Here is a 144,179-nt window from a genome sequence, read left to right as displayed (position 1 = left end):
AATTTGTGGGAAAACATGTGGTTTTTAACCATTTCAGACACATACAACTATAAAGGTTCAGGATTTTATCTCAATGCTGACTAATTAGGGATTAATCATAGATTGATCATTTTGCTCAAGATGGTTTATTGTTTCTTTTATCATATTGTTTCTTTCTATCATATAAATGTTTTGCGATTAACCCAAGGTACATAACTACATGCTTTCAAATAAACTTTTTCAATGTTGTGTACCTGAGTTTTCTAAATCCATGAATGCCTCATACATGGTTTTGCTCTATAACTCAGCAATAAAACACCATGCTTTTAGGATGTTTTATACTACCTATTGGGTCGTGCGTACTCATGCTGTAGCTTAATTTTGAGTTTTGAACTATTATTCATAACCCTACCTAGCTCAATTTTTTGATACGAAAAACTTGTATGTAACTTACTAGCAAGTCTAAAATGTATAATTTTTGCTATCATTGACATACTAAAAACACTTCTTATCACTATCAAAATAGATAAGAGGGACGTGGATGACAAGTGTTGGGTCTGTCTTATACCTGCATTCCATGGCTAAACAAAAATGCTAATAATTTTTTTGTTTGCATGATGGTTGCAGGTAAGGATTCCGACTTCTTTTATCGTTGAATTCAAATATGCTTCGTCCAAATTTTGGCAGGGAAACTTTACTGTTGCTATTTTATTTCTACTTCTTCTTAGATGTAGAAAACATCAAAAGTCCATTTCAAATGTACATATAATTTTTTGTAAAAGAAATGTATGTAGTCACCTTTATTCATCTTTGTCAATTCTCTTTTTGAATGTATGGTTCAAATTGTGAATAAAATATATAAATTAATACTCCAACACACACACATAGGCACAAGGGTGTAAATTGCTCTGTCAGTTTATGACCAGGAGATTGACAAAGATACACAAAAATTAGATTATTAGGTTTTGACCTAGTTGTCTAATTGGGATACATACACATAGCCATTATTTCCTCGGATTGACTAGTTTAAAGGTTGTATGTATTTCCTTATTTAATTTTTTCATTCACTTTTCGTCAGATGTTTCAACACTACAAATACACTGCCCAAATGCGGATCCTTAATTCCCCAAACAATGTACAAGCTATCAATGATACAAACCTTTCCTTGGTAGAGCTGGCAAAAAGAATTAAATTTTGGTCTTTCTCTTTCCCTAATTTATGTTGATTTCTCTAATTTCAGATTGACTCCTTGGCCCTCTGGATGGAATTCCCTATCAAGCTCACTTCTTCTAAAGCTAGCATCTATGTTTTACGTTGCATTGAGGATGCAACGACATCTAAAATTATTTTTGAGTCAACAAATTTGGAGAATTATCCTCATGGTTCTTTACTGCAACTTCTTTCTTTTAACGATTGGGTTAAGCTCTTGGCAACCTTAGTAAAGAACAAGCAAGAAGGACTTAAATTCTTAGAAGAGGAATTAAAACAACTTCCTCTGCTTTAGAAAATTCACACATAGTCACTTGCTACCTTTTCCTCCTCGGGTGCAGGGTTAACCAATTTTCTTAAAAAGTTATGTGGACTTAACCCGGCCTTCATTACTACAACGGTTGCTCCTTCTGTCAATGTGACAAGCAATATCTTCAGTCGCAATCCGGCGGTACTTGAATCAGTTAAGAAATTTCAACATGACTTATGCTTGCTTAGAGAATCTACACTTTTGGAAATGGTTCCTAGAGTGTCAAAAGGTTTCCCATTTTCTTCCTTCAAAACAAGTGGAGGTAGAAGGAGAAAGTGTGGACAATTGACTTTGGACCCTTCCCGACAAAGGATTTTTGGCACCTATCTCACTTGAATCTTGGATCTTCTTAGCTAAACTTGCCAGGTGCCTGCATGGATGAATGTAGGGCTCATATTCTTAAAGGTACCCAATTCTTGGATAAAGGAGAGTTAATCAATGCTCCCTTTACCATGAATTTTTTAGATCCTGCCAAATGCTCTATTAATACTAGAGTCTATGGATGCACAAAGGGTATTATGGCTTTCTGTAAGCCAAATGCAGACTACTATTCTAATTCTATTTGGAATGTTAATAGGCCTTACATCAAATGTGCATGTAAGTTCCTTGACAACAAAGCAACATGCAAATCAAGCAACATAGCGTTCAGTCACTTCCGCAACATGATGCTTTAAGTCCTTAAAGAGCTTAAAGAAGATGAACCTGGAACTTTTTTGACATCCTATGGAAATTACAAAGGAAGGAAGACTCTTCTTAGTCTTCTTAAGCCTAATACAGAAGAAGAATCTACACCATCCCTAAAGAGACCTATTTCTTTGACTAACACTCTTAATTCGCTTACTTCTTTTCTGACTCCCTCTATTACTTCTAGTTCTAACTTTGGTAGAGGTAAAACTAAAAGCTATACCAGTAGAGGGAGAACCAAAAATCTTCCTGTAAAACATCTTCTTGATATGTGATTGTAATTTTTTAAGGTTATTACCAATTTGGATGGCAAGAAGATCTTGAATAAAAAGAAGGATCATGAGATTTGTGCATTATTGAACAAAGGAATAAATCATATTCTCCTCCCACCACTCAACCCTCACTTAGCTTTTGCTGCCCTGCTTAATTGCTTAACCGACTTGGTTACTAAACTCCAACTGGAGTCTGAGGTGATCCATATATATCAAATGTGCATGTAAGTTCCTTGACAACAAAGCAACATGCAAATCAAGCATCATAGCGTTCAGTCACTTCTGCAACATGATGCTTTAAGTCCTTAAAGAGCTTAAAGAAGATGAACCTAGAACTTTTTTGACATCCTATGGAAATTACAAAGGAAGGAAGACTCTTCTTAGTCTTCTTAAGCCTAATACAGAAGAAGAATCTACACCATCCCTAAAGAGACCTATTTCTTTGACTAACACTCTTAATTCGCTTACTTCTTTTCTGACTCCCTCTATTACTTCTAGTTCTAACTTTGGTAGAGGTAAAACTAAAAGCTATACCAGTAGAGGGAGAGCCAAAAATCTTCCTGTAAAACATCTTCTTGATATGTGATTGTAATTTTTTAAGGTTATTACCAATTTGGCTGGCAAGAAGATCTTGAATAAAAAGAAGGATCATGAGATTTGTGCATTATTGAACAAAGGAATAAATCATATTCCCCTCCCACCACTCAACCCTCACTTAGCTTTTGCTGCCCTGCTTAATTGCTTAACCGACTTGGTTACTAAACTCCAACTGGAGTCTGAGGTGATCCATATCCTTTCTCAACTACTTTTTTATAACTTTTTGAACAAAGTAGTAAACCTGAACCCACAATGTCTTAGTACGAACACTACTTGGTTTACTCTTGATATAATCACAAAAATCAAAGATCTAGCATCTAAATTTTTTAATTGTTGGACTAAACAAAGCTGGTAATACAACTTCAATTATTTGTAAACAACTGGTGCATTTAGCTGCACTTGAGAGATTGAATGGAGAGGAATTTTCCATCTCTACTCTTAACTAAATTGATACCGAGAATCTTTTTTCATATCAACTTCAAGAAATAGATTACATCTTAGAATGTATGACCAAATGTCTTAATTGAATCCTAATTGAACTAGAACTCCACTGTGCAACTAAACAAAAAACCACTTGCGAGTTTCTCGGGATCAATTACAATCCATTTTGGATAATTAAGAATAGTAACGAACTATTTTTAAACCTCCCAAAACACATTACACATGTCTATACGGCAGACATTACACAATGTTACGAAAACATTCCCATATTTAGACCTTATGGTTCAATATCTGTCTTTAAAGAACTGATAGTCTTGCTTTTAAAAATAGAGCAAAAACCCATTACTTTGCTATCTTCCTTATCAAAGAACCAACATGGGTTAAAAAAATTACGCATACTACTTTAAACAACAAAAAGGGATTCCTATGGGATTCTCTTGTTCACCAGTACTCTGCAATCTCTACTTAACATACTTTGAATACAAATGGTATATCAAACAATTACATAACTCTGAGATACAAAAAATACTCACACAATTTATACATACTGCAATATATATGGATGACATTCTCAGTTTAAACAATAAATTAATTAAAGAACAACTTATTAACATTTACCCCTTAGATGTGCATAAAATAGAAGATACTTTTGACACTAGTATTTCATTAGAGGGAGAACCCTTTACAACTAGTACAACTTATCTCACAATTAAAATCACATTACTTGAACCATTTACATGGGACTTTACAACTAGATATAGTTGGAAAAGAGAGAAATTTCAATTCACTACTCTTGAATTTATCAAAGAAAAAAGTAATGGCCCATATAAAAATACGATTAATACTTGCTTAGGAATTCTATACCTTATTATATGTACTCTTCTAGAGCGATTCCTTCATTGCATTTGAAGAAATCTCTAAACTAATGAACAAATTTATGCACAATGGGTTTCTAAAACATAAAATATTGAATACCATTATTCAATCTCTTAACAAAAATGAATGGCCTAGTACTTAAGCCAACACGAATACTATCATCAATCTGATGAGGCAGTAGGCCACACTCTATGGGTCTACTGCCTCATAGAGTGAGTGTGCCTGGGTTTGGGCGTGAACACACACATAGAGAGTGTGTGAATACACATATATTTATTCATGAATAAAATAATAACTCCTAATTCCCCATACTAATTAGGGACACTAAACCAGGAAGTTAAATTACTTCAATTATCTGCTAAGTCTTAATAATAAAAAACTCCTCTCACTAATGACCATATAAATACCCACCTTGACATTATACTTTAGCCAGAGTTAAATCTCCAGATAGGTGAATGTTTTTACAAACCGAATGATAGTTACTAGCTATATATATAGAGATATATATAAAGGGTTGTTTTTAAAAAAGGAGGAAAAAAATGTTTAAAGTTTTTTCCTACACAGTACAAACCATGCACTGAGATACATAATCTTCATATCGTCAACAACTTAGGATATTATTCCCACTGCCATGAACTCTGTGCTTGAGAACACATACTCAATCACTAGGTTAAGTCCAACACATGGAAAAACTAACACATTATCACTATTGTTATTCTTTTAAGATATTTCAAATTCTTGGCTACCATCTCTAGCAAAGGGAGTGAGCTCTCCTTACCTCAACACGACAAATTCAACCTTAGCTGATAACTGCCTGACATATGAAGCGGACGGATTTTTCTTGATAGTGAGAATAATACCTACTTTTATTTTGTTCTACTTTGAAAATAGTTGGTTTATTATATAAATTTCTCTACCATGCTGTTTTGTTTTGTTTGCAACACTAGCGCATAAAACAAACATGCCTACCGTCAAACACAATTAGCACTCTCGCCTTGAGTTACCTACGACTCGCATATAACTCAGGAAAAGACCATTCCATGCTTCTAGATGGATTCACTGAGTATGAATGTGTTTTACACACACGCACACACACACACACACACACTGTGTCACAACAGCTGACCATAGCTATGCACGCACGCACACACACACACACACTTGGTTATAACTTCTGACCTAGATAACATCTATGGGGCTTGGTTAATGTTCTATTGTGGCTTTAGGGGATTTTACCTTATGTTTTACCTTCTAAATTACTGCCTTGGGGCTGTGGTGGCTCTAGCACCTCATCTAGAGGGGGTGGTAGACTATACTCCGAATCACTGTCTGAGCTCAAACAGTTAAATTGAGTTTTTCGGGTAAGGGATTACCCTGTGCTGTACAAATTCTTGATTTGTTATCACATTGGTTGATACTAGAATTTACCATAAAAGTAAAGCCTTCCCAACATCTTGTGTTGGCTACCCCATGGATACTGTCCCCTACCAGTTTAGTTTTTAAGCTATAACCTATTGTATGGCCCCTCAGAAACCTGGGCAGCTTTCGAGTTCACTGTCTCCACTTAGGTTTTATCATGGTGTCACGACTTTCATATTGTATCACTGCCCCGCTCTGATGGAAAGTTGCCTGCCTTGGCTTCCCTACCTCCCACTCATGAATAGAATCCTACCCGGATTACCTCGCACATTCATCAAGGCTAGGCGGCCGCGACACCACCTCTAATGAGCATCTGTCAGAGTGCATCCGTGCTTCCTCCACTACAAAAGGTGAGGGTGTTTTTCTCCCCTCACTTAGGCTTGGTCTTCCTTAGCTGCTTGGAAATCTACTTGGCATGGCGACTGCTCACAGGTTTCGTTAAATCTCATAACTTCAAATCCATGCTCTGATATTTGACTATAAAACAGGAATTTAATAAAAACCTTATTGAAAAACTAGTCTTTTTGGATTCTTTTATCTTCTCACATTGGCAAAGGAGCTTTTTCTTTGGATACTTGACTGGTACTGACTTGCCTGGACTAGCTGGTCATACTTGCAAGTTACATATTCATGCCTAATATAAAGGAACATTGCAATAGGGTACACTGGTTTTTTTATGCCATTTTCTGGTTCAGATTGGTTCACATCAGTAGTAGCTGGTGATACTTGCAAGTTACTCAGGCTTAATCTAAAGGAACATTGCATAGGGTACATTGGTTTTTTAATGCCATTTTTGGTTCAGATTGGTTCACATCAGTATATGAGGGGTTTTTGGCTTCTTTTTCTAGTACTAACCGATCCTCTGCTACTACTGGGCTGAAGTATAGCAGATGCAAGTAGATTCCCGATACAAGTGTTGCTCGATATTTTAAAGTTTTGGCAGTTACTCGAGCTTACTTTATGGTTGCTGGTTTGAGTATTACATACTGGATCCTACTTGGATCTACTGCTCTGTTTTTGACTGGTTTTTGACTAGATCCTACTTTGATAAACTTAGTTAATCTGATGATTGAAAGCTTGGTAGCACTACTGGTTCTGCTACCGAAATGGGAAATATGACAGTATTGGAAATACTTGGACACCATCTCTAGCAAAGGGAATGAGCTCTCTGTTAGGAAATAAGACGTAGCTAAATAGATTTTTGAGTAGATTACTTAATGGAGAGAGATAGATTTCACACACAAGAGATTATAGAGTAGAGAGAGAGAGAGAGAGAGAGAGAGAGAGAGAGAGAGAGTACACACGATATACGTGGTTCACCCAATGTGGGCTACGTCCACGGGAAAGCAGCCACTCAATGGCTTTAGCACTTCAAAAGAAGAAGTAGTTTACAAAGGGATTAAACCCTTGATAGAGCTCCCGCCTTGCTTCACTCTCACCACCTCACACTCACCTTGTTGCATTAACTTCACACTATAAAATGTGTGTAGAAATGGCCTCCTTTTATAGGCCAAAAGGGCTGCTCTCTCTTATGAGAGACAGCCATGTGTAGCCGCCCTTGTGCGAATAAGTCCAAATCGGACCCTCCAATCCGCCCATGTGTGGCCGCCCTTGAGAAGACAAGTCCACTTTTGAATTCGGCCACCGGCCATTGAATTCGGCCACCGGCCATTGACTTCCGACCACCGGCCATCGGCCATTGACTACCGGCCAACCGACCGGTTGTTTTCCGACCACTTTCCGGCCACCGTCCGGCCATAATATTCCGGCGAAAAGGAATATGCCCCTGATTCTTGTCCGTGAAAATTTTGGTTTCCGGTGAGTGATTTTCCTTCATGCACGATGGCTTCTCCTCATAATGGGGGCCTTACAAATGTGCGCTTTTACCACAGAAAATTACAAGGGTAAATCAGGCTCCATACTTAACACTCTCCTTATCTCAACACGACAAATTCAACCTTAGCTGATAACTGCCTGACATATGAAGCGGACGGATTTTTCGTGATAGTGAGAATAATACCTACTTTGATTTTGTTCTACTTTGAAAATAGTTGGTTTTTTATATAAATTTCTCTACCATGCTGTTTTGTTTTGTTTGCAACACCAGTGCATAAAACAAACATGCCTACTGTCAAACACAATTAGCACTCTCGCCTTGAGTTACCTACGACTCGCGTATAACTCAGGAAAAGACCATTCCATGCTACTAGACGGATTCACTGAGTATGAATGTGTTTTACACACACACACACACACACACACACACACACACACACACACACACACACACACACACTCACACTCACTCACTCTCACAACCTCGTCAAAATGAGCGCTACAGCTATGCAAACCTAGCACAACAGAAAAGCTTCGAACTCAGCTGTACCTGAATTTGGCACGTTTTCTCAATTTTTTTTCTCTCACACATACACTAACACATAGAGTAACCTATTTAAGAGCATCTTGTGTAGCATATTGAGCACCTATTCTCACTACCTCTTGCATTCCCATCCTCTGCGTTTGCCGGAATCACGAGCTGACCACCTCGTTATAAACGTGAGCTCTACCAATTTCGCTAGTCTAATTTTTACTTCAATTTACAAGCCTTTGCAATTTTAAGAAACAAGCCACACCGTGTTGGCCGGTATCTTTGCCCATACAAAGCATTACTATCTCAAGGTCTAGAATCACTTGTAGATCATCGGAGGAGTACACAAATTTGGTGTCTTAATTTGACTAGTTTGTCGGTTTTTTCATCATAAAGAATTAGCGATAACTATCCCATGCATTTTTGTCTAAATTGGGTGTCACAAATTTGTGGGAAAACATGTGGTTTTTAACCATTTTATACGCGTACAACTATAAAGGTTCATGATTATATCTCAATGCTCACTGATTAGGGATTAATCATAGATTGATCATTTTGCTCAAGATGGTTTATGGTTTCTTTCTATTATATAAGTGTTTTGCAAGGACGGCACTTACCCGGGGAACATACCTACATGCATTCAAATAAGCTTTTTTAATGTTGTGTACCCGAGTTTTCTAAATCCATGAATGCCTAATACATGGTTCTGCTCTCTAACTCAGCAAAAAAAATAATGCTTACAAGATGTTTTATACTACCTATTGGGTAGTGCCTACTCATGCTCTAGTATAGCTCAATTTTGAGCTTTGAAATATTATTCATAAGCCTACCTAACTCAATTCTTTGATATGGGAAAACTTGTATGTAACTTACTAGCAAGTCTAAAATGTGTAACTTTTGCTATCATTGACATACTAAAAACACTTCTTATCACTATCAAACAAATATTGAATGAATAGATAAGAGGGACATGGATGACAACTGCCGGGTTTGTCCTATACCTGCATTTCCATGACTAAACAAAAAAGCTAATGATTTTTTGTTTGCATGATGGTTGCACGTAAGGATTCTGGCGTCTTTTATCTTTGAATTCAAATATTGTTCGTCCAAATTTTGGCAGGGAAACTTCTGCTGCTACTATTTTGTTTCTACTTCTTAGATGTAAAAAAAATCAAAAGTCCATTTCAAATGTACATATATTTTTTTGTTAAAAAAATGTATGTAGTCACTTTTATTCATCTTTGTCAATTCTCTTTTTGAATGTATGGTTCAAATTGTGAATAAAGTATATAGATTAAAACACACACACACACACACTGATAAAACATGTACTTTTTCCTTAATGAATCCACTAGCACAACCTATGGACACCTATCCACTCAAAATGGCACCTTTTCTTGTTCTTTTCACAGTTGGCTACCCCTTAGAAATCCTCCCATGGGAAGTTACCCTTACAGAGGGATCATTGTAAAGGTTACCTAGTGATGATATGGTTTAATGTGTAATCTTCCCCTTTTATCGATATGGAATTCACGCCGAGACTATCCCCCCCCCCCCCCCTCCCCGCGCCCCCCCACCACCACATATTTGGCTCTCAGGTGGCTCTGCGCACCTTGACCTAAAGCTACATGCTCCTAGCCCCCTATGAGGGGCTGCATTTGTGACCCTTATGGAATGGTGCCGTGCGGATCGGGCATGTTATAAGAGAGATACTGGTTGTTGTGTGTCATGATGGTTCAACCTCGACCTACTGCTATTTAAAGAGGTGAGGCTGTTCTTTGTCCCTCACTTAGCCTTGATTGTGTTTTTTAATGTGTGTTTTTGAAAGAGAGGAGTGTGCTCCTTGCTACTTATCGTATGGATATGGAACTCATAGAGAAACCTACACAGGTTTGTGGAACTACCTTTTTTTTTTTCGTTTACATTATAGCACTTTGATCTCATTATTACCCTCTGTTGATAGAGTTGCTCTGTTGTGTTGTAAGCACTTCTGTTTTGCTTCACTTAGGAATTTGGGTAGGACACACAAAGGGTTGATTTATTTCAGCTACTGTGGGTGTTTTTCTTCACTGATAGGTGGTGCATAATGTGGAAAAATAAGGTTGGCTAAAAAATCTCCCTGCTCTATCGCTATTGTTTACTGTTTTAAAGGTGCCTGGTAAAAATGGGCTTGATAGAGTCTTTGTATGCAGTGGATAGGCCGGACAATCTATACACCATCACCTTTTAAAGGTGGCTCATAGTGGTTGGAATTTGTTGATGGTAATGTAAGGTAAGTTGCACTGTTCTAGACGGTTTTCTTTGGTTTGTGTTTGTTTCTGATGACACTTGGAGGGACTGGCTGTAGGAGTAATACCATTTAGTGGGTTGCAACACCACAGGGGTTAGTTCCTTGCCCAAAGGGCTTTGGTTGCATTGGCATACTGATGATATTTCTAATTTGTTCCTACCCTGACTAATGATGTTACTACGCACTATGGTTTCAAGATTTTGTATGTAAGGGGTTGATTGTGTGAGCACTTGGTGAGTTTTCCCACATCACCTACATTGATTTGCTAACTGAACAAGCTATTTAAGTTTTACAAAAAGCACATAGTGTCGCTATCACTTTTAAAATATGTCATTTTCTGGCAGTTAATGGCTTGTTGAGATTGGTAACTAGTTATGATTCGGGAGTTTGGCTTGGTTAAACTTCGGTCTCGATACCACGTTGCCTGAGTTTGTTGGAAAAATAAGGGGGAGGGTCGGTAAGTTTTACAAAAAGCACATGGTGTCGCTATTACTTTTAAAATATGTCATTTTTTGGCAGTTAATGGCTTGTTGAGATTGGTAACTAGTTATGATTCGGGAGTTTGGCTTGGTTAAACTTCGGTCTCGATACCACGTTGCCTGAGTTTGTTGGAAAAATAAGGGGGAGGGTCGGTATGTTTTACCTTTTATGTTTGCAAGAAAAAATATGGATTATTGTATGTATTGGAGTGTAGGCATCATTGGATTCTCCCTGCCCAAAAGGCGCCAGCTACATGTACTTTGGGTTTTTGGATTGGGGGTGTTTACATACTATAGGTATTGTTCTCTTGTTTGCTTACTACGGGTGGCTTATGGTCCATATAATACCGGGTTGCTATTGGGCTGCTAGCAAATGCAGAATGTTGCTTTTAGTGTGTTGTAGTGCTCACTAGGGTTTGGATTCTACTGCAGGTTTGATAACAATGTACTAGTAGAGATGACTGAATTTTAGTAGGTTTTTTTCACATTGGGCATGGCGTCATTACACCTTCTTTGATACAATTTCTTGTGTTTTGGGGTACCTCTTACTCAATTGAGTAGTGGTAGTATGTTTTGGCCCGATATGCTTAGCCGAGTTTGATGCCTAAACCAGACATGAGATGTTTTTTTGAGGGTCATATTTGATGCCGAAGTTTAGGTTACTATGGTTTTCTTGATGGATTTAGCGGTAAGAGGGATACCGCATACACTTGATGGATTTAGATGAGTTGCTTGACTGATTTTTGCTACATTAAGTAGGAACTTGACAACCTTACAAAGTAATTCATGGTGTTGTATGGTTGAGGAATAGGTACAAAATAACTTTGGGCTTATATTAGGTGCTAAGACACTTGGATCAGAAGGGGTGGTGGTCTTCTGATCAGAATATTATGTATGTTAATATCCATTTAAGGTCTAATAAAAATGGGACTTTTATAATTCAAGAGAATAATAATTTTTTTTACAAGCATTAAAATGAAAGTAAAAAAGACACACCTTGTACTTTATAAAAATGAAATACCTGTACACTTTGGACGATAGTTTTAAGTTGAAAAAGTTGTACGTTGGGGACATGTATAACAATTGATATAGTCCATTGACACCTATAAAACGCATTCAAGGCTAACATATGTGTTGTATTGTTTGAATGGATGCAGGTGAGAACTCTATCCTTTATCGGGATTTTTTTTGGCTTTGCTGTTGTCCATCCTTCATGTACTGGACTCTTTCCACTTATGAAGCATACAATACAAGTCATCCTTTACACTTATATACTGGAATGAGACCTCATTCTTATTGCAATGTACAAAAATGATTCTAAGACTGAGTTGTTTTTGTGCTACCCCTGGTCACTTGTCTAAAGCTAGCTCTCTTTGAATTGTTATGTTCATTTGTGTTTATGTATTTAAGTAAAACAACTACACACACACATGTTTATACATATACATACTTACACATATATGTATGTATATATGTATATGTATATATATATATATGTTTACACACACACACACACACACACACGCACTTGATCACTTCATCTGACATTCACTGCTTCATCCAACTACACACACACACACACACACACACACACACACACATGCCTTCTGGCTTTGAATTTTTTCTTTGGTTCCCCTAAACTCTTGATCTGGCACTTCATTTGGCTGTGTTTGTTTTGGCACTTCATCTGGCGGTGATTTTGATTATGTTCTAGATCACTTTATCTGGTTGTGATAGTTCCATCCAGCCACACACTCATTTCCACTTGAAATGCTGATTTAACTGACGATTATTTTGCCTTGTGAGTGATTACCTTAGTCTTCACTATGCATATCCCATAATGGGAATTTTTGACTTTTGCTATCCATAAAGTAATTGATGATTATAGCATCTTATGGATGTTTACCATGAGTTTTTATTTGGTGTTTTCTTCAATGGATATAACAATGAGTATTTGCCAATAAATTTAATCTTCTCCTTGCCTTTGTGGGTGTGTTTGTATCACACACACACACACACACACACACACACACACACACACACACTCTCTTAGCCACTACATCTGATTGTGAGTGATATATAGAGCTACACACACATACTTTGTCACTTCATCCAACAATAATTGCTTCATCCAGCTACACACACATACTTACATCTATTGATGTAGTTGATGGTTTTACTGTCTTGGGGGTGTCTATCTTGGGTCCTTCCTCTACACTTTCTACTATGGGTAATTTTTGCTTATTACATGCATAATGGAGCTAATATAGTGTCCTCATAGTGTTTGCCATGATTCTTAACTTCTAATCTCCTCAATGGATGTAAGAATAGACAATCACAATAAGTCTTTGCCTTGCATTGACCTCTGTGGGGGAATCTGTCTCTGGCTATGACATTAGAATTGATCATGATTTTGTCTTGTGGATGATTACTTCTAGTAGTCCTTTCCTGGCACTTTACCCCTTGGGGGCCATTTCTCGATTGATTTACACCTTGTGGGAGTGACCCATCTCTTGGGTTTTGACATTTATTACTTAGGGGTGTGGCCACTTTAATTTGGCCCAAACTTTCTACTCTTTGACCTACATGAATTGTCACCTGCTTCTTTGAGCTTTGCACGCACGTGTTTCCCCCCCTCTGCCCGAGGTTTACACCGCATGGCTCACCCTGTTTTTCCCTCCGAGCAAGGATTTTGCATCTTCCTCAATATACCCCATTGCCTTCCTTTCCCTTTGATTCGTGGACCTACTACAAAGGGATGCTTTCCCCCTCTTAATAACGACTAGGCTTCACTGGCTATGGCATGGCTTACTGATGGTGCTACATAATTTTATTTTCCTTTTGAAGGTATGGTAGTGTTCACCTTTTTCCTATTGTCTTCCAGGGTTATTGCCTACTATAGGCTTTGCATGATGCCTTTAAGTTTCCCCTTGCATGATTGCTTACACTGAGCAGGTCTCCATTTATTCATTTTCTTGTGCTTTCTAGCCTAAATTGTGAAAAACTATACCTACCTTTTTATTAAAGTGCCTAGACTGACAATTCCACACCCATGCTACCTCAATCATCTCTGAATTTTGCTTAAGAAGTGAAGGTCAACTTGCATCACATATATCTAGATGAGGCATGGCATATTGGTGCACAGTAGGAGAGAAGCTGGTAGCTTGTGTTTTTGTACCTTCCTCTCTTATAAATTCAGGTGAGGGGCCCTGCTTCCATCACTTAGACTTGGACTTATTGGTTTTGATTTTTCAATTCTACATCCCTCGCTTAGGCTTGAATTACTGGTATTTTTCTTCCTTCAAGAGCATGAGTCAATGAGTATACATGGTCTAAGGGATGTTACCGTGATGGTCAAAGATTTCCGTGGGCTTCAATCTCTAGGATTTTGTTGATTTGGATACATCGTAACATGTCATCTATAACATTTTACAAGTGTTTCATTTTATATAAAAAAAAAAACCTGGTTTACTGCTTCTTTGATAGATTAACAATGGTTTAGTTAATAAACTTGATCACATCCGATGCATGACATTACTTGGATGTCCCGGATTTCTAGCATGATGTGGTTTGGATGAATTGACTGAATCTTAAGATGATGACGTTGTAGGGTAAAAGTTCTTGATTTACTAATTGATTACACTAATCTCAGATTTTGCTTCTTCCCTCACTTAGACTTGGGATATTGTCTGAGGAGTACTGTAGTGGGTTGTACTCCTGTGGGATTTTGGATGTCATGTTATCTTGCTTCTTAGATTACTACAGGCAAGTTGGCATGAGCTTAAGTTTGGTTGCTCTTCTGATCTTTCCTTACCAAGCTGAGGTTATACCACTTTTGAAAAGCTAGATTACTTAGCTTAAAGGATTTCACATGTTGTTCTTAATATGGTGTATAAGGTGAAACTTTGTATATTAAAACCACTCGGTAGGACTGAAATCTATTAAGTGATCCAATCCTATTTCATGATTTGCTTAGGAAAAGTCTGGCATTGAAAATGTTTCTAGCTCACTGTCTTCGTTTGTCACAAAGAGGATTGGGTTACACTTTTTGGTCTTCTGGTGATTGTTGATCATCCATACAATGGTATAAATGGGAAGACGACATACCTGGATAAGGGAGATTAAGTTGGTTTTTTGACTTTTAAAGACTGGGTGTATTCATTTCTTTATTTATTGTAAGGTTTGGCTAGAACTACTATATGGCAATGCTTATTCTGGCAGTTCTGAGTTGAACTTGGGGTTCTGTGTAGTTCTGAGTTGAACTTTGAACTTTGTAGTCATGGGCTTGTGGTAATGTTTGCTGGCTTACTGTACTTTGGACGTCTGGTTATACTAAACTCTGGTGTTATGGCTCACTTCATTGGATGTTTACATACATACTACCCATTAACTGAGGGATAACATTTTTAGTTGGACAATACTTACTTCAGACCAATGGGATGCTTGTTTGCTTTGACTTACAAAATATCTTACCTTCAACATGTGGCTAATTACTTGATTACTGATTGGCTTATGGTTCTTGGATTTCTAGATTAAATCGCGTCTTTTTAACTGTTGGTAACCATACAACATCTTACTTTGCATACTCTCTCTCTCTCTCTCTCTCTCTCTCTCTCTCTCTCTCTCTCTCTCTCTCTCTCTACTTTCTCATCTAGCGTCTCTGCTGCTCTTCTCTAACCAATTACCTGCTATTGCAGGATCTATGGAAAGCTCCATGTGTCTCCAGCTGTGCTGCCCTTATCAACAGCTTATATGGGTAGATGCAATACCCATTAGCATGCTCATGTATGCAGCTTCTATGATGCTCTTTTCTAGCGGTTGCCTACTTCCACAAAGAGGAGGAGCCATTTACCATGCATTGCATGTACTCTCCATCAGTGGATCAGAACCCATCATTCCCGACCAGCTATTGTGATTTTTGCTCTTTGGGAAGAAATGGCCTGTAGGCATCATCTTACTTTGCAGACTCTCTCTCTCTCTCTCTCTCTCTCTCTCTCTCTCTCTCTCTCTCTCTCTCACACACACACACACACACACACACACACACAACTGTTTGCCCATCTACAATCTTTGCTGCTCTTCTATGGCAGTTGCCTACTATTGTAGGATCTATGGAAAGCTCCACGTTTGTCTCCAATTGTGATGGCCTAATCAACATCTTATGTGGGCAGTTGTAGTATCCATTAGCATACTCATGTATGCTGATCTTATCCAACGGCTGCCTGTTTCCACAAAGAGGAGTCATTCCAGCATTGCATCAACTCTCCATTAGTGCATTAGGACCCATCATTCCCGACCAAATGTTGCGATTGCCGCTCTTTGGGAAGAAATGCCCCGTAGGCGGCATCTTACTTTGCTCACTCTCTCTCTCTCTCTCTCTCTCTCTCTCTCTCTCTCTCTCTAGCTGAGAGAGGACCCCAGTTCTCTCCCCCTTCCTGTCTCTCCTTGGCAAGGGCCGCCCAGTGGGGGGGTGTTACCTTTCAACCCTACCATGCTCAAGCCAAACAGCCCCATTCAAGCGCTCCCTACCCACATGCATATGCCCTGCTCAGCCGCGCTTTGTGCAATCACCTCTCTTGAAAATCTTGACAACGGCCATACTGCAGATCTGCAGACGCGCTCATCTAGAATAGCTTAAATCAATTGCACTATTTCAAACCTTTAAGGTTTGAGTAGTGTCTCGCACTTTTGAAGGCTTCAAAATTCGAAGTCCTGTTCCCTGTGTAGACCCGATTCTCCTCCAGTGTTACATATATCAAGAACAATATTTCACACCAATAAGTTTTCAGTAGCCTGTCAAACCTTTGAAGGCCTTAGAAATCCTCAACAAACCAAACACGCAGATTTTGCTGAACCCACCCATTTTGGAAAGATAATAAGAAGACTTAATGTCTTTGCTTGGCACTCCGATCTCACGCAAGAGCTTCCTTGCGGTGGCAGCCGCTCTCATGAAAGGATCTCGTCGGACGCCAAGAAGCAAGGATTACCAACCTCGAGGCTCAGATCCAGGAACTCATTCGAGAAAATGAGAGACTCGAGGAAAGCTAGAGGAGACGAAGGAAGTAGAGGGTGAAGCACTACTGGCGAAAGCCTAAGGTGTTAAAGACTCTCTTACTGAGATTGTAGAGGCGACAGAGGAAGTTCATGAAGCGCCACACAAAAAGATTGACACCAAGATACAAGGAGTTTTACAAGAATGCCGACTCCAAGAATCCCTTGGCCTTAAGGTCAGGATTCGAGGACTTACTCACCATGGTGCACCAGTCCGGCCACTCTTGAAGAAGCAATCACGAAACTCAATGACATGCTGCAACCTGTCAAAGATCTAGCCTGAAATTGTTCCTTGGATCAATGACCCACACAAGCATGTGCTACCGGAGCATTGTATTCCCACCTTCAAGGACAAAGAAGAACGGATAAAGCTACTACGCCAATCCCACTTCCTCAAGGGGAAAACAATCTAGATAGCCGAAAAATTGACCACAAATCAACTCAAAGTGAAAGCAAGCGAGCTCAAGAAGGTACACGAAGCGCGCAAGGTAAATGGGCAGTCTACCGAGGTGGTAAAGCCATCATTCAAGAATTTTGAAATCTCAAATTGGCTCTCCCCACAACGGACCCCCCCTAGGTTTTGATTTCCTCTTTTTATTTTGTCCTCCCAATGGACCCTCAATCCTTAACTGATAAGCATTGTCATCTTTCGCTTCGATGAACCCCTTTGTAATGTTTGTTTTTGATCCTATGGGTCATATCTGACCTTCGTGGGGACAATAATTCAATCAACCAATCTCTCTCTCTCTCTCTCTCTCTCTCTCTCTCTCTCTCTCTCTCTCGTGTTTGTATGTCCATCTAGTGTCTCTACTGCTCTTCTCTAGCGGTTTCCTGCTATTGTAGGATCTATGGCAAACTCCACCCGTGTCTGGAGCTGTGCTACCCTAATCGACAACTTATATGGGCAGTTGAAGTGGCCATAATCATGCTCACTATGTATGTAGTGTCTGCGCTTCACTAGCGGTTGCTTGCTTCTACAAAGAGAAGGAGCCATTTCCACATGATGCATCTACTCTCCGCTAGTGGACCCATCATTCCCCACTAGCTGCTACGATTTATGCTATGTAGGCGGCACCTTACCTTGCATTCTCTCCTCTCTCTCTCTCTCTCTCTCTCTCTCTCTCTCTCTCTCTCTCTTTACGATTGTTGCCCTCCACATCAACAATCGGAATGCATCCTCTACTAAACTCAACAACCAGAACATGCCTTGCTCCAACCAACCAAGAGCCACCATGTTAGCAGGCGGAATCTGCGCTGCAGGATTGTCGAGCGCTGTCAAATGGCACAAACACTGCTGCAAGTAGTGTAGTTGGCCTCATGACTTTGAAGGTTGGGAATGGTCCTCTGCAAACCATTCCCTTGGAATCCATGCTCCCACACACGGTTCCCGGCCTCTGTCGATCGCCATGCAATTGCCTGGATTCAAGGAAATGATCAGCAAGGGACCATTTGCTACACTTGAATATTCCTTGACACTCAATGCCTTTGATTGATCCCTGTCGATTGCAACTTTGCACTCCACTATAAAATATGCCATGTGATGCAAATAATACGTCATCAAAGTTATCAAAACTTCACTAGTATATCCCGATCAACATGGACTAGCATTTGGCAGAGTTATCTCCCTCTAAAGGAACGTGTCTTCCTATGGCGCTGCTTGCTGAAGGAACGTATCTTCCTATGGCGCTGCTTGCTGAGAGCTCTACCGGTTGGTCGAGATAATTCGCTTTCTACATGCCATGAAGCTGAGGAGACTGTGCCACACTTATTGTGGGGTTGTCGCTCCTCCAAATCCTTCATTGGCCATGTGTCGATTTCTCTCCGACTCCGTTTTCCTTCTGGTACTTTTCACAGACCGGTTTGGCTTTTTGGGATGCTACATCTCCACAATCTCGTAGTCTTTTATGGCTGGATCAAATTTTGGGTTCTATGGGCCATTTGACACCATCACAACCTTTTAATGCTTCAAGGCACTGATATTGTCCCGTTTCCCTCTTTGGCTTGGACAAGTGCTGCATTTTGCTTATGATGATGGGGACATTACTCTTGAAGCCTGAAGCCTATATGATTTACTTTTGACTGTTTCTAGCTCTCTGAGACTCATAGTTCTCCGCCTTTTGTATCCCTTCTTTTTCGTGGGTTTTCCTCGCTTTGAGATTTCCCTCTTGTAAATTAAATCAACAAGATTTACGAAAAGTGTGTGTGTGTGTGTGTGTGGGCATTTAGATGGTAGGCTACACTTTTGCACCTTTGAATGTTTATCTTCAAGGAAACTCTCTCTCTCTCTCTCTCTCTCTCTCTCTCTCTCTCTCTCTCTAATAAGCATAAATAGATCCCTTACAAGGAAAAGGCATGCATAGCACTTTACATGTATTAAACTCCAACCCACTTTACATGAATAAAGAGAACCCTTTTATAGGTGTTCCAGCATACGGTCATGGTCTACTTCAAGGGGATGTTTAGGGGAAAAAGGGGACGCTAATGATGAGATGTGTTTGCACCAATAGAAATTTAGTGAATAAGGACAACTAATGAGATGCCAAAGAATTGGGGGTTACATTGAAGTTAATGTAGGCTATCCAATGGGTGAATGTAGGTATGGATGGATGTGGTGGCTATGAGTAAAAAGTCTATAAATATAGGAAAAAGTCTCAAGGATTTATTAATGCTTACATGTGCATGCACACCTAAAGCTTACAAAGTTGGGAGTTTTTAGGCAGGAATATGTAATTGAGTCTGGTCCCCTTATAGTTGTTTGTTCAAATGTTCTGCAATGGCTGAAGTTTTGATCATTTTGATGACGCACTATATTCATCACATGACATCTCTTATAGTGGAGTGCATAGTTGCAAGTGACATGCATTGTACCAATTGATTGTCAAGGAATATTCCAGGGAGGAAGATGTGCTAATCCAATTGTATGGTGAGTTCGAGGTGTTTGCAAACGAAGCGAGGGTGACGGGTAGACATCTTATGGTGTTCAACTTGCATGAGTACTTGAACGGTATGATTAGTTTAGATGCTTTGCTTGAAACCATTCCTATGTCCCTAGTGTAGAAGGCCCAATGCCTTGATGCACCTTTGTACCATTCATTTAATGAAATTTTTTTGGACTATAATGAACCGAGCTCGTGGAGGAAGAGTATTCGTGAGGTGAGCATGTATATAGCAAGGAGATCTCCATGTCTATGGCCTTCCCCATTCTTTTGGTAGCATATCATGCTTGTGTGCCTTGATAACAATTTCTCTCACTCTGAGGACTATGTTTGCAATGATGGGTTTTCTTTTTTTTTCTTCTCAAATTGATAAAGTGTGAACAAAAAACAACTGGTTGGCTTATTATGACACTATAAGAGGAACATCCAATTGTTGAGTTTGGCTGAAGTTCCTAGAGATCCTAGTAGATATCCTTTTGTGATGGAGAGCACTAGTTTTATGGTGTTGTTGACGCACATATCTGAAGCCTGATGGTAGGGGAAATTGGTGCCTAGTTCTTGGGAAAGTTTTCTTGAAATGAAAAATTGTCTTTTTAAATATGTGCCTTCTCTTCCCTTTGAGCAACCAGATGGGGTGTTGACCGCAGTCGATTACCATGATGCACAATCCACGCATCAGATTGTAGGAGGGCATAAACATTGCCAGCTCAAATACATTACCAGCTGATTACCCTGACGCACAATCCATGCATCAGATTGTAGGAGGGCATAAACATTGCCAGCTGAAATACATTCCAGGCTTATATCGGCAAGATTCCAATCAAAACAACAAGAATCCACATTCAAAGGAGGAATAGGTGAGAGATAAACAAGCATCCTTTGAATCTCCCGCCAAAGAGGAGAATAGTGGGATCCCAATCGAAAAGGAGATACTACATCAAAGAACAAAAAAACATGACCCATGTCATCCACCACCTGATGTACCTGGTGAATTCCTCTTTGAGAAAGAAAATACGCCTGGCAAGGAGACCATTGGACCAAAGTCACAAAACCTTGCTCCAATGCAGGCTCTCCAATCGAAGGGAATTGCCGAGAGGGGATTGTCGACCATGCCATTCCAAATGTGAGGTGATAATCTTCCAATTAGCAACGAGAGAAGAAGTAAAGGGAGATCTTGGAATGTTCCCTTAAAGCTTTCCAAAAATAACTTCCCAATATGTTGGCTGCCAATGACCAAAGGTCAGTGTAACAATATGCGCATGCAAATGTGATACCATGAGTGTCTAAGACTGCTGTTGTTCCACAAAGATTGGCAATAGCATAGCTTTTCGAGCCAAAAGATGACTCCACGAATACAAAAATTCAGCCCTCCAAGGCGCTTGGGAGAGCACAACTTGTCCATAGACAACAACTTGAGACCTTTTCTAGGCCACAATGTGCGCCCGAAACGCTCCAAAATACTAGACATAAGAGACTGCAAACGCACCCGAGACCAAGATAGCAAAGGTAAGTAAAACTGCACATAAGCCATGAGAATGGACTGGACAATCCTAAGCCGTACATGTAGTGGCCAAGTGGACAATTTTATAAGTTAACTTGGAATGCAACCGTTGGAGAACCCAATCCATTTTTTGCACAGTTGATGCATTCCAAGTGAGTGGATAACCCAAATGGTGAACTATGAGATGTGGAGGAACCCCCTCCCCTGGCCATACATAATAGCTTATGCCAATCATACTCATTCAAAGATAGTAACTTAGATTTATGAAAATTCACTTTGAGGTCTGCTGCCAATCCAAACAAGTGAAGAGCATGCATAATTTGCTCCACATCATCATAGTAATTGTGAGGCATAAATGTAGCAGGGCTACAGTGTCACTTCACAGGACAAGCAGACAGTTGGACAGTTAGTACAGTTGGTCTAGGCTGTTTCACACTAGACGGACCCTCTGGGCTGGGAGTGACACGTGGCAGTGGCAGGGTACCGACGGTGGTCTAGTGGACATCGTGGCCAGGTCACCACATGGCTGACATTTATGAGCCGTTGGTGGCCCTTTATGGTGGTACATATGAGTAGTAGCGGTTGGTCATCGGGATTATCATCTTCACCTCTGGTCCAGCGACGCAGTTGTCTAGAGCGAGTCTTACACAAAGCACTACTTCACCATCCCTGCACATCTGAGCCTCGACACCCCATTTGTACCTGTGAGTCCTGGGCTGGAGCTGAGTGTGCTGCCACGCCAGAGTCTGTACATGGTTCTTTGAGCTAGTCGAGTCCACATGTTCTGGTCCACTGTTGTGTCTCTATTGTTATCCATTGTTCCTGTGTTTCATTCTGTTTGAGAGAGTTTCCATTTGTTTGAGTGAGATTGTCACGCACATTGCACTGAGGGGCACCCACACTGTTGAGAGCACGACACATTATCCGCGCTACAGGTGCTCTCATTTTGGCGATCACGGTGGGACCTCAACTGAAATCTCACTCTGTGAGGTGCAAATCTTGAAGCTAGTTAGGTTTATCTAGCTTCACCTACCTTCGCCAACCTTGCCTTGCACTGTTCTCCTCTCGCCTAGTCCAACTGGTCTAGTCCCCTCTCGCTTGGTCCAACTGGTCTAGTCCTCTCTCGCCCTGGTCCAACCTGTCCTCGTCCTTGGTCTAGACCTCCTCGACCCTGGTCTAGCCGGGTCTAGTCACTTACCTGGTCTGGTCTGGTGGAGTCTAGACTTGTCACAAGTTTTCTTGCCCCAAGCTTGGTTGGACTGGTGGTCACTGCATGACACATACAAGGAGGTCAGTCGAGTGTCAAAGCGCACTACTGAGCCCTCTGAAGTACTATCACAGAAGACGACCTTTGACACCTTGTAGAAATCCTTCAACCTCATCACCTATACCTCCACATACCACATCACCCATTCCTTCATCAGGTTCCCCATCTTCCCAATCACCTTCTCCAGTAAAGCTCTCTCCTATTCTGATACAGCAAGCTATAGAGCAATAGGCTCAGCAAGGAATCATGGAGCCACTAGCTAGTGTCTTGGCCAAGGTAAACATCAAGTTCCCTACCTTCAAAGGGATTTCTTCAGAAGATGCTGACGACCATGCAAGAAGATTTGTATCTCTCTGTAGGGGACGTGGTCTGAACAGAGAAGACGCTTATTTGGTACTATTTCCATCCACCCTGGATGGCCTAGCAGATAAATGGTACAGTCAATTTGCAGAGAACCATTTTGCAACTTGGGCAGCCTTAAGACAGCAGTTTTGTGCAGCTTTCAAGCCGGGTGACTACCAGGAGAAGGTGTTGGATGAGTTGGCCAACATGGTGCTCAAGCCTGAGGAGACTTTTGCAGAGCTTATGACTAAAACTAAGTCGCTGGTGGCCAAGCTCCCCCAACAACCCGGTGAATTCATGGTTAAAAAGTGGGTGGAGAAGGCGCTTCCCAAAACTTCTCAACAAAAACTCCGAGAGAGTCTCCGACCCGACGCCACTCTCGAGGAGTTCATCACAGCTGCTACTAGGATAGAGGGGGCTAGGAAGCTGTTCAACAACTCTCCTCACATAGATACTCCCTCTGTGTTCTCGGAAGGTAGTCCTGCTGATCCTTTAACTTCTTTACGCAGGGAACTGGAAGCCCTAAAGTTACAGCGAGCTCTTCAAGAGGAGAGGTCCTTCTCTCTTAGACAAGAGAAGCCTCCAAATCATGAGGCATTGGAACAGATTAAGCGCGAGCTAGAAGAGCTCAAGTGTCAGCAAGAGACTAAGGCTACGGTTTGGTGTAGCTCATGCCGCTCTCCAGGGCACCCTCCGCAGGAATGCCCCCTTCGGGTTTACTGCCACTTCTGTGAAAAATCTGGACATGAGGACAAGGATTGTTACTACCTAAAGGGATTGCACAAAATACAGCAAAGTCTTGGTCCTTCTCTCCAACAAGGGTTACCACCATCATCCAACATGGTTTCCCACTACGGCCATCCCAACTACATGCCACCTTTGCTCAATAACCCTGCTGTCCAAGATATGTCAAGTACTTTCCCGACTCAAAGTTTTTATAATGCTAATGCCACCTCAACCCCTCAGAGCTTCTACACTTCAGCCTCCAACTCCATGCAGCAACCACCTCGTCCCCCGTTTAGTCCTCCCAATCGGCCGATACTCTGCTACAGATGTGGAGAATATGGGCATTATCAGAGCAAATGCCCTCTGCCAGAAGGCTCTTCTCCGTGCCAACTTTTCCCTGAGGCTCAGGATCACTACACTAAGGATTGTTCAAAACAACGCGCCTCTACCTCTACGAGCCCAAGTCAGAGCCAACCTGAATTCACCTTTCCCAAGTTCAATTTGATAGCAGTTAGCACCAACCCCAAGCCCCACTTTCTGCCCATATGATTGCCTCTCAAGACAAGTTGCAGCTGGTAGAGGAGCCAGCTGGTGTTCTCACACGAGCTCAGAGGGCAGCCCTTGGCCTCAATCTTCCAGCAGGTACAGCCCTTTCCTCCCCAATGCCTACACCTCCTCTAGCAGTTGACATGCCATCCCCTAGTGCTAAGAAAGGATCTTTTACTATGCTCTCCGATATTCATGGGGCTTTCTTAGAAGCAGTTGCTGACTTACAAAAGATCAAGGAAACTGAGAAGACACTGATCCCAAGAGAAAAACCTACAACAGAGACTATATTGAAGAATACCTTTCACCAAGTGTCATTGTATGACATGCTTCGACTAGATGCGAGTTTCAGAAGTGACACCCTTGCAGTTATTCAGTCACTTTACCCTGGAGCAGGTCCTAGTGGTGGGCACCTCCCAGTGCGACAGTCAGAGTCCTATATGATATCCAATCCTGCTACTCCACTCACTGATTATAGAAGCCCTCGCCTGACAGTGTCCGTTTTAGGTCGGCAATTCTCAGGAGTGATAGTAGATGGTGGATCTGGCATCAACCCGATGCCTGAGTTCACTATGTTAGCTCTAGGTCTACAACCTACTCGCCCTACTCCCTTCACAGTTACATTGGCCGACCAACGGACAGTCTACCCAGTGGGGATAGTGGATAATGTGCCTCTGTAGGTACAAGACTTTACTTTTAACTTGGATTTTGTGGTGGTTCGTCTTCCCCAGGTTGAGGGCGGATTTCCCTTGCTTATTGGAAGACCATGGCTGCGACACACTAAAGAACTCCACGATTGGGGAAATGATGCAATGTGGATACATAATTCTGGCTCCTCGATGCAACCCATTCTCTTAGAAGGTGGTATGGATCCCGTGGTGCAACATAGTTCTTTGTCTTTAGCAACCAGCCTCGAATTGGAACAGCCTACTCCACCTGACGGGTCAGATGAGGATCTGTTGGAGTGGTTGGATGCTACCAAATTTATGCCCTGTTTTGGAGTTTCGATTCACTCTTTGACTGAAGGTACACCCTCTTCCAATGAGCCACCTGAGCCAGCTCAAAGGTCGAAGGTCACAGAAGCTACTCCTGATGTGCCCTTGGTGGAAGCGTTTGAAGTTGGTGAGCCTGTGGAGGAAAAAAGAAGTGGGAAGAAATCTCCTCGACAGAAGTTCACCCAACATCAAAAATCAGCCCCATTGGTGTCTGCTTCTACCAGAATAAAGCTCCCTTCACAGAGCTCATCCTGCCTGATGAATTCCATTCTCTTTATAGTTATCCTGCTCACGGTGACTGTGCTCTGTAGCATCTCCTCTTTCAACCAGGGGACCATGGAGTTCATCTACTACCCTAGCCCCCTCCCCCTACCCACCCCCTCTCTTACCCTCGCCCCTACCCACCCCCTCCTTCACCCTCGCCCCTACCCTCACCCTCCCTCGCCCCTACCCACCCCCTTCACCCTCGCCCCTACCCTCCCCCTTTCTCCCCTCGCCCCTACCCTCACCCTCACTCGCCCCTACCCACCCCCTTCACCCTCGCCCCTACCCTCCCCCTCCCCCCACTCGCCCCTACCCACCCCTCACACACACTCGCCCCTACCCACCCCCTCTCGCCCCTACCCAGCCCCCCCTCGCCCCTATCCACCCCCTCTCTTACCCTCGCCCCTACCCACCCCCTTCACCCTCGCCCCTACCCTCCCCCCCACTCGCCCCTACCCTCACCCTCACTCGCCCCTACCCACCCCTCACACACACTCACCCCTACCCACCCCCTCGCCCCTTTCCAACCCCCTCCCTTCCACTCGCCCCTAACCAGCCCCCTATCTATGCTTCCCCACCCCTCTCAGCCTCGGCATGTTTCCCCCCCCCCCCCCCCCCACTCCGCATCATAGCTGACTCTCAACTTTCACTTGGTTGCCATCCTGGAGCAAGTTTATCCTCACCCCACCCTGCATGATAAGATCCCTCGATGGTTGCCATCCTGTTGCTGTGAAGGCCTTTCTGATATGCTATCATGATGGAGCTTAACCCTATAGCTTAACCCTATTTGTGGTGTTACTGGGGCTTATGGTCATCCCACCTTTCGAGAAGAGTGTTGTTGCAAAAAGTGTGGCAAGGTTCATCTGCAACTGCAAGCATAGACCAGGTCATTTTCATTTTCCTATCACTATGGTTAGGGTGGATAAAGATGCACTGGAATCAAGCTGAGCTTATCTCTTTGCTGGAGAGCATCATTTTTTTGCCAATTGGGATTCTTGGATTATGCAATCATACTGAGTCCCGCCTATTCAAAGATTAAAACGCTTGCAAGCAGTGCAGTGTGTTTAAACTCCACTTTTGGGCCTAGAACCTGCTTCAAGAAAGATGTACAGATGCAGTACCTAATGGTTTTCTTTCACAGTTTTTTCAGTATTCCTCTCACCGGGACGGTGAGCGGTCTTGTGGCGGGCAACCTGTAGCAGGGCTACAGTGTCACTTCACAGGACAAGCAGACAGTTGGACAGTTAGTACAGTTGGTCTAGGCTGTTTCACACTAGACGGACCCTCTAGGCTGGGAGTGACACGTGGCAGTGGCAGGGTACCGACGGTGGTCTAGTGGACATCGTGGCCAGGTCACCACATGGCTGACATTTATGAGCCGTTGGTGGCCCTTTATGGTGGTACATATGAGTAGTAGCGGTTGGTCATCGGGATTATCATCTTCACCTCTGGTCCAGCGACGCAGTTGTCTAGAGCGAGTCTTACACAGAGCACTGCTTCACCATCCCTGCACATCTGAGCCTCGACACCCCATTTGTACCTGTGAGTCCTGGGATGGAGCTGAGTGTGCTGCCACGCAAGAGTCTGTACATGGTTCTTTGAGCTAGTCGAGTTCACATGTTCTGGTCCACTGTTGTGTCTTTGTTGTTATCCATTGTTCCTGTGTTTCATTCATGTGTTTCATTCTGTTTGAGAGAGTTTCCATTTGTTTGAGTGAGATTGTCACGCACATTGCACTGAGGGGCACCCACACTGTTGAGAGCACGACACATTATCCGCGCTACAATAAACAAAGAGTCATCCACATAAGCCTGATGACAAAGTGATGCCCAGATAGTAACGTTAGGCTATGCAATCTACCAGTGAAAGTCAAGAAATCCAAATACATAAGCAGGGGATGAGTAGCGATTGCATAAAGCAAGGCCCTTAGAGCACATCCTTGCCTTACGGACCATCCCAAAGGCCAAAAGTTTGTGAGAAATCCATCCAACAAACTGGAAGAAGAAGTATGAGCATACAAGAAAAATACCAAATGGGAGAGCTAAGAACAATATCAGAGGCCTTTTCAATGTCAACCTACATGACTAATACATCCTGTTGAGTGTATTTTGCCTATTCCATGCCAATGATGACATTCGCCAAGTTATCGGTAATTTGTCGGTGTGGAATGAAACCATATTGAAACTGATGTAGACCTTCGTGTAGAAAGCACTTGAGGCGATTAGGAAGCATTTTAGCCATCAATTTATAAACCATAGGCATGAGCGTAATTGGTCTCCAATGAGAGAACTCTTCACATAATGCATGCTTGGCTATCAACTTCAGTAGGCCTTCTTTCCAACAAGAGGGAAATTCCTACTGTTCCGAGGCCCATATCCATCATTATGAGAAGTAGTAACTTCAGGCCATCCCAAAATGACAAGAAAAATACCACAGTAAGAATGGGTGTAACACGCGATAAAAACAAATTATGCGCTTGGCGAGATTCTTGTGTGGGAGGTAAAGGAGCCTTAAAGATCTTGCCATAATGAGATTGGAGGGCATGTGCCAGCTCCAATGAGGAGGTCCACTCCCCTGATGAAAGCTTAATTCTCTTAAAAGCTTGAGACTGCCTAGAATGACGCAAATGCTGAAAAATTTGTTGAGAAACACAACCTTTGTCTATAAAATCCTGTTGGCAAGCTCGAGTCTGCCATTTGGCCAATTTCCTCTCATCATTATGTCGTAACATAGTGCGGGCAGATAGTAACTCAACCATCTAAATTTCAGTAAGAGAGGAAGTGTTGTTCAAGTGCATTAATTTGTGACAAGCATCATTTGCCTCCTTAACTTGGTCTCTCAATTGCGACAAATAAAACCTTCCATAATCTTGGATGATGCATTGAACACGCATAACAAATCGAAACCAAGTTGTGTCCATATCAACATGCATCTGAGGCAGAAAAAGAACCAAAGAGCAATTTCAAGCAGATGGGAGCATGATCCGAGAGACACATGTATAATAAATTGATATACAATTCTGACTCTTTGAAATCAACTTCCAATTCTTGAGCTTATTGCATTGAAAGAATGGGCGTAACATGCGATAAAAACAAATGATGCGCTTGGCGAGCTTCTTGTGGGAGATAAAGGAGCCTTAAACATCTTGCCATAATGACACTACAAGGCCTGTGCCAGCTCCGATAAGAAGGAGGTCCACTCCCCTGATGAAAGCTAAATTCTTTTAATAGCTTGAGACTGCCTAGAATGATGCAAATGCTGAGAATTTTATTTAGAAGCACAACCTGTCTATGAAATCTTGTTGGCAAGCTAGAGTCTACCATTTGGCCAATTTCCTCTCATCATTATGTCGTAACATAGTGCGGGCCGATAGTAACTTAGCCATCTAAGTTTCAGTAAGAGAGGAAGTGTTGTTCACGTGCATTAATTTGTGACAAGCATCATTTACTTGCTTAACTTGGTCTCTCAATTGCGACAAATAAAACCTTCCATAATCTTGGATGACACATTGAACACGCATAACAAATCGAAACCAAGTTGTGTCCATATCAACATGCATCTCAGGCAGAAAAAGAACCAAAGAGCAGTTTCAAGCAGATGGGAGCATGATCCGAGAGAGACATGTATAATCAATCCTCATATCACATAAAAAGTCATCATACTGCTACATGTTGAAAATATACCAATGACCTAATCGAGCGCGATGCATAGATCGAGTACTATGTTGAAATGTGAACCCTGGGTCATCCGCATGGAGAAGGGGCCACAAATCCAATCCATTACAAGTCAGTATAAAATGACCCCAAGCTTGGCGGTCCACCTGAAGCATGTGAGAATGACCAGTAGTATTCTCCGCAAGATTTAGTGCATTATTAAAATCCCCAAAGAGAAATGCATTGGAACGTCAACAATATGAGGAGACAACACTCCATAGTCGTGCGCTTTCAACAGATGTTGTGTATGCATATAATCCGCCAAATTCAAAGACCTCCCCATTAACAATACATTGGACGACCATCCATCTCCCATCCAAGTCATTGAAAACCAATTTCGCAAAAAGCTCGTGGCGAACAAGCATAAGCACTCCAGAAAAACCAGCTGATCCTGCATAAGCTACCCAATAGCCTGCAAAGTAAGAAGTTTGATCGACAAAATGATGCTGGTTATGCTCTTGACGAACAACTATATCCGCTTTGCATGTATGTACATAGTGCCACGTAAGCTGCCATTTGTTGTGATTGCATAAACCCCGCACATTTAGGATATGCAGTTTAAAGAATTATGCATCCTACACACATTCTATACAGCGGGCGATGAAAGAGAAAAGATACTTAAGTATTGGTGCCCATTGGCAAATCCTCATGTGCGATGGGTGCATGAGGAGACGCAGCATAACCTGGACCGAGAAGAGAGGGGCATCTTGTGGTGAAGAGGCTTCCCCTGTAGCTACTTCCTTGTACGAGCGAACAACCTTATCCCGTGCCTCAGCCAAAGAAGTGTTGTCGTTACAAGGGGGTTTTTTTTTAGGAACATTTTTCAATGGGGGAACATAAATGAGAGAAGATGTCGGAGTGTGGACTTTAATAGTTTTCTTCCAAACTAGCCAAGCTTGAGAGGTTGAAACCTGCTCTTTACCTTTATCTTTGGCATTCAACAAAGTAGGAATTGTTTGCAATTGCGATTGCTTTCTTTGCCTTTATTCATCCCAGCTGCTGAGGTGGAAGCTAAAACACTCTTGGTTTGAACCTCAAGAGAAGATAGATTCCAGAGGTTGTGGAGGCTGAGGCGAAGGGACAGCTGAAGAATGTGGCTACAGATTTAATTCCAAACATTCAGACTGCATATAAACAAATTTGCCACAACCGAAGCAAGAATTTGTAAATTTATCCCATTTGAGTTTGAATGGGCGCTTTCGAACTACTATATCTCTAGAATCAACTAAAATGCCTGCTGGTGTTGGGATGTCAGTATTCCACAAAATACAGAAACGATTTGTGTTTGCATCCAGCTTAGGAGGGTAGATAACCTTGCCTAATTGGGTCACCAACAAAGGAAGAAAGCGACACCAAGTGCAAGAAAAATCCACCACCTCAACCCAAACAGGGCACTTATGGCAAATAAGGCTCTGATAATCCTTGGTGAGAGTCCAAGGCAATACATGATTCATTTGCATATTGAAGAAGAGAGGAGACATTTCAAGAAAATCATCTCGAGCATCCATGTCTGCCAGTAAGACCTCATAAAATCCTCTTGCACCAAAATAAACCCCCCGGATTGCTTGTCGTTTGAGCAGAAAATCAACCCATTCAGCTACATCCTGAACAATAGGCATTTTACCAGGAAGAAGAGAATCACCGCATTAAGAGTATTGAGCAACAGGATATGTACTTCCTTAACAGGACCAGGCCCTTCCCAGGCTCGACAGGTATCTTCCAAATCCTCATACAAACATTCCTCGATAAGAGTTACGGCATCCGTGGCCGAGCTCTCCATGGCTTTCTGGCTCTTGTAGATACACTGTTCAACAGAGTCCATCAGTCACACGAGGTCACACACCTAAACCTCTGGTTAAATCACTCAAAGCACACCATCCCTAAACACATGTGCGCGTGCGCACACACACAAAAAGGGGAGCAAAAGCTATACAAAAACTGTTGAGGGCTGACAGTTGCACACACTCTCTCTCTCTCTCTCTCTCTCTCTCTCTCTCTCTCCAGAGCCCGGGAACTACCGCACTATTATGGTTGGACACACATTGGCACGGTTGTCTGCATCTATCCTGGAGCAACACTTGAGTAATTGGGCAGAGGGCGAGGGTGTACGAGCGAAAGGTCAAGCCGGCTTCAGGAGGGGTTTCTCCACTCTTGATCATATTCTGACACTCAAGGCCATCATTGAGGAGGGCAGAGCACATGGGAGACGGATCTACTGTAGCTTTGTGGATTTTCGTAAAGCATTTGACATGGTACCAAGAGCTTGATTGATGCGCAGATTACGGGAGATGGGGGTGCCCATAGAGGTGATTTGGGGGATTATGGCTTTGTACAGATCAGTGATGGGACATGTACGCACTCCGGAAGGGGTATCTGAACTAGTTCACTCTACTATTGGAGTGAAACAGGGCTGCCCATTGTCTCCTACTCTATTTGGTATGTATGTTGATGAGGTGTTTGATTACATCGACAGAGAGGGTGACAGGGGTGCACAGCTGGTAGGGACGTGGATCCCATTGTTGCTATATGCTGATGATATTGTGCTGATATCCGACTCACCAGAAGGTATGCAACGACAGTTGGATGCACTTCGCAGTTTTGCAAAGGATAGTGGATTGTGTGTAAACCTAGGTAAAACCAAGGTTATGATGTTTAACACCACACCGCAATGGGTCAGGAGATCAGTACCTACTTTCAAATATGGTCAGGAGATTGTGGAGTATACAGATGCATACACTTACCTGGGGGTAGTCTTTATTGGGCCGAGATTTTCCTTGAGAAGAGCGGAAGAGACTAGACTAACCAGAGCTGGTTCGGCTCTAGGAGGAATGGAGAGGATGTGTTCGCAGGTTCAGTTCCAGGAACCTAGGACAAAGTTATGGCTCTTTGATACTCTGGTTGCCTCTACTATGTTATATGGGGTGCAGGTTTGGGGACCTTCTGTAGGCCAGGAGGGTTGGAGGCGTATGGAGAAGCCCCTGGTATCTATGATCTCTCGGCTGATTAGAGCCAAGGCTTCCGTACCACATGATATCATTCGAGCGGAATTAGCTGCTCCCCCTATGGTGATTGAGGCACTTACTAGATCAGTTTCTTTTGTACACAGTTTGTGGGATACTACCAGAGACAGATATGCCAGGGTGGCTCTAGAGTCCTCCAGACAATTAGCTCTTAATGGGGATACATCATGCTGGTATGCACAGATGGCATCATGGTTTCAGACACATGGTTTCACCATGGACAGGTTGCCTCCTTTTCAATACTCTCTACAGGCACCCTTGAGGTCTTTGACGCGGGTAGAGATTAATAGACTCATTCGTCAGGATCTGATTCAGCTGGACACAAGGAGGACATGGATAGAGCCGATACAGGAGTTGGGCACAAAGACGGCTTTCTATAGAGAGCATTTTCTCCACCTCACAGGGGATGGGTTTGTGATTCGACCTAGTTATATGGACAGGCATCTTTCTCATGGTGTCCGATGTGCCATTGGCCAGATACGCACGTCCTCACATCAGCTCGAGATTGAGACTGGCAGATTCAGAGGGACACCAGCAGATAGCAGGATATGCCGCTTATGCCTTCTAGAGCCAGAGACAGAGGTACATTACATATGTCATTGCACAGTGTACTATGAGATACGAGGCCGTTTTCATTGTCTATTCAAAGAAGGTTTCGGGCCACTATCTAGGGTCATGAGTTATGAGGATCAGAGATGTCTTGGGCTTTATCTACTTGAGCTACACAGGCATAGAGAAACTTTACTGAGGAGAGCTGAAGAGAGACAACCCCAGAGACAGATCACAGATTTCTTTACACTAGATACTGAACACCCAGAAGAACAGACAGAGGAGCAACCAACAGTGGAGAGGTCTACCCGCACTACTGGCATTCTCATAGACCGTGCATTTGAGCTAGGGAGATCTAGACGACCCCGATGGAGAAGAGGAGCTACACAACTTCGAAGGAGGCTACAGCAAAGGATTCGAGCCATACTTTTTCGTCGTCCAGAGTGCAGATGAAGATGGATCTCTATGCAGATAGATCTCTACTTCCCTCCCAAATTGTCTACACATTGTATAGCTCAGTTCACACGTTTCACGCCTCTCGCCTTTCACACCTATCCGCTTAGTTTAGGATTCCGCAGTATTTATATCTTGTTATCCCTAGTCTAGTTTAATTTATTTTGTTAATCTGACTTGATATCAGATACACCGCATTGTAACTTCCTAGTCTCATAGGTCACTTTGGCCTTTTGAAGACGTTAATATAACATTTCATTTCATTTCATTTCTCTCTCTCTCTCTCTCTCTCTCTCTCTCTCTCTCTCTCTCTCTCTCTCTCTCTCTCTCTCTCTCTCTCTCTCTCTCTCTCTCTCTCTCTCTCTCTGCACTCCCCTCCCCCAGTGATTACTTCTCCTGATGTGTGGGGCCAGTATGCGACATCGTTATATACGGTTCCTGGGCAGGATCCCCTTCCAGATCCTACAGAGCCATGTCCACCTACGAGCACCTTCTTTACCACTGAGATGGTAAAGAGAGCCATTGACAGGATGAGGACCAGGAGGGCTTACGATCATGACGGTCTAGTAGCGGAGCACTTTATACATGCTAGGGATATGCTGATGGAGGTTCTTGCAGTGTTGTTCAATCGTGCCATGTGTGAGGGATTACCTGAGACTTGGAGGTTGTCTACTATTGTGCCTATATTCAAGGCAGGTGATCCTACAGAGCCTGGAAATTACCGCACTATTATGGTTGGACACACACTGGCACGATTGTATGCATCCATTATTGAGCAGCAGTTGAGTAACTGGGCAAAGGGTGAGGGTGTACGGGCAAAGGGACAGGCAGGTTTCAGGAGGGGTTTCTCCACTCTTGACCATATTCTGACACTCAGAGCTATCATTGAGGAGGGCAGGTCACATGGGAGACGGATTTATTGTAGCTTTGTGGATTTCCGCAAAGCATTTGACATGGTACCGAGAGCTCGACTGATGCGCAGACTGCAGGAGATGGGGGTGCCCACAGTGTTGATTTGGGGGATTATGGCTTTATACAGATCAGTGATGGGACATGTACGCACCCCAGAGGGGATATCTGACTTAATTCACTCCACTATCGGGGTGAAACAGGGTTGCCCATTGTCTCCTACTCTATTTGGTATGTATGTTGATGAGGTGTCTGATTACATTGACAGAGAGGGTGATAGAGGTGCCCAGCTGGCAGGGACGTGGATCCCATTGTTGTTATATGCTGATGATATTGTCTTGATCTCTGACTCACCAGAGGGTATGCAGCGACAGTTGGATGCATTACACAGTTTTGCAGAGGATAGTGGATTGTCTGTAAACCTTGGTAAAACCAAGGTCATGGTGTTTAACACCACACCACAGTGGATCAGGAGATCGGCACTGACCTTCACGTATGGTCAAGAGATTGTGGAGTATACAGATGCATACACTTACCTTGGGATAGTCTTCACTGGGCGAGGTTTTCTTTGGGGAGAGCAGCAGAGACTAGACTGACCAGAGCTTATGCGGCCTTGGGAGGCTTGGAGAGGATGTGTTCGCAGGTTCAGTTCCAGGAACCTCGGACAAAGTTATGGCTCTTTGATACTTTAGTAGCCTCAGCTATGATATATGGGGTACAGGTATGGGGACCTTCTGTAGGCTAGGATGGTTGGAGACGTATGGAGAGGCCCTTGGTATCTATGATCTCCCGATTGATTAGAGCCAAGGCCTCCGTACCTCACGCGATCATTCGAGCAGAGCTAGCTGCCCCCCCCATGGAGATTGAGGCGCTTACCAGATCAGTGTCCTTTGTGCACAGCCTATGGGATACTACTAGAGACAGATATGCTAGACTGGCCCTTGAGTCTTCCAGACAGTTAGCTCTACAGGGGGACACTTCATGCTGGTATGCACAAATGACTTCATGGTTTCAGACGCATGGCTTCACCATGGACAGGTTGCCCCCTTTCCAGTATTCTCTTCAGGCACCCTCGCTGTCTCTTACACGGGTGGAGATCACTAGACTCATTCGTCAGGACCTGATCCAGCTCGACACCAGGAGGACATGGATAGAGCCGCCTCAGGAGTTGAGCACGAAGATGGCTTTCTATAGAGAGCATCTTCTCCACCTCACAGGAGATGGGTTTGTGATTCGACCCAGCTACATGGACACACATATGTCTCATGGTTTGCGTTGTGCCATTGGTCAGATACGCACATCCTCACATCAGCTCGAGATTGAGACTGGTAGATTCAGAGGGATACCAGCAGACAGCAGGATATGCCGATTATGCCAGAGAGAGCCAGAGACAGAGTTGCACTACATATGTCATTGCACAGTGTTCTATGAGATACGGGGGCGTTTCCACTGCTTATTCAGAGAGGGTTTTGGTCCTCTATCTAGGGTCATGAGTTATGAGGATCAGAGATGTCTTGGACTATATCTACTTGAGTTACACAGGTATAGAGACACTTTACTGGGGAGAGCTAGAGAGAGGCAGTCCCAGAGACACATTACAGATTTCTTTTCACTAGATATGGGACAGCCAGAGGAGCAGCCACCACTGCAGAGCTCGTCCCACACTCATTCGACCACTACTGGCACTCTCATCGACCGAGCATTGGAGCTACAGAGATACAGACGACCGCGACTGAGGAGAGGAGCTACACAGCATCGACGGAGACTACAACAGAAGATTCGAGCCATACTCTCTCGACATCCAGAGTGCAGATGAGGATGGATCCTCACCATTTCTTCCATCTTTGTTTCACACACCGTTACATCCAGTTTACCGGGTACCTATTGTATCAGCTGCTACACCCACGTAGTTTTAGATTGTAGTAGTAGTAGTAGTATTTTGTTCCACTTCTAGTTCTTTTCTAGTTCTTTTGTACCCAGACATGGTATTAGATTCACTATTTTGTAACTGATTGGTCTCATAGGTCATTTTGGCCTTTTGAAGACGTTAATATAACATTTCATTTTCATTTCTCTCTCTCTCTCTCTCTCTCTCTCTCTCTCTCTCTCTCTCTCTCTCTCTCTCTCTCTCTCTCTCTCTCTCTCTCTCTCTCTCTCTCTCAGGGCTCGTAGGGCTCGTAGGTAGCTGCCATGGTCACGAGAGGGCTGTTGATTCCGCGTAGACTTGCAGGCAGAGGATTCTGTGCAAGTGGCAACAGAGATCACATAGGGGATTGCAGGAGCCTCGCAGGTAATAAAGCAAAGCGCGCACGCGATTCAACGTCGTCACACACTTTTTTTTTTGTAAATCTTGTTTTTAAAAAGTTATAGGCGGAAACCTCAGAGCAAGGAAAACCTAGAAAAGTAAGAGATACAAGAAGCAATGCACCATGAGGCTCCGAAAACTAGTAAGAGTCAAAGTAAATCTTGTAGGCATCAAGAGTGATACCCATAGTATCATGAGCGAAATGCAGCACTTGACCAAGCGACAATTTGAAATAGAGAAAGTGGTCAACATTAGTGTCTTGAAACATTTATGAGTTCCTATGGTGCCAGATGGCCCACAAAACCCAAAATCCAACTCAATTAAAAAACACCGCAAACTAAGATGGAGGAGATTGGAGCACCCCCAAAAAGCCAAAACCGTATATGAAAAATGTCGAAAGGAAAACACAGTTGAAGAGCAGTTGACACTTACTGAATGAAGGCTCTGGAATAAGTCTGGCATAGTCTACTCAACTTCATGGCATCTCAGGCAACAAGAAGGCACAATATGCTGTGCATGTAATAAGCTGCCAACAGGTAGATCTCCCACTAAGCACCACCACAACAAAATATGTTCCTTCAAAGGTAGATGACTACCAGATGCTAGACAATGTTCATTGCCACCACAAGGATGACTTGGAGAGAGTGACAACAGCTGATTACCATGATGCACAATCCACATATTAGATTGTAAGAGGGCATAGACATTGACAGCTAAGATGCATTCAAATCTGGTAGCAGCAAAATTTCAATCAGAGAAGCGGGACTCCACATCCAAAGGAGGAACGGGTGAGTGATCAACAAGCATGTAATACAAATGTGACACCATGAGAGCCGAGGGTTATCGTTGCCCCACCAAGGCTGGCAACAGCATAGCTTTCCGAGCGTCACAAGTCCAAAATATATAGCCCTTCAAGCTGGTTGGGAGAACACAACTTGTCTATAGATAAAGACGAAGACCCGTCGTGCTAGACGAGGTCTGCCATAAATGCATTAAAATACTAGATATAAGGGACTTCAAGCACAATGGAGACCAAGATAACAAAGATAAGTAAAAATGAATATAAGCCATGAGAATGCATTAGACAATCCTAAGATGCACACGTAGTGTTCAAATGGACAATTTTTAATAATTCAACCTGAAATGTAGACGTTAGACTACCGAGTCTAATTTCTACGCAGCTTACACATCCCAAGCCAACGGATAACTCAAATGGCGAACTATAGCATGCGGAGGAACAATTTTCCTAGGCCACCATATCTTATGTCAATCCCATTCTCTCAAACGTAATAGCTTGGATTTACGAAAATTAACTTTGAGGCCTGCGGCCAATCCAAACAAGTGCAAAGTATACATAATTTGTTGTACACCACCATAGTGATTGCAAGGCATACATAGTGAATCATCCGCATAGGCCTGATCAATAAAGTGTTTTCCAAAAGGTAATGTTAGGCCATGCAATCTACCAGTGGATGTGAAGGAATTTGAGTGTATTCTTCATATTCCATTTCAATGATGACAATCGCAAGGTTATCAGTAATCTGACGTCGTGGAATGAAACCATATTGAGATCGATGCAAGCCTTCATGCAGAAAGCATTTGAGTCGGCGCGTGCGCACACAGGGGTTCCTTCTTGTACCAAATGATTCAAAGGTGCAAAATTGTTAATCATATGCCTACCTTTGACTAATAAGGGTGGCAAGGAGAATACCTGGTTCTATGTTGCAAAAGTAGACCATATATGCATCATCAAAGGGAAACTGGCTGAAAAAACTCATTTTGCAATGATATGTAACCATCAGAATTTTTAAAAACCAACTGTAGGACTCAAAACTGTTTATGTAAATCATGAGAATAATTTAAATTAATCTTTTTCTATTTCGGTTGTGCCTCCATCAATTCAAATAGGGTTTATCTTGGATGGCTGCATAGATTTAAATGGATTTATCTTCGATGGGTTGTCACCGGATGGAACATGAAAAATCCCCAAAGAATCAAGAAATTTGGGGTTTAGAGCACATTCTTTTTCTGTTTAGCATCAAATTCTAGCCATTTGAGAAAAACCACCCATCCGAAAATCAAGAAAATATGCACGATGCCCTTCAAACTCAACCCTATGCGGCTCAGGTACAATGTTGACATTTAGAAGGACAAGGATAAAATCACAATATATGACATCTTGCAGAGATTCACTAGACTAGTGTACGAGTTTTTTCCTCATGGCTAGAATCTAGAAGAAACAAAAAATGCACAATCCGACCTTTTAAATAAAATGATATATTGTTTTCATGAGCACTTCAAAGCATGGTTAGGGAAAATCATTATCCTAGCCATACATAATTCTTTTGCATACTGATTCGAAGAGGAATTTTAAACTGTTTTCCTCACATGTTTACATTATTTTGCTTAGATTCTGGAAGGATCGTTTCCTTTTCCTCTTGCTTCTAATTGGCATTATTGGATTTTCACCCCAACATTGCTTCTTAGATACCACACATCCCCATTTGCACACAAAGAACAGAGAGGCTAAGTTTTTGAATGCACGGTGAACTGGGAGTAGCAGAAACTTTTGAGAGCATGTCTGCCTTCAACAGAAACTTTTGCTTTTATCCAAAAGTTACCAGTTGAACCTGCTACAGAGGCTAGGTGGAAATCACCTCCAACATTTAAAAGTGCCCCTACCAAGGCGAACATGTATCAATACTGAAGTCGATTTATATACCTTTGTAGGATAGCCCCAATCTCCGATCCCTGAGACAATCATCCAAGGAAAAAGATTTACAAAAGTGCACTAGAGACTATTAAAACAACTGTCAAAACCTTCTCTATTTCTATCAATCAATATATATGTGTGTGTGTGTGTGTGTGTGTGTGTGTGTGTGTGTGTGTATGTATGTCTATATATATATATATATATATATATATATATATATATATATATATATATATGTGTGTGTGTGTGTGTGTGTGTGTGTGTGTGTATGTATATGTATGTATATGTATATTTTGACGTGGTTCGTTGGCCATTAGGTTCGTCTAACCTTAGGTACTCTTTATATCTCACTGGCTCGCTACAGTGCTGCTCCCTTTGCAATCATCTGAAATAAGGTGGTATAAGATGACCCTTTACCTTGCGAACGGGAAGACATATCAGATACCTTTGGTGGGCAAGTACAGCAAGTTTGAGGGGCCTCAATATACCGAGAAGATGTTTGAGGCTAGCCTCATACCTGACCAGGGAACTACAAAAACGTTCCACCTTTGAGGCATAGCTGAGGCCTATGACCACTTTGACCGCCCTGACCTCAAAGCGCCCGACAGGCTCAACTTTTGGAGAAGTCCCTAGTCACCCCAATGATATTTCTCATTGCAAACGATGTTGAGGGGGACCGCCTCAGGTATTTTTATGTATCGTAATATAATGACCTCTTCACGGCAACAGGATCCTAAGCGACGTGAGAAAATCGTGCCTTTCCATTTTTCAATCGCCTTTTGTATCGTATTTCATTAACCAAGCACAAGACATGTGGATGGAGGTGATTAATAGTTCATAGAGCAGAGGGGAGCCACTAGCTCCATACTTGATCCCCCTGTCGTTTTTAGAGTTTGAGTTGATCCACGACCTCCTGAACAGCGGGTGCCACCTATTCTGCCATATCACTCATTGCCCCCGGCATGGAAGCATAAGGCTGCAGTAGCACCCTCTGCAATGATGACCCCCAAGAAGAACACTCCCTCCAGGAAGCGCAAAACCCGACTCAGAGCACGGAGTTGGTACAACACGCATCCCCTGCAACAAACACCATAGCACAACAGACCCCCGCAACAACCACCACACAGCAGACCCTCCCAACACATGCGACACAGTAGACGCCTTCAACAACCACGACACAGCAGTCCCCTACAACCAACACGACCACCAAAACTTCCCTCTCCAAATGCATGTTGTCAATTGAAAAATATGCTCAGAAAGGTGAGTTCTACATCGCCTCATGTCTATGCGCCTCATGGCAATGCATGGCCAAAAATCCTTTTTTAAGCATTGGCTGCAAATCATTTTTCTCCATGACTTTGCTTGCAGCATCGGTGGAGTATCCGGTACTTTCCAGGTTTTTCTATTTTACATTGCAGTTGCATGAGGAATATGGATTGAGCATGGCAGGCAAGCTGCCCAAGGATTTAACAAACACAGATCTGCCACCTGAACAGTGGTCAATAGTGTTCAAGGTGCCCCAGAGAAGAACAAGACTAAGATCTTCCTCCACCAGGTGCATGACCACCTTTACGATGCATGCATGCTTTTGTATGAGAAGGTCTACCAATCAATAGTGTTCAAGGTGCCCCAGAGAAGAACAAGACTAAGATCTTCCTCCACCAGGTGCATGACCACCTTTACGATGCATGCAGGCTTTTGTATCAGAAGGTCTACCAGGCTGCCCCCTCTAACGGCGAGCTCATGACGAGGTTTGCGAGGGGGTTTGCATATGAATACTGCGATGCTGCCAAGGCAGGCCTCGACAACCATAAGATTGCATGGGCTTTGGTTGGGGATCAAGTATTGGAGAATGTCAAAAGCCAGAAAGGGGGGCTCAACCGGAAAATACAAAAGTTCATGTCCGATTACGACATGAAGGAAGCCCCCACATTTGAAGGATTGATAGAGAATGTTGTGGACGGTCCTGCGGCGTCCAGCCACCCTGTACAACACGTGGACAACCTCTCAGCCCCTCTACATAGCATGGGTGGATAATCTTGCCGATGACCTTGAGCAGCATGCAGTGAAGGCAGAAGAGAAGGTGAAGTCTGCAAAGACAGTCCTGGCTCCAAAGTGGGACTTATGGTTGTGCAATGAAGGTACCTCCTCAGCTTGTGCAATGAAGGTACCTCCTCAGCTTGTGCACCTATTTTTCCAGAAGGGAAAACAACACCTCCCGGCAGAGAAAGCGGAGGGTTATTAGAGAAGATTTAGTGGAAGATTGTGCCGGTCAGGGCTCCACACATCAGAGAATCTATAGGGCTAGAGGTAGGTTCGCTCTCCCACGGGATCGGCCTCATAGATGTGGACGACCCCTTTGTTGCGCATGCAATTAGGGACTACCTCCTTTATACTGGAAAGGACGCCTTCTAGGGGTCGTTATATTTGGGGGCAAGGAATTCTTCCCCGGGATAAACCTCTCAAGAGCGGTTTTGTACAATAGGCATCCGTGTAGGGTACTTCTTTAGCGAGAGAATAATCATCCTAGGAGAGGGCCTTTAGGTATATAAGAGAACCCCCCTGGCTGGGGTAGGAGTGTTTCAGTACCCTTTCTCGCCCGCCCAAGAGGGCAGCGTGGCCGAGGTTAGGGTGCCTATCCTTAAGGGTACCTGATATAAGGTGTGAGCTTTATCCTAGAGTGTGAGTCAAGGAGAGAAGAGTGGATTTATCCCATATGCAGTGGTGCAAGGCTGTAGAGCTACTTAAAGCTTATTTCATGAATGAATAAACCAACTCTATTTTGCATTACATCTCGCTCGTTTATGCTGAGCTTGTGATGGCTTAGCAACAACTCAAGATCGTGTTTATGAGTCCAAGTTAATTCATCTTGGAACCTAATTCGCTTGAGTGATAATCTAGCCAACACACACTTGTATGGACGATGTTTTTCTTTCATCCACCCTAGCTAGCACGATCCCATTCCCATCAAGTGGTATCAGAGCTTTAGGTTATGCTAGCTAGGTTTGTCGTTATGCATTAGTGTGTTAGTGATTAGCATTTTCCATTTAGCACTCTCTAATCTCTATTTGCATTAGCTTAATAATCCCAATCCCTAATCACCACTTGGGCAAGAGCATGCTCCACTACCCTTTGGTGATTAGGTGAAGGGGAACTTGCATTTAGCATTGATTGTGTGTTTAATTTTTGGTATTTTTGTGCTCATTTTCAACTTTCTTAATCAACTCATAACTCTCATTGAAGCCACCATTGGCTAGTGCAACTAGTGTGTGTGCAAAGCCGTTGCCGAAAGCTATCCGTCGACTATCTACTCACATTAATAGGGCCTCATATATGCAATTAATTGCCTAATCAACCTTGCAAGATTAGTGCTCTTCTCTTTCTAGAATTTCTGTATTAGAGAAGCTCACAGTTTGTGTATGTATAAGTGTGCATTCAATGCTCTCAACATCCTTGTGAAAAAAGAGGCTCCAAATAGCCGGCCCTACCATGGTGGGAACCCTATTTATAGGGCTTTGACCAATTTTCTTTGAGGGGTCACACACAAGGAGTGCCCACCACACAGCGCTCAATTGCAATCAAAAAGGCATGTCGGGACTGACCGAAGCACCACCCGATCGCTTGTCTCTTTCACGCCATCCGACGGTGCAACCGGTGATTCCTCCCCTCAACAATCTGCCGACCGCGGGCCCAATTTTGCTCCGGCCAATCGGTGGCTGGCCCTATCGCCCTCAACTGCAATCAAATTTCTTTTGGGGTCCGCCCCTACGGGAAACCCCATTCCCACGGCCCTACTCGACATCCAGCCTGGCCTGTAAGGCCCCCTATCTCGCGGTCTTAATGTCGGCTCCCCTCAGCTCTTCTCGTTGGAGGCCCTTCTCATGGGTTGTCTACCGAGAGCCTTGTGCGCCTTCAACTTGGGGACTCTTCCCCAATCTAGCAAGCTCTCAAACTCCCTCACCAACGGCTCACTCCCTCGGTAATTCACGAAATCCTAAAGTGTTAAATTACATATTATGAGCAAGTGGAGGTCAACAAAAAGGACTTTAAAGCTTCCACAGGTATTAAAACCCCACCGTCTAAGCAAAGAAAAAGAATCATCCTTATTATGAAGAGTGACTTCACCGCTAGTGAAGAGGTGCTTCACATAAAGAAAAATGATCTCATTTAACTTCAAAAACTTTGCAGCCAAGCACAATTTTTGTAATGTATGTCACTTGATCTATCATTAAGGAAGATAATGTCATTGTGCTATTATATGGAGTCCAGTCAACTGGCCTTGGAGAGTCTCTAAGTGCAAAGACCGTTCCAAGGCACCATGGAGAAAAATTCAAAAATTCGCTTCGAGGGGAGGGAATTTGGCAATAGCATTCGCATCTGCATTAGTAGTTTTTGCATGGCACTTGTTTTTTAATAAAGCTCAAGACACAGCTATGGCGAAATCAACATCATTAGCATCAACAAGGTGTGGCTAGAAGACAAAGACCATGAAGCAGTTGAAAACAGCATTGAAGAAGACGAAGGTGCTCTTGGATTAGAGCGAAGCAGAGGATTTTTGCTCATGGATTAGAGCATTGTTTTTTACTCCTAGACTGGAGTGTGGCTCTTGGATTGGAGTGTTGTCTTTCTTCATCAAATTGTAGCCCAAAGTTCAAGGGGAGAATTCCTCTTGTATTGACATCCTTAGTGGATACCATGTGTCATCCTTAATGGATAAAGAACCTTCATTATATTGTCCTAGTCCAAACCTCAAGGGGAGGATTGTAAGGTGTAAGCTTTGTCCTAGAGTGTGAGTCAAGGAGAGAAGATTGGATTTATCCCACATGCAGTGATGCAAGGCTGTAGAGCTACTTAAAGCTCATTTCATGAATGAATAAACCAACTCTATTTTGCATTACATCTCTCTCGTTTATGGTGAGCTTGTGATGGCTTAGCAACAATTCAAGATCGTGTTTATGAGTCCAAGTTAATTCATATTGGAACCTAACTCGCTTGAGTGATAATCAGCCAACACACACTCACTTGTGTGCACAATGTTTCTCTTTCATCCACCCTAGCTAGCACGATCCCATTCCCATCACCCGACGGAACACTTTGTACGGGCAGGTGATGACTAACCGGGCTATGCAAAAGGATACCCTCCTTTTTCAAGCTCGCTATCTTTGTGACCATACTTTTGAGAGACAAAAGAGTTCGATCTATTACGGATACTTGAGAAGCGAGCAAAGGGACAGGCGCGCGAGGAAATCAAAGGCACAACCGAGTCGGACCTCCAACTAGACGCCCACGTAGCAACGTTGGTGGCCAATCGGCTTAAGGAGACCTGGGCGTATCTGCTCCCGGACAAACAGTGGTATGAATATAAAAACCAAAGTGGGATAGCCCACCCGGATGGGCTTACGAGATGCTCAATAAGATAGAGGAGGAGATGAAGGGGATGGGGGCCGTGCTTACACGACCCTAGAGAAAGAGAACGGGCTCCCAACATTTTTCTTAAGTCAATGGAGTGTGACTCCTTAAGCACGGCCAGGACGGTTGAGGCAAGGCTCCCCTTTCTCAACGGAGTCCTAGTTCCTCACGACTCAGAAACGCAGCTACACCCACCAAGCCCCTCGTGGGTTTAACCCACGAGCTATGCAAATATTGAGTTGGATATGTGTACACGAATCACCCCTATTCACAAAAGTTTCCTCCTGACTCTGATGGATAGAGACGTCTTAAAGCTAAACCTGTTGATTAAAAAAGTTTCTCTCCAACGAGAGGGTAACAATAGAGGCTAATGGTAGGCCTACTATGTCGGTTAAGCCCGACGTCCACTCCTTATTTATGGCCAATTGGAGGTGGCCCGACATGGACCGATCTAGCGGGGGGAGGAGACGCTTCCTCTTTATACAAACACCCAGAACGGTGACACATCGCAATCCATTTCTTCTTGAAAGGCTCAAGGAGGGCGCCAGCGGGCTAGTGACCTGGGCCTTGGGAATGCCGCCCAATAAGACCCGGATAGGTCACAGTGTAGAAGCCCTTAACGAGTTAACCGGAGACGGGGTGGATTGCTCACGGTTGATAGAGTGAGTAACCAAGAATGTGAGGTATCATCCAGGGGCCGAAATCCCACTAGGAGCAAAGAAAGTACCGCTTCCTGGCTCTCTCTACCTCTATGCGGACGCAAATGGAATAGAACCTATCCCATTTAACCAATTTGGGGATGCGCTAGATGAAATTATACGGTCACAGGGGTATCACGATGTTGTGATTTAGGAGGAGATCTATAGGGAGAGTAGTGCAAGGGCTAAGGGTCGGTGAAGGGGAACCTATAAGGAAGAACATGATAACTTGTTCAATGCGGTACTTGATGGAAACGGATCGCCAACCTAAGACGCGATCTTAAGAGGGTCGTTCGTCAAGTAATCGACCTGCTAGTTCCTCTCCGAAGAGCTCACCTAGGAAAAAATTGACATTGTGGCGTGAGACACCGGCATTTATGCTAGCCTACTGGGCCGCACTAAGGCGCCCAATACCTGGGAGGCGTACCAGTCTAGATCCTTCTAGTGGTGCCTCAAACCCCTCTTGAAACGGATCCTTTGCTTTGGCTTAAACAGGGCCAGCTTGACTAGTTAGACTGGTGCTATCTCAGTGTCCATTTAAGGAGGTACACCAGACGTCCTCGTCCACACACCTCATTGACTTCCAGAGGAGGGTCTTGGGACACCCCATCCTACGCGAACTTGCCCTTTTTTACAAAATCGTGGGCTCCAGAAGCCTGGTCTATCTCCCTTCCCAGAAAAATCTGAAATACGAGGCCAAATGAGAAGTCTTTGTCGGGAAACCCTCGCAATACCATGAAGTAGTTCTACCACAACGGATTGCTTACATGTCGTATTCCCACCTAGGTATCCAAGTTAGCTTAGAAAACGACAGGTTGGTCCAACTTACTTGGCGTTCCTGCTGTCTTTCTGCCTTCCATTCGCTGGATGTTTCGCTCAGACGAAACAGTCTGCGGGCTCGAGATTCCGGTGGAGCGCAAAGCCTGACTTCCTAAAAAACATCGACACTATCGACCCCCCCTCCCCCCTCTCTCTAACAACCTTATTCTTACCTTTTGTATGGGCTTAAAACTAACAGGCACGACGCCACCTTCTTTTCTTGCTATTGTCTTTCTTTTTTATTTGTACCTCATTCAAAACAGCCCCCGCCGAGCGCCACCGGCGATCACGTGGGTTCATTGCCCCTCTACCTATCTTGATTGTATTGTTCAATCTAGTAAATGGAGGTATCTCCCGGACGATTTCTTTTTTCAGTCAATAGCCCATGTCTTTAGGTTACTCGGAGTCTTTAAGTATATTATGGACCAGACCACAATCAATGATGTTCATCAAATGCTTGCTGTCCTAAACGAAGAAGCCAGTAAGAAGAGTGGGTCCGCCTCCCTTACGGATGCGGACTGCCAGAAGTTCGTCACTGACGTGAGTAATAAGGTGTGGGAACGAGTCGTGCGCCAACCGGGAACCGAATCCTGGCAATGGTACACCCGACAAGCTATCCCAAAAGGCCTTATAACTAGTTCACCATTCAGGAAAGGACCCGCCAGATCGCTGTTCAAGGTATGTGGAGCTTTCTTCTTCCCGCATGCCTGGCTATCGCATCAGCACATCTCCTTGTCCGGGAGGTCGAGTTCGTTCGGATTGCTAGTGACGACGATTATTATTCCGACGTGCCTGATCACTCTCGGCGTACTGTGAAGCGAATCATGTTTCGTGGGGGTAGGTTGAGCTTTTCCATTCCTTATAACCCCCTAATCTTGGTGGTTGCTCAGTTTCTCGTGGGTGTTTCGACCTTCCAATCGGTCAGCTTTCTCATCTTCATCTTGGCTTATCAACCGGTTAATAAACCGATAGGCTCACTTCTTGAGGGGAGCCCCCCTATTGACTTGTTGTATTCCTTAATATATACTAAATGTGTACACCTATGACAGATTACCACCCACACAACTCTACTCCAGTTGGGGAGGGTACTCGCGGGGGAAAAGGGGAGCGTGGGCCTTAACCGGCCCCTTTTCTGAGTGCCCTCCAGGTAAAGACCTCGGCGCCTTCCTCCTGCAGGCCTCTTTTGTCCTCCCTCTTTAGTATTGTCACCAAATAAGGAAGGGTCAAAAGCAAAAGGTCGACTATGAATGAAAGAATAGCTCTCAAATGGGCACCTAAACTGCCTAACGAAGATGCTCTGAGGAGACAATCCTTGAGGTATATAGCCATGCACTCCTGGGTGCGTTCCACCATCTCGTTGAAACGGCCTCTGCCCAGCTTGCTTTAAAGACAGCATACACCACCTATAGTCAATGGTGTGACCTTACCTATACGCCCAAGGTTCCTATACATGCCTTCAATAGGGCTCTCGCGTATGGCTCAAAGGTCCAGGGAGGAGAATTCCTCTCAGATCCCTTTAAATATCGGCTTTGGTTTGGGCTCGCAGAGCTCTAAAACTAATAGCTCCAATGGCTCCGCTTTTTTGCGGTTTATGACCCTTGGGTTGTAGTATAGCCACTCACGCTGCGGGCGGTGGCGGCAGCGGACCCTCAGGCAGTGCTGACTCCTTTGACAGCCTAGGAAGGCAATCAAGTGGCTATACTAGACCCTCTTCCCCGCTTGTACTTAACTTTGCCAACCTGCTCTTTTTGGACAGTGCGGACCATCCTTTTAACAAAGAAATAGTAGACGACGACCAGCCGTGCCGTCTCCTTTTGCTGATTTCCGAACGGCTGAGGTGCACCATCGGGAGCCTTTCACGAGGCCTTTATCCCCATCCCGTTGAGCATGGGATGTGCTAAAAAATTCACTTGATGTAAACCCTATCTCTGTGACCATTATTGACCCAGACGGATCCTCCTCTGTTTACAGACAAGCTGGGGGTGGCTCTAACTCTATCCCTCTGAGGCGTTTGATTATTGCATTGCGCCAAATATGGCCAGCGTCGACCCTTGCGCAGGCCCTTGGTCGTTTGAACGATGGTGGAACAAAGGGCGTGGCCCGACCGGCGTGCCATAAGACGCAAAGCACTTGGGCACTCATCCGTACAGGCCGATTTGATTGTCTGGAACTAGATCAGTAGGCTCTGCTACAGATAGGGGCCTTCTTATTGCTCGTTCTCCTTGTTGTTTTTATTGTATACCTTTTATACGACAACCATGTGCAAGGCACCCAAAGGGTGGGCATCTTTGCTTTTGACGATGGAACGCCTCGCGGGCACACAATCTATATAACCAAAGGGCAATTTAAGAGAGAGTGGGATTGTCGAAAGGGTACAGAGCGGCCCGCCAAGGAATCCTTAATAACCGCCCCTTCCACAAGGACATTGCCAACCCCGGACCACAATGCGCTTTATGAATACCCACCCAAGTGGGTCCCTTAAGAAGGAGGTGGAGAAAAGATGCCAATCGATTGATTTGACGAGGTTCCACTTAGACTACAGAAGGGAGAGGTCATAAGCGTAACGGGTTACTACGGCTTTAAAAGTGCAACAAGCGCGGTCAAATACGTGTATATATATATTTGTATATACAGACACACACGTACGTACACACACACACACACACACACACATATATATATATATATATTTATTTTTATTATTATTATTATTTATTTATTTATTTATTTATTTTCAGTGATACCTTGTATGTTTGGACTCTGCTGTATATGTTGGGTGCTTCATAAAGCCAATAAATAATATCACAGAATTTAGGTACAAAACGCCTAGCCATTGAAACAAAATTCTAATGGGTCATATCACAAGCCTTAGCAATATCAACTCGCGAGCATATCACTTGGTATTTTTGCATATTTATCAAGGATTTGAGGCCCAAGTGCAAGGCATCCACAACAAGGACATGGACTATGTTAGAATTCATGTGAGACATATCTCATCAATTTGAGCTTCATGAGGGAACCTTTTCCAGAGTCTAAAGCTAATGATCGCTGAACTCCTGGAATGATATTTATCATGACCTCTCTTGTGTTTATTTCATCAAACACTCATGGCTTTGTCACCACCAAGTGCACCACCAACGGAGGGAGGTTTGAGTGTAAGATTCAAGAGACACGTGGGACTAGTTGACAATCTTCCCTTCATAGATCAAGAAGGCTTTCAGGGGGAAGATTCTTCACACTTTTGGAAATCAGCCCATCTTTATGTGTAATTGGTCCTTCACAATGCTCACAAAGATCCAAGAGACACGTGGGACTAGTTGACAATCTTCCCTTCATAGATCAAGAAGGCTTTCAGGGGGGGGATTCTTCACACTTTTGGAAATCAGCCCATCTTTATGTGTAATTGGTCCTTCACAATGCTCACAAAGATCTCTCTTCAGACATAATTTGCCTTACCAATGTGAGGTTCTCACCTGTGTTGTTAATAGTCGGTGGTTGTGATTATATGTCCTGGTAAAAGACAAAATAAATCAAGGTCAGCTTTACATAGCAATTTTTCTTTTGATACCTGGTTAATTAGCTATTCTACATGTAAATAACATAATATATTACACATCATAAGGGGTCTTTCAATCGTTTTGATAGCTGTCACACCCAATTAGACCTGACAAAACGACTTACATCCTAATCATCACAATGGATGGAAAGGAAAGTGAAATTTAGTAAAGAGGATGCCAACCACAACCCTCTCTGTAGCAAACAAAGCATTCCGCCAATTAACAACATTTTGAATCTGCCATGTACAATACCCACTTCTTTCAAAAGTCGTATAAGTTGAACCATGGCATCCAACTCTTTTTTTTCTGATGAGTATGCCTTAGGGAATCTCCCAATCTAGTAACAAATTGCGAGAGTATCCAAAAGTGTGTGTGTGTGCCATAGCTATGTTCTGTGTTCTTTGTTCAGTGTATTGCCTCAGTGTGTGTGTGTAAGTGTGTGTGTGTGTGTGTGTGTGTGTTCCTTGCCAACAAATTATGGATAATCTTGCTAATGCTTTCATCGGCATTGAGTATACAAAATACACTAGACAAGATGTACTTATCATGCAGCTTGATATAGAGAAAGCATTTGACAAAGTTCATTGGGACTTCATTACACAAATCATGGCGGGCTTGGGCTTTGGTTTCAGAATGCACCGTGTGGTCTACTTTCTTTATGAACATAGTCAATCTTTGGGTATAATTGATGGTGAGATTACGTAGTCGTGGGATCTTGGTCGCTCTATCAGGCAAGGATGTCCTTTAGGTGCCATGTTGTATACTATTGCCACTCATCCTCTTTTGCTTTCTTTGAACTCCTTGAAGACATCTGGTCAATTACATGGATTGGAATTACCATCTCGCAATCATTTTGTGGCGCAAGCGTCTGTTGATGACTCCATGTTTTGGCCCAAAAATAAACCAGAAAATGTTTGATGTATCATGGATGTCTTGCAGATTTATAGGTTGGTTGTTGGTCTTCATGTTAATTTCCGAAAATCTAAACTTTTGTCGCATCAAATGGATTGGCAGCCTATATTATGGCTAGGTGAGATTGTAAAGCTAGATCAGCTTGTGCGGCATCTTGGATACCCTTTCGCTTGGTCAGTGAACAATGCCGAGCATTTGGATTGGGTTGAGCATAAAATTAGATCTAAATTACAATATTAAGAATTGTCTACCTGGCCGCTACATGTAAAACTCAACATAGTGCAGTCTATCTTGATGGCATACATGCAATTTTTTCTACCATTGTTACATTGGCCACCTCGTCATCTTCGTGCTTTCATGTGTCGGATTTTGGACAATTTTTGGTCTACTTGCTCCCACAAAAAGGGGATGTGACTGCTTGCTATGAATAAACTATGTACTCCAAAGCATTGTGGCAGTTTGAACATTTTGCATTTGTGCTCTCATGTTATTGCAAGGAAGGCCACCTTGTTTTAGGTATTGGAGGAACAAAAACAGCCCTGGGCGTTGATGTTTGCCTTTTTGTGTTCTTATGCAGTTTTGACACTTGCTTTTTGGTCATTGACAACCTTCATACTGGGATGTGGTTTTTGAAAAATTTGAAGCAACAATTCCGGGCTGCCCCCCTTGCTTCCAATCTTATAGCTGATTGGAAGTAAGTCACTAAGCATTTGTCATGGCATGGTCGGGATGGCGCGATTGGCAATTCACTTTGTTGGAAATAGGGTTGCAGGGAAACACACACAGCTTGGAGAAGAGGAAGGAAGCTCAAGGCACACAACAAAGAGTACTATTACTTAGTGTGCAATGGAAAGATAAGTTGGTCCTAGAGTGGTGGACGTATATAGAATGCATGGGGGAAAAAACCTCCTAGTAAGAGAAAAAATGCCCCGCGGTCCTAAGTGTGTTCACACACATCACTACCACATGTATATGGTAACAAATCCCCCCTGAGAGTGACGCGGTGAACAAGAGCTCACATGGAGTATAGGAAAGTGCCATGCCTTGATGACACGATCAGTCCACAAAGGGAAGCCCAAAGCTTTGTAGAAAGCTTCGAACTTCTCATGAGACAATGCATTTGTGAAAAGATCTGCAAGGTTGTCCTATGTTGGCACATAACCCAAGCTGATCTCTCCTGTTGAGAGTCTCTCTCTGAAATAGTCGTAATACACCTCAAAGTGCTTTGTGCGAGCACAAAAAACTGGGTTCCTCGCAATTGCCAATGCATTCTGATTGTTAGTGTAGATGATGTTGGTAGTGTCCTGTGTGGCACCCAAATCAGCCCTAAGGCGTCTAAGCCATACACACTCAACCGTAGTTGTGAAGACTGCCCAGTACTCAGCCTCACAACTGAAAGTGGCCACAGTAGGTTGCTTCTTACTCAACCATGATATACATGAACTCTCGAGCATGAAACAAAAACCCCTCTTGGACACTCACGTGTCATATTAACCAACCCAATCTGAGTCCGAAAACGCATGTAAATATGGCGGCACTAATCTCCCCTTGGGATAAAACAAGCCAAGATGCGAAGTGCCACTCTTCAATGTCACAAACTGCTGATGTGTCAAGCCACTGAAGAACGGAGCCAACCTTCATATCCTGACCAAGGGGTCGAAAACCTAAGAAGAAGCAGCAGAAGAAGAAGTTTTACAGACTTACAAAGTCTTTTTTTTTCCAAGAAAAAGATCCTTCTATTAGTTAATGAAACTGCCCATAGGGCTACAACCACCTCTTCTAGAGAGGGATACAACAATCATAAGGGGGGAGACTCTCCCAATGAAAAAACGACATATGTACAATGAGGCTAAATCAAGAAATGGGAGGAGGGAAAAGCCACACAGGTGGACGGTAGTGCCATCTCATCACACCTTGGACCATGGTGAAGAAAGGCCCAGGGTGCCAGAGCCGAAGGAAAGCCTCTCTACGCTCCCGGATGTGGACGGAGCTGCCCTGGAGTCTCTCAAACTGTCCTCTGAGAGTGTGGACCAGCTCTAGCCAAAGATCCCGAACAATCTCTGCTGGTGGTATAGGGCGAGGCCACTACAACTCTGCCTGCCAAAGAAAGTCGTGCGGAGCTTTAATGTAACAACTTCCTCCTGATGGATAGGACGATGGGAGCAATCTGTTGCTCCGGAGACAAGTCCAAGCCAACCTGACAGCCCAAGTACCGAACTGCAGTCCCTGCGGGAATCCATCTGAAACCCTCACCTAGCAGCCAATCAGGCATAGAAGCGCTACCAACCGAGAAAGCCACTGTCTTTTTCCAGTTGATCAATGCGCTTGATGCACAACAAAAGGTCTCAAGAGCATGCTCACACCTATGAAGGTTTGCCTCCTGGCCCTCCAAGTACAAGGCTGAGTCGTCAGCAAATTGAGCATCCTGGCCCGAATAGGGAGCGCTAAGCCATGTAGACCAACCTACTATGAAACCAATACCTGCTCATCGCCCCATCATAGAACAAAAAGAGGAAGGGTGCAAGAGGGCATCCCTGTCTGACCGAACGTGTGAGCATGAAACGATCGCCTCTACCACCTGACAAAAGTACCTGACTGTGTGCCCGTCTGTAGAGAGCTGACACACCTCTAATCCAAGCATATGAGAAGTCCATCCTCCGCAGAGTGCCCTCCAAAAAGTCCCAATCAACTCTATCGTAGGCCTTCTCAAAATCGGGAGGAAGTATCACTAGATCCTCACCACAGAGGCGCGCGAGGGCAGACGCCTCCCAGCAAGTAAAGATGTTGTCAAGGATACTGCGCTACTTGACAAAACCTATCTGTGTCCCATGTATGATGCTCTCTAGAAGTGTCTGAATCCTCAAACTCAGAGCCTTGGCAAGAATTTGTAGGCTGAGTTGAGGATGGTGATAGGCCGCCATTGTCGAATCTCATCCAAGGAGCCACCCTCCTTGGGAATAAGGTAGATCACGCCCTCACTCATGCTATCAGGCATCTCTCCTGTGTGTAGGATGTACTCAAAAGCACTGCAGAGATCTGAGCCAAGCACGTCTCACTACTCTAACTAAAAGCTAGGAGTCAAACCATCCTCACCTAGACAACTACCACGGGGAAGTGCTCTGAGGGCCGCGTGGAGCTCCTCTAGCTGTATAGGCATCTCAAGACTCTGGCACATCTCCTCAGTCACAAGACAAGGCATTTGTGCCCACACCTGCTTTCAACATGCATCCTGACGCTCTGCTGACAGCAAGTCATGGTAAAAGTCTGTGGCAACAACACGCATGTCCTCTGGCTCTGAAGCAACTGACCCATCAGGCCTCCTCAACTGGCTGACCCTAGCATGCGCCTACCGGGGCCCCACTATCTCAAAGAAAGCCCCTGTCACTCTGTCACCCACCTGGGTCCACTGAGATGCCTATCAATGAAAAGCAAACTCTTGGCGCCTCTCCTCTATGCTGGCAAGCTCCAAGCGAGCCTGTTGTAACTACTCCTCCAACCAAGTACTGTCTGGATGCTGCTCCTGCATCCTCTGTAGGGAAGCAACACCTCGTCGGAGACACTGCTCCTCTCTCGCTGCAGCCAAGCGGGCCGTAGACTCCGTGAGAAATAGCAGATTAAGCTGAGCAAGTCCAGAGGCCAGTATGTCAGCAGGAGAGTCCTGCAAGCCTAAGCCCTCCGTCCAAAGAGACACTACTCGCTCTCGGAGCACAGAGTCCAGTAAGACCGTCTCAGGGATACGAAGCATCATGCCTGCCCTCCTCTGTGTATCTGTCACTATGAGGATCACTGGTGCATGGTCCGAAAAAGAAGTCCCAAGCAGAATGCAAACTAACCCACCCAAGTCACAGAAGTGGTCACTAGTGTAGAAGCGATCTATCCGAGATAGATTCCTCGCACTCTACGGTCCAAACGAGAGAAGGCCAGTGTCAGGTGGCCTCACAAAGCTAGAGTGTTGCCACACATCTGAAACCCGCAGTCATACAAAGCCTCTCCCAAGCTGCCAACTCAACTCCATGCACACTAGTATGGCTACCTCCAATCCTGTCAACGAGGTCCTCCAACATGTTGAAGTCTCACCCAATGCACCATTGTTGTGCCTGCGGCAGAGACTCTACAATGTGAGCCCAAAACTCTGCACGTGCGCTCGCCACATTTGGCGCGTAGATGTTCAGGAAGCCCATGAGGCAACTCTGGACCTGCATAGTAATCCACTGAGCCCTGCCTGGCACAATAAATCCCTCTGCCCACAATGGCCTACTGCAAAGAGTCCGCAATAGTCATGCATACCCCACCCTAGATACCTCCAGGTCCAAATGCAGCTGACCAAAACGTCTTATAGCGACCACGCAAAATCTGACCACATCGCCGAATGCGGCTCTCACAAAGATGATGCTCTTGTAGCATAAGAATGTCAATATCACCACCCACAAGGCATCTCTGCAGCTCCAGACGTAGCCGACCCCTCTTGACGCTGAAACTGGGGCCTTCCTAATCCCTGCACATTCCATGAAATGATCCTCATGGAGTCAGTGAGACAAAACAAATGCTGCCGCAGCAACCAACCTCGCTATCTTTGAGGCCGGCTTGGCTGGGGAGTAATCTGCATCCGAACGACCTCTCGACAAGCGCGAAAAGAATGACTGTCCCGCCCAAGCCCAAGCCGCGAGCGTGCACCCCGAAGGGCTACATCCTCTATCCAAGAATCCCCATGCACAAATACATAACAAGGAGGGCACTGAGTATCAGCACCACAATGTGCCTGCAACCCGCTACATCCGGAGGCGTCATGCGGAACTTGGCAAGAGGCCAAAGTGTCTGCACCAGATTTGTCACCGCTAAGTCCCCTGTGTGGTGTGAGAACTCAGTAGCCTGAATCTAGAGCCAGTCAAGGACTGAGTGTTGGGTCCACTTTGTGAGATCCCTACCACACAGCGGAAAGGAGAAACTCACCGCTGTGTCCAGAGCTCAAAGCCTCTAGCTGCAAGAAACAGGACGTGGACACGAAAGCTAGCCTCCTTCAGGTCAGGAGAAGGGGTGGGTAGGCGCGAGGCTGCTAGAGGGTAGGGGCGAGAGAGGGGGACTAGGTAGGGGAGAGAGGTGTGAGGGTTAGGGACGAGGGGTGTGAGGGGGTGGTTAGGGGTGAGACTGCTAGAGGGTAAGAGCCAGAGCCAAAAGGGGTGGGTAGGGGCGAGGGGGACTAGGTAGGGGCGAGAGGTGTGAGGGTTAGGGACGAGCAGTGTGAGGGGGTGGTAGAGACGAGAGCTCCTTGGGTAGGGGCGAGGGGTGTAAGGGAGTGGGTAGGGGCGAGGGGTGGGGTGGAGAGGAGCAAGAGAGAAGTGAGAGATGCGAGGGGTGAGAGAAGGTAGGGCGAGGAGAAATCGGTCGATGGATTACATTACAGCCAAATTGTTGAGTATAACTATGGGAATCAGTCTGTGTATGGATCCGTGCCTACTAGCGTCCAATATCCTCCACAGTGTAATGATGGGTTCGTTTTGATAGACCACAAGAGAGGTGAGTGGGTAGGATAGGACTGACGAGACACAAACAGAGTTTGTAAAAGTTTGGTGAATCAATCTTTGACACTGAGAGTGTTCACAATGGAGAGTAACAAACAAAAACTAAAATCCGCATTCTAGATGGAAACCGCAGCAAGTGGTGGAAGAATGAAACACGAGGACTAGGATAGAGAGTACACTTCAAAAGAAGGGACACCACGGACAGAAGTGAGGAATGAAATTTCGGTATGAGAAAGGTACATGAAAAAGAGAGAAGTAACCAATTGACATTATGAATACAAGAGGAAACTGAATGAATACAATGATCCAAATAACCATATACAAGAATTTTTAAGGGAGAACACACTAGTTACAGTTGTGCAGAGCTAAAGTCAATGGGAAAACTTGTGGGACAAAAGATGGACACATTTATAAGGGAGAACACTGAGTGACAGTTGTTAAGAGATGAAGGTCCGGGGAAGAATTCTTGGGAAACAATTGATTTAAGTGGACCATGATAGGCTACGCTAACAGGTCCACAGGGAGAAAAATGGCTAAGTTCAGGGGGATGCTGCAACTTGAAAGTACTATCGGAAAGAGGACAACTACTTATGGCTTACAATGAGGGATAATAGCATTTGACCTTGGAGCCATTTACAAGTGGAAAGGGAACACCGTCCACAGTTGCTAATTATACCACTCCTTGTGGCAACATCTCCTATACCTTGTATGGTCCTTGCCAAGCTGGGACCAACTTCTTTGCCTTTTTCAGATGTCGTGCCTGATAAAGTGGCACTAGCAAACCTTGCACTATTCCAACATGCCATGCTTTGCAACGAAGTTGCTCTGCCTGGAGAATGTAGGAAGCTAATCTATGGCTCTCTTCCAACATGGAGAAACGAGACAGGTTAGAAGAAGCAATCCTAGCTGTGACACGAAGGCTGCCCACCCTAGAGGATCTTATAGAGCTTACCTCCAATCAAAGTAAATTGTCTTCCAGTGTTGTGCCCACTGTAAAGAGAGTGCTATCTGGAAAGTCTTCGTCAACACCTATAGCTTCTTCACCTGTTTGTATGCGAGAGAGGTGGTCGACCATGACGTGGCGCTTGTCTGGATGAAGGATCGCTTCGAAATCAAACTCTTGGAGAAGAAGGAGCCATCGGTAAACTCAGCCTGCAACTTGTGGCTTATTGAGCAGATAGCGCAAGGCATGATGATCAATAATGATAGAGAATTGAACCCCTAATAAATAATGTCGGAATTTTTGAAAGGTATCAACAATAGCCAAACCTTCCCTCTCTATTGTGTTGTAGTTGCACTCAACTTTAGTAAGTAAACGACTTGCATAATGAATGGGGCAATCGAAGTTGAACTCCTTGCAAAGGCTAAGTCAGAACAACACCTATAGCACTCTAACTAGCATCGGTATGTACATAAAAGGTGAGAGACCAGTCCGGGGCAACTAAAAGAGAGGCTTCAATCATGCGCTTTTCCAGGTAAGCAAAAGATTGGGCTTCAGCCGTGGACCACTTAAAGGGTACAACAACGTCGGTCAGTCGGGTCAAGGGTTGGGCAACATCAGCATACATACATATGAACCTGCAATGATAACCTGTATGGCCTACAAAGCTTTGAACACCCTTGGAATTAAAAGGGGGAGGCAATCTTAGAATGAACACTATCTTGTCAGGGTCAAGAGCCAAACCTTTAGCAGAAACCACATGGCCCACAAGCGTACCTTGAGTTACCAAAAAATGGCACTTGTTAGGGTTGAGCTTCAGACGTGCGTCTCGACACTTGAGGAAGACTGCAGAGAGCTGAGCTAAATGCTCCTCCAAATTTTCCACTGGGGTGGAACACTGAACGCAAAGAATGTCAAAAAAAACATCGATGAAGATTTGAAGATGATCAGTGGGCAAAGGATAAAAGATGATGTATACAGTGCAGTTGAAAGATGGAGGGACGTTTTTCAACCCAAAAGACATCCTTGTATAAATGAATATACCCCATGGAGTCTGGAATGCAATCTTAATCTGGTCTGTAGAATGAATGCCCAATTGATTGTAACCGTTGAACCCGTCCATAGAATTGTAAAGTACGTGCACTGCTACATCTTCAAGGACCGTTTGGTGAAGGGTGTTGGCAAACCATCTTGAATTGTTACCTTGTTCAGAATGCGGTAGTCGATGCAGACTCGGATTTTGTTTGATTTCTTCTTGGGTGCTATGACCATGGGTGATAGCCACTCACAGTGCTCCACACGTACAATGATCCCTGCTTGCATTTTTTCTAGCTCCAATTTGACACCTTTCTGCATACTTCGGGTTGAGCTTGTTAACTGGCTTAGCCCCTTCGATTAGAGGAATAGTGTGGACACCCAATTCTGGTGGGATTCCTTCCAAATCATCCAGGCAAAAAAATCCTTCAAAGAGTGCATAAAAGAGACTACCTGATCGAGCAACACAGGTGAACCATAACTAGTCGGCCTAAAAGGATAGGCTAAGGGTTGTCACGGTCGCCCAGGTTGACTTCTCTGACTGGGTCAAGAGGTGTAGCTGGCGAGGATGCATTAGAAGATGAAGAGTGTGCCGTCTCTTGGAGCTTTGAGACATCAAGAGCTGGTGTCTAATCGATATGAAAATCAGCATATTCTTCTTGCGACCATTCCTGTGGAAGCTCGTCAAAGGATAGATCATCAGACACAGAAGAGAGCTTTTGCGTGGTCGGAGAATCGGACACAGAGAAGACTGAGGTAAGAGTTGAGGCATGGGTGAGCTCTTGTAACGAAGATTGCTTAACTTAACCCTTCTATGGTGCTTGATAGGCTCACCAAGGCCGATGGCTTCCACCAAGGGGACAACAGAGTTATCACCCTTTGTGATCGCCACACTTATTGTTGGATGATGTGGCTCACTGGGCTCACCTACCGAAGGAACACTAGAAGAGGGTGTATTTTCAAGAAAGGATTAAATAGGGACCACATAGCGTGGCATAGACCTGGTCGCCAGCAACCACTCCAGTAGCTCTTCATCTGGTCCATCTAGTGGTGTAGGCAGTTCTAGGTCGTGGTGGGACTCCACTGGCAAAGAACTATGATGCACTACTGGATTCATACCTCCTTCAAGTCTAGACCCAGACTCGGCTAGATCCTCAAATTTGTTGGATAGTCTAGACCCTAGACCATGCTAGACTCGGCTAGACCACTCCTCTAGATAGGGGCGAGAGACCTAGACCAGCTAGACCCATCTAAATGAGGCGAAGACGGACTAGACCAAGCTGGACTAAAGCGAAGCTGGTCTAGACCAAGCAGGACCACACAAGCAGACCAGACCAAGCGAGGAGCTGAACCAGCTAGCTCCTCAACTTGTAGGTTCGTTGGAGTGCAGTGAGACTTCCGTTGAGGTCTCACCAAGCGTGCCAAAAATGAGAGCACCTCTAGCACGGAAAGTGTGTCGTGCTCTCTGCAGTGGGTGCTCCTCAGTGCAATAAGCAAGAAACCTCACTCCAACAAAAAGAAAACATCACATAGAAATGGGAACAACAACTCAAAGCACAACAACAGACTCAGAACTTAGTGGAACTTGACAAAACCAAAGAACCATACAACATAGTAACAGGGAATGGTCATATTCAAGTCCCCGTTCCCCGTTCCCATCCCAATTTCCCGTTCCGGATCCCCGTTCCGTGTTTCAAACGTGAGTATGGAATGGCATTTCATGCATGTTGCCGTTCCCCGTTCCCTGTTCCGAATTCCTGTTCAAGGTAACTATGCCATACAGACTATGGCTGGCAGCGCACTCAGCTCCAAGCCCAGGACTCCAGGGTACAACGGGGTGCCAAGGCTCCAATGTGTAGGAAGGGTGCAGATGTGGGGTGCTGGACTCAAGACTCAAGACGCTAGACCAGACAATGTGGATGATAATCTAATGACTAGAACCAACAACGAATACATACAATCACAAAGAGCCACCAACAGATAACAAAAATATCCAAGTCCAGCTAAGTCTATCCCCAAACTGTGGTGGTGGTGATCCGGCCACGGTGTCGACTAGACCACCACCCGTATCCCTGCCACGTGTCACTGGCCAGGCGAGAGTCCGTCGAGTGTGAACTCCAACCTAACTGTAACTAACTGCCTGTCTTGTGCTAGTGACAATGTAGCCCTCCTACAGAAGCATAATGAGATGTGCTAGGAGGGAAGTAACATGTGGCAATGTAGAGAGCGCGACCCTCCGCTCTAACTTTGACCCACATATAGCGGGCACTCTCATCTCTACGAGCCACCTAGATGATAGGGTGTAACTCGTCCCTAAATAACACCGCTACTCCTCCCAATCCTCTGCTACTGTTCTCATTAGGAGCCACCTGTCTACATGTACTCTCCCATCTGTATCCGGCCACCCTTGAAGTGTTCTCTCTAGGCTTTGATGTGTCTCTGAATAGAAAATGATGTCCCTCCCTATAAAAGAATCCTCGAAGGCTCCGACATCCAATCATAACAAGCCATTGCAATTCCATACTGCAAGCTTTAGGTTGGTCCCATAGCTCGCCCACCATCATGTAGTGCGTTTGTCAAGTCTATCACTTTGCTCCTCTATAAAAGGTGAGTTTTCACTTCTCTCTAGCAGCCAACATCTTGGGCATGAGTTAGGACAATGTAAGATCATCTCCCAAGAAAATCCATGTTTACTTTAGTCTAGGCCTCTTTTTGAGGAAGTCCTTCCTCTCTTCTCTGGTAGCGAAACGAATGATTAGAGTACGGTGCTTGAAGGTTCCCCATTCACCTACTTCTTTCTTGCCCACTCTCCATACATCGGTGTGTTTTGGCTCCATGACTCTCAAATGTGCATAGAGGCTTTTCACTTCCTCGTCCACATTGTTGTTGTCCTTGACACATGTGACTCGTACATGTAGAGTGCGTGCTTTCCTCCTTTGCTCTTCCTCAATTGTCATGTTGATGATAGAGGTGAGAGTGGGGATTTCATGTTTACCTTTTTTGGCCACTTGGATCTATCAGTCCATTTCCTCCAATTGCCTTTTGGTGCAGTTGAGCACCTCTACCCATGAAGAGGTGTTCCGTGCCTTCTTCTCCTCCTCCACTTGGATGGTAAGCACTTGCGCCTTAATGGTATTCAGCTCTTTTGCTATGGATGGCTGAATTTCTCCTTTTTCAAGCTTGATCCAGGAGTCCTCCAAGTCTTCCTTTAGTTTATCGAGATTTTCATCTCGTGCCGCTTTTGAGAGAGGCAAACTTCACCTCGAGAGCCATGATCTTCTCCGATAAGGACCTATTGGCGATGTTGAAGGCACAGTCCATCTCTTTCATGTGGGCCAAAATGGCTTGCTTGATGGCCGCCTCCATCTCATCCCTCGTCATCCTATCGTCCTTTACTACCTTCTTGCTTGATTTCATGAGAGTGTTCGATTGAAGTGACTTTCCTCTCTAATACACAAGCATCAGGAGGGTGTCTACGTGTGAGCCAGTGCAACTGTGTGGGAATGAAAGTGGAAAGCTGCCCTTTGCTGGGTAAGCAAACCCCTTGGTTAAGGAAGCACAAGCTATTTTAGCTGGTGAATCAAGAGGATAAAAACAAGGAAAAGGACACAAAATCAAGACCAAATTGCTATAAATTGAAAAAGAAAAAAATATGGGACCAAACAGCAAATGTAGTTGGAGGAAATGTAGTTGGAGGACCTATGTTTGAATGGACATTCCAAATTTGTCTTAAATGAGCACTAAACCCTAAAGGTAACTTACATGTTTCCAGTGACCAGAGAAAAAGAGATGTTTGAATATCCCCAACTGCAAATTTCAGTAAACTCCATATGTAAAAGTTGTTCCTGCACAAAAATGCCATGAACTTGTTGTAGTACCTCAAGAATACATTAGCTGATGAAAGACTATTAATAGCTGCGGCCCTCATTCCTATTTGCAATAACTAAAAGAAGAGGAAAGTTTATGTCTTCAGACCTGAGTTATAAAGCTGTTATGTCTTCAAACCAAATACGCAGGAAAGTGTAGCAGACGGTGACAAAACTCATTAAGAACAGGAGGATCTTGTCATCAGATAGGAATAAAGCCAAAAAGGACATTAAAATCATGGGTCTTCAGGAGTTCCACCCCACATACAAGAAATTCCTACACAACACAAAGATAGATACGAAAGAGACATAGCAGATGTTGTACAAGTATGAGAGCTTCTCAACATCTCCTGAGGATTTAGTGTATCTTTGAGAAACCATGACAGGTTGAAAGATGGTGTTAAAGAAATGCTGAGAAGAGCTCCAGAGATTTCAAACAATCCAAGATATGAACTTGGGGAGAGACACAAGGAAGCTCACTGTGCACCAGGCATGAAGCTCAATAGGAGAGTAGATTACTGGCAGACAATAGGGAGCTCACGACAACTTCAATAGACAACTTGAACAGTTTTTCCCCAAGGAAAACCACATCATTCTTTCATGAATGAAAAAATTAATAACTAAAGACTCTGAACAATTTACTGAATGCAGCTTTGAATAGCTGGATGAATTGCCCATGTAACTAAGTGCACATTGAGAACTAACAAGCATCTACACTACAGTCTACTGTAGCACTCCATAAAACTAAGCTCGTAGCTAACAATCAGCGCACTTCTTGAAAGTCAGACGGCACATGCAATCGCATGAACACAACCACAGGTGGCTATCGTGATCCAAAAAAAGCTCAAGTGCAGGCTGTGTACATAAACTCTTCTGAGATATCTGCAGGTTGTAGGATATAGGTGCCAACAATCTTGTAGTAGTAATCAGCCCAAGTTTTGGCGCAGATAACACTTTTTTTACGAGTGACGTTCTGATGAAATCAATTCTAACCTTGGTTTTGACTTGAACAAAGTAGACTCCAGCAGTATTGATGGCCACAAACATCTCATGTGGCAACCTTGGGTCAGCCTTTTGCTGCATCATATGTTCAACTCTTAGATACACCTTCAAAATCTCCCTACCATGCCTTGCCAAACTGAGTAAAACTATCAATTACCTACCTTAACATAGAACCAGCATGATCCATAAAGAGTACAACGGCTTCGCAAAAAATCGACATAGTCATTTATGCAAATAAACATGTCTTCTTCTGGAGGCAATGCTGCTGCAGTCCTCAGCAAAGCATATTTCCACTCTCTTTCACTTCCTTCCACATAAATCCTGGGTCCAAATTTTCGTATTACGTCATCCCTGGGTAACTCAAGAACCGTCAGTTAAATCCTGCAGGCCACAAGCTAAAACTGCATATAATAAGTGAACATTATAGACATATTATGCTCTCCATCCAAGTAAGGTTCATGATAGTTACAAATACCAAACCAACTAGTTTCACGCTCATCGAAGACAACTGAGCTGAACTAACATTCACACCGATTGGATAGATGTCACGATCTCTCTAGGTCGTAGGCGGGTAAACATTCATGCAGAAACTCTAGATGCCACGATCTCTCTAGGTCATAGGTGGGTAAAAACTCACGCGGAAAAATCGTTTTGAGCTCAGGCCAAGTGGTGGAACAAGATGTCAGACGCATTCACCACTTGTAGGCCTTGCCTACCAAAGACAGGCTGGCCGCTACGGGTCTAACCACCTTACGGAGACGCCGTAATGCATGCAGATCGGATGTTGAAGGTCGATAGCATCCTTGTTTCATTCCTTTTCCTCACCATTGTAGATAGATTAATTTAGGTCCTTATGGCTTGCGGAACTAACACTAGAAAATATATGTCAACTTGCGTGGTCACTTGAGGCCGACCACGCATCTAAGATTATGGTCAACAATATTAGAGCATCCAAACAGCTCAAAATATGACAAAGCATGGTGACTGTCACTTGGCCTCCTCTCAAGGACGACGACACTTTTGGAGAGCTGTTGAGCTTCTTTGCTTGCATACACCTCGAAATCTTCTATATCCTCATCGTCATCGCTTGCCTTATCCTCCGGATGAATTTCCACTTCCTCGAACTCTATGGCCCAAGTCGATCGAGCGGGAAAAGCCACAGTATCTACATACACGCTAACACCATCACGGGATGTTAACTGGGCATGTGGGTCATGTGAAGCAAGGCTGGGGCACTTGTTAATCATGATCATCCTCTAACGCAAATGGTTACGAGCTCGATGGAGGAAACACCAACTGCGAAGATAGATGGCTAGACAACCCTACGCTAGGTCAAGCTCAGGAAGATGGACTACACCTAGCAGTTAAATCTTTTTAAATAATATTTCTTTTATATATTTTACATTAAAAAAAAATATTTTCAAGATCGGGAACAATACAAAATATGTACTGGACCACCGATAGTCACCCTGCTCTCTTTAGAGAGCTTTGAGGGTGCTTGCATTGTCGATAGATGGTAATAATCAATGGCACACAACGATGGGGTTGATAGCTACATATCAATTTCGGTGTGGAATGTTGTGCGGCGCGGTATTACAACGGCACAATCATAAGGGTGTGATAACAACAGGATAACGGTAAAAAACGATGAAAAAGAGTACAACGGCTTACTGATGCGGCTACAGTCGTAAGGGACCATGCAAAAGTGCTTAATTTCACTCAAAAAATAAGATATGGCTTGGAATTCGAGCTTTGCGCAAAGAAAAGAAACAATTGTGTAAGCTCTTTGGAATACTTAACCTCTCTACAATTGCTCAATTTCTTGAGAGTGAACATATGTGTTTGCATGTGGAATGTGCGTACATGAGTTTTTCCTTTTTTTGAAAAAAAAAAAGAAACAATTTTGAGACAAAAATTGGACTTTCCTATGGTACATCCACAATTCCAATCTTATTGACTACTTATTTTTCAAATAATGAGGGGACGCATTTCCTTTGGCTTAAAGTGTGTGTCTCCACCATTTGTTTTCTTTTACAACAGCTTTTTGTTTTCCATTTTTTTGTAAAAACAGTTGAAACCTTCTCTTTGATTTCTTGGACAAGGCTTATGGCATGTGCGTCAGATAGGTTCCCTCCCCCTTCTCCCTTATATTTTATCATTAAGATCCATGCAATAATGGGCTCTCTTTTTCTCCTGAATGGAGATGGTGGCCGGTGTGGCTCCTTAAATCCTAGCGGGAATGTTTCTTTTGAAAAATATTGTGCCTTTATGGCACGGATGCCCAAAAGATGTAACCAAGATGTATGTGATCTGTCTTTTGGATGAAGTTAACTCTCTCTCTCTCTCTCTCTCTCTCTCTCTCTCTCTCTCAGCTAGATACCAAGAGCACATGGATACAACTGACACAGGAGTTTGACACGAAGATGGCTTTCTATAGAGAGCATCTTCTCCAACTAACAGAAGATCGATATGTGATCAGACCGGCCTATATGGACACTCATTTATCCTATGGGATACAATGTGCTATTGGTGAGATGCGCACATCATCGCACCAGCTAGAGATTGAGACTAGCAGATTTAGGAGAGTACCAGCAGAGGCCAAGATATGCCAGTTGTGTCATATACAGCAAGAGACAGAGTTACATCGTATTTGTCATTGTACAGTATAATATGAGATACAAGGCCGCTTTCACTGTCTATTCAGAGAGGACTTAGGAACCTTTGGCTGGAGTCATGAGATATCAGGACCAGAGATGCCTCGGGTTGTTTTTACTAGAGCTACGCACACACAAGGAGAGTCTCTTGAGGAGATCAAGCAATGGGAGACATTCACAGAGGGAGATTACTGACTTCTTTAGAGCAAGGGCTCAGCCAGATGAGCATGCTCCACAATAGACTTCAGAGCCCACTTATACCAAAGGTATATTAGTTGACATAGCCATTGAGCTCGGGAGAGCTAGACGCCCACGTCTACGAGGGTGACCACGACATCAACGGAAGCTCCATCAGAGGATCTGTCACAAAATGGTGACGTGGCAAATCCTAACACACACACACACACTCTCTGTCTGCGGGGAAATTGCAGGCTGACGTGGAAGGATGATGTGGCTGGCAGTACAGACAGGCCCGCGTTTCACGGAAATTATGCCACATGGCAACATGTACGGATCTCCACAGTTTACGGAAAGCTGGGATTTCTTTTTGGCACGTTGAACTGCTTTATTTCTACGCAATATAGCAAGTGAGAGAGAGATAGCTTTTATTTTTAAAAGCTTTTGCTTTATTTTCTATTGGCTCAAGAGAGCTTGTGAGAGAAAGAGCCTTTGCTTTATTTTTAGGCTTTTGAGTTTAACAGCTTTTGGGCTCTGCTTTTGGCATCCCTTGTAACCTTTAAATATGTGAGCATGCCTCATAACTCTTGTACTTTAAACACAGATTAATACAAAAAGAAATACCGAAAGGGGCGCCAATCTTTGGGGCCAATATCTCTAGGCACGGAACTCCGTCGGGCCAGTGTCAAATCAATTGTGAACTGTGACCTGTTTGAAGTGATTATTTGTGGTGTCGTGGTAGATTCTCGACTTGGAGTGTCCAAGTCTATTATAGTGGTATCAAAGCACGGCCAATTTCTGTTCTACGGGAAATTTGATCCCTAATTTTTTTTCCGCAGCACCTATGGCTCCAGGCAAAGATCAGTCGACCCCCTTTGCATCGGGAGATGCGGGAAGGGATCACAACGAAGATTCAGGCAAGGAGTACGGCCCGCCTCGGCCTACTCAAGCGAAGCGTCAGGAGATGGAGCGTTGTCAATTGATCGGCGATGCAACAAAGATGATGCTTAATTTTGCCAAGGACCCGAAATTGGCAAAATATTTGAGCCAGACTTCTTTGTAGGAAGTGTACACGCAGTGGCAGAAGACCACAAAACCACCCCGAAAACCCGCTCTCAAGAAACCTCCTACTCCCAAGAGGTATACAAAGAAAGAATTAGAAGAGGTGGTTGATGCACGAATTGCACTTCCCGGTTATTTGGGTCGTCGGTCTAATTTTGAAAAGGCAAAGAAACAGAAGAAGCGTGTTTGATTTAAGGGGAAACCAAGTTCTTCTTCTTCTTCTTCTTCTGACAGTTCTTCTTAGCTCATCTGACTCGAGCGAAGAAGACAGAAAAGGCAAAAAGAGAAGCAAAACGCAACACTTCGGAAAGGGCAAGAAAAAGGCAAAGAAGTCTAAATCTCGCCCCGTGATTGACAGTTCTACAGAGGACTCGTCTAGTTCGGACTCGGATGACAGCAGCTTTTATGCAAAGAAGAAGAATTTTTACAAAGCCAACCAGTATGACTTTCTGGAAGACAAAAGCAAGAGAGTCCGAGAATTCAAGGAAGGTGGACAGTCAATTAAATTTGACACGTTTTCTGGTTATAGAGATGCTTCGAAGGCTTTGTCTTTTGTACAGCAGTTTGACATCGCTTTCGTGGGAGGGCGTTACTCAGAGCACTCTAAGATTCCCAAAGCTGCCTCTTACTTTAAGGGGAATGCTCGAACTTGGTGGTCCACGCTTCTATTAAACAAGACTGGGCCAGTTAAATGGCTAAAATTCAATAGGATTTTTATTTCTTCTTGGCTGACTCGAGAGTATGAACGCGATATACGAACTGCTTGGAACCATCTTCAGATGACCAAGAAGGATAGAATGGACGCTTATTGCGAGAGATTCTGGAGCTCTTTTCTACCCGCCTCTTCATTCAAGAAGATCTCGTTCAAGGAACAAATTGAGCGGTTTACCTTGGGTCTTCCTACAGAGATCCCAGATCACTCCCTAGAACAGAAGTCAGCCTCCATTCAGCAGTTGATGAGTCATGCGAAACGGGGTTTTGCCATTCACTCTGGCAGTTTGACCTACCCCACCGGTAAGATCATGACACAAAGAGCCGAACAGACTTCAACAAATGAAAGTAGAGAGAAGGAAGAGCAACCCAGAAAAGAGACATGCACGACCCAAGCTTACTCCTCAGGAGAGCTCGCTTCATCAAGGAAGGGAAGTGCTTTGGATGCGGGGAAACTGGACATATCTCCGCGAAGTGCCCTAAAAAGGCACAGAAAGAAAAGAACGACAAGGACGACAAGAGGCCTAAGAGTTCGAGAGCAGCTGAGGAACGTGGTAGAGAAGGCAAGATGAAAACAGGACTGGTTCCAGATTGCGTGGGTACTGATCCCAGCACGTTGGACGAGAGTACAGAACCTTGCCGAGCTTGGGGCAAAGTGAAAGACCAAGAAGCCCTGATCTTTTTCGATGCAGAAGCCAAGGCCAACTTCATTTCAACGGAATTGGCGGCGCGGCTCGAGATCACTCCCAATCGGATGGGACGACTTGCGGAGGCAGTTCTAGCGGCACCCGGCAAGGACGTAGCCATTACACCTGTCATTGGCAAACTTCGGTTGCATTGTCAGGGGTATTTGGGGCATGAGGACTTTTACATAGTGCCTTTGGAAGGTTGTGATGTTCTCTTGGGAATTCCCTGGTACCACAAGAACAATGCCGTGGTCGGCTATCGGGCGAGGAAAGCGACATTGACAGTAGAGAAGGGCAGGACACCTTACCATGTGAATCGAGCCCAGAACGAAGAGATTATGAACCAAGTGAAAGACCTCTTGGGAAAGGGTCTTGTCCAGCCTAGTACTTCACCGTATTGCTCTCCACTGTTGTTGGTTTTGAAAAAGACGGATCTTGGAGAATGTGCATCGATTATAGAGCTCTCAACAAAATCACCAACAAGAACAGATTTCCGATTCCTAGGATCGATGATATACTCGATAGATTATAGGGATCCTCATGTTTTAGCAGGATTGATTTGAAGAGTGGATATCATTAGATCCGAATCGCGTTGGGAGACGTCTACAAGACAGCCTTTCGGACGACTTTTGGGTTATTTGAGGTTATGGTGATGCCTTTTGGCCTAACCAATGCTCTTGCGACATTTAATCGGATGATGACATGATTTTTCGAGAGTACATACTATTCGTTGGCACTTTCTTTGACGATATCATTGTTTTCTCCAAGGATGAGGCAGAACATAGAGAACATCTGCTTCAGGTCTTTCAGGCATTACAAGATCACAAGTTAGTCATTAATGCAAAGAAAAGTAAATTTTTCCTACCAGAGATACACTTTTCGGGACACATTGTGTCAGCAACAGGAGTGCAAATGGATCCGGCCAAGATAGAGACTATCCGTGATTGGCCCGATTTGAAGAATGTCCATGAAGTTAGAAGCTCCTTGGGATTGTGTTCATACTACAGGCGGTTCATTCGAAAGTTTGCAGAGGTTGCTTCCCCTTTGCATATCTTGGGCTACTGAGAGCTGACAGTATTCTGATGTATGACTTTATGAAATGGTATTCCAGAATATGAAACTGGTTTGTTCTTGACTTGTTTTTAAGTGCAAGAACTGATAGACGAAATGACTGCAGCATTTTGGTATGAATGATCTCGAATAGACATGGTTGCAATAGGGGTTAGTCAATTGGGCATCTATGAGGTCCTGAGTGGATCTAGATGCGATTGCTAATTGCATTGCCGATAAATCATGGTCTAAGATCCGAATGAATGTTGAATGTGATTTGTCATGTGATGTCCTGTGATGTCTAGTGATGTCCTGTGATGTCGTGTGATGTGACTGTTGATTGGTACATGTGCTAGATGTGTGTTCCTAGTGCGTCGGTACTAACAGTCAATGTGTGCTAAGGCAGTTTATGGCTTCCGTCTGTTTTGCAGGGGTAATCGAGGGCGATTACAATGCTTTCAAGAGGGGGGTATGTCACAAAATGGTGACGTGTCAAACCCTAACACACAGACACACTCTCTGCCCGCGGGGAAATTGCTGGCTGACGTGGAAAGCTAACGTGGCTGGCAGTACGGACAGGTCCGCGTTTCACGAAAATTATGCCATGTGGCAGCATGTACGGATCTCCGCAGTTTACGGAAAGCTGGGGTTGCTTTTTGGCACGCTGAACTGCTTTATTTCTACGCAATGTAGCGAGAGAGAGAGAGAGAGAGAGAGAGAGAGAGAGAGAGAGAGAGAGAGAGAGAGAGAGAGAGAGATTTTATTTTTAAAAGCTTTTGCTTTATTTTCTATTGGCTCAAGAGAGCTTGTGAGAGAAAGAGCCTTTGCTTTATTTTTAGGCTTTTGAGTTTACCAGCTTTTGGGCTCTGCTTTTGGCATCCCTTATAACCTCTAAATATGTGAGTAGGCCTCATAACTCGGTGCATCTGGACGCAAAGTCTGTGTGTGAGCGCTTGCCCGCACTCTTGTACTTTGAACACAGATTAATACAAAAATAAATACCGAAAGGGCCCCAGTCTTTGGGGCCAATATCTCTAGGCACGGAACTCCATCGGGCCAGTGTCGAATCAATTGTGAACTGTGAACTGTTTGAAGTGATTATTTGTGGTGTCATGGTAGATTCTTGACTGGGAGTGCCTAAGTCTGTTACAGGATCAAGACTATTTTAGCACGACATGTGAGACGCCCAGTATGACTATTTACAGAGATTGACATTGACGAAGCTCTTCAGTGACCAATGTAGTACTTTCTTGGACAACGCCCAATGCCGCGCATCCTCGGGCACCCATGATGATGTTTTTTAGTCTTTCACAGTACTTCACTTTATTTTATTTTTGTACCTAGATATTAGATTAGATCCACCAAGATTGTATCAATTTGGTCGCATAGGTCATTTTGGCCTTTTGAAGACGTTTAATATCTCGCAGTGTTGTTCAATCCTGCCATGTGTAAGGGATTACCTAAAACTTGGAGGTTGTCTAATATTGTGCCCATCTTCAAGGCTGGTGACCCTACAGAGCCTGGCAACTACCGCACTATTATGGTTGGACACACATTGGCACGGTTGTATGCATCTATTCTGGAGCAACACTTAAGTAATTGGGCAAAGGGCGAGGGTGTACGAGCAAAGGGTCAGGCCGGCTTCAGGAGGGGTTTCTCCACTCTTGATCATATTCTGACACTCATTGTCTACTACTCTATTTGGTATGTATGTTGATGAGGTGTCTGATTACATTGACAGAGAGGCTGACCGGGGTGCCCAGCTGGCAGGGACGTGGATCCGATTGTTGCTATATGCTGATGATATTGTGTTGATATCTGACTCGCCAGAAGGTATGCAAAGACATTTGGATGCACTACGCAGTTTTGCAGAGGATAGTGGATTGTGTGTAAACCTAGGTAAAACCAAGGTTATGGTGTTTAACAACCACACCGCAATGGGTCAGGAGATCAGTACCTACTTTCAAATATGGTCAGGAGATTGTGGAGTATACAGATGCATACACTTACATGGGGGTAGTCTTTACTGGGCCGAAATTTTCTCTGAGAAGAGCAGCAGAGATTAGACTAACTAGAGTTGGTGCAGCTCTGGGAGGAATGGAGAGGATGTGTTCGCAGGTTCAGTTCCAGGAACCTAGGACAAAGTTATGGCTCTTTGATACTTTGGTTGCCTCTACTATGTTATATGGGGTGCAGGTTTGGGGACCTTTTGTAAGCTAGGATGGTTGGAGGCATATGGAGAAGCCCCTGGTATCTATGATCTCTCGGCTGATTAGAGCCAAGGCTTCCGTACCGCATGATATCATTCGAGTGGAATTAGCTGCCCCCCCTATGGAGATTGAGGCGCTTACCAGATCAGTCTCCATTGTACACAGTCTGTGGGATACTACCAGAGACAGATATGCCAGGGTGGCTCTAGAGTCCTCCAGACAATTATCTCTAGATGGGGATACTACCAGAGACAGATATGCCAGGGTGGCTCTAGAGTCCTCCAGACAATTAGCTCTTAATGGGGATACATCATGCTGGTATGCACAGATGGCATCATGGTTTCAGACACATGGTTTCACCATGGACAGGTTGCCTCCTTTTCAATACTCTCTACAGGCACCCTTGAGATCTCTGACGCGGGTAGAGATTAATACACTCATTCATCAAGATCTGATTCAGCTGGACACGAGGAGGACATGGATAGAGCCGATACAAGAGTTTGACACAAAGATGGCTTTCTATAGAGAGCATCTTCTCCACCTCACGGGGGATGGGTTTGTGATTCGACCTAGCTATATGGACACCCATCTTTCTCATGGTTTGCGTTGTGCCATTGGCCAGATACGCACGTCCTCACATCAGCTCGAGATTGAGCTCGAGATTGAGACTGGCAGACTCAAAGGGACACCAACAGATAGCAGGATATGCCGCTTATGCCATCTAGAGCCAGAGACAGAGGTACATTACTTATGTCATTGCAGTGTACTATGAGATATGAGGCCGTTTTCATTGTTTATTCAGAGAAGGTTTTGGGCCTCTAGCTAGGGTCATGAGTTATGAGGATCAGAGATGTCTTGGGCTATATCTACTTGAGTTACACAGGCATAGAGAAACTTTACTAAGGAGAGCTGAAGAGAGACAACCCCAAAGACAGATCACAGATTTCTTTACACTAGATATTGTACACCCAGAAGAACAGATAGAGGAGCAGCCAACAGTGGAGAGGTCTGCCCGCACTACTGGCATTCTCATAGACCGAGCATTGGAGCTAGGGAGATCTAGACGACCCCGATGGAGAAGAGGAGCTACATAGTTTCAAAGGAGGCTACAGCAAAGGTATCGAGCCATACTTTTTCGTTGTCCAGAGTGCAGATGAAGATGGATCTCTATGAAGATGGATCTCTACTTCCCTCCCATATTGTCTGCACATTGTTCTGCTTAGTTCACACATTTCACGCTTTTACCTTTCACACCTATCAGCTTAGTTTAGGATTCCGCAACATTTATATTTTTATTTTTTTTTCCGAGAAAGAGATCCTTCTATTAGTTAATGAAAACTGCCCATAGGGCTACATCCACCTCTGCGAGAGAGGGCTACAACAAGCATGATGGGGAGACTCTCCCAATGAAAAAAACAGCATATATACAATGAGGCTAATTCAAGAGATGGGTGGAGGGAAGAGCCACACAGGTGGACAGTAGTGCCATCTGAGCACCCCCTGGACTATGGTGTAGAAAGGCCCAGGGCGCCAGAGTCGAAGAAAAGCCTCGCGGCGCTCCCGCATGCGGTCGGAGCTGCCCTGTAGTCCCTCAAGCTGTCCTCTGAGAGTATGGATCAGCTCTAGCCAAAAGTCACGAACAATCTCTGCTGGTGGCACCGGATGAGCCTCAAAGATGCGGAAACAGCGGGCCCGCCAGATGAACCAGAGAGCTACGCCGCTGATGAGCTCCCAACACTCCTCTCTCTCACTGCACCACTCTTGTGGAGTAAGCTCTGCAGCAGGCTGGAGTGTAGGTCGCCCCCCCTGTATCACTATCATCCTGCTGGTGGAAGATAGCTCAAACTGAAGTGCTGGGCCCGTGAGGGTGGACCAAACCGCTGCCCCCCAAGTGTATTGTCGAGCCGTGGAGAGGGCAGGCATCAGCCGAAGAACACGTAGCCACACCTGCTGGGCCGAGGGACAGTCCCACAGACAGTGACGCTGACTCTCCACCAACTGGTCACAGGCTGCACATGCGGCCGAGAGACCACTATGCACAAGCCAGCTCCCTACTGCTGTGGCTCTGTGTGCAACCAGCCACAGGAACAAAGTGACGCGCCTCGGCTGTCTGGAGTCCCACAGCCTCTGCCAAAAAGCTGCCAAGAACTCGACTGTGAGGCCCTCCTCCTGCCAATGACGTGCTGCAGCGGGGCGGGCCTCTCTCTGTGCTACAAGTATATGACGTCCAAGCCGAACAGTGTACTGAAAGAAGGGGACTCCTGGGCGGGCTGCAGAAGAGAAGGGGTCCCTCCATAGCCACTCACCAAGATCCCACTGTACTCGTGCCAGTGGACAACACTCCCAAGCCCATAGCCTCCAGTGTCAAGTCTCAAGAGCTACTGGGTCGGGGTCTATGACGCAAGTCCTCCCACAGATGCCCACAACTCGGATCCTCTGGAAACAGCACTCTGCTACTTGTGGGGCCTCTACTGCAACTCGCTGTAATCGTCCCCCACCCTGAAGCTCGAAGAACAGGGCTGGGACAATCTCTGAGCAAGCCCCGACTGAAATGAGAACCTCCAGTCGCGTGAAGGCTCCCATCCACCGGGGTGCTACTGGCTCTAGAGGCGTGAGCCACTCAGCTGGAACTGACTCTGAGATGTCCTGACACATGCTCTCCACCCCTCTCATGCCCTGTAGCTGGACAGCCTGCACCTCCTCTGACAAACCTGTGAACTCTAGCCAGTCACCTAGAGAACGCGCTGGACCTGCCGCCATGGGACCCCAAGAAACATGAGGCCGACTCCCAACCAAGTGGCCTCTCTGAGTGCTAACCATGGGGTTCCAGACGAGGGGCTGCCGTAGGCGCTCCTTCGTGCACGTCGGCTGTCTCTACTCTAGGCCACGCCGTAAGAGCTCCCAAGATCGAAGCAAACTCACAGTGAATCTGTCCTCCAGTCTCCTGCTCAAACCAACTCGACGCAACTCTGTAAAGATCCATCTGGTCGAAGGTTGCCAAGGGCCTCCTGACTGAGGCACCCTGGCACGAAGCCTCTGCAACAAGAATTCCTTCCAGGGCTCCTCGCCTAGAAGAAGTCCTCTAACGAAAAACTTCCCAAGAAGGGATCTTCTCTGCTGTGCAGGATCAATGATCCCAAGCCCTCCCTGAGAACAAGGAAGTGTGATGACCGACCAAGCCACCTTGGCTTGGGCAATCTGAGTATCACGACCTGACCAAAGGAAGTTCCTGATCAGCCTCTCTACCTGGCTGATACAAGAACTCGAGAAGATCCAGCAAGAAGTGATGTACCACATAGTTGCAAACAACACCTGGTTGGCAACTACTACTCTACCAGCCAGCGAAAGTCGTGTTGAGCTCCAATGTAACAGCTTTCTCCTGATGGACAGGAGAAGAGAAGCAATCTGCTGCTCGGGGGACAAGTCCAAACCAACCTGACAACCCAAGTACCGAACTGCAGTCCCTGGAGGAATCCACCTGAAACCCTCTCCTGGCATCCAATCTGGCACAAGAGCACTGCCAACCGAGAAAGCCACTGTCTTTCTCCAGTTGATCAATGCGCCCGATGCACAGCAGAAGGTCTCCAAAGCCTGCTCACATCTGTGTAGATTGGCCTCCTGGCCCTCTAAGTACAAGGCTGAGTCGTCAGCAAACTCAGCGTCCAGAAGCTCATCTCCCCGTATAGGGAGTGCTAAGCCTCTCAAACCAACCTACTGTGACACCAAAAATCTGCTCATCGCCTCCGCATAGAACAGAAAGAGAAAGGGGCAAGAGGACAACCCTGTCTGACCGATCATGTGAGCATGAAGCGCTCACCTCTACCTCCTGCCAAAAGCACCTGACTGTGAGCCTGTCTGTACAAAGCTGACACCCCTCTGATCCAAGCATCTGAGAAGCCCATCCTGCGTAGCGTGCCCTCTAGAAAGTCCCAGTCAACTCTATCGTATGCCTTCTCAAAATCGAGAAGAAGAATCACAAGGTCCTCCCCACGGAGCCGTGCAAGGACAGAAGCCTCCCAAAAAGTGAAGATGTTGTCAAGGATACTGCGTTCCTTGACAAAACCTGTCTGAGTCCCATGTATAAGGCTCTCCAAAAGTGGCTGAATCCTCAAACTCAGAGCCTTGGCAAGAATTTTGTAGGCTGAGTTGAGGATGGTGATGGGGCGCCACTGTCGAATCTCATCCAAGGAGCCATCCTCCTTTGGAATAAGGTAAATGAGGCCCTCACTCATGCTATCCGGCATCACTCCTGTGTGCAGAATGTACTGAAAGGCACTACAAAGATCTAGGCCAAGCAGGTCCCAGTACTCCAAGAAGAAGCTGGGAGTCAGCCCATCCTCACCGGGACAGCTACCACGAGGGAGGGCCCTAAGAGCCGTGTGCAGCTCCTCAAGCTGAAGAGGCATCCCTAGCCTCTGGCGCATCTCCTCAGTAACAAGACAAGGCATCTGTGCCCAAACCTGCTCCCTGCATGCATCCTGTCGCTCTGACTGGGGCTCAGCCGACAGTAACTCACGGTAAAAGTCAGTAGCAACTGTACTCGGACTCACAAGCAAGTGACCCATCGGGTCTCCTCAACTGATTGACCTTGGCATGTGAGTGCCGAGGTCCCACTGTCTCAAAAAAGGCACCTGTAACTCTGTCACCCACCTGAGTCCACTAAGATGCCTGTCGGTGAAAGGCAAACTCATGACGCCTCTCCTCTGTGCAAGCAAGCTCTTGTCGAGCCTGCTGTAACTGCTCCTCCAACCATGGACTGTCTGGATGCTGCTCCTGCATCCTCTGTAGTGAAGCAATGCCTCGTCTGAGACGCTGCTCCTCCTCTCTCGCTGCAGCCCGTCGAGCCAGAGACTCCTGGAGAAAAAAGTGGCTAAGCTGAGCTAGGCCTAAGGCCACTCTGTCCGAGAAGGAAGTCCCTGCGAGGATGCCCACGGATCCCCCCAGGTCACTGAAGTGGTCACTAGTGTAGAAGCGATCTATCCGCGATAGATTCACTCCTCCGACTCTGCGGTCCAATCTAAAGAAGGCAAGACTCTCTGGAGGCCTCACAAAGCCAGAATGCTGCCATGTATCCGAGACCCTCAAAGTCATACACAACCTCTCCCAAGCTGCTAACTCGACTCCATGCACAGTAGCATGGCTGCCTCCGATCCTATCAGAAGGGTCCTCCAACATGTTGAAGTCCCCTCCTACACACCAATGGTCAACCTGTGGTAAGGACTCAACAATCTGTGACCAAAACTCTGCACGAGCACTCGCCACATTGGGCGCATAGATGTTCAGGAAGCCCACAAGGCCACCCTGAACCTGCATAGTGATCCACTGAGCCCTGCCTGGCACAATAATCCCTCTGCCCACAATGGCCTGCTGCAATGAGTCCGCAATAGTCATACATACCCCTCCCTGGATGCCTCCAGGTCCAAAAGTAGCTGACCAAAAGGTATCATAACGTCCACGCAAAATTTTACCACATCGCCGAATGCGGCTCGCAGACAAATGGTGCTCCTGAAGCATAAGGAGATCAATCTCTCCTCCCACAAGGCAACGCTGAAGCTCCTGACGCAATCGGCCCCGCTGTCGCTGAAACTGGGGCCCACCTAGTCCCTGCACGTTCCACGAGACGATCCTCATGGGGAACGAGAGAGAACAGATGCTGCCGCAGCAGCAAGACGGGCTATCTTCGAGGCTGGCTTGGATGGGGAGTAATCCGCATCCGAGCGTCCTCTAGATAGGCGAGACTGCACTGAGTGCCTGGCCCAAGTCCAAGCAGAGCGAGCCGTGCGTAAAGCAACCTCCTCTGTCCAGGAGTCCTCATGAATATATACATAGCAAGGCAAACACTGCGTATCAGCAAAAACTGAATCTGGGGGTGTCACCGCAAACTTGGCCAATGGCCACAAAGTCTGCAGCAAATCTGTAACTCCAAGTTCTCCCATGTGGTGAGAGAACTCGAGAACCTGTGTATGCAACCATCCCACCACTGTGTTGAGGGACCACTCTGTCTCGGTCCTACCACAGAGGGGGAAGGAGAAACCAACTGCTGAGTCCAAGGCCTCTGTCCCCCTAGCGGCGAGGAACAAAGCATGGACCCTGAAGCAGGCTGCCTCATGGTCTGCTGCGGAATCGCCGAGAAAGCGAGTGAACCCGTAATCAAAGAAATCCCAGCGGCGTCGGAGGTCAATGCTCGTCAAACCCCGAGGGATAGCTGCAAGGGAAGATGTCTGAATCTGGAGAGGGGGCCGCAAGAAAGGCTGACCCTCTCTCGCTAGGCGACTCGTAGCAAAAGCGCTGCCAAGAGATCTCCTAGCCGCCGGCGAGGGACCAGTCTCCTGAGTCGACTGTGGTATTGAAGCAGGAGGAGGGGGAGAAGGAGCTGGGGGGGGGGGGGGGGGGGGGGGGGGGGGGGGGGGGGGGGGGGGGGCGGAGAAGAAGAGAAGCGGGGTGGGGCGACAGAGGCAGGGGGCGAGGTGGGGAGTGGACGGGAGCAAAAGGCGGGGGGGGGGGGGAGATGAGGAGGAGGAGGGGAACTCTGAAGGAGGAGGGGAACTCTGAAGGGGGGGGCTGGCGAGGGTGAAGCGGAGGTGGATGCTGGTGTAGGGGGCTCCTCCTGCTCAAGAGGACCAAAGCGGTTCCCCGTGGGAACCCACTGCTGCTAAGTAGGCACCTGAGGGCCACTCTGAGTGCCAAGCTGTCGCTGTGGCCTGTGGCGTCGACGGCCACGGGCCTGCTGCCACCCCTCCTCTGCTGGAGACCCAGGCTCAGAGGGTGGCTCTGAATCTGTGCGCTGTGCCGCTGGGTGTGGCTGCGGCCCAGCCTTGGCAGGCTGGGGCTGAGGCTGAGGTGCAGGTCGTGGCCTCCTCCGTGGACAGGCCTTCGCTAGGTGGCCCATCTGTCTGCAAATGAAGCACTGGTTCGGGAGACCCGAGTACTCCACACTCTGTCTAAACCAACCCCCACTCACCCGAGGCAGAAGGATGACCTTCGAGAGCGTGTGGGTATCTCTGACCAAAACTCGAACTGAAGGGATGCCAGCCGCCTTGGCAGCTATTGATGCTGCCGTACGAGGTGTCTCCAGGACTGTCCCGATGGCGGAACCAAACCTGGAGAGAAGTGGAAGGTACTCCCTCCGTAAACCCGGAAAGCAGACTGAGATGGGGATGTCTGCCTCCTCTACTAGCACATCCGAAGTCGGGTCAAAACCATGTCGGCACTGTCGAAAGTGGGCGCGTGATGCTCGGATGGCTAGTGGACTCATAGCTATGACCTTGGAGGCCATCTCGGAAGTCTCGAACTCGATCTGGTAGTACCCCCGTCCGAGAATCTCGACATCTAGGATCTTGCCCACCTCTGCGAGAAGGCGGGCTTGGAGAAGGTCTCGCATCTCTCCTCTGCTAGGTCGGGTGCCGAGAACCTTGCAGATGACCGAAGTCGCCTGCAAGCGCTCTACCTCTGCGGCAAGGCTTGCTTGCTCTGTCGGCGAAAGAGCAAGTCGAATTTTGGGCTCAACGGGGTCGGGCGAGGGGGCTTCAGGCGAGTCCCTCTGTGGCGAAGTTGGAGCCTCCATCTGTGTCTACTGTTGTGGCGTAAGAAGAGGATGGCGGGCGGAATCTGCAACTTGACACGCCAGGCACTGCCCCAAAAACGGAGTCAATGCTGAGAGTACCAATGTGCAGGATGTAACAGTGAGCAGGCGGGTCGAGAGGGGGGGGGGGCAGGGGGGGGAGACGGCTACTGCGAGAGCGCGAGCAGCAACGGGCGGGGGCAATGGCGGGAGCAGCGCAACAGGGGGGGTCGGCAGCGGGTGGCAGCGGCGGCACGGGCGGAAGTGGCGGGTGGGGCTGCAGCAACGGCAGTGCCGCGAACTGCCACAGCTGGGGAGGGGCAGCGCGCGGACACGCAGGGCAGCAAGGGGGCAGCGAGGGCTGGCGGGGGGGGGCAGAGAGAGGGCAGGCGGGCAGCAATGGGGGGGGGGGGGGGGGGGGGGGGGGGGGGGGGGAAGGGGGGGGCGTAGCGCAGGGGATACAGTAGCAGCGAGCGTTCTAGGTAGAGAGATACTTCTTTTGGCCGAGACTCATATGCAACATTTATATTTTGTTATCCTAGTTTAATTTATTTTGTTAATCTGGCTTTGTATCAAATACACCACATTGTAACTTTCTTGTCTCGTAGGTCACTTTGGCCTTTTGAAGACGTTAATATAACATAACATTTCATTTCTCTCTCTCTCTCTCTCTCTCTCTCTCTCTCTCTCTCTCTCTCTCTCTCTCAGCAAGTCTTGAGTTCAACTCTCCTCGTCGGATAGATCTTTAAGGTCTCTTGGGATAGTTTCCTATGACATTAAAACAACCTTCTTCTTCTTCTTCTTCTTCTTCTTCCTCTCTCTCTCTCTCTCTCTCTCTCTCTCTCTCTCTCTCTCTCTCTCTCTCTCTCTCTCTCTCTCTCTCTCTCTCGTGTGTGTGGATGTGTGTGCGTGTGCTAATTTTATATATATATATATATATTTTTGTGAATCATTTTGATTAGTTTACCAATGGAAAACCTCAAAGCGAGGACAACCCGCCAAAAAGATCATGTACAAGGGAAGTATTCATAGGAAAGCTATACAAAAAGGCTAAAAGTATTCATAGGAAAGCTAATGTATCTCTGGGGTGATATCACCAACTTCCAAGGCGAACCGAAGAGATTGCCTAAGACAAAGCTTGAAGAACGGGAAGGGATTTGCATGAATGCGATGGAACATATAGCCATTACCTTGTCGCCATAGAGTCCAATAAGCCCAAAATCTGACCCACATGAAGAAGACCGAGAAGTGTTGCAACGCCGGTGAAAAAATGCCAACTGCCCAAAACCGTTTATGGAAGACCGTCATAGGAAAACAGAGCCGCATACACGTCGATATGCGCCAAAGGAAATCTCAAGTAATGCAACAATCCCATAACAAGTGACAAACATCCTCTTCTGCATTCGAGCAACGGACACAAGATGAAGGGCGAATATGACGTGCCCTAAGAAAAGTGCCCACTAGAAGCACACCAAGCAAACAACACCAAAGAAACAACCGCTCCTTCAAGGCCAAATGGCTTTTCCATAAAGCAGATAGAAGCTTCCTCCACCAGATGTCAATTTATGCATGTGCCAAAGAGCATTACAATGATCAGCAAGCCAAGGCTGAGGTAGAAGAAGGCATAAACTCGCCCAGCAAAAATATCCTGAAAGGGCGTTCCCAGAATTCTAGTCAAACATACGATCACCATCGACCAAAGGTGAAATGGGTAAAAAATCAACCAGCATTTGTTGCACGTCTCTCCAGAATTGACGGTAATGCATGCCCCATCCAAATCGGAGAGCGGTGAAGGAAACTCCAAAGTGAATCTGGTTGCATCCACCACATCCTCAACTATTCGAATACCACGGCAAGAGAGGAAGTACGCCTGCCGAGGCAAGCGGTCAACCAAAGTAAGAAAGAAAGCCCGGCTCTAATGAAGACTCTCCGAACGAAGTGAATTTCCTTCCGCCGAGAATTCCATGAAAGATGAATCGTAACCTCTTTCCAAGCAGAGAGCAAAGTGGAAACAAGCGGACGTCTAGGAATCTACCCGTCGATCTTACCAAATACAACCTCCAAAATAATTGATTGCTAGTGGCTAAATGAGGACATAACAACATGATGAGTGAGGTATGCAAACATAAGAGTCCAAGGCTGAGATTGTTGCGCAAGTGTAGAAAATAACATAGCTTTCCTCGCAAGAACATGCCTCCGCAAGTACAAAATATTCAGACCACCAAAGCATTTAGGTGTACAAAGCTTCTCCATCGACATCAATCGCAAGCCTTTTTTGTGTGCATGAGTTTGCCACAAATGAGACAGAATGGCTGACATAAGAGAATCAAGACAGTGGCGAGGCCAATGCAACAGCCGCAGAAAGAACTAAACATATGCCATCAGAATACTCTGAACGATTCGCAGGCGAACATACATTGGCCAAGTAGATAGCTTCCAGTAATGCAGTCTGGCATTCAAGCGTTGCATAACCCAATCCACTTTTGAGTGTGAGTGACATTCCATTCAATTGGATATCACAAACGTCTGGTGATCACATTTGGAGGAACAATCTCACCTGGCCACAATAGACTGTGCCAATCGCAAGAACTAAGTGACAGAAGCTTCCGTTTACGAAAGTTGACTTTTAAGACTGGCCGCAATCCCAAACAATTCCAAAGCTTCCATAATCACTTGGACATCCTCTGCTAGTTGCGAAGCATAAACAATGAGTCATTTGTATAAGCCTGCCCAATAAAGATATAACCCGAGGGTAACTGCAAATCATGAAGATGCTTCATAGAGGTCAAATATCAAGATACATCAACAAAGGGTGTGTGGCAATAGCATACAACAAGCACTAAGAAGGCAGCCTTGCCTAACCGAACAACCAAGTGACCACGATTCTGTCAATTCACCTTCTAGGATCCCTGAAGACGTACTATAAGCATACAAGAAATAAACCACATTGGCCAATTTAGGACCAAACCCTAGACACCTCATCGTGGTAGCAATGAAGTCCCACAACACAATGTCAAAGGCCTTTTCAATAATAACTTGCATCACCAACACATCTTCCTGCGTGTACTTAGCATACTCCATGCCAATCATAACATTAGCCAAATTGTCCATGATTTGACGACATGGAATGAAACCATATTGTATAACCAACCAATACACAGTAAAGGGCAATACCAAATCTATAACCTGTTAATTACACACAGAGTACTGATGGAAAAGAGAGAGACTCAACACTTGCGTCCAGCGGCTAGAATGTCCTGTGCATGATGACCGACACCTTGTTAGCCGCAAAAACTGGCGCCCCTCGCAATATTTCTTTATTTGATTGAGATGGGAAATCCCCAAGCAACTTTACAAGCAGTCCAAACCTGTCTAGGGCTGTAATTTCAGAATTTGGCCCAATTTCGACAGCATAACGACTGTTTAACCTGTATAGACCGAAAGTACAAGTCAGGGGTGACTTCCCATGCAATTCTAGAGCTTTTATGTGGGCTGGCGAGAAAATGCAGAGCGCTGTTTTTCACTGTTACACCCTCTAAAAAGTACCCAAACTCCTATACAACCACACACTGGCTTCCCTGAAGCTTCTGTGAAGTTTTGGTGCACTTTAGGAGCAAAACCCTAAACCTGCAATTTTACATAGTAGCTGTATTTCTTTGTTTTGTGTCGTTTCGGACGGAGATAACGCATCAACACGCTCCCCAAGACCACCCGCACGCAATGGGACAGTTACCCTATGATTTGGAGGAGTTTTCACGCGAGAAAACAAGGCTTTTCAGAGACTTGAGCTATATGCCAATGTTTCCCACCAGACTCTTATAACCCACTCTTTACTTGTACATCATTACTTTTTCCCCTTAAGAGTATGATGATAGATCATCACGTCAACATGTGCGGCGCGTGCTCGCCGTGTTCTTACCACATGTTGTACTTTGGTATTTATGAGTGCAAACCCCACTTTTTCTTTGCAACCTTGTGCTCCTAGTGTTGTCTAGTATAGAACAAGTGTTTTTTAACACGCGTCCCCTGACCCGTCCCCCGTCCCATGTTTTGCCACGTCCCTGTCCCCGGGACCCGTCACATCCCCAAGACCTGTCCCCGTCCCCATGTGACTATGAAGTTTTCCATTAAAGCTATAAACCTGCACCCACTACTCACACACACACTGTGGATCACTGTGAGTAAAATTCAGCCTCTAATCTCAAATTGGGCGCCTCTTCTTCATGCTTGATGTGGCAAATCTGCCTAGAGCCGCCATGTATCCAATTTGCCCCTCTTGAGTTAATTGCCTAGTTCCCACTAACTTATGAAGTTATAAGTGACTTGCTGAGTGGCCCAAATTCCATCTGGCGCACACAAGCTTCCATACTCATCAGAATTCAGTGCTAACTAGCCCGACTACTCCCAAACCACCGACCGACCTAGACTCCCGATGTGAGAAACCCGTTCTGCCGCAGTCATTTCACACTGGCCATGCAATGTCCACTTGCACCTTTTCAAAGGTTCTCGGAAAAACAAGTAAAAATAAAATAACTAAAAATATGTAGTACATATTTAGAGAAGGCAACAGGAAAAATACACCTCGTGACACACCCCACTCTTGAAATACTTCAAGCGACCTCGCTTGCATGCCAATAATGCATGTTGTTATCTCCTGAGAACACATATTCTATGATGGGAATCCAAGACATACATGCTTCCCAAAATGTAGCATCGGACGATTAAACAATCCCACCAACTTGGCTACCACACATATATCAAGCATAGAAGTCTTCTGGTGTACTCTCAAGCACAAACTTTCCTAGCCAAATTCTATATGGAAAGAGTAGATACAATTGCTTAACTACTCTTTTGAGCATCATGAACCATGCTCTCACATTGCACCATAGAGCTACATCAAGTCACTGTGGGTTCCATTTGAAAGGCTTCAAGATATAGTTGCAATAGTTGAGGTGAATCAACCAATTCAGACTCTTCTATCCATTTAGCATCCAATGATGAATAGTTCTTGAGCTTCACCAAGTAGCGTCTTACAACCTTCCTTTCCTTATGTGCCAATATCTGTTCAGGAACAAGAATCTCATCCAATTCTTCCACTTCAAATTGTTCCTCATAAGGCATATTCTTTGGCACATCACCAACAAAGGGCCTTAAGAGGCTGACATGAAAAGCATTATGTATTTTCTAGCCTTCTGGTAGCTTCAACCTATAAGCTACATCGCTGATCTTTTCTGAGATCTGAAAAGGACCATAATATCGCATACTGAGCTTAGGAAACAAACGTTCCTTGCCTTTCCTTTTCCTTAACCTGGCCTTTTCAAAGCACAAAAGCACCCAATCACCAAGGGAAAATACAAGTTCACGACGGTGATGATCAACAACTTTCTTTTGCTTAGCTTGAGTCTTCTCAAGGGCAATCTTTATCTTCTTGTATGTTTCATCCATACCTTGCACATACTCTGCCTCAGATATCTTGTCCTTAGTCTGCAAAATGGGCGGGACTTTCTTCCCTCCTTCCACTATCTCAAATGGTGCCTTACCTATTGACGTATGCACAGTGTTATTGTAAGCATATTCAACCAATGGGAGATGGTGTTCCCAAGCTGCCTTGTGCTCTGACACATAACATTTGAGCAGATCTAGGACAGTAGAAATTGCCTCTTTTGACTGTCCATCAGTTTGTGGATGAAATGAAGAAGAGAACTTTAGTGTAGTGTCCATGTTCTCAAACAATGCCTTTCAGAAGAGACTCGTCATATTTGGATCCCTGTCACTGACAATTGACTGAGGCATCCCATGATACTTAAAGATATTTCTCATGAATATCTTGACCATGTGTTTTGGCTTTATCTTCTTCCTAATAGGAATGAAATGGGCCTGCTTACTGAACCTATAAATGATAGTCCAAATCCCATTATTGCACGTTTGTGTCCTTGGAAGATCAAAGATAAAGTCCATCGCTATGCTTTTCCATGGCCTATCAGGGATCGGCAATGGCTACAAATATCTTGATTGCTTTTGCCTATCAAATTTGACTTTTTGGCATACTAAGCATAATCTTACAAATGTTTCAACATCTTGACGCAAAGTTGGCCAATAGAAGAATGCCTCAATCCCTTTCACTGTCGCATCAATTCCACGATACCCAACATAAGGTGGAGCATGACTTTCCATCAAAGCCTTTGACTATAATTGTTTAGTAACGCATAACTTTCCATGCATCATGAGAAATTCATTCTTAAGCATATAGTGCTCATGATATTGCCCATCAACAAGTTGATCATATATCCTTGCAAAATCTGAATCTTCAGCAGATTGTGTCTTAATTTCGTCTAGTTCACAATGGTACGGAATTGACACTGCTAAAATTTGGGGCTTTCGTGACAATGCATCAGCCACCACGTTCTTTTTCCCTTGCACATGCACAATCTGAAAATGGAACATTGACAAGATGTTTGCCCATCGCATGTGTTTCTCAGACAACTTCATTTGTGTGAGAAAATATCGCAAGGTTTGATAATCTGTTTGGACAACAAAATCACCCCTAGCAGATAGTATTTCCAACTAGTGAGAGCATGAATTACTGCCACATGCATCACATTGAACCACAAAAGGTTTCATAAGATCTGGCAAAATGATTACCGGATCTGAAGTCCGCTTTTCTTTCAAGTGTTTGAAGGCTAAAATTTCATTGGTTGTCCACTTAAAAGTAACTGCTTTCCCTTGCAGTGCATGGAGTGGAGAAGCAATCTCAGTAAAATTCCGGATGAACCTCCTGTAGTAGGAACATAAGCCTAGAAAGCTTTGAATATCATGTACGGATTTCAAGTCTGGCTATGACCTAATTGCTTCCACTTTGATGGGATCCATGCGTACCCCATCCTTTGAAACAATGTGCCCAAGGAAGTGAATCTCTTCCAGAAAGAATTCACTCTTTTTTGGATTAATGAGTAGCATGTTCATGTGTAGCTCATTGAAAACTACACTCAAATGATCCCTACGCTCTTCTTCAGACTTTGAGTAGACAATCATGTCGTGAAAGAAGGTACACACATAGTTTCTATGTGGTCTAAATATTCTGTCCATCATTCTATTGAACGTGGCAGGAGCATTTGTGAGACCAAATGGCATGACAAGAAACTCATAGAGACCAAACGTTGTCCTGAATGCAGTCTTATGGACATCTTCTGGCCTAATGCGTATCTGGTGGTACCCATTCTTTAGATCTATCCTTGTAAACAATGACGCTCCCTCAAGCCGATCAAGAATGTCATCTATCCTCGGTATGGGGAACCTGTTCTTGATGGTATTTTTATTCAAGGCACGATAGTCAATGCACATGCGCCATGAACCATCCTTCTTCTGCACTAAGAGTACATGCGAACAAAAAGGGGATATTGACCTGACTCATGATCTCTTTCTGTTGGGCTACACTAACCCTGTACGGTGGTCTATTCGATGGACTGGAACCGAGCACAAGATCTATGGTATGATCCTCAAGTCTCTCATGAGGTAATTCCCCTGGCAAAGAGTTTGAAAAGCAATCACTAAAACCACTCAAAAAAGTTGACCTGTCTTTATCTAAAGTAGACAAATTAGATACAACTTCAGGTACTTCTTTTGCAAAGATCAAGTACATAGAAAGATGATTCTTTATTACATATGAAATAGTAGAAGCAGAAACAATTGGAACAGACTCACCTTTAAGCTTTACATCAACGACATGAGTCTTTCCTCTATGTACAAGGGTTAGCATAATATGGAATTCTTCCGCAACCATATAACTTTGAATGTGCAAACAAAACTTCCCCAAAATGGGAGTAACACGCTCTGAATAACCTGGGCATGCCAAACCTGCTTCACCTGACATACCCATCTCCTCTGTACAAATGCCCAACTTTGATGCCAATTCTGGTGATATAAAATTTGCACAGGCTCCTGGATCAAAGAAAACCAACACTATTTGGTCTCTAACTTTGCCCCAAGCTCTGCACAGTTCCGTGGCATCTATGTTTGGTTGGTCACCAACCAAATCTGAAACAAGTCCTGCACTCGGCTTTGGCTTCTTTCCTTTATGGTCTGACTTGTCATCGTTATCCTGTGACTTCCTCTGTGGGCATTCATTAGCAAAATGTCCCTTCTCTTCACAATGAAGCATTTCTTGGCCTGTCTTAGAGCTTTCCTCTCCTCAAATGTCTTGCCAGAAAAATACCTTTTCTTCCCTTGGCTTTGCCCAGAAGAAGGTTTAAACTGCCTCTGTCCTCCAAAGGCTTCTTCTTGAAAGGTGGTATAACGAGACTTGTTGTGACATTGCCTTTGGCTGAAAATTGCTTGCCCTGGGACTCCTTATTGCTGCCTTTCAATCCATTGGATTTACCCTGCAACAAGTTATTGGCCATTGTCGCACTCTCAATCAACAGCATAATGTTGATGACATTGGTCTTTGTACATCAGTCCTTTCCTTTGGCAATCCACAACAGTACCTCTCAATCTGTTCTGTCAATGGTACAAACCTGTAAGAGCTTATGGGTAACAAGGCATCCCAAAAATTCTGATTGTACTCTTCCATATTTGCACAATTTGACGCATTCAAATCATACCAGGCCGTGATCACATCCACCTCGAAAGTGTTTGTGAGCCAAGCAGGAGCAAATATCTGTTTGGACCCATGTTTTTTTTTTCGAGGAAAAGATCCTTCTATTAGTTAATAAAACTGCCCATAGGCTACAACCACCTCTACTAGAGAGGGCTACAGCAATCAGAAGGAAGACTCTCCCGCTGAAACAACAGCATATGTACAATGAGGCTAAATCAGGAGATGAGAGGAGGGAAAAGCCACACAGGTGGACGGTAGTGCCATCTGAGCCCACCTTGGACCATGGTGAAGAAAGGCATACGGCGCCAAAGTCGAAGGAAAGCCTCTCTACGCTCTCGCATGCGGTCGGAACTGCCTTGGAGTCTCTCGAACTATCCCCTAAGATTATGGATCAGCTCTAGCCAAAGATCTCGAACTGTCTATGCTGGTGGTACAAGCCGAGTCTCGAAGATGCGGAAGCAGCGGGCCCACCAAATGAACCTAAGTGTCAGGCCGCAGATGAGCTCCCAACACTCCTCTCTCACTGCACCACTCGTGTGGAGTAAGCTCTGTAGCAGGCTGGAGTGTAGGTCGACCCCCCTGGATCACTATCATCCTGCTGGTGGAGGATAGCTCAAACTGTAGTGCCGGGCCCGTGAGAGTGGACCAAGCAACTGCCCCCCAAGTGTACTGTTGTGCTGTGGAAAAAGCTGGCATCAGCCGAAGAACCGGAAGCCAACCCTGCTGTGTCATAGGACAGTCCCAAAGACAGTGACACTGACTCTCCACAGGGTGGCCACAAGCTGCACATGCTGCCGAGAGATCACTATGTACAAGCCAGCTCCCCACTGCTGTAGCCTTGTGTGCAGCCAGTCACTAGAACAAAGTGACTCGCCGCGGTTGTCTGGCATCCCACAACCTCGCCCAAAAAGCTGACAAGAACTCAACTGTGAGACCCTCCTCCTGCCAATGAGGTGCTGCAACAGGACAAGCCTCTCTCCGTGCCGCCAATATGTGACGTCCCTGTCGAACAGTGCACTGAAAGAAAGGGACACCTGGATGGCCGGCTGAGGCGAAAGGGTCCCGCCAAAACCACTCTCCATGATCCCACTGCACTCGTGTAAGTGGACAGCTCTCCCAAACCCACAGCCTCCAGTGGCCAGTCTCAAGAGCTGTTGGGTCAGGATCTATGACACAAGTCCTCCCACAAATGCCCACAACTCGGATCCTCTAAAAACAGCACTCTACAACCTGTGGGGCCTCACAGACACTCGGTGTAAACGACCCTCACCCTGTAGCTCGAAAAACAGGGAAGGTACAGTCTCTAAAGAAGCTGAACAACGATGAGGACCTCCAGTCGCATGAAGGCCCCCATCCATCCGGGTGCTGCTGACTCGAGAGGTGTGAGCCACTCAGCTGGTACTACCTCTGTGATGTCCTGACACATCTCTGCACCCTTCTCATGCCCTGTAAACTGGATGCTCTGGAGCTCCTCTGACAAGCCTGAGAACTGTAACCAGTCACCTAAGGTGTGTGCCGGACCCTCTGCCATGGGACGCCAAGAAACATGAGGCCTACTACCAACCAAGTTGCCTCTCTGAGTGCTAAACATGGGGTTCCAAACAAGGGGCTGTCGCATGCGCTCCTCCGTGCAAGTAGGTTGGTGCTGCTCCAGGCTTCTCCTCAGATGCTCCCAGGAGCAGAGCAGACTCACAGCAAAACGGTCCTCCAGTCTCCTGCTCAGGCGAACCCTGCGTATCTCAGTAAAAATCCATATGATCGAAGGTCTCCAAGGCCCTCTAGCCTGAGGCACTCTAGCACTAAGCCGCTGAAGCAAAAACTCCTTCCAAGGCTCTTCCCCTGGAAGCAATCCTCCGAGAACAATCCCAAGAAGGGCTCTGCTCTGCTGTGTTAGGTCTATGATCCCCAACCAAACTAGACCCATGTTGTAGGTGCTTGGCCTTGATTTAACACTGGTCCACCATCTCAACGCATTACCCTTCAAAAAGGTGGCAACCTTGCGTATCGTGGAAGACTCTGTGAAGTTTCCACCTGCATATGCCGCATCAAACTGCTGTATGAAGGTCAAGGCCTTCATTTTGTCATGTTGTAGCAGGGCTACAGTGTCCTTCACGGTACAGTGTCTTTCACAAGACAGGTCTAGGCCGGTTCACACTGGACGGGCCCTTTGGGCTAGGGAGTGACACGTGGCAGGGTACCGACGGTGGTCTAGTGGACCTCGTGGCCAGGTCACCACATGGCTGACATTTATGAGCCGTTGGTGGCTCTTTATGTGGCACATATGAGTAGTAGCGGTTGGTTATTCGATGATCTTCTTCACCTATGATCTTTGTACGTAGTAGTCGTCTAGGGTGGGTCTTTACACAGAGCACGTTTGCACCATCCCGGCACATCTGAGCCTCGACACCCCCATTGTACCTGAGAGTCCTGGGCTGGAGCTGAGTGTGCTGCCACGCCAGAGTATGTATCAGTCTTTGAGATAGTCGAGTCATATGTTCTGGTCTGCTGTTGTGTCTTTGAGAGCTCTGTTGACGTCTATTGTTTCCTTTCTGTTCATCTGTTTGAGGGAGATTCAGTCTGTTTGAGTGAGATTTTCACGCACATTGCACTGAGGACCACCCACTGTAGAGAGCACGACACGTTATCCGCGCTACACATGTGTGCCATCTGTCAAACGTCATGGCTGCCCCGCCTTCCTTGTATTCCTTTGGCTAGCTCATAGTCACCACATTATCATCAAGAGGTGCTTTAAGAAGTGGTACTTCTCAGTTAAGCATTCTAGCACTCATATCACCTGTTTTGCCAGTGTTATTCACATTCTAAGCATTTTGCTGTTAGAAACCAACCATGCCAAAATGAGTTCCAGGCATCCCAAAATTGCCATAGGCACCCTGAAAACCTAGTTGAACTCCTATTTTCCCGTACATAGGGTTAACCGCACCTGGTTGCATTGCCCCAAACACATTTCCTGGTATGTACCCTTGTAAACCTGTGGATGGTCCAGCCATAGCCTGAAACACTGAACCACCACCAAAGTAACTAGGATATGAAGTAAACGGTGGGATGGTCTGTCGAACGGTTTATTCATTACTGCCTTGACCATTCACAACCTCACGTCCAAATACCACATGTTCCTTTGGACCTGTAGACACAATGGGTGTCTTCACCGCTTGCTGTTGATCTTCCACGGGAGCCTTTCCATGAGTGTCCTGAGACCCCTCTGCATGTGAACCCTCTTTTTCAGGTGGTAGGGAAGAGAAATCCCGTTTAGGAGCCTGTAAGTACTTCTGTAACTTCGGATTCTGAGCCATGTGCTCGAAGATATCCATGATCTTCAAGAACTAAGCTTTGAACATAAGATCCTCATCCTCCGGCTCCATGGGTCACTTCCCTTTGTCAACAACCCTTTGCTCCTCTTGCTCACTATAAGAGGATGCTTCCTTTTCATAAACCTTGTCTCTCCTTTCTGCCATAATGCTTAACTCTGTATCCTTTCACCCACAACAATCCACGGCGCACTCTTTGAGGAAAAAGTGTCTTAACTCGTCGATGAAACCATATAACCAGCCAATTCAAAATAAACGGCGGTACCAAATCTACAACCTGTTAATTACACACAGAGTATTGATGGAAGAGAGAGGGACTCAACACTTGCGTCCAACGGCTAGAATGACATGTGCAATGATGACCGACACCTTGTTGGCCCCAAAAACTGGCGCCCCTTGCGGTATTTCTTTGTTTGATTGAGATGGGATCCCCAAGCAACTTTACAAGCTGTCCAAACCTGTCTAGGGCTGTAATTTCGGAATTTGGCCCAATTTCGATAGCATAACGGCTGTATAACCTGTATAGACCAACAGTGCAAGTCAGGGGTGACTTCCTATGCAATTCTAGAGCTTTTATGTGGGCTGGCAAGAAAACGCAGAGCGCTGTTTTTAATTGTTACAGCCTCTAAAAAGTACCCAAACCCTGTACAACCACACTCTAGCTTCCCCGAAGCTTCTATGAAGTTCTGGTGCACTTTAGGAGCAAAATCCTAAACCTGCAATTTTAGACAACAGGCTGTATTTCTTTGTTTTGGGTCGTTTCGAACAGAGCTAACGCATCAACACGCTCGGCTCCCCAAGACCTCCCTCACGCAATGGGATAGTTGTCCTGTGATTTGGAGGAGTTTTCACGTGAGAAAACTCTCTAAATTCGCATTCCTTTGCAATGGGGCTATGCGTACCTGCGGGGGATTAGCAATTAGCTAATCCGGATCCTGTTCAGAAGGCTCTTGCCTTAGCAAACGCGCATAAAACCCACTGAACTGTACATGATCATCTGAATAGCCCAACTAGTGGGGCATTACGATATGTGCAAAGGGGAGAGAGGGATGCGCGAGAGCAAATCGTCGCGCTACATAGAGCAAAGGAGAAGGCAAGCTTTCCATTAAAGCTATAAACTTGCACCCACTACTCACACACAGACACACACACACTGTGGATCACTATGAGTAAAATTCAGCCTCTAATCTCAAATTGGGCGCCCTCTCTTCATGCTAGATGTGGCAAATCTGCCTAGAGCCGCCATGTGTCGAGTTTGTGAATGAGTTAATTATCTAGTTCCCACTAACTTCTAAAGTTATAAGTGACTTGCCGAGTGGCCCAAATTCCATCTGGCGCACACAAGCTTCCATACTCATCAGAATTCAGTGCTAACTGGCCCGACCAGTCCCAGATGACCGATCTAGACTCCCGATGTGAGAAACCTGTTTGACCGCAGCCGTTTCACACTGGCCATGCAATGTCCACTTGCACCTTTTCAAAGGTTCCGAGGAAAAAAAGAAAAAATAAAATAAATAAAATATGTAGTATATATTTAGAGAAGGCAATGGGAAAAATACACCTCCTGGTGACATACTGAGTCTGGTGAACTCTTGCAAACAGATGGTCCTTAATGCGATGCACCAACATTTTAGCCAATATCTTGTTAACCACCGGCATCAAAGTAATAGGCCGCCAATGAGAGAATTGCTCGCAAAGCGCTTGCTTAGGCAACAATTTAAGTAAACCCTCTTTCCATGATAGTGGCAAATCCTATTTCTCCCATGCCGCATTTAACATGAAAAGCAATGGCTGTTTATAAGCATCCCAAAAGGAGAGGAAAAATTCCACAGTAAGTGCGTCCCAACCGAGAGATTGCCAACGGCCCAAAGCAAGCAACGCACTATGGAATTCACAATCTATGAAAGGATCCCCAAGGCATTGTGCATCTTGCGAAGACAGAATCGGATGAACACAAGAAAGCAACAATTGACGCCCTTGGCAAACAGCTGAAGATGGCTGAGAAGGAGCAGCAAACACTTGTCAATAATGTAACAACAGCAAGTTCTTGTTTCGAAGAAGTCCAAGCACCAGAGGGAAGCATAACCCGCTTGATTACTTGGGAGACCCTTGTCTGCTTGAAAAATTGCTTCGAAGCACAACCTTTATCCATAAAAGCCTGTTGTGACGAGCACACGACTGCCATTTAGCAATTTGTTGCTTATCATTTTGTTGAATACACACATTAGCTTCACATAATTCCTCCATTTCAAAGTCAGACAGAGGCCGCAAATCAACCAATTCTTGCAGTTGTTGACACACCTATTTCGCATCAATGACATCCCCCAAGTGCACCGCATATAATGCGTGCCATAGTCATGAATAACACTTTGTACCCTCATTACAAAGCGATACCAGGCAGTATCCAAATCAAGATGTATGTGAGCAAGCAATGGGGGAATAATGTCCGCAATCATGTCTCGAAAAAACTCATGAGTAAGATAGGCATTGTTAACATGCAACAAACATTTTCTAGGAAGAGGCCGATCACATAGAGACTGGCCAAAGTACAAAGACAACAAAAGAGGGTAATGGTCCGATAACCACACGGTGTAGTCTATCCTCATATCACATACAAACTCTTCATACTGTTACCCATTAAGCAAGTACCCAACGATCCAACCGTGCGTGACAAAAATAATGAGCAACATGCTGAAAGGTAAACCCAGAAGCATTTGGATGCAAATAGCACCATAGATCAATCATTCGAGCAAAGGCAAAGAGACGATCCCATTCTTGCCTTTCCGCAAGTAACATGTGCGAATTGCACGTGGTACTATCATTCGTAGAAGGGGTATTATTAAAGTCATCACAGAAAAATGCATTGGAGGTCCAAGGGTGAGTAGAGATATCTCGCCATAAAGCCGCTCTATGCCCAGAGGCTATATATGCATAAACACCTCCAAATTCAAATACTAGGCCATTCAACAAGCATTGCACAACCATCCACCGACCATGCAGATCATTATGCAATAAAACACGCTTATACTCATGACAAACTAGCATCAATAAACCCAAGAAATCTTGCAAGCCATCATACGCAATCCAATAACCGGAAAAATAAGAACATTGACCAGCATACTCATGTTGATTATGCTCTTGCAAAACAACTATGTCTACCTTGCATGTATGTACATAGTGCCAGGTCAGTCGCCATTTATCAGGGTTACATAATCCACACACATTGTATGAGATGCATTTGATGTGACTTTGCATGGGGAATCATATATACAAGAGAACAAACATAGGAATCAAGTAGAGGTGCACATAGACACGTCTCCATCCACTACAACCATACGAGAATCCATCCTCTAAGTCAATGCAGGAGACGTTTTCACAGGATTTACATGCGGGGTGGAAGTCTCACCGAGGAGTACATCTTTGTAAGAGTGCATCGCTTTTTCCCATACGTCAATCAACGTGCGATTTTCATTACAAGAAAGTTGCTTAAAGAACGCATTCCTATTAGCATTAACAAGGGGAACATGATTACGAGGAGAGTGGTGTGCGAATCTTCACTGACTTTTTAGGCACCACCCAAGAGATAGCATCAGTAGGCCCAACATTTTTGCCTTTTGCAGCAGCCCCATTCCTAGGATCGATGGACTACGGTTACGGTGTCTTGCCTTTCCCTTTCTCCACATTCGAAACCACCTTACCAATAGAGGCCCCATTCTGCTTAGCTTCACCGGTTGGTTTACCTATAGGGATAGAGGTGGACGAAGGAACAGTTGAAAGAGGGGGTTGCAAGACTGGCTCCGGACATTCAGATTGCATATGATCAAACTTACCACATCCAAAGCAGGAATTTGCAAATTTACCCCATTTAAGTTTAAATGGATGCTTGTCCACCCATGGGTCTCCTAAGTCAGACATAATTTCTTCACGGGTTTGTTTGTCAGTGTCCCAAAGGATGAAAAACCTATTGGTGTTTGCATTGAACTTTGGGGGGCAAATCACCTTACCAAGCTGTGCAGCCAACATGGCAAGAAACGTCTCCACGTACAAGAAAAATCAACAATTTCCACCCACACCAGATTGATAATCTTTAGTGAGTGCCCACAGTAGAATATGTGTCATCTATGTATTAAAGAAGAGGGGAGACATCTCAAAAAAAAGATTTCAGGCTTCCGAATCTGCGAGCAGGACTTCATAAAATCCACGTGGACTGAAGTAAACGCCACGGACCACTTGTCGTTTAAGGAGAAAATCGACCCATTATACGACTTCTTCCACAGTAGGCATTTTCCTCGGAAAAAACAGGATGACTGCATTCATAGCATACTACGCAACTGGGTCCATGAGATCCTGCACGGGAATGCACATCTCAAGAGCAAGCGCCTGACCATTTCATGCTTGCCGAGCCTCCTCAAAGTCCTCTTACAAGCAAGCGTTGATTTCCGAAGCAGGTTCCATTCCTCTCCGACCCTTAAACACACACAGACTGTCGAACACATATCAAGAAAACCTCGCCAAACAAAAGCAAACGTCTTGAAAACACTGCAAAAAACTATGGAAGGTAACTGAAGTTCTGTACAGAGAAACCCACAACAGTATTACATCAACCCAGCACTGTCCTTGCCACACTTTTGAGCATAACACACCTTGCCCACAAAGTCTCTAAACAAGCTGAGATAAGAAACAACACCACCTGCTAGCTAAAATCACCCTCACAAACCCCGACACACCTTCTAGTCCACACCCCGCAGGGTTGCAAAGCGTGCACACTGCCCAACAAGGTGCTGCAGAGAGAGGCTGTTGACCGGTGCAAAGTCTATCACGCAGGCAGAGTGCAGACAAGTCGAATTGTCTCTAAGCTGCAGGTATGCGCATGAGGAGGTGCAGTCTCACGTGCAGGCTTGCGCAAGCAGGGTGCAGCCCCGCCTAGGAAGGGATCGCGTAGACAGAGAACTCACTCGTTGTACACACACCAAAAGAAAAAAAGAAAGAGGAAAATGGTATAACCTTTCTATCACCCAAGTGTGGTAGATTGGTTATGCCATATCCCTCTTGAATAAGAGGTCGTGAGTTCAACTCTCCTCGTCCGATAGATATTTAAGGTCCCTTGGGATAGTTTCCTACGACGTTCAAATTCTCTTCTTCTCAGGTGTGTGTGTGTGTGTGTGTGTGTGTGTGTGTGTGTGTGTGTGTGCATGCGCGCGTATGTGAGTGGGTGTGTGTGAGAGAGAGAGTGTTTGAAAAAAATTCCCGCGCATAAGCTTCCTGTCGCGAGAACTGTTTGATAAACCATACTAACAAAAACTAACAAAACGACGTCACGAGCGAAGGAAAGAAGGAGAATGCTCACACACTCAGCAGGTTCGTCACACACCTAGCCACCACACACTTTTTTTGTAAATCTTGGATTAATTTACAGATGGGAAACCTTAACACAAGAAAACCCATTAGAAAGATTACATTCAAGGAAGAACACAGAAGTGTTCTGAAAGGGGAAGGCATTAAAAGCACACATAGTAGAGCTATAGGATATCCGAGGATATGTCCCCAATATCAAGGGCAAAATGTAAGGATTACCCAAGTGAAATCCGAAATAAAGGAAAGGGATCCACATCGTGCTGATGGAATAGGCGAAGGTTGTCCTGGCGCCATAAGGACCATAGCGACCAAAACCTGACCCAAGTGAAGAAGACTGCAAAACGTTAAGGGGATCCCAGAGAATGCCGAAGAGCCAAAAACATATGTGGAAAACTGCCGACGGGAAATGGAGGCACATACAAGCAGATATGCAGTCCAAGAAGGCCCTGGTAAAGCGACAATCCCAAAGCAGGTGTCTGATTGTCTCGTCGGAGACTGAACATTTGGCACAGCGAGAGAAGCTGATGTGACGCGCACTACATAAAGTGCCAACAGGGAGCACACCCAACAAGCAGCGCCATTAAAAGAGGCAAATGACTCTTCCAAATTGTAGTAAGAGCATTTCTCCACCATTGATCCGATTTGTGCAAAGATCTTAATGCATTACAATGGTCAGCCAGCCAAGACCGAGGCAAGAGAAGCATAAACCTTGCGGGCGAAAATGTCAACAAAAGGTCTCCCATAAAGTCCAATCCAACATTCGGCATCCAACTACCAATGGCGAAACGGACAGAAAGTCAACCAACATGCGCTCAAGCTCATCCCAAACCTAATGATAATACATGCCCAAACCAAAATGTATAGCCGCCTTAGGATAACGAATCAAATTGCCATATATATCGACCACATTTGCGCATGCCACGACAAGAAAGGAAGCCAACCTAGCGTGGCGACCGATCTACAAGAGTAAGAGCAAAAGCTCGACTCCAATGAATACTTTCCAGGCGCAACGAATTCCCATCTTATGGTTATCTGCCATTCCATGAAAGATGAGCCGTAGTAGCTTTCCAAGCATCAAGTAAAGTAGAGGTAAGCGAACAACCAGGAATATAACCAAGCACCTTGCCAAACACAGTCTCCCAGAGAGACATCTACCACTAACCAAAGACGGAAGTGGTAACATGCCAACACAATGAGGCAATCACGAGAGTCCAAGGTTGGGACTGTTGCGCAAGGGTAGGCAATAACATGGCCTTCCTCGCAAGATAATGTTGACGAAGATCCAAAATATTTAATCCTCCAAAATGCTTCGGAGTGCAAAAGTAAACGGAGCTCTTTCTTGCGAGAATTAGAGCACCACAAGTGAGATAAAATATTAGACATCAGCAATGAGACGATGACAAGGCCAATGAAACAACGACAAGTCAAAGTGAACATAGGCCATCATGATGCTCTCGACTATTTGGAGACGAACATGCAACGGCCATGTGGACAGTTTCCAATATTGCAATTTGACATTGAGGCATTGCATAACCCAATCCACCTGCCGGGTTACAAGTGACCTTCCATCCAATAGGATACCTCGAGTGGCAAACCATGACATGCGGATCAAGAATATCCTCGGGCCATAGAAGATAGTGCTATTCCCGTGCAATGAGAGGCAAGAGTTTGGATTTCCAGAAATTAACTTTAAGGCCTGTCACAAGCCCGAATGTATCCAGTGTCTGCATGATCACTCACATGTCATCTCAGAGCATGAATAACGAGTCGTCAACATAAGCCTGTCCAATAAAGTCATTCCCCACACCACATACACACACACACACACACACACATATATATACACATATTGTGATACATGTTGATATACATAAAGGTTTCGAAAGAGTTCCACCCCTGCTCATGGATTGATCATACAAGAGCACTTTTTACTCCATAATTGCCTGCATCAAAGGCACTCTTTGGCTCCACTAGAGCCAGATTCTATTCCCTTCAAAGATTACTAATGATTTGGAAAAGTGCATGGCTAGTGTTGATGCCCTCATCCTCTGGCAGTGGTTTTTCCCTCTGGACGATTTGACAAATGCAAAACAGGTAATACTTTTTGCAACCAACCTTTGACTCAAGCATTTCCGTGCTTCGAAAAATCTCTCATAATACTCAGAGAGTGGATGAGATTTGATGATTGGATGTCAAGCACTTCTCTGTTGTTGATAGTATTCTTGGTCTGGATAACCACACAATGAAGTTCACTCACCTCAGGAATCGTCTATTTCAATACTAAAACATTGGTTTTCTCAAGTCGATGTGAGTGCGTATGCATGTGCTCGTAAGCATGGACACATATGATGTGCAGCTCAATCAGAGTTATCATCAGTGACATCTATCTTATTGGGAATGTGTAATGAGTAGCTTGAAAGCAAGATCTCTGGTTCTTGTATTCCGATGGCATGACTAAAACTTGTCATTGATTCTCTTTGATGGAAGGTCATTACAGATTACCAAGTAATCCCTTCCGGTTGTAAAGTAGTTGATGGTCTGCTCATTTGCATAGTTCATCTAACTTCATTGACCAACATGGCTTATGTTGACGATTATGGGATGACTTTTCTTGGGCTTGCCGTAGATACAGATAGTCATCATGAGATTTGGGTTGTTACTTGAAACATGTTATTCCCATGCGGTTTTGGGTTGCCTTCAACTGCTTAGAGATTGACACTAACCTATACCACATTTTGCATACGGCATACTAGCAAGTATGACATTTAGAAGTTTACTCTATACGCCAAAACCATGTATTGAATATTTGTTGATTCGACATGGGATATAGAAATCTAGGAATAAGAAAGATAGTTATATCCAAATAGTAAAAGCGATATCTGGGTCATTACTTCATCAGCTGACTTGAAAATAAGCATAGGCTTTACTGTGTGACTATAAAGATAGTGAAGCCAAAAGTTACGTAGTATTACGCGCGAATGAGGTTATTGCACACTGCTTGTGAGGAGCAACTGCTAGCCTCTGCAACAATGGTTGAGTTATCGGGTCCTGTAGAAGTCCAACATAACATCAATGCATGTAGCGTAATGTATTGATCAGTACGAAACAGCTGAATTGCTCTTTTTGGCAAATACATTCTTCTTAGCATTCAAACTTTCCTTGGAAAACCTGATAAGATCTTGCATGGCCACACTTTTCCAGACAATGGGCCATATACCCGCAATTGGTTCCATAAATTGCACTTTGGCAAAGCTCTCAAAGGATAGCTCAGATGCACCAAAAGGAACTTTTACAAATGAATTCGAGCTCCCAAATGCTTGTTTGAAGCTTCCAAGTGGTTGTTCCAAGTTTGCAAAACTCCTGAAATGAAAAGTAATCTTATAGCTTAATGAAGAGTGGAGAAAAGACTCTGTTTTATGTTCTCAGTCTCAGTTTCATTGGGTGGCCACCTACAAATAACACTATGGACATAAAGGTGTTCAACCAGACGTCATAATAAAAACCACTGCTCTAGAAGCACTAAAATATCACTAAATAATTCATTCTAATAAAATGTCAAATCCTTACCCCGAATGCAAATCGTCCTTAGTTGGAGGGGACAAATTATCATCAATGTAATCTTCTTCACCCTGCACAAGGCAGTCAGAGATGGTACATAGTTCCATACACTTGGTGGCCAAATGGACAGAATGTCCATAGTAATATTTATTTCAGCCAAAGAAAATGATTAATGAGTGCTACCTACCACAGACGACACATCCCATGCATCATCATGCTGTGTTTCAGCTAAGGCATCATCAAAACGTTCTTCATCGTTCAACTCATTTTCATCACAACAGCGTGCTTGATTGCTGTTGTAAAGAAGCTTGTACTTCTTCTTGATCATTTCCTTCAACAAAAGTGTCTTCTGGATAAGTATCATCCTCGTACAGTAACTCTCGATTATTATCTTCTTCAAACAATACCTGTGGATCCTTATACAGTAACTTTTGATTATCATCTTCTTCGAACAATATCTGTGGATCCTCATATGGTAACTCTTGATTGTTATCTTCTTCTAATAATGTCTGTTGCAATGATTGCCTTGTGGATGGCAAAGAGAACTTCTGATCTGCATATTCTACATCCGCCATTTCTCAAGCCGTACTTTGTAACATAACCCGGTCATCCAAACTAAGCTCTGTAGTAGTCCTTGTCAGCGATGGAGAATACATGAACTGTATAGAGCAACATACTTGCATCATTCTTTGTTAGTCCAGCAACCCGGCAAGGGTAGCAAGTCAAAACTTCTGACACAGTTTCTATTGAAACAAGAAAAACCAGAGCTCTAAAGTAGTTTGCAGGTTATAATATTGCCAAATGAAGTTTATCTTTGCAATAATGGCTTACCATAGAGCTCTGAGCCACGAGGTTGGCGAAGTTTCAAACGCTATAACCGAAAACCGGGCCTGGTTTTCCATTATGCGACTTGTCCGGCCAAGTGGGCAGTGGTTTGAACCATGGACCTTGCTTATGTTGAGACGAGGTGGAGGAAGGTCTGACTGATGGAAGAAGCATGGTCCCACAGGATGGGTGATTCCTCCCCTCGGAACAATCTCCTCTACTACCCACTTTTTATTGTTGGGAAGTACATGCAGCCAATAAAGAAAGCCTTGGAGTTGACTCTAGAAAATCCTTCGAGCTCTTTGCCCCGCCTCCATCTGAATTGGCGATGGGAAGGGCTGCAAAAGCAAGAACGTCTATCGGCATATCGTTTGAACCCACCCTTATACATATGGAGTTTAGTTTAAATAGGATTTTTGGATACTTATTTATGTAAAATTTCATAATTTAATAGAAAAATATGGATGAGAAAATTAAGAGAATAATCATCCATAGACAATCCATGTAAACTTCGAAGTGTTGTGATGGACATGCACTTTTTTATTGTCTCGTGCCACAGACATTCTCTGTGTTTTTGTGCCAATTATGTGACATCTTCAGTGTCTTTGGACAAGTGGATGGTCGTCAAATCCTTTCCTTCAAGAGAGAGCAAGAGAAATGAAATGTTTGTTTACCTCTACAAAAGGCCTTGCGAAGCTGTGGAGAGGTTTGGGATACCTTGCGAAGCTGTGCAAAGCCTTGGGAGTGCTTGCTAATGAGAGAAAAGCTGCAAGATATGGAATTTGGTCAACCTTGTGGAATCAAGTTTCTATGACAAACTACCTTCTCTTTGTTTCAATTTTCTATGCTTCCAACATGTCTTGCCTTCTTTGTTGTAGATGGTTTGCTTTGGAGAGTTTCCTTCATGCCGCACAGAGAGATTCTACTGACCAAACCCACTCAAGCACGAGGCCTTGTCGTGGGTGCCTTGAGGATGGGGGGTGGGAAGCTACCCTTGATGAGCCCAAAGGCCTTTTTAAAAAAACTTGTGTGGTGGCCTTTGAGTGAATTCAAGGCCACTAAGCTCAAGCGATGGTGGGCCACGACAAAAGTGAAGGGAAGAGAGAGAGAGAACTTCACGCGGATGGTGCTCGAATGAGGCCCCCCAGTGACGAGATTTGTAGATCGGCCCTATGTGAATCAATCAGGAGTGAGCATGCATGATATGGTGCAAGGAAGGCGATGGTAGTGCGTGCTAGGGGAGATGCCCAATTGTTACACAGTCAAAAGCCTCTTCATCTTCATCTTCATCTTCTCCATGCCTTCTTGCATGCATGCAAAAAGAAAATCCAAACTTATCACCACGACCATGCTCTGATACCATTGAGAGGCCTAGAGTTAGGGAACCAAATGCTCCTCCTAGCCATCCTTGTCTATTCTCATAGATTTTCCTCCATCTTGGTTCCCCATTGGGCCATGCGTGACCTCACACTAAGTATGGGAGTCTGCATTTTGATCTAATTGTGTTAATTGAATGCTCTTGATATTTGATGTAGTGCAATGGAGCTTGATTGAGTGAAATTGTACCAAATAAGCATGAATGAGCCTAGTGGAGTGTAACCAAAGCCAACTTAGTGTTGCAAATGTCTAGAGAAGTGCAATGGAGTTGGGCAAATGAAATAGAATGCAATCTAGTGCAAATGAATGTCAATGAGAGTGGTTGGGTGGTGCTACTAAGTGTGAGGGAGTGCTAATGCATCTAATTGAGAGACTTTTAGGTTCAATTTGCATCTAATATTGCTTGTTATTGATTGCAATCTCCATGAAGTGTGACTAAGTGCAATTGAGAGCAATTGACTACCATTAACACTAGTTCTGTAATTGAGACACTAAAGTGTCCTATTTTTGCACCATCTTGTCATAATTATTTGGTGAAGCTAGAAGCAATATTTATTGGTGATACTCATAATCTAAGTTAGTTACAAGGTGAAAATTTTAGTCAAAATTATTTCATGTCAAAATCAAAAAAACTTTAAGATTATGGTGATAAGATTTAAGATAAAAAAATCATAGAAATTGTGCAGGTTTTACAAAACTCACATAAAATTATTATAATTATGTATCATTGTTATTTTTACCATAATCCACACAAGGGTTAATTTTGTAACATTTGTTAGATGTGTGGTTGGTGCGATTGTAGTGCTTGCATCTATTCTTTGTTGGGTTCCATGATGATGTAGCAACAAACGCTTATATTGATGTCTTTGTATCTCGGATCTTCTTCTCATGCTCTTGGAGTGAGTTGATGACATCCTCTAGGTTTGGTACATGCTCTTTTCTTTGAGTACGGTGATAATTTGACCGTAATCTGCATCTGATACAGTGTTGAGTAGCTATTTGGTCTTCGTTCTCCATCGGGCACTTTATGTATGCGAATTGGATGCATATGCTCCTCATTCTATTGACAAGACAATAGAGATCTTCTCCTGGTCACCACAAGGTATATTGGTTGATGGTTGTGACCCTTTTCTCCCTCTTTGGTGAGAAGCTCTCTTTTGTAAGGCTTGACGGGTTAGTTTGTAATGCCTGTATGAAAGCCTACTTATGTGGAGTCAGTCGATAACACCAAAAAAGGTGTCGTTGGAAGCCCTCATATATGAGGCCTTGAGGGTTAACTAGGTAAGCTGTACGTAGCTCGTGGGAGTCCCTACTATCATACCCAAAAAGGAGATACAAAGGAGTTTTTTGTGCTCAGATTCAGGTCCACCAGGGGCTACAGCCTAAGAGATAGCACACTCCTTTGGACCCAATTCCTCCGATGAATTCAATTGAGACGTGGGGCTTCAAGTCCGCCCAGGTTTCCAAAATTAGGAAATGGTTTTGACCTCGCAACTGCACCGTGCCAAGATAGGGTAATCGTCTTAGAACACACTGCCTTCCTCATATCCTTGTCAAGGAAGTGAGCTCTGTAGGTTATAAACTCGTAGAGCATAGAAATCGAGGGTTGAATGCTCAATTGAGCTCCAAAGTAATCATGAATAGGCTCATTTGGTAGCTATAGTGGAGAGGCTTCATGTACACATGCTAATTGTAGAGATTGGGCAATAATAAGATTCAAAGTTTGAAGTGTAAATTCGTGATTTGTTGCTTATACGCACACACTAGATTCAATCCAAGACTTACCATGCAAAATCCTAAATGCAATGCAAGGAGGTATGAATGGCAACCGATTCAAGCAAGGAGTGGACTTAAATGGCCTAGCTTAGAAATGAAGGATGCGTCTACACAAACCTACAAGATCCAAACCTAAGCTAATATAGATAGTTTAGTTTTAAACTTTGATACCTCATGTAAAGTACATAGATTAAGGGGGATAGATTAGGTCCGCATTCATGATGATGGTGAGAGCATCATGTGCATCCACACTAAGCACAGTTAGGAGACCCAATGCACAAATGGAATAAGCACAAATTCCATTGATAATTGAACTAAAGAGCAAATACATCATGAGCCATTATATAGGCATTTTCAAGAGTGAGCTTCTACTGACATAATCGATGATGAAAGTGGAAAGAATCTAGGTGAGATTTATTTGGTCAGGTTTTGGATAAGGGTGGTGCTCCATGGTCTGAGCTAGACACAAAACCTAGCAAAGATGCTTTCTAGAATTCATGTAGGATTTTATTTAACTTCTTGAAAAAAGGACACTCAAAACCAAACTACTATTAAGTCTTCTTGAGTAACTTAATCTTAACATTTTGATCCAATTGAAAATTTGAATGCAATCATACACATTAAACCCACTCAATGGCACCAATCTAACTCTTGAAGGAAAAAAGGTTTCATATAGTTTAATAGAGCCCAAATTGACTAGAAAAAAGTACATTTAAAAGTTGAAATGCAGTTGAGGATAAATAATTGTGTCTAAAGTCTAATTGCATTAATTAACTATCCATTGGGTGCACATAGGGAGGTAGCAAAATGTTTAGTACACTAAAAACTTTAGGTGCACAAAACTAGACCTGATGCATCAATGGCACCTATGTGAAATAAAAATTGGTTGCAATGAGTGATAATGAAGGCAAGTGAGATTCATTTACAAAACAATAAAATCCACGCAAAATGAAAGGAAATTAAGATCAATTTGCCCTTAATTAGACCCAATGCATCCAATGGATACACTTGAGGCATATTTATGTCCATTTAGCACTTGCTAGCACTTTATTGGACTTGAAAAACTAAATTGGACCATTTTTTGGATGAAATTAGAAATAAAATCTGAATGGATTTCATATGAGTGAGAAATCAGAGCCAATAGAGATAACATTGAAAGCAATTGGGAGCCTATGGAGTGCATCTGACACAATAGAGACAACATCGAGAATATTTGGGAGCTTGTGGAGTGTATCTGTCTCTTGTTTTACTCTTGTTCAAATAGAGTGCAATTAGAGAACAAACGTACAATTAGATACAATCCACTAAATTGGACGAACCTAGATAGAATCAAGCAATATAAAAAGCAATTTGATCTTTTCAATGTGTACCATTCAAAATGCTCCCTTTTTGCTTGAGCTTTTAGCTTATACGTTGCTCATAGACTAATTGCACTAGAAAAGGTTCAATTGTTTTAGTTAATTTTGATGGTTTTAATTAAGATATTTTGTTTCTATTATTGTATAGATGGGTGGAAACTTCAATTGATTGCTTTATCAAAGTGCATGGCATCTATGAATTTAGTAGTTCCATATAGCAACCTCCTTCAATAACCATATAGAGAGTGAATGAAAACTAGGAGATTCTTACTTCAACCTAGCAACTATGCTTAGCTACTATATGGTAATTGTGTAGGTAGAATGAATGGGGGGATTCATCTAGCAATAACAAGCTACTATACGAAAATTCTGTATAATTCATACATTTGCTAGTTTCATGAGGTAATTAAGCTATGAATTGCTACCTTAATCTAGAAACTTCATCAAACGTCATGAGACTTGCCATATAGCAACATGTCCAAAGCTCCTTATGCCAAGGAAATCAAATTGCTTAAGCACACAAGTAAGGTTTTCCATCCCGCCCTCCTCCCTCACTGCAAATAGGGGCTCTGAGCTTATTAAGACTTATGATGGTGCTGGCAGAGGAGAATCAAAAGTGAAAGCCCCTTTTGATGATGAGGACCAAGACGTTAGAGAACCATACTCATATCCTTTGACTGAGCAAGCTCCGTTTTCTACTTCACCCGCCTTTGATGCCAACAGAGGGTCATCGGCTCGCAAAGAAATCCAAATGCCCTTCCTTGCTTCTACTCAGCAAGAAAGGCCTTATAGCCTCTCCTCTACTGTCAAGTCTTCCAGGAGTTCTGAAAATGCTTGGAGCCTATGGTCAAGGTCCAAGAGAATCATAGATGATGATGTATGGCGGTGCAGATATAGAGGTTGGTGTGTATGCACGTCCTTCCACACAACAAGCTTAGTTTTTTGTTTCTGCTAGACTTGACCCTAGTAGGAACTCCATCAACAGCCTTGGTGGAAGAGATTCTCACTTAATGAACCCTGAGCAGGCCATTTTGCTCAGGGTTCATTAAGTGAGAATCTCTTCCACCAAGGCTGTTGATGGAGTTCCTGATAGGGTCAAGTCTAGCATAAACAAAAAACTAAGCTTGTTGTGTGGAAGGACGTGCATACACACCAACCTCTATATATGCACCACCATACATCATCATCTGTGATTCGCTAGAATTTCTTCTACTCAAAGCTCGTGAAAGGGGTCTTCCTTTAAATGCAAAGGCTTCTGGTCAACCACCAAGGGTTACTTTTTCTCTTCTTGAAAGCAACACAAATGAAAATCGCAGAGAACCTCATCACCCTCATCTACCTCTTACCCTACATTTCTTTTTCCCTGTTGGGGTGTTTAGGGCTTGGAAAGGAGGGTTTGCACCATGAAATCATGAAGCTCAATATCTTCTTGGTTCAAGGAAAGCTCTGTAAGAGCACAATCTTGTATTGTAATTAAGGCTCTCTTTGAGAGAATTATAATACAAAGACCTTTTGGAGGGGGGACCAACTCTAAGGCAATCCGTTCCTCAATAAGTTGTCAATCTTAATTGTCCGATTCTCTTCAAGTTATGTGCGTGAATTTGATTCTCTCGTGTCTGAAATGAAATCAACCTTGCATAATCTAAAGAATGAAAAACTCACATTTCATAATCTATTTCTATTATGATTAAAAGAAAATGCTAGATTCTCTGACAAGAGATGACGAGTTTGCAATTGGATTCAAGCTGCAATAATAGGAATTACTTGGTTAACCTGTTGAGAAAGTTGCAGCCTACAAAACCTCCACCTTTGTACAAGTCAAATCTCTATCATTCATATTTTATATTTAAGCCACGTTTTCCCTATTGAAAATAAACCAAAGTCTAGGGTTCCGTATATCTCACACAAATTTGAATGTTGTATCACCAATCACTCCCCACAATCAAGCCTATCAATTAACCCACAATAAAAAGATAAAGTATGTATTCTGTGTGTGTGTGTGTGTGTGTGTGTGTGTGTGTGTGTGTGTGTGTGTGTGTGTGTGTGTGTGTGTGTGTGTGTAACAATTAATGCACTAGTAACTTGTGTGTAGCGTAAGTTGATAACATAGTGAGCATTTCATTAAGAATAAGTTCCTAATGAGCATAGAGAGAGTACTTGATTTGAGAAAGCAACATAGCAATTTACACCTAGCTAATTTGGCATTGACAATACTTGAAAAGAGAGAGAAATAGAACAATTGACAACAGTTGAGAACCGGATTTACATGGAGCCGGTCCCCTCTCCATAAAGGCTTTGTATTATAGCTTCTCCCATCAAAGGAGACTTTTATACAATACAATTCTTGTGTTCCTTGACAAAACTCATTGGTGCAATGAAGATGGAAGCTTCATGCACCAAATTATGCTTGAAAAACACACCTAGTGTCCCTAGCCTCAGTCCCAAGACCGCACACACCTTCAAAAATGGTGAGAGCTAGCAGGGAATGAGGATAGATTGAGAGGAAGAAGAGATATCTTACGAGAAGGAAGTATTATCCTCATATAATCACTCTAATAGCATAGCTTAGCTTAGTACTTAGCATGGTAAAGGAGATGAGCATGCCGTTGAAGCTTGGCTCTTGGTTGGATTTTCATCCATAGCCAAGAGAGTAAGAAGAGGTATCTTACGAGAAGGAAGTATTATCCTCATATAATCACTCTAATAGCATAGCTTAGCTTAGTACTTAGCATGGTAAAGAAGATGAGCATGCCATTGAATCTTATGAGGATAGATTGAGAGGAAGAAGAGGTATCTTACGAGAAGGAAGTATTATCCTCATATAATCACTCTAATAGCATAGATTAGCTTAGTACTTAGCATGGTAAAGGAGATGAGCATGCCGTTGAAGCTTGGCTCTTGGTTGGATTTTCATCCATAGCCAAGAGTGATTGGTATAACCTCTACTTCTCAATGCTTGGAGAAGGAGATGGAGTTCTTCTTGCACACATGAGTTGTGTGTGTGTGTGTGGCAATGTGTTAGAGAAACATGCAGACCTCTCTCTCATCTTGGTCTCCCTTCCCCCTTTTGTGAGAGCTTTAGGTAATTAAATAATTCAACTAAAATCTCATTGGACGTCTTAGTCTTCTAGCGAATAGGAATCAGACAAGCCATTGGGCTACTGAATGCTCATTGGACCCCTTGGTAGACTGTCTAATAGTCTTCAAGGGAGCTTAAATTCTATTGGTTCTTTTATCAAGCATTTGTAAATTGATTAGACTAAATTTACTCTGGAATAATTCTCATTGGTCCACCTCTATGGCCATCCAATAGGATTTGAGGGGAGATTGGGGGCAACCGGCCTAGGAGCCTTACATGTGTTCAGTATTCTCTTTGTGTAAAGGGGGAGCCTTGGAGTGTGTGTGTGTGTGTGTGTGTGTGTGTGTGTGTGTGTGTGTGTGTGTGTGTTTTTCTCTCTCATCCCACCCCTACAATAAGGGCTCGCCCCCTCCTTCCTAGGGATGTGGGAAGACTTTTTAGTCTTCCCATGATCAACCAATATTTTCCCTACTTTGGCCTTTGGACAATACAATTCAAATTAGGAACTTTAGCCTATGGAAGTCTTAGTGGGGTTGAACCTTAGGTCTTTTAAGCCCCATTGAAGCACATTGCTCTTTTGCAGACTGTGTCCCTCTTTGGATCCCTATTTTCCCTCCTTTGGATCCCTGACAAAGACCGGTCTGGCAGCCTTACCAATATTCTAGCTTTTACTCCATGGTACTTCCCCATATTAAATGATCAATTTAACATGAGAAAATCATTTGGGAGTATTAGATATTAGTTTTTATGACATTACCTCTCTCTTGAAATCATATTCGTCCTCGACTATGAGGTAGAGAAGATAAAGCATAGTCATTAGTCTATTTGCTAGCGGGTAGAGGATCCCTATTTTACCCTACGACACCATTTCAGAATGGATGACTAGTCCATTGGTGCTTGAGAGCCTTAGCTGCCGCAAGCATGTTTGCACATTAGTCTGTATGAATCTTCCATAGTAGAGTGACAAGCGCTACTTGGTGTTCGAGAGGTGTGGTCTCCACAAACATGATCCTAAGCATGCATACTTATTAACATTTGTGCACAATAAAGAAAAAGAGAGTCTTACATTTGCTTACTCTAGGGAATCATTGTAAACATTGACAAGGTTTAGGTTATCCTTTAATTGTATGCCGTGAATCCATCTAGCATCTTCAAAAGGATAATTTTTCAACTTGATAAGATATCATCGGATAGTCTTACCGCCTCGTAATACCTTGTCTTCGTGTTGGAGAATGGACCCTGGCTGCAGCACCTCTTCTTGGTCCTCGATCTCTGGTGGGTCTTCAATGATTGCTTCTTGAGGTGGCTCTCCTTTGTAAGGCTTTAGTAGGCTCACGTGGAAAGCATTGTGTATGAGCCAATGGCTGGTGGGCAACTTGAGTTGATAGGCCATCTCATTGATTGGCCTACGAATCTGAAAGGGGCCATAGTACCTTTTTGCTAATTTAGCATAGTACTTTTGGTGTCCCGTAGGATTCTTGCCCGTTGTGTGCCTTAATCGAGCTTTCGAAAATTTAAGCAAGACTCAATCATTTTGTTTAAAGGCTAGGGCTCTTTTGTGCTTTTATCCACAGCAGCCTTTTGCCTTTGCTGAGAGATGGATATAGCATCCTTAATCTTTTGGAAATATTCTTACAGGTCTCGGCTATATTCATATGTAGCGAAGATCTTCCCATGTACCTTGAGTAGCAGGGGACTTTTTGATCTTCCCTCAATCACCTCAAAAGATGCTTTTCCTGTGGAAGTATATACAGTGTTATTGTAAGCATACTCCACTAAGGGTAAGTACTTCTCCCATTGGGACTTTTGATCTACTTCTGTGACATAAGCTTTTAGTAGATCAAGAATTGTTAGGTTAGCTATTTCACTTTGGCCATCCATTTGGGGATGATAGGTCGAAGAGAAGTTTAGCCTTGTACCTAAATTCGCAAAGAGACCCTTCCAGAAATTATTGGTCATTCTAGGATCTCTATCTGACACTATAGACATTGGCAAGCCATGGTATTTGAAGATTTGTGATATAAAGAGGGTTGCCATTTGATGGGCCTTGATAGTGTTTTTGACAGGTATGAAATGTGCTTGTTTGCATAGTCTATTGCCATAGAGAAGATAACCATCTTGTAGGGTAAATGGTTCTTCCTTCTTCCCTAGTGCAAGGGCTCAAACCACATCTCTAAAATCGGGATCGATAGCGTACTCATCTATCATTGAAGATAGATCATTGTGAGTTGTTATGGACACTGCATTCACTCTCGGTCGTCTTGAGAGTGCATCGGCCACTTGATTATGCTTGCGAGCAATGTGAGCAATATGAAAATGAAATTGCAAAAGGAAATTTTCCCACCTCATTTGTTTGTCGGAGAGCTTGGTGTGCGTCATGAAGTACTTAAGGCTTTGGTGATCCGTTAGTAGAATGAAAGGAGTCCCCAATAAATAGTGCTTCCACGAGTCTAGAGCATGTAGAACTGCTAAGAGTTCCTTCTCATATATGCCTAGAGCCTACTCAATAGGGTTGAGCCTTCGACTTTCAAAGGCTATGGAGTGCCCTTCTTGGAGCAAGACAACTCCAAGGCAATCACCACAAGCATTGCATTGGACCTCAGATGACTTTGAGAGATTCGACGGTGTAAGCACAGGTTGAGAGATAAGCTTCTCTTTAAGCTTTTTGAAAGCATTGTTCTCCTTGGTGCACCATAAATACCTAACGTTTTTCTTTGTTAGGTCATGCAATGGTCCCGTGATTTGTGAGAACTTTTCTATGAAGCATCTATAGTATGCACACATATCTATAAAGCTTCTTAGTTCATGCAGATTCCTTGGATTAGGCCATTCGTTTAGTACCTCTAGCTTTGATGGATCCATTTGGATGCCATCTTGAGAGATAATGTGACCTAAATACTGAATCTCTTGTAAGAAAATTTCACTTTTCTTTCGATTAATATAAAGTTTATTCTCTCGTAAAACTTAAAATATTACCTGGAGGTGTTGTTTGTGTTCATCTAATGAATTAAAGTAGATGATTATATCACCAAAGAACACTCGAGTAAAGGTTCGTTGAGGCGTGAATAGCTTCTCCATCAACCGATTAAATGTGGCTGGTGCATTGGCCAAGCCAAAAGGCATAACAATGTACTCATAAAGACCAAACATAGTGCGAAATGCGGTCTTTACAATGTCTTGATCAACTATCCTTATTTGATGGTAGCCACTTTTTAGGTCAATCCTACTGAAGTAGGTCGACCCCTGTAGCTTATCAAATAGGTCTTCTACCCGTGGAATGGGAAATCTATTCTTGATAGTGATCCTATTTAGTGCTCTATAGCCAATACACATTTGATATGTGTCGTCTTTATTTTGCACTAATAACACTGGTGAAAAAAATGGAGATGAGCTAGGCCTAACCATGCCTTTGTCAACCAACTCATGCAATTGCCGCATAATCTCCTCTTGTTGAGCTTGAGAAACATGTTAAGGAGGTTTATTAGGTGGTGAGCTTCCTAGAAGAAATTCAGTTGCATGGTCGTCATTCCCTCGTTTGGGAGGTAGTTCACAAGGGATGTCGTCAATAAAAACATATTGGAACTCTTTGAGGAAATTGGATAACTCTAGTTCCTTTTGATTGTTTATATTTTCTTTTGCTAAAGCATTAGGTTCATTTTGAGAATCTTTAACAAAAATCATGTACACGGAAATAGAGCTCTTTATTGACTTATTGAAAGCTTGCTTATGTACAAAGGGTATGGTACTACCCAACTCCTTAGCATCTATGTACATATCTTTTTCCCTGAACCTAAAGTAGATTTGCCTTTCAGGGAATTTAACATTGGGAGCCATGCAATCAAGCCATGGTGCCCCTAGAATTACATCCTCATTCTTGAGAGGAAAGATGAAGAAATCCTCTTTGTCCACATAGACTTGGACATGGAGCCTCAATTTCCCAATTAAGGGAGTGACTGAGGCTTCTTCTCAGCTTCTTGCCCCTTGAAAGCACCATCAACAGGTAGGACATCTCCCATCTCATATGCTTGGATGCCTAGCTTGGTGGCCAACTATGTGGATATGAAATTGTGAGTAGAACCAGGGTCAAAGAGAATAAAGCATTATGTTCTCTTACCTTTCCCCATGCATGGCATAGAGGAGATCCTTTGTGATGAACATCCTCTTCTCGAATCTTGACCAAGGTAGCTCTAGGAGGCTCATTACGTGTATTCTTGTGGGGGAAGCACATTAGTCATGTCCTTGCTCCCCGCACTTGAAACAACGGTTATCTTTTTGATAATGCTCTAGCTCTTCAGGATAGACTTTATTTTTGGCTTTATAAACTCCCTTCTCCTTAGCTTTGTTGTTGTTGGCGTTGTCTTTGGGAGACTTTTGGACGTTGTCCTTCCCCTTAGGCTGGTTACGGTCCTTGTTTCCGTGGGCTTAAGATTTCTCTTAGCCCCTTGTTGGAAGTTGATTCTTGAAGCAACCATGGTATGGTATATGGCCGCAGATATGGTGCGTGGCCTTTGGGAGTTAACATACTCCGCCATATCCTCACTTAAACCCACATAAAATTGTTATTTTTGCTCTCCAAAATCCATCTTTTTGAAGACAGTGGCTTTGAGATGTAAATCCCAAAACTTGTATACATATTTGTGAATATATTTGTAGGGAGAGAGATTAAAGCTTCTCCATTCGGTGAGTATTTTGTCTTTGGCATCGGTAGGCAAAAACTGCTTCATGATGGAAGCTCTTAAAGCTTTCTATGTTTGTGGAGCTTCACCGTTTGCTTGTAGGCTAGACCACCATTGCCTTGTGGACTTTTGAAAATGCATAGCTACATGATGTAGCTTAGAGGACTCCGTGAAGGCCGCAACGGTAGCCAAAAACTGCTTCATGATGGAAGCTCTTAAAGCTTTCCATGTTTGTGGAGCTTCACCGTTTGCTTGTAGGCTAGACCACCATTGCCTTGCGGACTTTTGAAAATGCATACCTAAATGACGTAGCTTAGAGGACTCCGTGAAGCCCTCATCTCCAAACGCCGCATCGAATTGCTAGGTAAAGGCCAAGACTTTGTCCGTATCACCAAAGGTGCCATCTTAGGTAAGGAAAGAGATGTTTTTTCCTCCCTCTTTGAAATTTTTAAGCTTGGACGACCTCTTCTAGGCTGCATAGGATTTCCTATGGCCTCTTCTTTTAGGTGGTTCGAGAGCTGTACCATCACTTTCTTCAAAAGAGGAAGAGTATGAGGAGGATGGAGGAGAGGGTGACCTCTTTCTCGCCTTTTTCTTCCATTGTTCCTCCTTGTCTGCACCATCACTTTCTTCAAAAGAGGAAGAGGATGAAGAAGATGGAGAAGAGGGCGACCTCTTTCTCCCCTTTTTCTTCTCTTGTTTTCTTTCTCCCTCTTTGAATTATGGTGTAGAGAAGTATGTGATGGCCTTCTCCGTTTAGGGGGTGTTGGAGAGTGTTTTGCCTATCGTCTTCGTGGAGCTATCTTCGTCGAGGTGGCAGGAGACTCACTTCTTTCTCGTTATTTTGGTGGGGGATATACCGTTGAAATTTGGGTTCTCGTTTGGGAGGGAGATGCCTCATCAAGTAGTAAGTTTTTGATCCCTTCATACGGATCCTCCTCTTCTTCTCTTATTGGAGAGAGGTCTCTTTTGAAAGTCTCACAAGGAGCTTCCCTAGGTACTCTCTCTTCTTGGTGGGGAGTTTGGAGAATACCATGGGTGCGCAATTGCTGTAGCACTTCACCTTGGAGGGATGGGTTGCCCAGGGCTTGTTGAAGCCTAGAAACAAGATAGTTCACAAGCATAGGGACATCAATAGTTGCTCTTTCATTAGCAAAATCAAAGCTATCAACATTCATTTCAATCTCTTTTCCCTTGTCAGCCATACTAACAAATTTTAGGTGTAAACTTTTACTTGTACTTTGGAACTTCAAGCCCTAGTTGCTACTCCTCTTTACTTTCAAAGATAAGCACTCAAGCATCTATACCTGTGACTCGAATATTATTAATTGCAAGGAATAGAAGAGAGGGTTCAACAAAGCCAAGACAACACCGATACCTGTCAAACTTCTAATAGCTCAATAATGGTTAAGCCATAAGAAAGCCCCTTAGGACTTCATTATTAAGACCATAGCTCTCGACGGTATTCCTGTTAACTGCATAAAGCAGGTGTGCTTCAAGGATGAAAAATCCCTATTCTACTTCCTCTTTTGCAATTAATAACACCAACCATTTGTAGAAATCTTGAGGACCTCTCTTCTTGAGCAAGAAAAGAAAAATCAATACCTCTGATACCAATGTAACATTTAGTGCATTAATAACTTGTGTGTAGCGGAAATTGATAACATAATGAGCATTTCATTAAAAATAAGTTCCTAATAAGCATAGAGAGAGTACTTAATTTGAGAAAATGGCATAGCAATTTACACCTAGCTAATTTAGCATTGACAATACTTGAAAAGAGAGAGAAATAGTACAATTGACAACAATTGAGGACCGGCTTTATATGGAGCCGGTCCCCCCTCCATAAAGGCTTAGTTTTATAGCTTCTCCCATCAAAGGAGACTTTTGTACAATACAATTCTTGTGTTCCTCGACAAAACTCATTGGTGCAATGAAGATGGAAGCTTCATGCACCAAATTATGCTTGAAAAACACACCTAGTGTCCCTAGCCTCAATCGCAAGACCGCACACACCTTCAAAAATGGTGAGAGCTAGCAGGGAATGAGGATAGATTGAGAGGAAGAAGAGGTATCTTACGAGAAAGAAGTATTATCCTCATATAATCAGTCTAATAGGATAGCTTAGCTTAGTACTTAGCATGGTAGAGGAGATGAGCATGCCATTGAAGCTTGGCTCTTGGTTGGATTTGCATTCCATAGCCAAGAGTTATTGGTATAGCCTCTACTTCTCAATGCTTGGAGAAGGAGATGGAGTTCTTCTTGCACACATGAGTTGTGTGTGTGTGTGTGTGTGTGTGTGTGTGTGTGTGTGTGTGTGTGTGTGTGTGTGTGTGTGTGTGTGTGTGTGCGTGCGGCAATGTGTTAGAGAAAAATGCAGCCCTCTCTTTCATCTTGGTCGACCCCTCTTGCTAATTGCTCATGCTCGCCTCCCATTGGATCCTGTAAAGCTTAGCCAATCACAAATTATAAGCATAGTTCATAGCCTTTTGACAAGTGTCCCCCTTTCCTCTTTTGTGAGAGCTTTAGGTAATTAAATAATCCAACTAAACTCTCATTGGACCTCTTAGTCTTCTGGCCAATAGGAATCAAGCAAGCCATTGGGCTGCTGAATGCTCATTGGACCCCTTGGTAGACTGTCTAATAGTCTTCTAGGGAGCTTAAATTCTATTGGTTCTTTTATCAAGCATTTATAAATTGATTAGACTAAATTTACTCTAGCCTAATTTTCATTGGTCCACCTCTATGGCCATCCAATAGGATTTGAGGGGAGATTGGGGGCAGCTGGCCTAGGAGCCTGACATGTGTCTAGTACTCCCTTTGTGTAAAGGGGGAGCCTTGGAGTATGTGTGTGTTTTTCTCTCTCATCCCACCCCTACAATAAGGGCTCGCCCCCTCCTTCCTAGGGATGTGGGAAGGCTTTTTAGTCTTCCCATGACCATCCAATATTTCCCCTACTTTGACGTTTGGAATATACAATTAAAATTAGGAACTTTAGCCGATGGAAGTCTTAATGGGGTTCAACCTTAGGTCTTTTAAGCCCCTTTGAAGCACATTGCTCTTTTGCAGACTGTCCTCCTTTGGATCCCTATTTTCCCTCCTTTGGATCCTTGACAAAGACCGGTCTGGCAACCTTACCAATATTCTAGCTTTTACTCCCTGGTACTTCCCCATATTAAATGATCAATTTAACATGAGAAAATCATTTGGGAGTATTAGATATTAGTTTTTTTGACATTGCCTCTCTCTTGAAATCATAGTCGTCCTCGACTATGAGGTAGAGAAGATAAAGCGTAGTTGTTAGTCCATTTGCTAGTGGGTAGAGGATCCCTGTTTTACCCTACAAGATCGTTCCAGAATAATTGACTAGTCCATTTGGTGCTTCAGATCCTTAGATGCCGCAAGAATGTCTGCAGATTAGTCCATATGAATTTTCCATAGTAGAGTGACAAGCTCTACTTGGTGTTTGAGACACGTCGTCTCCACAAACATGCTCCTAAGCATGCATACTTATTAACATTTGTGCACAATAAATAAAAAGAGAGTCTTATAAGACAAAAACTTTGTTCATTTATACATATTTACATTTGCTTAGTCTACGAAATCCTTGTAAACATTGACAAGGTTTAGGTTATACTTTAATTGTATGCCTTGCATCCATCTAGCATCTTCAAAAGGATAATTTTTAAACTTGATATGATATTGTTGGATAGTCTTACCACCTCGTAATACCTTATCTTCGTGTCGGAGAATGGACCCCGGCTACAACACCTCTTCTTGGTCCTTGATCTCCAATGGGTCTTCAATGATTGCTTCTTGAGGTGGCTCTCCTTTGTAAGGCTTTAGTATAAGGCTCACGTGGAAAGCAATGTGTATGAGCCAATGGCTGGGCAACTTGAGTTGATAGGCCATGTCATTGATTGGCCTAAGAATCTAAAAGGGGCGATAGTACCTTTTTGCTAATTTAGCATAGTACTTTTGGTGTCTCGTAGGATTCTTGCCTGTTGTGTGCCTTAATCGAGCCTTGGGAAATTTAAGCAAGACCCAATCATTTTGTTTAAAGGCTAGGGCTCTTTTGTGCTTTTATCAGCAGGCAGCCTTTTGCCTTTGATGAGAAATGGATATAGCATCCTTAATCTTTTGGAAAGATTATTGCAGGTATCGGCTACATTCATCTGCACATCAGCGAAGATCTTCCCATGTACCCTGAGTAGCAGGGGACTTTTTTATCTTCCCTCAATTACCTCGAAAGGTGCTTTTTCCGTGGAAGTATGTACAGTGTTATTGTAAGCATTCTCCACTAAGGGTAAGTACCTCTTCCATTGGGACTTTTGATCTACTTCTGTGACATAAGCTTTTAGTAGATCAAGAATTGTTAGATTATCTATTTCACTTTGGCCATCCATTTGGGGATGATAGGCCAAAGAGAAGTTTAGCCTTGTACCTAAATTCTCAAAGAGACCCTTCCAAAAATTACTGGGGTCATTGTAGGATCTCTATCTGACACTATAGACATTAGCAATCCATGGTATTTGAAGATTTGTGATATAAAGAGGGTTGCCATTTGATGGGCCGTGATAATCTTTTTGATAGGTATGAAATGTGCTTGTTTGCATAGTCTATTGCCATAGAGAAGATAACTAGCTTGTAGGGTAAATGGTTCTTCCTTCTTCCCTACTGCAAGGGCTAAAATTACATCTCTAAAATCGGGATCGATAGCGTACTCATCTATCATTGAAGATAGATCATTGTGAGTTGCTATGGACACTGCATTCACTCTCGGTTGTCTTGAGAGTGCATCGGCCACTTGATTATGCTTGCGAGCAATGTGAGCAATATGAAAATGAAATTGCAAAAGGAAATTTTCCCACCTCATTTGTTTGTCGGAGAGCTTGGTCTGCATCATGAAGTACTTAAGGCTTTGGTGATCCGTTCGTAGAATGAAAGGAGTCCGCAATAAATAGTGCTTCCACGAGTCTAGAGCATGTAGAACTGCTAAGAGTTCCTTCTCATATATGCCTAGAGCCTACTCAATAGGGTTGAGCCTTCGACTTTCAAAGGCTATGGCATGCCCTTCTTGGAGAAAAATAGCTCCAAGGCAATCACCACAAGCGTCGCATTGGACCTCAGATGACTTTGAGAGATTCGGCGGTGTAAGCACAGGTTCAGAGTTAAGCTTCTCAAAAGCATTGGTCTCCTTGGTGGACCATATATACCTAACGTTTTTCTTTGTTAGGTCATGTAATGGTCCCGCGATTTGTGAGAACTTTTCTATGAAGCGTCTATAATATGCACACATACATATAAAGCTTCTTACTTCATGTAGATTCCTTGGATTAGGCCATCCTTTTAGTACCTCTAGCTTTGGTGGATCGATTTGGATGCCATCTTGAGAGATAATGTGACCTAAATACTGAATCTCTTGTAAGAAAAATTCAGTTTTCTTTCGATTAATATAAAGTTTATTCTCTTGTAAAACTTGAAATATTACCTAGAGGTGTTGTTTGTGTTCGTGTAATGAATTAGAGTAGATGATTATATCATCAAAGAACACTCCAGTAAAGGTTCGGTGAGGCTTGAATAGCTTCTCCATCAATCGGTTAAATGTGGCTGGTGCATTGGTCAAACCAAAAGGTACCCGTGTAATGGGAAACCTATTCTTGATAGTGATCCTATTTAGTGCTCTATAGTCGACACACATCCGATATGTGCCATCTTTCTTTTTCACTAATAACACAGGTGAACAAAATGGAGATGAGCTAAGCCTAACCATGCCTTTCTCAACCAACTCATGCACTTTCCGCATAATCTCCTCTTGTTGAGCTTGAGAAACTCGATTAGGAGGTTTATTAGGTGGTGAGTTTCCTGGAAGAAATTCAATTGCATGTGGTTCATTGCCTCGTTTGGGAGGTAGTTCACAAGGGACGTCGTCAACAAAAACATATTTTTTGAGGAAATTGGATAACTCTAGTTCCTTTTGATTGTTTATATTTTCTTTTGCTAAAGCATTAGGTTCGTTTTGAGAATCTTTAACAAAAATCATGTACACAGAAATAGAGCTCTTTATTGACTTATTGAAAGCTTGCTTATGTACAAGGGGTATGGTACTACCCAACTCCTTAGCATCTATGTACATATCTTTTTCCCTGAACCTAAAGTAGATTTGCCTTTCAGGGATTTTTACATTGGCAGCCATGTAGTCAAACCATGGTACCCCTAGAATTACATCCTTATTCTTGAGAGGAGAGATGAAGAAATCCTCCTTGTCCACATAGCTTTAAACATGGAACCTCGATTTCCAAATTAAGGGAGTGACTCAGGCTTCTTGCCCTTTGAAAGCACCATCGACAGGTAGGACATCTCCCATATCATAGGCTTGGATGCCTAGCTTGGTGGCCAACTCTGTGGATATGAAATTGTGAGTAAAACCACGGTCAAAGAGAATAAAAGCATCATGTTCTCTTACCTTTCCCCAAACATGGCATAGAGGAAATCCTTTGTGATGAGCATCCTCTTCTCGAATCTTGACCAAGGTAGCTCTAGGATGCTCATTACGTGTATTGTTGTGGGGGCAAGCACATTAGGCATGCCCTTGCTCCCTGCACTTGAAACAACGGTTATCTTTTTGATAATGCTCTAGCTCTTAGGGATAGAGTGTATTTTTGCCTTTATAAACTCCCTTCTCCTTAGCTTTGTTATTGTTGGCGTTGTCTTTGGGAGACTTTTGGACGTTGTCCTTCCCCTTAGGCTAGTTACGATCCTTGTTTTCCGTGGGCTTAAGATTTCTCTTATCCCCTTGTTGGAAGTTGATTCTTGAATCCACCATGGTATGGTATATGACCGCAGATATGGTGCATGGCCTTTGGGAGTTAACATACTCCACCATATCCTCACTTAAACCCACACAAAATTGTTGTTTTTGCTCTCCAAAATCCATCTTTTTGAAGACAGTGGCTTTGAGATGTAAATCCCAAAACTTGTCTACATATTTGTGAATAGATTTGTAGGGAGAGAGCTTCAAGCTTCACCATTTGTGAGTACTTTTTCTTTGGCAGCGGTAGCCAAAAATTGCTTCATGATGGAAGCTCTTAAAGCTTTCTATGTTTGTGGAGCTTCACCATTTGCTCGTAGGTTACACCACCATTGCCTTGTGGACTTTTGAAAATGCATAGCTACATGAAGTAGCTTAGAGGACTCCGTGAAGCCCTCATTGGTAGCCAAAAACTGCTTCATGATGGAGCTTCACCGTTTGCTCATAGGCTAGACCACCATTGCCTTGCGGACTTTTGAAAATGCATAGCTACATGACGTAGCTTAGAGGACTTCATGAAGCCCTCATCTCCAACCGGCGCATCAAATTGCTAGGTAAAGGCCAAGACTTTGTCCGTAGCACCAAAGGTGCCATCTTAGGTAAGGAAAGAGATGTTTTTTCCTCCCTCTTTGAAATTTTTAAACTTGGATGACCTCTTCCAGGAGGCATAGGATTTCCTATGGCCTCTTCTTTTAGGTGGTTCGAGAGCTGCACCATCACTTTCTTCAGAAGAGGAAAGTATGAGGAGGATGGAGAAGAGGGTGACCTCTTTCTCACCTTTTTCTTCCCTTGTTCCTCCTTGTTTGCACCATCACTTTCTTCAAAAGAGCAAGAGGATGAAGAAGATGGAGAAGAGGATGACCTATTTCTCCCTTTTTCTTCTCTTGTTTTCTTTCTTCCCTCTTTGAATTATGGTGTAGAGAAATATGCAATGGCCTTCTCCATTTAGGGGGTGTTGGAGAGTGTTTTGCCTGCCGTCTTCGTGGAGCTATCTCCACCAAGGTGACAGGAGACTCACTTCTTTCTCGTTATTTTGGTGGGGGCTCTACCATTGAAATTTGGTTTCTCGTTTGGGAGGGAGATGCCTCATCAAGTAGTAAGTTTTTGTCCCTTCGTAAGGATCCTCCTCTTCTACCTTTATCGAAGAGAGTCCTCTTTTGAAAGTCTCACAAGGAGATTTCCTAGGTACTCACTCTTCTTGGTGGGGAGTTTGGAGAATACCATGGGTGCACAATTGCTGTAGCACTTCACCTTGGAGGGATGGGTTGCCGAGGGCTTGTTGAAGCCTAGAAACAGGATAGTTCACAAGCATAGGGGCATCATTAGTTCCTCTTTCATTAGCAAAATTAAAGCTATCTACATTCATTTCAATATCATTTCCCTTGTTAGCCATACTAGCAAATTTTAGGTGTAAAATTTTACTTGTACTTTTGCACTTCAAGCCCTAGTTGCTACTCCTCTTTACCTTCAAAGATAAGCACTCAAGCATCTATACTCGTGGCTCGAATATTTTTAATTGCAAGGAGTAGAAGAGAGGGTTCAACAAAGCCAAGACAACACCGATACCTGTCAAACTTCTAATAGCTCAATAATGGTTAAGCCATAAGCAAGCTCTGTAGGACTTCATTATTAACACCATAGCTCTTGACAATATCCCCGTTAACTGCATTTAGCAGGCATGCTTCAAGGATGAAAAATCCCTATTCTACTTCCTCTTTTGCAATTAATAACACCAACCACTTTTAGCAAGCTTGAGGACCTCTCTTCTTGAGCAAGAAAAGAGAAATCAATAGCTCTGATAACAATGAAACATTTAGTGCACTAGCAACTTGTGTGTAGCGGAAATTGATAACATAATGAACCTTTCATTAAGAATAAATTTCTAATGAGCATAGAGAGAGTACTTAATTTGAGAAAGCAACGTAGCAATTTACACCTAGCTAATTCGGCATTGACAATACTTGAAAAGAGAGAGAAATAGAACAATTGACAACAATTGAGGAGCGGATTTACATGGAGCCGGTGAGTCGCATAAAATGGTAACCATCTTTTTGCAACATTTGTCAGCCTACTCAATATTCTCTTCCTCATATGTGTATATATTTTTCTACGCTATTAAGTTATCTAGAGTAAATTCCCCCTCTTCGTTTAACCTTTGTGGCGACACGTACATTATACTCTTCCCAAAAATGTCACCTTAGTCATATATTTATATTACCACCCTTTTCTTTTTTGCTTTGTAAATAGAATAAGCATACAATAACCAACTATATACCCCCAAACTTTCTTACCTCTTGTGAATTAGTAGTAGAAAAATAATATATCCATCTTCCACCCCATATAGATAAATTCCCATGGAAATCAACTCTCCACTTGTCTTTACCAAAGATTATGGTCCCTCTCTACAAGTCTTCTATGCCCCCTACATAGGTGGCCCAATGTCTCTTAAGAATATACATATAGTTTCTCTCCTTTCAAAAAGACTCCAATTGTATATTCTTTTCACAAGCAAATAATATTGGGCCCTCCTCTATTTGTTTAAGCATCATAGCCTTTTGAAAAAGCATGATTCCCCTTGGATGCATACAAGCAAAGGGCCCATACAAGAAGACTTGGAAGCAAAAGGTTCCCTAGCCTACTGTGGACCTTCCAAACCGAATTCCTTGGTGCATGGACGTGAAGAATAGTCCAAATTCATATCAAACATGTTGAGAAGGTCAATTTTGCCTTTTGAAGCATGTCATTCCGAGCTACAGATAAAAAGTTATGGTCAAAATAGTGTAAATCTGTCAGATTCGCAACAAAAGGGAACTGTAAATCAAGAGGGTGAGATCTTATTTTTCCCCTACTCATCTTCTAGAAGAGCAATGACTGTTCAAGGTCACTTGCATGTGATGGGACCAACCTAAAGATGCTTTCTAAATGACAAGACTGACAAGTTGAGATACCCCGCAGGAGCCACCCGTAGGGCCTCATGGTGGGGCCCACCTACATTATGCACCCCTATGGAGCCTTCACGGTCTAAAATGATATTTTTGGTGAATAAATAGTCCCTTTTATGTCCAATATTCAATGAGTGGTCAAAGGACACTTAATTAGGTCTAATCACTTACTCTAATTAAGTGTAGCATAATCCCACTCCTACACAACTATAAATAGCCCCCCTTGAAGAGACTCAAGGACACACACCTATATTTTCAACTTCATGTCGTTTCTTGATCAATAGTAGAGAAAACCCCAACTCTCCCTCTTTCACATCCTCCCTCCTAACCCTCCTCTTTGGAGGAAGTGCAACTCTATTCTCCACTCTTTCCATTCTACAATCTTTTACTCCATCAACCCAATAAATCATTTGTAGCACCTCAATATCTTGTAAATACATCATGATCTCTCTCATGGTTATGTTAATGATCATGAAATCATCTTCAAAACTTTCAAGTGTCGCAATTCGTGATGGTTAGCTAGCGTCTGTCCTCCCCTTAAAAGGTGTGCAAGAAATCAAGTAAGTGTTCTATTCTCAATTTACCATTGGTTTGTTTCTCCACACTTATTCAATTGGTCTAAAGAAATTTCTCACTCCAACTCTCTTTTGCTTCATTACATATGCATGTGGCTACCTCTCATGGTGATTTTATTTGTGTCACGGCATTGCATAGATGGAGATGAGCTCTTTATGCAAAATGTGTTAGTTTGATGTAAGTGATTCTCTTGTGTGTTTGAGAGGCAAGTCTTGTGCGCATGATTTTTTTGATGAGTGCTTGAGAGAGGAAGAGTTTGGATGTATTATGGGTATTCTTATGGGGAGAAGGTGAATGCTATTCCACAAATTGCATATTTCATTTTGATGCACGGCATTGGGTTGCATAATCGTTGATGGTGTTCAAGTGTCCAAAGTGTATATAGAGTAAGGGGGTTTTCAAAGTGTGTTGCTTGAGTGGGTGAGTGCAAGTGTTATTTTGATTGGTTTCCTTCTCCACTCCCAAAACAAGGTGGTGCCCCAAGTAGTGTGCGTACCTCTTTACGAACATTTTGTGAGGGTAGGCCCATTGGTTTGGGTTTAGAGGCCCCATTTCAAAAAGCTCGCCCTCACCGGTCCCCCCTCCATAAAGGCTTTGTATTATAGCTTCTCCCATCAAAGGAGACTTTTGTACAATACAATTCTTGTGTTCCTTGACAAAATTCGCTGGTGCAATGAAGATGGAAGCTTCATGCACCAAATTATGGTTGAAAAACACACCTAGTGTCCCTTGCCTCAGTCCCAAGATCGTACACACCTTCAAAAATTGTGAGAGCTAGCAGGGAATGAGGATAGATTGAGAGGAAGAAGAGGCATCGAGAAAGAAGTATTATCCTCATATAATCACTCTAATAGCATAGCTTAACTTAGTAATTAGCATGGTAGAGGAGATGAGCATGCCATTGAAGCTTGGCTCTTGGTTGGATTTGCATTCCATAGCCAAGAGTTAGTTGCAGCACCTCTTCTTGGTCCTTGATCTCCGGTGGGTCTTCAATGATTGCTTCTTGAGGTGGCTCTCCTTTGTAAGGCTTTAGTAGGCTCACGTGGAAAGCAGTGTGTATGAGCCAATGGCTGGGCAACTTGAGTTGATAGGCCATATCATTGATTGGCCTAAGAATCTGAAAGGGACCATAATACCTTTTTGCCAATTTAGCATAGTACTTTTGGTGTCCTGTAGGATTCTTACCCGTTGTGTGCCTTAATCGAGGCTTGGAAAATTTAAGCAAGACCCAATCATTTTGTTTAAAGGCTAGGGCTCTTCTGTGCTTTTAGCAGCAGTATCCTTTTGCCTTTGCTGAGAGATGGATATAGCATCCTTAATCTTTTGGAAAGATTCTCCTTTGCTGAGAGATGGATATAGCATCCTTAATCTTTTGGAAAGATTCTTACATGTCTCGGCTGTATTTATCTATAGTGAAGGTTATCATCTGCAGTGAAGATCTTCCCATGTACCTTGAGTAGCAGGGGACTTTTTGACCTTCCCTCAATCACCTCAAAAGGTGCTTTTCCCGTGGAAGTATGTACAGTGTTATTATAAGCATACTTCACTAAGGGTAAGTACTTCTCCCATTGGGACTTTTGATCTACTTCTGTGACATAAGCTTTTAGTAGATCAAGAATTGTTAGGTTAGCTATTTCACTTTGGCCATCCATTTGGGGATGATAGGCCAAAGAGAAGTTTAGCCTTGTACCTAAATTCTCAAAGAGACCCTTCCAGACATTACTGGTCATTCTAGGATCTCTATCCAACACTATAGACATTATCAAGCCATGGTATTTGAAAGATTTGTGATATAAAGAGGGTTGCCATTTGATGGGCCTTGATAGTCTTTTTGACAGGTATGAAATATGCTTGTTTGCTGAATGTGTCTACTATTGTCCATATTCTCGTATTCCCATGGATAGGCTTGTCCAGTCCAAAAGATAAAATCCATGGATATGCTCTTCCATGGTGAATTAGGGATTGGCAATGATTGAAGCAATCCAAGTTGCTTCCCTCTATCAAACTTTGTCTTTTGGCATACCACACATTTTGAAAGATACTCTTGTATGTTTGCTTTCATGGCAGGCCAATAGGAATATGTTTCTATCCCTTTTAGGGTAGACTGGATCCCTCTATGCCTCGCATAAGGAGAAGCATGAGATTCATACATTACTTTCTCACGTAGTGAGTCAGTAACGCATAGTCTATTGCCATAGAGAAGATAACCATCTTTTAGGGTAAACGGTTCCACAATCATTCTAACTCCATTACTAACTCAAGGTAAACCGATGAGAATGATCTTGATATTTTTGTGCAATCTGTTGTTTTTCACCTCAAAGCCCTTTGGGAAACTCTTACTTCACCCTAAGGCCTATTGCCTTTGCAAATTTCTCACTTAATGGTCGACATCATTGAGACTTGAAGATCCTGCATTTTGTTGTCTTGTTGATACTCAACTTAGAGAACCATATTTAAATTATCACTATTAATGTGAATCTATTTTTCCTAAACCCTACAGTGGTAGAATCATATCGTAGGATGCTCTCCTCATAGAGAAACATATTTAAATTATCACTCTCAATGTGGATCTACTTTTGCTAAACATACATTGGTAGAATCATATTATAGCCTATAGGATGCTCTCATCACGCCATTACTTCTATGGCTCACTAAGAAGGTGAATGGGTATCCGTTAAAACCCTACTTGAGTCGCATTCTACCATCGGGTCTACAAAAGCAGGATCAAAGATCTACACCATCATGAACTTTTTTCTTCTATTGACATCATAAAATAAGGAACTTTTTCCTTCCAATAATTCTTCAAAAGGAATTTTGCAAGTCAAATTTGGAGTTCAACCCTCAAACCAACAAAAAGGTGAAGCTACAAGAAGATGAAGCTTCCAGAAGGAAACTTTAAGATTGACATAGGGTTACAAGAAATTGGGATATTTGAAAGATTCAAAAGACACATAAACAAATCTTTCATCGAATTTCATTATTGGACTACTAAAATGATTTTGTCTCTTAAGAATTGGCCATTCTAGTGTGAGCGAGAAAATAAACAATAGTAAAAGGGCTAACAATGTAAAATGGGTAGTAAAATGTATTGGAAGACTTGAGAGTTCCAAAAGGTGAATGAATTTTATAGTATTGCTAAAAGAGTTTGATAAGGATTCAATTGAGATTTTAGAGAACAAAAAATGAGATATTTACGAGTCCAAAAGAGTCAAAAACAGATCTCGAAAGCCTCCAAAAGTGGACAATATGGCTAACCAGAAGGTGGGAATGGCAACCAAAGGTGTTATTATCCATACATGCAAACCTAAAGCTATGTGGAGATAAGAAATGTGGTTCACAAGCTTCCCATGCAAGAGAGAAGGTAAAAGGAGTAGTTCTATAAATACAAAACTGCCTCTAAAGGACCTAGGTTGAGTATTTTTAGAATAACTCAAAAAGGAAGGCATTTCTTAAAAATGAGTTGTTGACCTTATTGGAAATGACAAGATGACAAAATTTCACATTCAGAATTTTTTTATTCTGGGACCGCAAAAGGGAGGTTTTTTACTTTTTTTAGCTAGACTGCAATGGAGAGAGCAAAGGTACGTCTGTCTTCCTAGCTCTTGCAGCTCCATGCAATCCTCAGTCTCTAAGGGAAGTTCTACATTGTATTCTCAACGTTCATCATCTTCTCTCTCTCTCTCTCTCTCTCTCTCTCTCTCTCTCTCTCTCTCTCTTCTTGCACCAGTCTCCATAGCTAAGTATATACCTTATGCTAATTAACAATAGAACAAGTATTACTTCTTAATGCTTATGTGTTCCTATTTTCAAACCCGGATTCTTACTTAATATCCATGGATCTTATCACGTGAAAGGTGTTTAAGGCCTTGAGATTGAGTGCATATGAGTTAATTGTAGATCAAGTCTATTCACAAGATGTTGTCGGATTCTAGAGTCTCCATTTCTCTAATTTGATTAGGGGGAGTGTGATTAGTATTGTAAGTAAACAAATTCTCTTTGATTGAAGAGAATAGATAATACAAAGTCCTTTTGGGGGAAGGGGGGGGGGGGGGGGGGGGGGGGGGGGGGCAGCTCCAAAAAATTCGGCCCTCAATTGCTGTTAAATTATTTGTGTGTGTGTGTGTGTGTGTGTGTGTGTGTGTGTGTGTGTGTGTGTGTGTAATTGTGTTTCAGTTCATGTATTCACGCGTGATTGAATCTTGATGAAATTATACATGTGTTTGCAAATGTTGTGCTTCAACGTGCTTAGTTATGCATGAAGTGATTGATCTACACATTAACCTCCATTTTTTTTATATTGCCAATACTTTCGCATGAATCTAAATCCCTTTTTTCCTATTGATGCAAATATTTCAATCTCAAGGTAATTGATCTCTTCTTCTTACCAAAAACCCAAGTATTTTACCACATAAACATAACCTATGTATGTTGTGTTTATGATTTATGGTGATGGCCATTATCTTCTTTTTGTAAGGAGCTAGGCATTGTCAATGTCCTATTTCTTTGGTTAATCCTCTTTTCATAGGCATATCGCTCATAAGCATTGGGGGAGCCCTCATAAGAGAAATGTCATGGTTTTCGCTTTCACACGTGGAAAGTGAAGTTATGGGGTATCTTATGAAGAGCTTATGAAGAAGGTTTTTGAGGGTCATCAAGCATGCATCACAAAGATGGGGATGCACTTGCTACTAGCCGTGCATTGGCACAATTCCAAGCCAAGGATGAGCAAGCTTTAGGCATCCTTGTCACTTCTCTTGATGACAAGCATGCACACTTTTTCGAAGAGCCTTTTGTAGCATTTCAACTGTGGACCATCTTGGAGCAATGGTAAGCACTCAAAGGTGTCTTTGAAGATGGACCTCTACAAAATTAGAGTGAAAATTAGAGAAGACCGCTTAAGAGTCTATGCACTTAGGTTGTCTCCCACAAAGTTCGAGTAGAGAGTAAAGACAAAGTTACTATTCTATTCAATGCCTTGCTAAAGGAGCATGACAAGATAGTCCTTGTGCTCAAGGAGAGTGCAAGCTTGGAAGAAGTCACCAGCTCATTACATAAGGAAGAGACAAGGATCAACAAAAGGAATGGTTAGCACCAAGGGCATACCTAGGGGGGGTCATGGACCCGGGCCAATAGTGGCCTGCTGCCAGTGTGGAACAGGGGATTCGGTAGCCAGGGGCTATATAAGGGAGGCTGGGTGGTGAATCCATCCAAGGCAGTTTCTTGGGCCTCTCATTGGTATCAGAGCTATTCTTAGGAACTAGGGGTCACGAACCTTCCCTTGCAAGGATTTTGCATGTTTAGGCTATTCTCGACACTAGAGAAGTGCTCTTGACAGACGGGGTCGAAGCTGAGTAGGGTATGCAGAGCCTCTTGAGGTGATGTGAGAGGGTGTTTTGAACGAAGCCAAACACCACAAGGCTGGGCTTGACGGGTGCGCACCACCGAGCCAACGAATACCCGTCACACGATTGAAGCCCGTGGAGAGCTTCTTCGTCTGCAAACTCTGTGCACTGCTCGCTGTAATCGCCATTGCTGCAACTTGAAGGGCATATATTTGGCTGCCCGCCCAAAGGTTAAAATCTGACCTTCAACTTACCAAGGGCGTGCCCACCCCTGGCCACACACCCCATACAAAGGACACCAAACGGTGCATGGAAAGGTGCCGCACCTCAGCCAAAATCATCGGCAAAGGACAAGGGGATTCATCAGCAACAAACCAATTTTTTGTAGCAGTTTTTTAGAAATTTTGACAAATTGAAAACCATATTAGTGAAGCAGTTGAATCAAAGCAATAGGATTTTGATGATACATTTTCATCCGACCGCTTCTAACACACATTTTTGTGCTTGTTTGATCGAGAAAAAGGGATTGTGCTTATCGCCATCTAGTCGAATTTTCAAAAATTCTGCCTTAGACATACCAAGTCAATTAACACGGTTGATTGATTGCGATCACGACGGTTTTTGGATTCATCAGCGACAAACGTGAAGGGACGACCTTACCTAAAAATCACGTAATTACCATGGCTTTAATTATCAATGATTTTCGGTACCGACGACGGATACAACGGGTTTGCATCAAATCTTTTGATATCCAGGTATTCTTCCCTTTATTTGCTAGCACCACACAAAACCCTCATGGATTTCTCGTTCGATTTCTTGGATATGAAACTTTTTGAGAATCATTTTTTTCACTTTGAACTTCCTTCACGAGCATCTACTCCTCGACCTCAGGGTGTGCTTGACATTTGAAGGATACTAGCAATCTAATCGGCAAAAAAGAATATGTCACAAGACGTGACTTTCAACAATTTGAAGAACGATTTCAAAGATTGGCGGTTGGAGTCCACTTGCTTGCTACAAAGGTGGATCACCTTACGGAGTTGATCATCTCGTGCATTCCACAGGCTACAATGTCTACACATGTGGAACTCGTTAAACCAGTCTCAGTCAATGTGCCGAAGAGGAGACTTTCAACAGTAGACTTTAAGAAAGCCAAATTGCAAAAGTTATGCTTCATTTGTATGGGACATCATCAACGGAAACATTGTCCCTAGGTAATGGTTTCATAATATTTTTTATGGATTCTGATACTAAGTAGTCAAGCAATTGCTTTTGCATTCTCTTTAGTGGTTATCTACCCTTTCAGTGATTTGTATAAGATACAACAGCTTGCTTATCATAGCATATTCAATCAAGATCTCATACATGTTACAGTGATGATTTTCTTCTGTATAAGATTTCGACAAGGTCGACTCTTCTTTATTTAGACACATGTGTGTCAACAGGAGCATCTATTAGCTATGAGCACCATCACTCCATAAATACTTATGTGAAGCAAGGCTTGCCTTTCGCCATTTGGCATAGCAGTTTCCACCGTTTGGAATATGCTATTAGCATATTCCAACTTAGGAAACTTGTCAAGATGTCTGTTGGTTCTTTACATCCCATGAGGGTGTATATGATACATATGCTAACTCACTCAAGGAGTACATATGGCTATGAGCCGAATGCGAGCAAACCACCAAAAACCTTGCCACAAGTGGGCGACACGGTTAGTAAATTTCAAGTTATGTTTGTTTTTGTCTATGTTTTACTTTTTATTTTGGGAAGATCTCTCTGTTCTGCAAAGCAAAGTGCTTGGGTAGAATGCATATGAAGCTAGTGTACATAGGAAAGTGCTTTGCCAGATTTTATGTGAAGCACGACTTCTCTTATGTGCAAAGGTATTATCGATTGACTTTAGATCAACGATAATGGAACACATCTGTAGCACCACATGGATATAAGCTCACAGTTTACGCAATGGCACACTGTGATGTATCCATACCAGTGTCATCGTGTACGAAACGTATAACAAAGGCTCACATGGTTGAGACTATCATTGATGCCAATGGATTATTCTTTTATTTTTTGCTTTGTATGCATGGCATACTAGTACGATGGCGGTACAACACCCATCATAGCATATGCTTCCGCTATAGCACTAGCTACTTTGTCAAGGACACGCTCAGTTATTGATATTTTAAACCATTTTATGTTTATTCACATGCAAAGTGCCATACATATGCACCCTGATATAGTCTACAAGGTAAGTGGGTCAAGATGTGACTTATGGTACCTCTCTCTACAAAGGCGTGGTACAAGTACACTGTAGTACGCTCTACACTAGATTATATGCAAGGGGCATACAACACATTCAAATAAGGAGTTTTTCTTAGCCCAACTCTCTCTCTCTCTCTCTCTCTCTCTCTCTCTCTCTCTCTCTCTCTCTCTTTTCCACTTCTATGTGGGAAAGGTGAAAGTAGGCATGATATTATTGACATCTTTCTATGTCAATACGATAATAGAAAGGGCTAAGAGCTAAGAGGAAGGGCTAAGCACCATCTATTGCCACCTCTTATGGAATGACTAAGAGCCATCTGTTTGTAATTCATCAGTGATTGCTTTCAAGATCAAACAAATCTATTTAGTTGAGTACCCATTGATTTTAATGGCCATGCAAGCGTCTTGCCATTACTACTTTTTTTGAGTATGATCAAGTTGAGTTTTTGAAAGTCTCAAACTCATAAATGCATCTCTCTACCAAGGTGTATAGATGAAGCAAGCAATTTAGATAGCACAGCTGTTCACAAAACTCCTAGATTATGGATTTTTGGGTCTAGACATGATCATGTTGTGAATACGATTCCAACTGAGTGGATCTTCTATTTTATCTACAGCACTATGAGTGTTTGTATGAGTACAATTTTGGGATAAGCCCCAGCTCATGATTACTAAATCACTTATTCAATGTTGATGGTCCAATTTTGGAACCTTCACACTTGCGCTTTCAAGGAAAGAAGTCCACTAACTGCCATGGGGTAACGGATACTTTTAAGCTTCCAAAGTCATAATGATGGCAAACTCAAGGGGGGTCCTGGACACAGGCCAAAGGCCGGCTGCTAGTTCCACAGTTTCCCTACAAAAGTCTAACCAACGGGTTTGACAATGTCGCTATTAGCCAAGGGGTTTGGATTGCAAAGGCAACACCCATGGTTATATGTGTAATACTACTTGAATTTCACTGATTTTCAATTAGTGTCCCTACACCTTTGCAGGCGGGAACTTTGGGCAAGTACCTTTGCCTACAAGTAAGTGAACACTATGTTCAACCTCCAGGTACGCATATGATTTGGTTTATTTACATTTTTGCATATGCTTCGTTTGACTTTTTCAAGTTGGATGAATAAGCTTGAATGTCCATTTCTGCTCTTCAAGGAGATGACAAGGTCATGTAAGAGCCAAGAGATTTAGGCTGTAATGTCCAAAATAAACTTTTGTATTATGCAGTTATGGACCCACCTGTAGGGTTTTATTTGGCACATGTTGTCACATGGGATACAACATGGTCTAGGAACTCATGGAGTTTGGTTTAACCACTATGGAGCAAGGCTAATGAGGGTCCCTCTCACTCACGACGGAGTGTTTGCAGTTACCTCCACACACTAATACATCTCGTACTTAAGGATGTTCTTTTAGACATCCTTAGTTGAGACATATTCCACATGTGGAGAATATGAGTCTGTGGGACTGACACTAGCGCCACTACTTCAATTATGTGTCGCGACGATGTCCCTAGGTGCTGGTCAATCCGTTTTATAGATCGTTTTCCGCACAACACGTCAGGAACAATTTCAGTGCCAAAAATTGTCGCATACTCAGAATGACTTGTTAAGGTGCAAGTGTTGCTAAACAACATTAACAGATGGTTGTTTATGCGAGAAATGGGAATGGAGAGGGCTTTTGGAGGGAGCTTTGCAGGGAGCTTTTTCTAAGCCTTTCATTGGTATAGTGTTTGCAAGGAAAAAGCTTTCTGGGCTTAGGTGGAGAGAGCTTTTTGGAGGAAGCATTTTTTGTTATTTCACAATCCAATAGATCATTCAAAGTAACATGTGCATTGAAAAAAATATGCTTCGAACATAGGAGAAGTCCAAGAAGACACAAGCCACCATCTCATATCATGAATCTCAAAAAAAAGAATTACAGTATTAAATCAGCTGCTGTTGCAGTCTGTGCCATACAATTACATATGGGCACTAGGCGATGTGAGCGAAGTGATTTAATTACAATGTTTTTTTATGTTGTACGATGACAATTGAACACACAAAGTAGATCCTCATTTGTTAGCTTGCTTTGATGGATCAAGATATTGTGGTTTAGGTCCAAGCCAAAGTAGCGAAGGAAGAAGAAGTAAATATGCTTGCAGGCCATGTAGGGTTTGCTTTGTGCCACTAGTTCTGCAAAGTCACCACCTGTGCACATTGGGCTACTTGCAATATTTATTTCATACCTCTCACCCCGCACTTGTGAAGAAGATGTGTTCAACATGAATTTTTCATGCATTCCTACCCTCACGACAGTGTGCATCTTTCACCTAAGTCTGAATGTCGCCATCCGTATTGGAAATGATGGCAAGTATCTCATTGTTACTACAACCTCCATAATGTACAGGATTGATCATGGCAAATCTTACAAGGCAATCAAGCAACAAAGGTTCACCGCTAACAGTACTCAAGACATAACTCACCTTGCATGACGAAGAGGAAGCCATTGTTGGTAGAGCTTTCTAGAGCTTAGTGGCTATCCAAATATATTTTAGGTGACACCCTAAGCTATATTTATAGACAATCGACACACCCAAAGCTAGCAATGAAGCTCTCTCTATATGTTACCCTATCATCTAGTAAATCTTGGAGAAAACCATGGTGGTTGAGGACTTTCAGAGTATCAATTTCTTGTCTCTTCCATCCCCTCTCTATCTACCTTTATCTTCCCCCTACTTTCTCTTCTATCTTCTTTTCCACACTCTTTATCTTCCCCCTTCTCTCTCTCTCTCTCTCTCTCTCTCTCTCTCTCTCTCTCTCTCTCTCTCTCCCTCTCTCCCTCTCTCTCTCTCTCTCTCTGAGCAGGAACTCTAGCCGCAAGAGACACAACTCTCTTCTCCCTCTCTGTCATCAACCTCCCTAGGGTGAGGGGAAGCCCTGCGGGAGAGCCTTTCGCACCCACAGCTCCGCCCCGCCTCCCACGTCCAAGAGAATAGTTGCTCACGTTATAGGCGTTACTCCGCGGCTCCTGCTCCGACTCAACCCGAGTTTGACACGTGCTCATGTTCGACTCAACTCGATCAACACAGTCAATAGTGAACCCTAACTACAGGTGACCCTTCCCACGAGGAACGCAGAGCCTCATGAGGAAATCGGAAGAGACTCGAATAAGAAGAAAATTCTCCCACCTGCAAATCTGACCCTTCCCACGAGGAACTCAGAGCCTCAAGTACGAGGAAATCGGGAGAGACTTGAGTAAGAAGAAACTTTTCCCACCTGAAAATCTGCGATGCAACGCGAGAGCTCTCTCTCCCCAATCAAACGGACCCATCATTTTGTGCCCACCCCGAGGGTGGATCCGATGGACTGGCTCCAATCTCAAATTTAAGAGCTCAAGGACGAGAATGCAAAGCTCAAGGCACGTCTTGTAGCCCTTGAGACACGTCTCTCCTCCTTGGAGTCCCAAAAGCAAGACGATAGTGAGCACCTTTTCGCCAAATCAAAGTGTTGGGGTATAGGCGCCTGTGCCTTGCCCGACCGCCCAGAGTCTGGGCGCCCACTGACTTGTATACCTTATACATAGCATAAGTGTATAGGGGGCTGCTCACTCTTGGAGTCTCCCCACCCATATATGTGTGTCGTGTGTCTCCTTCTCTCTCTCACTCTCCGTCTGTGGTGCTCCCCGATCCCCTTCAATTGGTATCAGAGCGTAGGTGCGGAGGGAGCGCGTGTGTGCACAATCACGACGGCTTTGAGAGCTTCGAGGCGATAGCTCGCTCGCTCTCGACGGTGGAGTTTGATCGCGGAGTTTCACGGAGAGCGATTTGAGCTTGAGGAGCATTGTCTTTGGAGCTTAGGAGCTTGGTGTGGTCAAGCTTGGTCGAGGAGGCGGTTGCGGCTTCCTTGGTGAGAGGAGCTTTTGAGCTCAGTGGAGCTCGTTAGAGAAGTGCTCGCCGGAGGAGAGCTTGACATTCGAGTGCTTGGATGCTGTTGTGGCAGAGCTCTTGTGTTGGAGCTTGCATTGAGAGGACATTGCATCACGCAGAGTGTAGCAGGAGCAGGTTCAAGACTGTGTGCAACTCGTTTTTGCCATTTTCGGGCTCTAAAACGCAGTTTTTTGCGTAGCTCCATCATACAGAGTCAGATCTACATGATCCAGGAGTCTAGGTCAGGGTTTTGGCATGCTCCGGACGCGATGGTGATGTCTATTTGCTGAAATTATGGTTTGAATTACAGCAGGTACAGCAGCAGGTTTATTTGTGCACTTTCGGGTCCCAAAAACACTGTTTTTGGTATATCTCACACACACGGAGTATTTTCTGCAGCAACCAGCAAATTCATAGGTGTACACAGGTTTTTGGATATGCATTTGTCCAGAGAGCCACTCATGCCAGAGTGAGCTATGTTGCCATGGTCTTGGCGGTTTATGTATGCCATATATGGATTTTTGTATTTGTTTATGGCTGAGATTATTTGAGTGGTACTCCGGCAAGAGCGGGTATGCTCATATGTATGACTTTGTAAGGTGATTCCGATCGAGTTTATTCCCGGATTGGCCATTGTGGCATATATTATTGTCTCTTTAAGGTTTACTGTTGAGATTTTGCTCCAGTTACAAAGGAGACTCTGCCAAAATTTTGTCAGATATTTATGCGGATTCGAGTCATATTGGCTTGTGATTTTGTGCAAGGTTTTGCACAGTTATTGGTGCAACTTTGCATCAGATTTTACAGCCTATTTTGCAGACTTTTGTTGATGCGATTCGAGCCAGTTTAGGGCTGATTTGGTTGACATTTGCTACTCATTGTTGGTTGCTCTTTTGAGAGCATTATGGCTGATTTTTCATTTGACTTCCAGTGTTATGGTCTGACACAGTTTGATGGTGTAGATTTTGTTGCTTGGAAGGAACATATGCTTGTTGCATTGGCGGATTTGGGAGAGGATAAACCCTTGTGTGGTTTATCGGCGAAGCCCAAGTCTATGCGTGATGATGATTGGCAGGATCTTGATGAGTTAGCAATGTCTACGATTCGTTTGCATCTGGTTGAGTCTGTTGACTGGCAGGTCTCGAGGGAGACTACAACTCATGCTTTATGGCAGAGTTTACATGCTATGTACGCGACATCCATGTCTATAGGGGAGTCTAGTCCCACTTCTATGTCCATGGGAGAGATTGGTCCCACACGCAAGTCTCGACGGCATAGAGACTTGACATGTTGGCATTGTGGACATAGAGGGCACATTAGGCGTCGATGTTTCAGGCGTTTGAGACAATGGAGGCGACAGATGCGTGATGCAAATTTGGGCATGACAGATGCTAGTGAGATCAGTACGGTGGTTACTGAGTATGCTTGTGACGGCGATGTCACATTTACATCTAGCTTGTCTTCAGACGATCTTATGTCTGTGGATTGCATATCGGATTGCACATTGACATTGGTTACTAGATTCAAATGCTACTTTCCATGTCACGTCGCATCGTGAGTGGTTTAGCACATTTTCTAGTGGGAGACTTGGTTGTGTGCACATGGCCTGATGGTGTTGTGTATGACATTGAAGGTGCTAGAGACGTATGTTTGTCCTTGCCCAGTGGTATGAGATTTACCCTGCGTCATGTGCGTTATGTGCCAGATCTGAGACGGGATTTGATCTCGATTGTTCAGCTTAGAGATTGTGGATGTTAGATTTCGCTACGAGAGCGAGATTTTGTGATGCGTTTGGGTTCGCTAGTGATTGCGAGAGGTGCCAGGAGTGGTACAGGTTACCCATTGCATGTGCATCACGGGAGAGACGGTGTTGTCTCTGTGGTCACGCAGCCAGGTAGAGAGCGAGAGAGCAGGCGAGTCTCTTTTGCTTGTGGGTTGCAGGATGCTTTGCATGGAGTGCAGAGCAGTGACCTTGTTGTGTAGGTTGCGTCTACGGATGCACAGGTGGAGCGGGACAGCTCTAGTGAGTCACAGCAGGATGAGTCATCAGAGGTGATGACAGAGATGACTCACATGGATGTTGAGATGTCGACTATTGTGGAGTCATTTCTTGATATGCTTATGCCAGAGCTTGATGCAAATTCAGGACAGATGGATACTCTTGGTACACATGTGATATGTGGTGGGCACGAGGAGTCACTCCAGAGCTCGGAGTCAGAGTGCCATGGTCTCTATGATAGGGGATAGGATTGCCATGAGTTGAGTTCTGAGTTGGAGGTGGCAGAGGTTGCCAGGGTTGCATCAACGTTCGGTGTCCTCATGTACGAGATGCTGATCTCGAGGCCCGACATAGCAGCTGTAGTGGGAGAATTTGCAGTTGGGGTTGTCAGTCGTTTGTTGACTGATGATGGCATAGTGCACGAGGGAGATATGCAGGTATTGCATACATACTTGCAGTACGTGTGCGGTACGTCTTGTGGTGTATGGACTTACATGGGAGCAGGACAGCCGGATGCACACGATCACAGCCAGCCAGTGGGCATCGGTTGAGAGCGGTTTTCTCTCACCTTTTGTAGTCTTTAGACTAGGTTCCCTTGCTTAAAGGCACAGTCGCCTTTAAGTGGGAGGTTGTTGGGGTATAGGCGCCTGTGCCTTGCCCGACCGCCCAGAGTTTGGGCGCCCACTGACTTGTATACCTTATACATAGCATAAGTGTATAGGGGGCTGCTCACTCTTGGAGTCTCCCCACCCATATCTGTGTGTCGTGTGTCTCCTTCTCTCTCTCACTCTCCGTCTGTGGTGCTCCCGGATCCCCTTCACAAAGGAGGTCAAACACACCCTAACCGCAAGCATGGCCAACCTTGTCAGCCAAGTTCAAGAAGCAATTGTCGCGGTCTCCTCCAAAGTGGAAGAGTACATGCAAAAACGTCACCGACGGGAACGACTAGCACTATCCGTTCAAATCGGCGGCTTGCCATCTACTTGGTGGGGGGAGAGTGATGACTACACATCAACTCTAGTGAAGCTTAACCAAGCCATCCACCCAACAGAGTTCAACCCCAGCACAATTGACATGGTTCACCATGACAAGTGCACCAACCAAGGCATCTTGGTCTTCAAGGCTAAAGAGGCACATATAGCACATCTATAACAAGCACGACTTCAGGGCACCAAAATTTGGATAAGCGAGGCATTGACACCCGCCCAACTCAAAGTCAAGAAACAAGAACTCCAAAAGGATCGTGAAGCACGAGCAACTGGCAAATGGGCCGTCTATCGAGGCAGCAAGGCCATCATCGAGGAATCTTGGGCTCCAAAACTCCCAAGCCACCTTCCCCTTTCCCCCCTCATAAGTGACATGTGTCACAATTTTGTTGTATCCACTTTAGTCATAATTCTCCATGTACTCCTCTAGTAAAGAGGCACAGCCATGCATGTTCTCTTGGTCCCATGGGCCATATTTGACCTCCGAGGACGATAATGAAATCTCTCTCTCTCTCTCTCTCTCTCTCTCTCTCTCTCTCTCTCTCTCTCTCTCTCTCTCTCTCTCTCTCTCTCTCTCTCTCTCTCTCTCTCTCTCTCTCTCTCTCTCTCTCTAGCTCTCTCTTTCTCTCTTTGTTTCTCCTCGCTCCTCCATGTCAATCACTCTCTCTCTCTCTCTCTCTCTCTCTCTCTTCTCTCTCTCTCTCTCTCTCTCTCTCTCTCTCTTCTCCTCTCTCAATCTCTCTCTCTCTCTCTCTCTCTCTCTCACCTCTCTCTCTCTCTCTCAATCTTTCTCTCTCTCTCTCTCTCTCTCCTCTCTCTCTTCTCTCTCTCTCTCTCTCTCTCTCTCTCTCTCTCTCTCACTCTCTCTTCTCATCCTCCCTATCCTCCTCCCATCTCCCTATCCTCCCCTCCCCCCCCCCCCCCCCCCCCCCCCCCCCCCCCCCCCCCCCCCCCCCCCCCCCGTCTCTCTCTCTCTCTCTCTCAAAGTAAGTAAATAAAGTTCTTGGTGGGCTTATTATCCACTTATTATTGCTGATAAGAGTTGAATACTTGCATCTGGTCGTTACCTTTAAACCTTCAGGTTCCTTAGTTGAAGAGGTTGATGACACAAATGCATCTGCAGGATCTGGGAGACAACACATAAAGACTTAGTAGCGGACGACCCCTTGTATTGGACAAATTGGCATTTTTGCATAAGCATCACGACAGGGGCGGGGGTGGGGGGGGGTGGGGGGTGGTGGGGGGGGGGGGGGGGGGGGGGGGGGGGGGGGGGGGGGGGGGGGGGGGGGGGGGGGGGGGGGGGGGGGGGGGTGGGGGGGGGGGGGGGGGAGGGGGGGGGGGGGGGGGGGGGGGGGGGGGGGGGGGGGGGGGGGGGGGGGAGGGAGGATTTGGCTATTGGAAGACATCCAATAACCAACACTTGCCAATATGAATAAAAATTTCCTCCAATAACAGATGGCACTCTTGTAGCTTTTGTCGAACAGCTTCACCAATCATATGAGCAACACTCACACTAAGACATGGATCCACCTTCTCTCTCTCTCTCTCTCTCTCTCTCTCTCTCTCTCTCTCTCTCTCTCTCTTCTCTCTCTCTCTCTCTCTCTCTCTCTCTCTCTCTCTCTCTCTCTCTCTTTTCTTCTTCTCCTCCTCCTCCTCCTCCTCCTCCTCTCTCTCTCTCTCTCTCTCTCTCTCTCTCTCTCTCTCTCTCTCTCTCTCTCTCTCTCTCTCTCTCTCTCTCTCTCTCTCTCTCTCTCTCTCTCTCTCTCTCTCTCTCTCTCTCTCTCTCTCATCCTTCCTGCACGCAAGGATGCTCTTGCTCACGCATGTAGGCTACCTGCGAGAGTGGAGGTGATGATTGAGCAAGAGGAACCCACAGGGAAAACGCCGTCAGAAGTGGCAACGCCCAGCTAGCATTAAGCATTCTTTAGTAACATAGAGCTTGTAGGCCACGCTCCTCCCTATTCATTCCAGTAGTACAAGGTCGACAATGTCATTGTTTGCCCCATCAACATATTGGAATCGACCCTCTTTTGCAGTGAAGTATCAACACCTAATTATAAGCCTACCTGTGCCTTCCCCGCGTAGTGATCATAGCAGCTTTGTGTGCAACAAGACACAGTAGCCAGCCAAACAATATGTCCAGCTTCAACTAACTTACTTAGCTTACTTCTGCAGATGCAACTAGTTATGGCCAGCATTATGCCGCTCCAAGTACGTATAGCTCATGCATATTCAACAACCATGTGCCCTCGGCCATCCTTCAATATTCATGGAAATGATATGCAGCAGGTCCCCATGCCTAATTCTCAAGATTCACACCAATTCTTTTCCGCATTGTTTGCCCGTGCAGCAGCAAGCCGAGCAGTATTAGAAAAAAAATTACTTTTTATCTTGTAAGGGTGAATTCCCACCACCAAATATCCCATAGATTTAGCAATCAACAACTCAAGTCTATTCACCTACCACAGATTTAGCAATCACCTATAATCTAGGGACTAATTGATCAGCCCCAATCTATATAAAGGCTACTCAGCCTCACATCTAGTATGCTCATTCTCCCATTGAGCACAGCTAATCCTTTGTATCAGTTTCAATGTCATTAGTAGTTCAGTTATATCTTTTCGCATCAGTCTCTCTTTCTCTTTGTTAGAAACTTAATTAGGTTGTTTATAGTGCTTGTATATTAAAGTTTTCACATGGTATCAGAGCTAATGAAGCTTTAATCTCCCGAGCTTATCTTCCTACGTAGTGCTTAACCTATAAATCATCTCTTGAAAGGATCCAGAACCTTGTAAGATAGCCGAGCTTGCCTCTACATCCGCTACTACAGCTACTTACAAAACCTGCTATGTCATCGACAAGCTCAATGGCACTAATTACCAAGATTAGAATGGAGCTCTATCTCCAACAACTCCAACTTTGGGATATAACACTAGGAGACGAGGTGCAACCTGACCAACTCAAAGAGAAGGCATGTATGAGCACCATAGATGCCTATAATGCCTGGCAAACCATTAATACCAATGCAAAGATGGATTTAATTCCGCATTACCAAGATTGGCAGGTTCAAATGGTAAGAACCCTTCCTACTGCTCATGCTATTTGGAAATTATTTGAGAAAAGCTATAAGCATACCGACCTTTGTAGCCTGCTACAGTGTCACTTTCACAAGGCACAGTTAGTACAGTTGGTCTAGTTCACACTCGACGGACCCTCTGGGCTGGGGGTGACACGTGGCACGTATCGACGGTGGTCTAGTGGACCTCGTGGCCAGGTCACCACATGGCTGACACTTATGAGCTGTTGGTGGCTCTTTATGGTGGTACATAGAAGTAGTAGCGGTTGGTCATCCGGATTATCTTCTTCACCTTTGTTCCAACATCATCCTGGAGAGAAGTGAGTCTTGACACAGAGCACGTCTTCACCATCCCAGCACATCTGAGCCTCGACACCCCCATTGTACCTGTGAGTCCTGGGCTGGAGCTGAGTCTGCTGCCACGCCAGAGTCTGTATCAGTCTTTGAGATAGTCGAGTCATATGTTCAGGTCTACTGTTGTGTCTTTGTGAGCTTTGATGATGTCTTTTTTTTCCTCTTTGTTCAGTCTGTGTGAGGGAGATTCAGTCTGTTGAGTGAGATTGTCACGCACATTGCACTAAGGACCACCCACTGTAGAGAGCACGACACATTATCCACGCTACAAGTGCTCTCATTATGGCGATCACGGTGGGATCACGGCTGTTTTATTAGGGGTATCCTGATAAATCGGAATGTAGATAATAATCACATTTGCTTGTGCCTGTGGTTGATTTGGAGGTGGTTGTGGAGGGCCTACTTGCTGGTTCTCTTGATTGAATGGAACAACAGGAACACCTCTCTCCTCACGGTGTTTTACCCATAAGGCACAACGAAGGCCAACCCAATGTGTAGGGCCACCACAATATACACAAGGCATAACTCCTTGAGGCCTTCTTTGGTTATTATCCTGGTTTCTTCCAGGTCCCCTCTGAAATCCCTGTCCAGGAGGTCTTCCTCTAAATGGAGCCACCTGATTTGCCTTTGCTGAAGTAGTACCCCGCCCAGCACCTGTACCTGTTTTACCCCTTTGTTTAGGGTTGTACCAACATTGAGCAATGGTGTGTCCATCTCTTTCACAATCTCACAGTACCTTTTCTCTTTAGGTGCTATGACTAAATAGCCAATACTCTTTAATTGTTGAACTATATCAACTTCACCCCCTGTTTTGTCCTTCTTCTTCTTCTTAGGACTCTTCTTTTTCTTCATTTCCTCCTCATCAGATGAACTACCAGTATCCGATTCTTCAGAATAAGATGTATCTGATTCTGAACCTGTTTCGGATTAGTTGTCACCTCTCTTACTAGACTTTGTCATTCCCAGCCTCTTCTCAACTCTAGAAGTAGCCTGTACCAAATTATCAAAACCTCCTCCAATGTCAATGCTAGCCACTACATTTTTAATACCACTCAATCCTTTTAGAAAGTAGCCTGCCAACATTTCATTAGTTGTCCTTTCATTTCCCTGCAATCTCTCAACAAATATTCTAAATCTCTAAGCAAAATCTTCTACCAACATTGTCCCCTGTTTGATGCGTCGTAACTTGCTTAAAATATCTGTAGGAGTTTTCTCCTTCCGAAATCTTTGTAGAAAAGCCAAACTAAGTGCAGCATAAGTAGGAAAGTGAGCCATTCCATATTGGTTGAACCAGCTCATGGCCTTGCCTTCCAAGGTAGCTGCAAATTGCTGTAATTTTATAGGATCTGGAAACATCACCTGGTATCCACTTGCTTGCCAGCGGGTTTCAAATTGTGCTACATGACAATCTGCATCCTCTTTGGGGTTCCCTCTGAATTTGGCGGATTTAATCTGCAGATTAGGAGGTGGTTGAGCCATGGGAATGGGATTTGGGATTCTTATAGGTCTTTGCCTGCTAGATCCCCTCAATGGGTCAAATTGGAGTCGCCTTCTACTTCGTGCAGGTCCTCCTGTCAAGAGTAGTGTCCCCACAAGTTGCCTCACTGCCCTGTCCTCTGCTGCTCCAGAACCCTCTTCCCCAGAATTTACCAACCGCTCTTGAGGTGGTGGATCAGTTTCTTCATCAACAATCACATCCTCATAGTGGAATGGATCTATATTGCCTGCTCTGGCTTGAGCCCGTGTGTAATATATGCGAGAGTGTCTTCTACCTAGCTCGGACATGCATTATCACCAGAATGAGATTCATGAACCGAAGAATAATACCTGATAACTGCATATGTCCTCAACCACGAGAACTGAACCCGCAGGATCGCCAAATGTGTTGTGGTTCATCAACACAGAAAATACTAATACATCACAAATCTTTTAGCAACTCATATGTCATAAAATCTAATATCTAACCAACCCAAATGATTTTCTCATATTAAATTGATCACTTAATGTGGGAGAATAAACGGGAACAAGTGTTAAGATATAGATATGTGCTTATAGATCTATCTCAACACGGGGCCAATTGTAAAGGGGCCCAAAAGGGAGATGGTCTATCAAAGAGCAAGGCTAACCAATGGAGCATAAGACCTTAGGGTTAGCTTCATTGAAGACCTCCAATAAATGTGTGTAAAAGTCCTTTGACCTTAGGTAAGCTAGGGCTGAGCTTGAGGTGGGAACCCGGCCCAAGCTCGAGGTGCTTGACCTGCTTGAGGTGCTTGTCGTGCTTGAGGTGTTTGTCCTGCTTGAGGTGCTTGATTAAGGTGCTTGAGGTGCTTAGGGGGTATACTCACCCACACACACTCACAATCACTCTCATTGTGTGCTATGCAAAGTGCAAGAGCTCCCTCTCCAAGCAAGTAGAGGTTGAGAGCCTACACCAACACTCTTGGCTATGGAGTGCAAATCCAACCAAGAGCCATGCTTCAATGCTTGAGCTTGTCATCTCCTTCTTCTTCATTACTATGCTATTATGTATGCTAGCAACAAGAGTATGATAAGTGAGGAACTAGTTCTTTCTCCTATGAAATGTTTCTTCTTCCTCTTCCCTACCCTCATTCCCTGCTAGCTCTCTCCACCTTCGAAGGTGTTTGAGGTCTTGGGACTGAGTCTTGGGACAATTAAAGCTTTCTTCAAGTTCATGTTATGCTATGATTGTGATGCATGAAGCTTTCCATCTTCATTGCATCACCTAGGTCACAAGGAACACAAAGAATGTATTGTAACAAGTCTCTCTTAATGGGAGAAATCATAATACAAATGCCTATTGGAGGGGGGACCGGCTCCACATAAATCAGATCCTCAACTGTTGTCATGTTCTCTAAATTCTCTCTCTTGCAAAAGTATTGTTCATGCCAAGTTAAC

The 144,179-nt window shown here is 44.0% G+C and overlaps 1 protein-coding gene across 1 annotated transcript; it reads right to left on the bottom strand.

Moving 5' to 3' along the window:
• Positions 1-49,142: 49,142 nt before the first annotated feature.
• On the bottom strand, positions 49,143-100,973 carry LOC147465150 (uncharacterized). The gene is made up of 10 exons (XM_086511148.1): positions 100,749-100,973; positions 100,325-100,576; positions 100,105-100,248; positions 99,927-99,988; positions 99,577-99,719; positions 99,332-99,407; positions 63,133-63,322; positions 62,963-63,046; positions 61,866-61,948; positions 49,143-49,650 (listed from the first exon to the last, which is right to left on the bottom strand). The coding sequence occupies exons 2-10, from the start codon at positions 100,490-100,492 to the stop codon at positions 49,593-49,595; spliced, it is 1,008 nt and encodes a 335-aa protein (XP_086367274.1). The 5' UTR covers positions 100,493-100,576; positions 100,749-100,973; the 3' UTR covers positions 49,143-49,592.
• Positions 100,974-144,179: the final 43,206 nt, after the last annotated feature.

This window comes from Adiantum capillus-veneris, chromosome 1 (assembly GCF_014529385.1).
Source record: "Adiantum capillus-veneris isolate H3 chromosome 1, ASM1452938v2, whole genome shotgun sequence".
Lineage (NCBI taxonomy): Eukaryota > Viridiplantae > Streptophyta > Polypodiopsida > Polypodiales > Pteridaceae > Adiantum > Adiantum capillus-veneris.
This window is presented reverse-complemented; position numbering and strand designations above follow the sequence as displayed.

What these genes read in the sequence shown, in the direction of transcription:
- LOC147465150 (XM_086511148.1), bottom strand. Translation starts at nt 100,492, where the DNA reads ATGGCGGATGTAGAATATGCAGATCAGAAGTTCTCTTTGCCATCCACA. An exon ending in AAGGACGATTTGCATTCGGG is followed by an intron (nt 99,720 to 99,926) that starts GTAAGGATTTGA and finishes TTTTCATTTCAG; the next exon opens with GAGTTTTGCAAACTTGGAAC. An exon ending in TTGTTCAAGTCAAAACCAAG is followed by an intron (nt 61,949 to 62,962) that starts GTTAGAATTGAT and finishes ATTTTTGTGCAG; the next exon opens with GAACAACTTTTACATATGGA.